Here is a 122,043-nt window from a genome sequence, read left to right as displayed (position 1 = left end):
GTGGATGCCACAGGTTTTCGTCCTTTGTGGGGGCGGGAGTGGGCGGGGCGAAGTTTTGAAATATTTTTGTAGTAGTGACATATCACAGAAGTCTGGATCCAAAACATCGTTGCTCTAGCTCTTATAGTCTTTGAGCACTAGGCGCTAATAGGGACGGACAGACGGACAGACGGACGGACGGACGGACAGACGGACAGACGGACAGACAGACATGGCTCAATCGACTCGGCTATTGATGCTGATCAAGAATATATGTACTTTATGGGGTCGGAAACGATTCCTTCTGGACGTTACACACATCCACTTTTACCACAAATCTAATATACCCCAATACTCATTTTGAGTATCGGGTATAAAAACACATATAGCCGAAAGGGAAGCCCCAAAAAAGACAGCGGGGAAACTGAACCACATATACTTATATAACAATACAAACCAAATACAAGTATTAGAGCAAGTTGAATTGGTAAACTTTTAAGCTACAGCCCGCAACCGGGAGCCTAAGCCACTACATAAATGTTTAAAATTCAAATGAATTAATGTAAACTAGCGGAGAGAATTGAAATTACGAGTATATTAGAGATCAACGTCAAATTCAAGTAAATTGCATATGAAAACCAGCATCTATAGGCATCTAAGCCAGCAAATGTGTAAGGCAGATACATATTTGTGGATAACTGAAGGAGAAAACAGGATTAAACAGATACAAATGATAGCATACCTATTATACAAGATGAAAAACCAAAAACCAAATGTGTCCCAACTAAATTTTAATTGAGTAATAAAGTAAATACAATAAAAATAATAAAATAAACCTATTGAGTTGATCTTTTCGAGAGCAAATGCGCCGGCAAAGGCAGATGATAAGGCTCCAGCCTTAGCTTAGCTCCAACACAAAAGCTGATCTGCTCAACAGCTTACCACCATCATTATCATAGCCTGGCCAGTGTGGCATTAGTCGTCAAGCATCCTCCAGACCTCGCTGCACATGGCCACCATTTAACGATTTGTTGTTGCCACCTCAAGAGCTCGAGTGCTCCTCCAGCACTGCAGTGGCTTCCTGATCTGCTGCTGTGGTTAATGGCAACCACTGCAACTGTCAGTTGTCAAGGACGTTTGACCATTTTAAAGGGAACTGGTTGTGGTTAAAGAAGAGGGGAATTCCGGCTCAATTTCTCGGCAAAATATTAATGTATCCACTTACAGAATATTGCGGCGTACCTAATGTAGTTAGGCGGGGCATCAGCCATGACAAGGCCAACTGCAGAAGCACACTCCGTCAGAGTTTCGGGCCACACTTTAAGCAGGGCCCACACCACTGTGCTGACGGCTGACGACTGACATGAACTTCACTGACAGTTTTAGCACAAGAAATTTTCATGACAATGACGAGGACTGCGATGGCGGTGACGACGAGGACTAAGATGAGGATGATGATGATGATGATGATATCGATGATGATGATGGTAAGGCCGACTCTTACAATGCTTGACCTAGATGGGCCTGTGTACGGCTTCTAGTGGAGGTAAGTCCCGGGCAAAGGCAAGCACTTGAGACGTCAGAGCAGTGGCGAAAGGACTTTCACAGCATTATCCCTGGCGCCACTGTTTACAGGCAGAGTCAAAGCCAACAAATATTTAAGTTCTCAAGCAATCACATATAGTATATAGTACAGCAAGAACGAGCACCCTCCCAAGTGATGTGCAAAATTGTGAAACGAAATTTCGCTTAAGTCCGCGGAGAGTGCACCATCAGAATGGGCCAAGTGAAGGTGTGGCTTCCAAATTAAACTTGCCACCGAAAAGAGGACCGGGCGGATAGACGGGGAGGTGCACCCACAGATACACACCCGGCGGCAGGTTACCAGAGCAATTTGCTTTCCATTGCATGGTACATGTCAATTTGGTATCCCAATCCTCTGGAAGAGCGAGAACCGTCTAAAGTGCTCGGAGAATTCGGCTGACTGTTTTTATACCCGATACTCAAAATGAGTATTGGGGTATATTAGATTTGTGGTAAAAGTGGATGTGTGTAACGTCCAGAAGAAATCGTTTCCGACCCCATAAAGTATATATATTATTGATCAGCATCAATAGCCGAGTCGATTGAGCCATGTCTGTCTGTCCGTCCGTCCGTCCGTCCGTCTGTCCGTCTGTCCGTCCCCTTCATCGCCTAGTGCTCAAAGACTATAAGAGCTAGAGCAACGATGTTTTGGATCCAGACTTCTGTGATATGTCACTGCTACAAAAATATTTCAAAACTTCGCCCCGCCCACTTCCGCCCCCACAAAGGACGAAAATCTGTGGCATCCACAATTTTAAAGATATGAGAAAACCAAAAACGTAGAATTGTAGAGAATGACCATATCTTTAAGACTGCGGAATCTGAATTCGATCGTATTATTATTATAGCCAGCATCAAGAAAACAATTTCATTTTTTCTCGCCCTGTCTCTCTCTAACACACACGTAGCATAGGCGGCTTTGCTTAGAGTAAAACATTAGCGCCTAGATCTCAGAGACTACAAAAGCTAGAGCAACCAAATTTGGTATCCACACTCCTTATATATCGGACCGAGACGAGTTTGTTTCAAAATTTCGCCACACCCCCTTCCGCCCCCGCAAAGGACGAAAATTTGGGGATATTCACAAATCTCAGAGACTATTAAGGCTAGAGTAACCAAATTAGGTATCCGCACTCCTGTTAGATCTTACTATAAAACGTATATCTCAAAATTTCGCCCCACCCCCTTCCGCCCCCACAAAGGACGAAAATCTGTTGCATCCACAATATTGCACATTCGAGAAAACTAAAAATCATAGATAACGACCATATCTATCAGATGGCTGAATCTGGATCAGATCGGATCATTTTTGTAGCCAAAAGCAAGATATCCATTTGCAGTGGCCGCGCAGCGCCCGACGTCACGCTCAGACTGATTTTCTGTCTCTCTCGCACGCACTCTTTGTCGTGTCGTTTAATATTAGCGGCGTCTGCCGGGGGGGAGCCATACTGACTTAGTATCGGGTATAAATGTAGAGTTGCGGTGTCCGCAGCAACTCACAACGTTCCCCCTCGTCTTATGTGTCGCTTCACGGTTCACAAATATTTCAGCCGTTGAATTTATGCGTGGTGCCGTCTATGATAAATGATATCTATCTATCTGATATCTATGTTCAACGCTGGCTCTTGCTGTGGCCTCTGCTCCTATTCCTACTCCTGGCCCTGTTCTGTGGCCTCTCTGTGCGACATGGCGTATGCGCAATTTATGAGGCATGCAAAACAAAGCGCTGTGTAAGTGCAGAAGCAACAAGAACGACGGGGCCATTTCGTAATGGAGCATTCGTGAGAGCATGAAGTGCCATGTAAGACCTGCGAGTGGGCAACAAATTTGCAGCTTTTTAAAGGCAGATTGCAATTTACAATTTGATGGGATCCCCATATATATTTGCAGCCCGAGAAGGGGGACTATTCCAACGGGTAACTAAAGGCCAGACGTCCATTTTTATAGCACTTTCAGCGATCGATTGCACTGGCAGCCTTTTAGCTCCTAAAATGTTCTTCTCAAGGGAAAATCAACTGACAATTCGATTCAGTCAACGCACACTGCCAATGCTTTTTCCGCTGCATCTGTGGAGGCGCACGTGTACGGTTATCGCACATTTGCAGCGGCAAGTGCCAGTCTTCCTCTCCCTCAACTTTCAATTTCTGAGACCACTTTCGCGCGGGACCAGCAACGGCAGACAGGCCACAGCGGGTGGGGCTGCAACGGAAGGCACATGAATCCGTGCCAAGTAAGCAACAGCATCACATCAAAAGAGCCACTATTCCGGCTATATCCTGGGTATTATATGGAGTTTACTCTTTCTGAGAAATGTTAAGTAGAACCATCTGGTTGCTATAGTTTCGAATGAATTTTCTATATTATTCACAGAATTTCCCCCATCTTGATTGCCTTTTTCTTCAGCTGGTCTCGCTTGGGCAGCAGCCTGGACTGAATGGCAGGACTGGCCAACCTGGCTGATAGGGTGAGTGTAGGTTTAATTTGTTGGCCAACTGCCAGGACATGACGTTTTGCCCACAGTTTGGATGGCTGCAATTGCAGCCCGTAAACAAGTTGTTTACCATCATTTTGGTCCTGTCCTCCTCCATTGATTGCGGTGGTTCATTATTGGCACCGCCCGACAGCTACGCCCTGGGGGGATATGGTTTTATCTCTTTCTTATCTCTTGCTCCAGTGAAAAGTTAAACATCTTAAAATATTTAACCCTTGCGAAGTGGACAGATGCTTCACCGAGAATTTTGAAGATAGGATATATACTACTCAAAAATATGTACTACTCTTCCTCTGCATAACATCTGGTGTATGTTTATGAATAGCTAAACAAGCCTGACCCTTTACCATCTCCGCCCAGCTCTAAATAAATGTAATTTAAGTTATTATGTGGACCATAGATCACGGCCATAGACGTAGAGGCAAAACACGTCACATGGCTGCGCCGGGCAGCTCCATCCAAAGCTGTCCACCTGTCCAGCTGTCTAGCGGTCTATAATTACACTCACTCAAACCAGAACGAGTGTAGAGCGTGGCGGAACCTGGAATTTGCCACCCGGTTATTCAATTTGTATGCGACAGGCGGAAATTTTCAGATAACGGCTGGCGGTTGGGGTGGGCCGTGCGGATATTTGGACAGCATATCTTGTTTATATTTTGTTGCAGCTTCCGATATATTTGTATTTATGTGTTTTTCGTGCATCAATGCATCAATGCAACAAAATGTGGCAATATTTCTGCGGAATCCCCTGGTATGGATTCACGGAATATTTCGCATGACTTTTTTCCAGGCTTACGAATAATAACCATTCAGAAATCTGCATTCCGATGGGAATACCAACTGTCATTGGTAAAAATAATCGAGAGTCGAAGCTATAACCCTTTTCCCACTTCATTTTTGGTGGTGTCTGGAACTAAATAAAAGTTTTGATTGAGGTGCAAATTGAGGGCCATTTGAGGATAAATTCAGCAGCATATTGAACACTTTCCGTAAATTGACAAAGGATTCAAGCAGGGACTAGCCAAAGCGGAGTGCTGACAGATTTCTGAAGACCTTTGTCCGGAGAAACGCTTTGTTCGACAAGAAAATAAAAGAAAAACCAACCAAATGGCATTTAATTTTTCATCTCTGTATTTTTGTTGCTTCCTTCTGAATCCTTTTATTCCCGAAAATGTTATAAATTATGTTTATGTTCTGGGTTAGCCCAAAAATTAGTTGCCATTAGATTTAATAGTCTCGGCCCACCTTTTTTTGTAGTTATTAATGCGGCTGGGTTAAATGGACTCATTAGGCTCATTATGTGTGATAAGATAAACATGAAGGGTCCCACTAAGAGCCCAAGTAGTACTTTTCACACTTCTTGGCCATCCTATTCCACTGCTTGCCCATCGGACACTGTCTCCGACCTGTGCCGCTGTGGACGATAATCAAAATCAATACCACAATCAGCTGAGAAAGTTTCATAGCGAGTGCGCCGTGGGCCATTTGTCCCCCGAATGCCGCAACGTATTGATTAGTCAAGGCTTTGTGCCCAGCACCGTCGTGGCGCCTCAGCTCCCAGGCAATCGTCACATACTCTGTAACTGTGAGGTCGCATCGCTCCAGAGCGCAATCCCAAGCGAGGAGGAAGATGAAAAATGTGGCAGCCCAACACCTGCGGCAGCTCTGAGTGGAAGCAACATAAACTGAAACCGAAAGTGTAGCCACATAGCATGATATCAGCCAGGAGTATCAGCCAATGGGGACAGGCGAATGTTTCACGATTAAACTCCCACAGAGCAGAACAGCTCACGATGCGTATGCGTAATTCGCCTGGGGGCTTTGCCCAGATTTATCTGCATTTGTATACATTTATACTGACATTCATGGCCTGGCTATGGTAATGAGTGGGGGTCTTATTTGATTGGAGGGAAAGGGCCATAGCAGAAAGGATATTTGTATTGCAAAACGAGCTGCGAAAGACCCTGAATAATAACTTCGAAATTTGAAGAAAGAAGGACACTTTCTAGCACAACTTCCCCAGACCCCTCGTTCCACCGTGTGTCCTTCGTCACTTGCCATAATGTCGACACAGTTAAAAATTCCTACAAAACCTCGTGCGTCAAACTCGTGGGCGTATGTATGATATGCGCTCCACAAACTTTGTCCGCCGCTAAAGCGAACGAAACTTTGAGGCTAACTTTATTGGGAAAATTCCCTGTTTAAGCGCCGAATACTTAACTGAGTGGATCTGTAAACTGCACAAATTAAACTTCAAATATATTTGGGGTCAAGTGCACAGAAATACATTCATATATCAAAATGTTCGCCCAATTTAAAATAGTTTATGGAACCACTTTGGGTTCTGCATCACGAATCGTCATAGTAGACCATAGTAGACTGATGTATCTGAAATTGGCCAACACCAATATTTTGAAGACCACAACTTTGGCAAAACAAATATCGCAGATAGTTGATCTCAAAGAACCAGAGTCCAGAGGGCTCAGAATCGTTTGGCTATAGCTCCAAGAACTCTCCAGCGTTACCCACAGATAGGCATAGGACCAGAGCAGCCCTAACACCAACATTGATAATGCGGCATTTCAAGAATAATTTAAAACGAGGTGGAACGTTGTGAGTTGCTGCGGACACCGCAACTCTACAGTTATACCCGATACTAAGTCAGTATGGCTCTCTCCGGCAGACGCCGCTAATATTGAACGACACGACAAAGAGTGCGTGCGAGAGAGACAGAAAATCAGTCTGAGCGTGACGTCGGGGCTGCGTAGCGACTGCAAATTGATTTGTTCCTTTTGGCTACAAAAATGATCCGATCTGATCCAGATTCAGCAATCTGATAGATATGGTCATGATTCTGCGTTTTTAGTTTTCTCGAATGTGCAATATTGTGAATGCAACAGATTTTCGTTCTTTGTGGGGGCGGAAGGGGGTGGGGCGAAATTCTGAGATATACGTTTTATAGTGAGATCTAACAGAAGTGCGGATACCAAATTTGGTTACTCTAGCCTTAATAGTCTCTGAGATTTGTGGATGCCCCAGATTTTCGTCCTTTGCGTGGGCGAAAGGGGGTGTGGCGAAATTTTGACACGAAACGGTCAAGGTCCGATATCACAGGAGTGTGGATACCAAATTTGGTTGCCCTGGCTCTTATAGGTTCTGAGATCCTTGAACTCATATTTTGCAATTGGCAAAACCGACCATGAAACCTGTGTGTTAGAGAGAGACAGAGCGAGAAAGAATGAAATTGTTTTCTTGATTCTGGCTATAAAAATTATACGATCTGGTTCAGATTTTGCACTCTAGAAGATATAGTCATCCTCTACGATTCTGCGTTTTTAGTTTTATACTATCTTTAAAAATGTAGATGCCACAGATTTTTGTCCTTTGTGGAGGCGGAAGTGGGCGGGGCGAAGTTTTGAAATAGTTTTGTAGCAGTGACATATCACAGAAGTCTGGATCCAAAACATCGTTGCTCTAGCTCTTATAGTCTTTGAGCACTAGGCGCTGAAGGGGACGGACGGACGGACGGACGGACGGACGGACGGACGGACGGACAGACGGACAGACAGACAGGGCTCAATCGACTCGGCTTTTGATGCTGATCAAGAATATATATACTTTATGGGGTCGGAAACGATTCCTTCTGGACGTTACACACATCCACTTTTACCACAAATCTAATATACCCCAATACTCATTTTGAGTATCGGGTATAAAAATAGAGGAAAATATTTGTGTTTGATATAAGATTCTTTTCAGTAGGTTTACACGTCAAGGAAGAGAAAAAGCAAGCGTGGAGCAACTCCAATATTCATGGATCTTACGATTATAGCTTCCATAAGCTTAATAAGGCTTCCATTATGGATTTCACACACTATTTAATTCCACTTTCCAGCGTCTTTAAGTTTCTCTAACATCTCCATCACGAAACATAATAGCATAATCGCATATCAACACCTTCGCGATGGGTAAAACAACAACATCACACTACAATGGGTCTTTGTGTGCCTCGGCAAAAGTCAATTAAATTTGCATAATTTCCATATTAATGGCAATTGATGGTTCCACAAAAGAAACACAAGAATCAACCGATGGAACTGTCACTCCTTTCTCCCTCTCTATTGCTCTCATTCGCTCACTCTTATGCATCTCCCTCTGTCTCTCTCTCTCAATGGACAACTGGATCCATGGGATAGCCATGGGGACTGTCGGGCGACATTGTCGTTGTTTATGACAGCTCTGATTGAGGCCATCATTGGCAGTGTTAGAGGCGATGCCCGGCCCGGCTGGCATCCAGCAAATGGCCAGTTAGAGTGCTGATTGCATGGGTTGCGGCCTCTGCACTGACGGAGGACTGGAGAAGTGGCCGCCATTGTGGGCCGGATGAGAGATGACTCCACACAGTTGCTGAAAGCTGCTGGAAAATGCCATTTATTCGAAAGAAATGTCTTTTGCTCTTAGGCTGGCGCATAAATTGCTATGCTAATAAATCGACAGACATACAAGTACTGTGTATGCAACTTATAGATGACTTGCTGTAGGGGTAATAAAGTAATCTATAGCATATCTGCCAGACAAACAACCTGGCACATCATTTCTTTCCCCTCAGCTCGGGCAGGTGCACGGGGCAATCGAGGAGGTTTGACAAACATGTCTTATCAACATTTATGACACTTTTATGAGCCTCTCACCTCTCATCCTCCCTCCACACAGGCGGGCTAACTTTGCCGTTAGTGGAGGGGAAAGTCTTTGAGGCGCAAAATGGAGCAATAATCTTGGCCCAGTAAAAGCGGGTGGGGGCACAGATGGAGAGCGAGGAGCGGCGGGCTGCGGCACTTGCAGCGAATGGCTCGGGGTGTATGTTCGATAGCTTGAGAAAGCTTAAGGCGGCCTTGGACGCATAAAAGTAAGCTTAACACACCTCTGTACTTCCATCCATATACCGAATATGACAGATGTACATACATACTCGGCCCACAATCACATCGGATGGCTTACAGTATATAGAACGACGCAAAATAATTAAGTTCTTCCCTGAGCCCAGGTTGTTCCTCCTACCACAGCCACTCCATCAGCAGCATCATGATTAAAAACGTTGATTGCACACAGCTCGGTCCAGTTGGGAAAAAATAGACTATACGGACATCAGGGCTAAAGCAACAAAAAATTATATTACTTTACCAAAACAGGGTGTCTGTGTCTGTGGCTGTGCTGTGGAGCTGAAAAATTATAGCAATTTCGGACGGATGCACTCTGGCAGGGAACCATGCACATTATCGTAGCATTTACGAGTATTTTCTGTTTAAAAATCCCCCATCGATCCCCCGGTTCGCTGGCCAACTTCCATTGACTTGCCATCAGTTCCCTTTGCCGAGGGAGAACTGCGGGCCATTTAAATATGATATACCAAATAATTTGATTGCAAATCTGTATTGAGATATTTAATATTCCGCTTAAAGTTTAAAGGTGGAATGGCCGGGTAATCCTGGAAAATTGGCCAGGTAATCCTGGAAAATGAACTGAACATTTCTGTTTGTAGCTTCAGCACCTCTGTTTATTGGCCAAGGTCCTTCGGGTCTGTATCGGCCATTTATGGCATTCATCTGGTAATCAATGTAATAATTGCAGAATTCCTTGATGGCTTGATTCCTTGATTGTTGTTGCACTTTGCTCCTGGCCGAGCTTTAATTATATGGAGTCCTACAGTAATGAGCAGCCCAGGACGTGGGCAGAGCCCGAAGTGGAGATGGAACCTAATTAGTTGGTTGGTTGCTAGGTAGAGCCTCTCGGACGCCCACCGTAGATGAGGTTTAATGAGGCTGAAGCGAAAGCCAAAGGTTAACGAATGGCAAACGATGGCCATTAAGGCAGGAGTTGGCTCCACTTCGGAATCAATTCATCCGCCTGGTAACCAGTCCCCCAAGTACTATTATCCGTATCACACTTATCTCCCATGGGAACGTACATACGTAAAACCTACGAGAGGACGTATTGCATAACTTGTCACAGATTCGTCGGCAATCTGAAGAAACGCCTCCCTGCTTATGCAAATGCCTTTTGTCCCGGGGCCAGAGCCGGAGACAGATAACCGCCACAGCCACAAATCGTTTCTGTGGCAGTACCTTTGGCAGCGCGCGAATCTGACGCTCACACATTCCGTGAATGCACAACAAAAGGTCAGATGTCAAACAGGAAATATGCTAAGTATGGCCACGCCCTACGTGGAGGCGAGAGCCGCCAGAAGCGCAAGTGTGCCCTAAATTGGAGGCGGGAAGGAGAGTGAAGGGTGGACTGCGGCTTCCAAGGCTCCAGAGACAACCGAAGGCGCAAACAAGAAACCTAATTGAATTTATGCTAATTAGCCAACCGTGACTATGGCATACAGCGTTAATTATGGGAGCCGAAGCATACGAAGCATAAGGGACGGGGCGTATGTGCAATGGCACACTAAAATTCTAATCAATTGTTGGCCACATTTGCATAATGGCCATGAAGCCAGCCTCGAGACAGCGGGGGCATCGATGAAATCGATGGATAGGTAGGTGCCGAGCATAGCCGTTTTTCTGTAAATAAAACCCATCGAATTTACTGCAGATTGATTCCTCGACATTCTACTCATGTCCTGCACTTCTGACAACGACATGATTACAGCTCTGGGAGACATCGAATGACTCTATCCATGTGGGCGAGTACCCGTGAGGGCGTGAGGAACCCGCCATGAGAACCCCTCAATCATTTTTGTTTCATGACACTCGAAATGTATTTTTTCCGCCAGTTGGATCTGCGGCAGCCGCAACATTTTAATGGCATTTTTAGCCAGCGATGTGCGGTCCCGGAATAGCCCATTAAGTTGCTCCTCATCTGAGTGGGTTGTGCTGGGCCATCGGCTTGGGAGCGGGAACAGTTGCAAATTCAATGGCTGATGTGCTTCTGTTTTTTTTGGGAGGACGTATGGCAACGCCGTATACAAAACGTCGTCCACCTTTAATTGAAAGGGCTTTTTATGGAAGTTTTTCCAACACCAGAAGTGTTTGCTGTAGAAGCCTATGAAACTGAATGTATATGGTTCGAATGTTTTCTTTCAAGATGAGCCCCAGGTGCGTGCAAATTCACAGAAATTGAAATGAAATGAAATGTTTGGGAGAGCTAAGAAATTCGGAGTAAAGAGAAGCGGATATCTCAAAGGAATTGCTTGTTACAGTCTTACATATTCATATTCTTTAATTGAATTTCATATTTGAACAGCATTGGCAATGTCCAGTCAAGTTTCTATCCGCCCTATCCTTTCAGCTACCCCAATACTACCACAGCACAGCCCACACCCCACCACAATTACCCAACAAGACAATTCTATTCGCCTTGCCTCAAGGAACAATAGAGCACTATGTTAAGATCCTGGGAACAATGGGATTGGAGCGTAACAGTAATTTGAAATGCGCTCAAAGTTGGTGCGCGGACTGGACTCTCTCAATGTTGAGTCAACAACCTTATGTCACGGCGTAACCCAGCAACCCAGAGACCTAGAAAGCAAAGCTGCAAATGAAAGCCTCCAAAGCTTAGAAAAGCTTGAAAATACTGGGTAATCGGTACAATACAGATAGGGCAATACAATTATTAGAATTAAACCCAACTATAGCGTCTTAAAATGGTTTTATAAAGAGAAACAACTCGATACTTAATTTTCTTACACAGATATACTTAACTTTGATTTTTGTGCATTGATTGTGAAGTTACATAGTTTCATAATATTCAATTAAATATATACACTGGTATATACATTGATTTAAACAACTTTCAGATTGCCGTAGTTATACTAAATTATTCTAAGACAATTCTCCGCCTAATAGAGAGACTATCTGTCTCTCCTCTCTCAGTGTAAGTCGGAGTCATCCGAAGGAACAGGCTTCCGAGACAGATATAACACAATGGTGGTAGTCAGGGCGCTGACCAGGAATATGACATCGAACCAACGATGATAGAAGTTAAAGTGTAGATTGCCGAGAACCTCGGTGATGATCACCCGATACTCGGCTGGCATATTCATGCGCATTAGCAGCACCGAGGAGCAGAAATACATGCCCATGATCTGCCCCAGGATCAGCACGATGATGTTGCTCGACTTACTCGATGAAATGCGATAAAAGAACTGCAAAATAGAAAAGGTTAGAGACAAAAAAACAGTCTTAACCTTTTATCACCTGAGGGTTAGCAACAGGCCCGTATGGAGGTGATCACGATGTAGCCAACCAGCCAAAACGAAATGTGCTGGTTCCAAAAGGCAAAGTCTATGTCAAAGCCGCACCAATGGATGGCTATCTCCAGGCCACGGGTTACGGGATCCTTGCGACCCACTCTGTCGAATATGATATTGATGCAACACTATTGAGGAAAAACGTAAATAAAGACTTCGATATAAATGTTAAACTATGTTTTTGTTGACCTACCATAAATATCTTATAGACGCAGTAGACACTGAAAAAGTGTCCAATCACATTAAAGTACTTTCCCTTCAGCGTTTCCGACCAACGCTGACGCTCTTCCATGTATTTCAGCGAATTCAACTCCAGGAAGACGGAGCGCAGTAGCTCCTCCAAGCCGTAGACTTCTTGCTTTAGTTGGTTGATGTCTGGAAATCACCAACGAAATTAATTTAAACGCAGATTGATGGTCAATGCGTTCCCACCTTCGCCGCTGTTTGTGCGGTGCACTGCCGACGTTATTAAATAATTATTATAAATAAATTAAATAAAACGTACATCACAATGATAAGAAACGATTAACATTACTTGATAAAGTAGGTCATGCTGGTGTAGGGATAGTTCACGGCACCAAATCCAGACAGTATGGCCATTACAGTGACACCAATGACACTGATCCGGGAAACGCCCTGCTCAATGGTAAATATGCCGTGGGATGCACTAAGCAGTGGAAATGGTTCACCAATACGCCAGAGGCCATAGAGAAAGACAAACCAGCAGATTGTCGTCAATATTCTCACCAATTTGTCGGGAGCTAAGGAAGATTCAGCGATTTGGAGCGTGTATATATTGGAGGGCATGCTGACAACTTACAAAAGGAAATGCTGTGTATCACAGAGTGGCAGATATAGATCGGTATCACAGCCGTCACCATAAACAGTAGCAACGTGAGACCCAAGCGCCAATGGAAGTACCGGGAACTCGACTCTAGAACGCCGATGATCTCGAATATAATCAACTCAAACATGGTCACCGACAGGGCGAAGGTGGATGAGAAGATCAGCTGAACGGATATGTGGCGAATTTCATAGTGCTTGAAGAGTTCCTTGTTGAAAAACATCCATCCTCCGGCAAAAAACAGCATCTACAAATAAAAACAATTGAAATTTCAATGGTTGGCATCAACATGAGATCTCCCACCACTTGCCTGCGACACAAATACAATCACACAGTCGCCCAGGAATGCCATTTTTAGCCCTCGTCTCCTTTCATCTCAGATATAATAGTTATTTCTCAGGTGGCCCAGCCAGTGGCATTGCTTCGTTGGATTAATTTCGCTCTTAGAACAAATGCCAACAAGTACAAATATAAACAAAAGGGGCCACCGATAGGAATATATCGATAGGCGGTGAGGAGTAGCAACTTTTGTTGTCAGTGATCCAATTGGCAGCTGTGAACATCGCTAGTACTACAAACTCCAATGATTCATTACATTTATTGACATTTTCATTTAATAATTGTCAAAGCCCAGTCTTAAGTGCAAGTCGGGATTATCAATTTAATGCCGCAGTGACAGTGACTTGCTTGTGACTTTCGCTCATCTCTAATCGATAACAGTAAACAGCTGTCCAATTAATTAACTACAATTGCAATAAATTAGAAAATTGCGTTTAAATGCATGTTTAGCCTAGAAATACGTGTTTAATGCGTCAAACATCTGTGAGGAAAGGACAGCGATGGCTTGCTATTACCGCCAGAACGAGGAGACGACGGTGACAATACCGAAATACACGAATGAAACCTCCAGCGGCGGGGTCACCTACTATGACATCAAAGTGCGGGAGGCAAAGGTGGAGTGGATGGTGGAGCGGCGCTATCGAGACTTTGCCCAGCTCCATGATAAGCTGGTGGAGGATATAGCAATCAGCAAAAAGTTATTGCCCCCAAAAACGGTACGCCCCTTAAAACAAAACATACTCGTATATCTATTCATGTTGATCTCGGTTGCAGCTTGTGGGTAATAAGCAGCCAGCGTTTCTGGAGCAGCGTCTCGAACAACTGGAAGCCTAATTTCAGGAGCTGCTTATCTATTTTCGCACGGAACTACCGCGGGCTCTGTCTGAATTCCTGGATTTCAACAAATACGACATTTTCTATCTGCTGCAGGATCTTGCGAAGTTATTCGACGAGACGGCGATGCGCTTCTCAGTTCCAAAAAGGAATACAACCTGTCGTTATTGGAGGTGAGAAAAATCTCACTTTTCTATCCCTGCAACATATGTACATATGTAGGCTCATGTTTCAGATATAATTCACACTTTAAATCGAACACAGTATATACTAGTAATATTTATTTATTGAAATGTCGAAATTTTTGTTAACTTATATAGTCACGTGCTGGCCTTTGCAGCTGCAAAAACTAGGCAGTAACTTTATCCTCTTTCGAGGTGCCAAGTACTCCCTTGGCACTATCGCAAATAGGCGCTACACAAACTTCTCTCCTGAGCTGGAACAGACCCTGCAGTCGGAGAACAATTATCAGAGCATCAAAAAACTCTCAAAGTATGCCGCCCCCCACATTAAATGGCATCGCGAACAGGGGAATACAGATCTGCAATATTTCAACTATTTGTTGCTGGATCCCCGCGTAACAAACAAGCTTGCGAATCGGGCCCCAGGAATGCACTGCATTGATGTCTGGTTCACTTTCCTAAGAGCTATTTTCTATGTAGGCAAGGGCAAGGGCATCCGTCCATTTGTCCACTTTCTGCAAGCCGAGAAACTTCTTGGCACACCTGACAGCATCAAGCAGGCCAAGGATCCGAAACTAGCGTTAATTTTGTCCATTTGGGAGCAGAAACGCGGCATCCTGCTGATTCGTGGCTTTCGCGGCATATCCTCCGCGGATGCGCAAACCCGCGAGGCCTCCATGATTAATGCCCTGGGCATGAACCATTTGACAAATCGACGAGTGGGTGTTTTTTTCGGTCCGGCTAAGAACAAATATACACCAACGCAGAGGATGCTTCTGGGAATCGCTTTACTCTATAAGCTGATGTCTAAGTTCATTGCAAAAGAAGAGCGGGAAATTTATCCTCAGATATCTGTGGATCCAGTTGCAAAGGCAGCCTAATATACACATATAAATTGCGATTAATACTAAGAAATGTAGCTGAGATACTATTTACATATATTATTTATGGAATAATCTACCTTATGCACAGGTCTTTGCCATTAGCGAGCGTCTGAGTCTTCCCTGCACGCCGAACCTGGATCGTGACGGAAAATACGACTTCTCGCACGTCCTGGACTTCTGCACACAACTCGTGGCATTAGTAGTGACGCCAGTGAAGGATAATGCCAGCTATGCGCAGGACTACAACACAGTGGACGTACCCATTGGGCGAAGCAATATCATTCCGAACAGGCTAAACTTCAATCTGAATGCATTTCGAAATCTCAAAACCCTCAAATTCTCGGCCCTGTCCACGGAGAACATCGTGGACATTGAGCTCCTGAAGCCAACGTTACAAACAATCTGTGTTCACAACACGACTATACAAAACATATGCCAGGTGCTGCTCTGCGATAACTTGCACAAGTACTGCGATGTTCCGAGCCTCCTGCCTGAGGCCATCCGTCCATCCTCCGCAACAAACGGCAGTATCCTCATCAGCACAGATGCGTGGCAGGAGCTAACTGACCTCGATGTGACTGGCAATCTGCTCACCCAAATCGATGGCAGTGTGAGGACAGCACCAAAACTGCGTCGCCTGGTGCTCGAGCAGAATCGCATCCGGGTTGTACAAAACCTGGACGAGCTTCCCCATCTACAGCTGCTCTCTCTGTCCGGAAATCTTATAGCCGAGTGCGTGGACTGGCATCTGACAATGGGAAATCTCGTCACACTGGAGCTGGCTCAAAATAAGCTCAAGTCCTTGAAAGGCCTGCGCAAGCTGCTTTCATTGGTCAATCTAGACCTGAGCTGCAATCAGATTGAAGATCTCGAAGAGGTTGATTATGTGGCTAATCTTCCACTGCTGGAGTCCCTTAGACTCACTGGCAATCCCCTGGCGGGCAGTGTGGGTGAGTTCGCGTGTTGATTTTCTTCTTTTTTCTTTCCTATTTGAATTGTATTTTCTCTGTAGACTATCGGCCCCGTGTCCTGGCTCGTTTCCATGAGCGCGCCGTCAAAATTTCTCTGGACAATGAGCGAGGCAGTCAGCAAGAGTTGGACACAGCCCTAGTGCTCTCCGTTCTGCTTCAATTAAAGCAGCGCCAGCGCCAGAAATGATATCGGCTCAATTCTAGAATTCCACAAATCTATTCATGCGTAAAAGTATTCCAACCGTCTAAATTTATTAGTCCTAGTTTTTTAACCAAGCCCTAATGCCGTGTGTCTCTGTTTCTAGTAATGTTTTAACTGTTTCGTCTATCTCCGATGTGCAATATTTCAATCATCACCTGAAAATGTAAAGTGTATATCTTAATAAAATGTATACTTGTAGGACCACGAATGATTAAGAGCTTGCCCTGCGCACATTACGTTCCCAATTATAAGAGGCCACCCTATACCGCGTTGAGACCAATTCGAAGCAAGTGAATTATCCACACAATGTTCATCACTGATAAGACTAATCAAGGCTGATTATATTTAATGAAGGTTATTCGCTGCCTTAAAAGCCTGACCTCTGTGCTGCAAGAAATCACAACAGTCCCAGCCCGCTATGTGCACAGTGCTGATACTTCTGCTCCTGCTCTGCACTTCCTCCCGGCTGGAGCCTGTCGAAGGCGTCCACAACATGAGTTTGCTGAGGTCCCTTATGAGCGTCATCGCTAGCCGGGAGAATTGGAAAAATACGCCAATCTTCGTGGGGTGGCTGTCTGATTGTCCCCGTGAGGAACGAGATTCCGCGTCACATGTACCTACTGCTGCCCCTCAACCGCTGGAGTTGGTTGCTTCTTCTTGGGGGAGTGTTCTACATCAGCGCCGTACTTTACTGGATTAATCCCGGGCAGCTGACGATCTTGGGATTTGTTCTGACCAGCTGGTACAACATTCAGTTGGACAGCTTCCTCACCGCATTGGTCGTGGGTAAGCAAGTGGAGACCATGGAGGACCTGATCGAGCAGCAACAGCAGGTTCTGGTGAAGCACTACGAAGCTAGCTCTCCACGTAGAACCCCAACTCATCAATGAAGTGGCCAGCCTGTTGGTGGGCGTTAATTCCAGTGAACAGGAGTCGGCCCTGCTCAGCTTCAATCGCAGCTACGCGTATCCCTTCACCCTGGAGCGCTGGGAGTTCTTTTCCCTACAACAGCAATATGCCTTCAAGCCGATCTTTCGATTCTCCTCGGCTTGTCTGGGCTCGCCCATTATAGGCTACCCGATGCGCAGCGACTGAAACCTGGAGTCATCTCTCAGCATGTTCATTATGAGGATTCAGGCCACAGGGCTTCTGCAGCACTGGTTTGTGTCCGACTTTAACGATGCGATGCGGGCTGGCTATGTGCGCCTGTTGGACAATGACCTCGGATTCCAAGCCCTAGATGTGGACACTTTGCGGCTTGGCTGGTTTGTCCTCGGTGGCGGTTGGCTGCTGTCCTTATTGGTATTCGTATTCGAGCACTTACGGCTGAACACAGGGCGTTCTATCTAAGAAATAACCTTACTACATATAACCTCGATATGTGTTGCATTAGAAATATCACTTTTGAAGAACCCCGAACTTCTAATCAATCTTGTCTCCTTTTTGGTAAAGGTCATTCTGCCGCTGGGCGGGGCGAAGTTTTGAAATATTTTTGTAGCAGTGACATATCACAGAAGTCTGGATCCAAAACATCGTTGCTCTAGCTCTTATAGTCTTTGAGCACTAGGCGCTGAAGGGGACGGACAGACGGACGGACGGACAGACGGACAGACAGACAGACAGACAGGGCCCAATCGACTCGGCTATTGATGCTGATCAAGAATATATATACTTTATGGGGTCGGAAACGATTCCTTCTGGACGTTACACACATCCACTTTTACCACAAATCTAATATACCCCAATACTCATTTTGAGTATCGGGTATAAAAACCGACAGCTCATTAACGGGATTATTTTAACAACTTAATTCGTAAATTGTCCAACACAATGGAAAGGCACATTCTAAGGATAGCGTGATATACTTTTATTGAAAGTTCGATTTCTTTGTTTAATTAACAAATGATTATTTTTCTTATATCCAGACTGTAGGTCAAGTTCAAGCTATTTCAATTATTCAGGATAGATCGAATTGCAGAGGAGTGGTTACGTTTCCTTCAAGCAACTGAGATTATTTCCAGTATGTAAGTATATTTTTACTGCAAAAAGATGCAAAATTAGATGCTAACAAACTTAAAGCCCTACCCTAAAATGTCTCAACTGGGTGTCTATGTACTTCACTCTTCGCGATATTATACGAGAGGATACTAAAGGGATTCATTTTTGAATATCTTAACTGTTTTTATGATAAAAAAAAGTCAAAATACGATTTTTAAAAGCAAATCGTGTGTCTAGTAATTCTGCCAATGAATTGTGTAGTCGCGTGATTTTAGCTTGCCGGGTGGCCTATATCATTGGGGATGATGATGGTGCTGGGCGTGATAGTGCTGCTGCTCGGCGGCGGCCACTGCATCGAACATGGGCGTGTGCACTTCGCCCAAGAACTGGGGCGTGGGTGGAGCATTGGGCTCGGACAGCTCCGCAATAAGCGGCATGTCAATGTCGGTGGATATGCCGCCTTGGCCATAGTTACCGAGTCCATACGACTGCTGCTGCTGGTGCTGCTGCACCACGGACACTTGAGCGTAGTCGGTGGGTGCCGGTACCTGATGCTGGGGATCAATCAGGACCGGGGCCGCCTCCATTTCACCGAACTGAATGGGAGCCGGCAAGGTCTGCTGCACGGGTAGGACTGGCACTGGTTCGGGGTCCACAGATGCGGACAAGTAGTTCTGTTGAAGCTCTGTCTGAGGCTCCGGCTCTGTCTGTTGGACCTCCATTAGGTTCTGCTGCTGCTGCTGCTGCAGGTGTTGCCCTCTTGGGGTCTGCAGCATTTCGCCGTGATCATCAGTGGCATCGTACGCAGTCTCACTTATGTCGGCACCCTCGCCAGACGTATCCCCATCGCGTCGAACCAAACCCAACATGTCCAGCATGTTGCGCTTCACGGCGTTCTCATTTGCCGCCTCGAGACTGGGGTAGCAGGTGCTCAGGCCACAGTTGGCCAAATGCTGCGCCATCTTGTTGCCATTGCTGGTAGCGAAGCCGCAGATGCAATGCATCTCCTGGGGCAGATTGACCTCCATGGCGTCCACGAAGTTTCCATTGCAGTCCACGCCGTGCCGGAACTGGACCCGCTGGCAACATGTCTGATAATTGCACTTCACGCAGTGCAGCCACCCGCTGTAACGAGAGAAGGGGAGCCATTGAATTTCAGGCTACATAACGTTTCAAATAGACTCCTTTCAGCCCCTAGGAACAAGTCCTGCAATTCACCCGTTATTACTCTGATTTCTATCGGTAATAAAGCCTGATTAGATTCAAGTAAAGCAATTATTTACGGCGTTATAAGGACGTCGCAGGCGCGCCCAAAAGCCACAACGTAGTCAACCATAATGAGCAACGGGCTGTTATTATTGCTGCTCTTCAGCTGGTCACAGCCAGCGTTGATCCACGGCAGTCCCAACATGACCTTAGTGAGGTCTGTTCTAAGCGTCATCGCTACCCGGGAACACTGGAGTAATTCGCCAATCTTCGTGGAACACAGAACAAAACTGGATGATATCAACAGTCAGATAACTTGGCTGCATCGAGCCATGGAAGTCACAATTCACACGGTGGATTTGTCTACGCCAACTCGAAAGCAGAGACCCCTTGGTCATTATAACATGAACGCGGACAATGCCATTAGCTTGCTCTTCTGCCACAGCCGCCTGGATCTCATTAGGAATGCTCTGAAAGGATGCGTCGCGGTCGCTTAATTGTCGTCTTGCGCTCAAAACGAAGTGGCTCGTACAAGGCGATACACGCCATATTCCAGAAGCTCTGGCACCAGCAGTTTCAAAACGTGTTGGTGCTGCATAAGGATCGAATCTATTCCTATACTCCCTATCCGGCAGTGCGCTTCTTTCAGATTAATTTCACTTCGATTCCGCTCTTTCCAGCAACTACAAACAACTTCCAGGGCTATGTTGTGTCCACTTCAGTGGAGAATGATATTCCGCGAGTGTTTGTGGTGCATGATCCCCACACAGGACGGAGACATATACGAGGCTACGCCTATCGCACCTTTGTGGAGTACTTGCAACGCCACAATGCCACTCTGCAGATTACTAATCCTCATGAGAATCTTGGCCCCACGAGCAGTGTCAATATGGACCGAATTGCGCATCTTATAATCGAAGGACACTTGGAGATTTCAGCGCATCCGTACATCAGATCCCCCAGTGATTTTGGGGACAGAAGCTATCCATTGATGGTCACACAAAACTGTTTGATTGTTCCGGTACGGACCGAGATTCCCCGCCACATGTATCTACTGCTGCCCCTCAACCAATCAAGCTGGCTTCTGCTGCTGGTGGAGTGTTCTACATTAGTGGTGTGCTTTTTTGTGTTCGTCCCGACATAGGCAGGAAGAGCTGGCAACATCGTGTTGGGTTGAGCTTTCTGGACGCCGTCAGCCGTGTACTGTATATCTCTTCGCCTGCAAGGATAGACAGTCCTTCTCTGCGATACTTCACAGTTTTCCTGCAGCTGACCATCTTGGGATTTGTATTGTCCAACTGGTACAACCTTCAGTTGGATAGCTTCCTCACCGCAAGGAGTGTGAGGTCGAAACAGTTCTGCGTCATGTACATCCGCGTCTCGTCAGTAGAGTGGCCCGCCTGATAGTGGGCGTTAATTCCAGCGAACAGGTCTCGGCCCTGCTCAGCTTCAATCGCAGCTACGCATATCCATTCACCACGGAGCGCTGGGATTTTATCGCCATGCAGCAGCAGTACGCCTTCAAGCCGATCTATCGACTCTCCTCGGCTTGTCTGGGCTCGCCCATTATAGGCTACCCGATGCGCAGCGACTGCCACCTGGAGTCATCTCTCAGCATGTTCATTATGAGGATTCAGGGCACGGGGCTTCTGCAGCACTGGCTTGTCTCCGACTTCAACGATGCGATGCGGGCTGGCTATGTGCGTCTGCTGGACAATGTCCTCGGATTCCAAGCACTGACTGTCGACACGTTGCGATTTGGTTGGTGTGTCCTGGGCTTCGTCTGGCTACTCTCTGTCTTGACTTTCACTTGCGAACGCTAACGATGTTACCGACCCCGTACAGCCATTCTTTGAAAATAAATAAAATACATGCAATGAATGTGGTTAATACTGACGTGTAATGTGTCTCCTCGCTGGCGTAATCGGTGTTGCACTCGGCACAGGTCTTGCCCTCCAGAAACGCAAAGAATATCGGTCGCTTGTAGGTGGAGAAGGGAGCCGGCTCCTTGTGGTGGGTGCGCACCTTTGGTGGAGGAATCAGCAGCGAAGTGTTGAGCAAGAGACGGACCGGCCTGTTGGTCTTGGTCATGCTGATATGATGCTGAACCGTATGCTGCTTCAGATCACCCTTCTCCAGGAAGCTGAGCGAGCACTTCTGACAGCGCAACGATGGATCCCGCTTGTTGACGTGATCATTCAAGTGCATGAAGTAATGCTCGATGTGCAACTGGCTGACAGACCCGCGAATGGAAAAGTAAAATATCTGCAAGGAATGAGAGCTATGAAATATTTTACTTTACAGGCTATTTACGAATGGAACTTACGTCCAAGCAGTAAGGGCACTGCAGGAAGTTCTGGTTCTTGTGGTCATCGTAGAAATGCCTGACAAGATCGCGATGGGACGACGAGCGGTAGCCACAGGACTGGCACCAATAGGGCAGCTCCAGGGTGCTGTGGACCCTCTGTAGATGGGTCGTTAGCAAATGCAGAGAATTGTGCCGCTGCTGGCAAATGAGGCAATAGTAGGAGGGCGAACCCTCCGTCTTGGTCTCGGTGGGATGCATGATCTGGTTGTGCTTGGCCAGCACTGACTCCGTGGGATGTTTCTCCAGGCAGAACAGGCACTGGAACTGATGCTGCTTGCCATCGGACGAGATGTGCGACACCAAATGCGTTTGCAGCTTCTCATTGGAGTCAAAGGATTCGCTCAGGCAAATCGGGCAGTCCACTGTCTTGGTAAGCTCATGGGGATTGGCCCTGGGCGAGTTGTCAGGGAATTGTTCAAAGTATTCGTCCATCCCATCGCTTATGCCGTAGTACAGCTCCTCCAGTCCCTTGAGGTCGTCCTCCTCTCTCTTGACCACCACGGGAAGTTTCTCTTCTTTCTCCTTTGGCTTCTTTGCCGCCGATTTTGTCACCGTTGGTGAAGGTGCGACTGGCTTTGAAGGCGTGTGTTCGACTGAGCCCTTGCCTGGTGGTCTTCCCGGTCCCTTCGTAGCTGGTGGCGGCGGTGGCGGTGTGTTCACCGCGCGCCTCTTGGTGCCAGCTGGCAATATGTCCTTCTCAACATCTTTCTCTTTCTTTTCCTTCTTGGGCGCCTTGGTGGAGCTGGTATAATCAGCATCGTTAATCGCTGCGCACAGATAAAGGGTAAGGGTAAATTATCAATGTGGATCAAACTCGCCAAACAAAAAACAACAACAACAAAACAACTTAACTTCCGATCAACTTTCAATATCAAATAAAGTTAGCACATGGCTGGAGCCACATTATAAAATTAACTGTATGCGTTTTATCACTCCAAATTATAAATAAATCAAATAAAAACATAGCTTTAGCAAGGCTTTCCATTTCTTAAGTTTTTGGACAATTTTACTTAGTGGTTTTCGTTTAGTTCTCTGTTGTTTAAAATAAGTTAACATTAAAGATGCCATAAAATAAGCTTATGTGCTGGGTTTTTTGCGAGTATCTAGATCCAACACTTGGTGTTGTCATAAGAACTTTTCCTGAGCTCAACACTGACAATGACTGAATAAGTAAAAAAGAGGAAAACACTTTACTTTGGATCAGTGGTCGGAGCGCCAATACAATAACATTTTCCGCTTGGTTCTGTGTGTAAACAACAGGGAATACGAAGCCTAAGACAACGGAAAAACGACCACTGTTTGACAGGCGACGACCACTGCTTTGGAGTGACAAACGCTTTTGCTTAGAATTATTCTATTAACGGCCTTGTATTAAATTCAAGTCGATTGAACACTACGAAACTACTAACGTTTCTTGAGGCGCTTGGGTGCCGCATTGGCCGGTGTCTCCTTGTATTTGGCCGGCAGTACGCTCCAGTCTTTGAAAGGGTTGGTTGCCACCTGAACAGAACAAGAGATGGATTAGAAAAGTGTTAGTGCCATAAAATGGATCCACTTTGCTTACCTGATACAGGCGTTGAGTGATTGTCTCGGTGGTGGTAACTCTTGTCTGCTCGGCTATGTGTATTATAATGTTATTGAAGGCCTGAAGGGCATACGTTCCAAACGATTCACGCCAAACAAGCTCGTCCAGGAATTGCTGAATCATCTGACGCGAGAGCAGCGACAATGTGTTCTGGAACATGCGAGGAACGATTCTACGCAAGTACTCCATCACCGCCGAGTTGTTGTGCTTGGCCTTGTTGTCTGTGGCCGATGCCTGGACAATATTCTTGAATCCCAAACTGACCAGGGTGATCTTGTCTACCGTCAGGTCGATGCAAATAGTACTGTCCTTGTGGACCCAACGCGAAAGCGGCTCCAGGATGCCCTGGAAGCGTTTCTTGTAATTACGATCTCCATCGATAATCGGCTCTACTGCACGCAATCGGATTGATTTGTCTGCATAATCATAGACACCTAGCACTTCGACCTTAACCTGACGCTGAGCTCCATCTTGCGAGGTGGTTCCCAGCGATATGACGCCCACCTGGGAAGAACAACATCAAACAGTGAATGGGCAAACATCAAGGGAATAATTTTGTACATTACCTCCACAAACTTTCCGGGACCTCCTAACTTTTTGCACTTCTGATGCACGCCCAAAGTGCAAATGGCTCTCAGCCAGGTGTAGATGCCCTTGATGTACACACTGTCCACCTTGACCCACTGGACTACATTCTGAATGCTGGTCTGGCAGGCCCAATGGTAGATAAGCTTTAAAAGAAATGTGGGCGGATGCGAAGCTCCCTCGAATATTGAATTATTGAAGACGGAAACGAAGCGAAAAGGACAGCAATCACTAATCCACACATAGCCTCCGGTATTGGGGAATTTCGATACATCCGAGTATATTCCTAGGGATTTAAGGAGAAGTGAAAGTGAGAAGAGTTTTCGGTGTGATGCACAACTGATCCTACTTACCCAATTTCAGTTCACTATTTCGATGATTAATGCAATTCTGCTGAGATCTGAGAAGACCCTCCTGGAGCAGCCACTCGCAAAACTTGTTCGGAGTCAGCATGAGAACCAGTTTAACCTTGGAATCCAGCTTGCTGCGTGTTGCAGCCATGTCTTTGATCTTAAGGAACGGTTTGGCCAGCACCACCAGAGACGGATATGTTTTTCCCTGCATTTTGAAGTCCTTGCCATCCTTAACGTCTTTAGAATCCTTACTTTCGTCAGTGCTGCCCACAACTAGACCTCCCACCGAGTTGACCTCAGCTGGGCGATAGTTTTTAGGAGGAGATTCGCCATCTTTGTTGGAGTCTTTTGGAGATTTGCTACTCGAGCCACTTTTGCTGCCCTTGGGTTGAGGCGAAGCTTTGTTAGGGGATGCGGCAGCGGCGGCGGCGGCTGCTTTTTTTCCAAGCTTTGGAGACGTTCCAGCAGCCACTGCCTTTTTACCCGCGGACAGGGCCAATCTCTTGGCCAACGGAACATCATCATCGCCGTCGTCGGATGACTCCAAGTAAGCAATATTTAAAGACTGTTTTGGTCGGCCACGTCCTCTTCCCGTGGAGCCAGGCAAGGTGGCCTCTTTCAGCTCCTGCAGCACTTTTCCCTTGAACGAATAAGCTTGAAACACTTGGCCATTGAACAGTTCCTTTCCTTCATTGGCGTTCACGGCGCTCTTAAGTGCATTTTTCACAGCATAATGCTCGTTTGTGATTTTGTCGTAGTACGCCAACTGCGCCTCCGACATCTCCTCCACCCAGACCTCCATATCGAGCGAAATATCACTTTTCGTTACACGCGACATCTTGGGGATTAACTTAACACGACCACTGGCCAAGATATGGCGTTTTTTAGATCAATTTTAAGCGAAAATAAATTATTTTCCGTATTGGATTAGGTTTTTTGTCGTGGGTGTACCTGTGGCCAGTATGACCGCGGGTAGTATATGGCATATACGGTCCCACCCTCAGAAATATACCGTCTCATTTTCAAAATATACCGTAAATATACTGACTAATTCAAGTTATATTTTACATATTCCTCGATTTTAATATTCCATCAAATATTACTAGCTAGATAGAATATTTAGCCATGCCCACATAATTTTATCCGATTAGTGAATCTATTTTATAATTGTCTGGTTTATATTCAACACTTGCTTTTATTGGATTTTGGATAAAAAAAGGTTTTAACGAAATAGGTCAAAACAAAAAAACGCAAAGGATAATCATTGGAGTAGTCGAAAGTCACTTATCGATACTAAGCAGTGTTTATTTTGCGCATATCTCAAAAAATACCGCATTTTCAAAAGAACGAAACATATATAATGTAAACTTTTAATAGCACGGTTTTATTATATGTTCTTCTTTCTTGATCGTCGTATTCGAATGAATGTGTGTTCGCATATCGATGTCGAGGACAAGTATCGATATATCGAGTACATTGGTATTTCTTATAATATTATCGATGAGTAAATCTTAAACTAATATTCAAATCTTATAAACTAATATTCATATCTTACATTCGGGCAACCTGACTACAGATCGCCCACGATCTACACACTAAGGCATACAGTTGGTTAAACATTTCTTATTCGGTATTGTCTTACTTAACATACTATTTCATCGATTAACAACATGAGACCATGGTTTTAACCTTACACTCTACCCAGGGTTTAAGCCTTGCTGGTTCTAATATACTTCGGAATGGCATTTGCGTCAACTGACAGTCCTCAATGTCGACAACCTCATAACGATCATTATCCAATACTCTATTGATCCTGTACGGTCCTCGATACTTTGGTGCGAACTTCTTATTGATCCCCGGTGTTGTGTCCACATGCCGGACTGCTACATAGTCACCAGGTTCATACTTTAATGGGGCTCTATGTTTATGGGCATACATCTTCTCATTTCTTTTCTGCGACAACCGTATGTTCTCACTTGCTATTTCTCTTATAGTTTCCAACTCTCTAAGTTCTGACGCTAACTTCTCCTCTAGGTATTCGGTTAATTCATCTACAACGGGTCCTTTCTGGGGTATTCCAAATAACAATGTGCTAGGTGTCTTTTTCGTACTGCTGTTAACGGAGTTATTAATGGCGTGCTCTACCTTGCTCATCAACCTATACCAATCGGCTTGCTCAAGGGGCTCTGACAGTTTTCCTAACATAGGAGTAAGAACACGATTCACCCGCTCCACTTGGCCATTCGCCTGCGGTGCACCTGTAGCTACCTTAATGTGCTCTATCCCTCTCTCCTGCAGAAAACTAGAGAACTCTAACGAGGTGAAACAGGTCCCACGATCTGATATTATCCTAGTAGGGCGACTATAGAAATCAAAATATTTACTTAAGGCATCCTTCGCTTCCCGCGTGCTGCTACTATTAACCGGGAACAATTTGACAAACTTAGTGAATGAATCTATTACCACAAGGAGGTGTTTTCGCTTAGATCTAATACTCGGCAACGGACCCAAATGATCAACATGTAGGGTATGAAAAGGAACACACGACTTTGGGATACTATGGAGCGTTCTGTTATGGATTGTTTTAGGCATCGAGTGTAGTATACACGGTAGACAGTTTCTGATGAACCTTGCCACTTTACTTCTAATTGACGGAAACCAGTAGGTCCTCAAAAGGTCACTCACGCACTTCTCTGCGGCCAGATGTCCTAGTTTTTCGTGTGACCGCCTTATCAACTGCTCTTCCATACACATTGGTACATAGAAACATAGTTTGTTTTCACAACTCCTCTTGTAAACAATACCATCTATCATTTCAAAATCTACTTCAATTCCATCCTCTACCATTTTTCGAATCCTAACTACTTCCTTGTCTCGCATCTGTTCTGTTTGCAATATCAAATCAACATCTTCTGGCGTTGCACCTACTACCCCAACTATCAATGATTTTAGTAATCTTTCCTCCTGAAACTCTAACTTGTCCCTCTCTACTGTATCCTCAACACATTTTTTCTCTTTATCTGAATTCCTATTACTAATGTACTTTACTCCCCCCACCACATCGTTAACGCTTCTTCTACATTGGCTCAAATCTCTAATTTCAATCTTCGATCCATCCTCTTCCCTATATTCACTATTCTCTATGTTATCTCTACAATCACTACCAAGGTTCTCTCTATCATCAGACTTCCACCTATTTCCCAATCTACTTCCTACTGCACTTGATTCTCCACACTCAATCGCAGGGTTCTGTACGGTACTACTACGCTCTCTACTGATATTTAATTCTCTACACTTAATCACAGGGTTCTCTACGGTACCTCTATGCTCACTACCAGGGTTGTCTCTACTTACACTATTCCTTGTATATTGCTTTCTACTCTCATCTTTTTCTAAATTAGACTTTTCTAAACCGTATTTGACTCTATAACCATCCTCTAACATATTCGTCACTTGATCTTGTCTGCTCAGCGCATCAACGTGCGCCATACTGGCTCCAGGTCTGTGCATAATGGAGTAATCATAGTTCTCTAACTCTAGGGACCACCGTGCTATCTTAGGACTAATTGACTTTCTGGTTAACGTCTGTACTAACGAATTACAATCCGTGATTATTTTGAAGGACCTATGCTCCAAATATGCTTTAAAACGCCTCAATGCATAAATTATAGCCAATGTCTCTAGTTCGAAACTATGATAACGTGATTCTCTTTCTGTTGTTTTGCCGGAATAATAGGACACAGGGTGCATCTTCCCATCATCTTGTCTTTGCATCAGTATTGCGCCATAACCGTATGAACTTGCGTCTGTATGTAATTCCGTTTCTCTATTTGGGCTAAAAATGGCTAATACCGGAGGATTTGCCAACGCATTCTTAAGAGTTTCAAACGTCTTCACCTGTTCTCTATTCATGGGAAACGGACCACCTTCTTTTAACAACTGCACCAAGGGCTTAGCTGTCGTCGCAAATGACAACATGAAACGTCGAAAATACGAAAAGAATCCCAAGCATGAGTGCAGTGCTTTTACATTTTGAGGGACTGGGTATTTTTTCAAGGCCTCAATATGGGAATCACTAGGAACTATTCCGTTTTGATTAACTTTATACCCCAGGAAATCGATGTTTCGATTGACAAACCTACACTTTTTTAGATATCCATGTGTTCTTCAACTGTTTTAGTCGCTACTAATATATCATCCATGTACACTACAATGCTTTTGTTCCTAATAAAGTCTCTCAAGAGCTCCGAAATAAATCTCTGAAAAATAGCGGATCCATTTTTTAACCCAAAGGGCATTCTCAAGTACTCATACTGTCCTTGCGGTGTCACAAACGATGTATACGGAACTGATTTTTCTTCTACGCCTATTTGATGATACCCACTTTTCAAATCTATAATGGAAAAACAGCAATTGTTTTCTAAAAACTCAAGACAGTCCTCAATAAGGGGCAATGGGAAATTATCTTTAACAATTCGTTTGTTCAGACCACGGTAATCGACACACATTCGAAGTTCTCCTGAGGAGTACAATGAAATGGTGTTGTTTCTGTTACACGAATCTGCATCTGATACTTTGGTGGTGCTTTAAAGTCAAATTCTTTGTGTAAATAGTATGTCTTAATAACTTCCCTACACTTTTCTGAGGCCAAATTCGAAACCTACGTTAATATGTTCCTCTTCATCAATCTCTACCGACGCACAAAAGTTACTGAATTCGTCGCCTTGATTCATATTCTCGATGGCCATTTTGTCATTCCTTGAGTTTTCTTGTGTCTGATTTTTAAATGGATTAGAACGTTTGATAAGCTCGCTTCTTTCTGATTGATTACCATCTAACTTATCATATAGTCTTATGTTAATATTATTTTTACGTTCGGTGAATAAAGACGCGCAGGTTAAACTAATAGCTTTTTGCTTCAACGAGCTTAATGGTGTGTGTTGCTTCGCATTGATATTTTTCTTATGAACTAATTTTACTTCAATAACTTTAAGGGCATCGCGTCCCAACAATACCGGCAAAGGCAGCATGTTATCATCTACGATGTTTAATAAAACGATATATTTCTTTGTGCAAAATTCAATATGGCACTTAAATTTTCCCCATATGGGAATTGGTTGTCCTCCTAGTCCATAGTATTTCCTAACTTCATTATAGGCTTCAACTATAGCCGACTTCGGTATCAAAGACTTATGAATAAAACTTACCGGGCTACCTGTATCAAATAGACTAAAAATACTGACGCCTCTTTGTACACCAAACGGAAGTCATAAAGTGATTAACTGGACAGCCGCTAAATCGTCGTTGTTTTTTTCTCCTGGTCGCTCCTCATCTTGAACTGCAGCTACCCTAGTGGCCATCTTTCGTTTCGGGCACTGCGAATATAGGTGGCTGGTACTCCAACAGTTAAAACATGCCCCATCCGGTCTCTTTGGCTGACTGCATTCCTTCATAACGTGCCCAAATTGCCGACAGTTGTAGCAACGCATTGCGCCACCACCTTGCTGCTGCCCAACTGCCATACTCACATTTAGTTTTCCCTTTGTCATACCTTCGCTACGAATTGCTACGACGCCAGGAGCTCTTCTGACCTTATCATAGGTGACCATCTTGTCACGCAACTCGTTGAGTGTGCTGCAATATAGCATGGATGCTGCCATGCCCGTCTTGTCCTGCAGTCCCTCTACGATGAATTTGACCACATCGCTCGTGGCCATGTCTGCTTGCGACGCTATGCTGCACATTGCTACGAAATATTGCAATGCGCTTTCATTATTTGCAATTTTCCGTGCCTCCAGTCGCTTTCCAATGTCCCACGCTGTCACTTTCTGCTCAAAGACGTTGAGCAATTCTGCTCGCATCAATTGCCAAGTCAAAGGCGCCACATGGTCGATGTACGCCTTCGCCGATCCGCATAGCAGCCGCTTCGCTAATATCCAGCATTTGTACTCGGATACACCATGGAAATTCATAATGTCCTCAAAGTTACTTATCCAACTGGTTACAGCATGGTCGTCATCTCCAGAAAATGGACGCATCAACGCCTCAATGTGTGTCAAGTCGATGCAATCTCTCGGCGTTTCCAACTCCATAGCCTCTTTCTCCGTTTTCAATATGCTTAATTTGAGATCAGCTAAGCGCTTGCGAGAAACGTACAATTGTTCCAACTGCTGCAAACGGCGCGATTCTTCTTCGTATTCATCTGATCGCATGGTCAATTTCAAACAAGCGTTGTCTTGTCGCAACATGAATGCTTCTCGAGCCTTCTGCACATTTTCACCATATTCTTCTGGCGCCGCTTTTACTGCGTGTTGTGCACTACGGTTGTCTCTTTCAATCTCGCGCTCAACCGGGACTGCAAAAATGTCTGCCTGCATAGTCTCGTCTGCGCTTGGCGCCGTATTTCCTAGCTCATGCGTGTCTTCCATGATTTTTTTTACTGCTGTACGTAATTGGTGTATGTTGGCATCTTGATCAATATATACGTTTTGCCTACGCAATATGTCCCTAAGTTCACTTTTGGTTTTCGCTCTTATGTCTGCATAGTTCATCACAGAGGTTTTTTTTGGGCAAACCCCACACCTGATATGTAAACTTTTAATAGCACGGTTTTATTATATGTTCTTCTTTCTTGATCGTCGTATTCGAATGAATGTGTGTTCGCATATCGATGTCGAGGACAAGTATCGATATATCGAGTACATTGGTATTTCTTATAATATTATCGATGAGTAAATCTTAAACTAATATTCAAATCTTATAAACTAATATTCATATCTTACAATAACGATAATTTGAAACAAATAAAACGCTGTTTGGCTTGTGTTATGTCACGGTGAAATACCGACAATTTAAATTGTATTTATGACCCCTTATCAAATATCACCGCATCAGTAATTAAACCCATTGCTTAAATAGTTGAAAAGTGTTTTGTTGTTTTGAATTCTAATTATCACGATCTTAAGTTTTATTTTCAACACATGCTTACGCATTCTTTATGTCATTGATCACTCGGTCATAAAGTATTTCCTTGACATTCAGGCCCCACAGGAAGTCCAAATGATTCCATTTAGTCTCGGGTAGGCGACACGCACTCTTCAGGGAATTCGGATCCATTACGTAGCGAAGACGATCCACATCGATTAAACTGGCAAAGTAGTCGTTGTCGCTGTAGTAAAGGTATGTGGGAACGTTTATGCCCTCCACATTGTAATCTTGTGGAGCCTTGGAGCCGTACTCCTTCTTGTTTCGGGTCGAACCGTAGTCGAATAGACGGAAATATCCCGAATTGTACTCCTGCAGATAGTGGAAGATCTGGTTCACCGAACAGCCTGCCGTGGTGGCCATTATTTCTGGGATCATTGACTTGTTCAAATATGGCGAGTTCCAGCCGCCCATGAGGAGCAGGCTGTTTGTGCAGATAACCTGGGATATAGCCTGATCACTGCACAATACAGCGCCCAGCAAATTCATGAGCTGAGTGTTTGGCAGAAACTCCATACTGCCGAATAGCTCAACAAAGGCATTTGGTTGTCCCAACAGAGGATCTCCTACGGTGGCCAGGGGACTCTCCATGTGCTCCATCCGAGCGTATGCGACTCTTAAGTCGCGGAATCATCGAGTTGAGCACGAAGAAAGCGGTGGTGCCCTGGGAGTGACCCACGTACGAGGTTGATCTACACCCGTGGCGTATAGGACGTAGTCTATCATGGCGGGCAGATCATAGATTCCAATGTCATGCCACTCGAAGTTTCAGAAGGGCAGCAGCAGCGGTGTGTGGGTTGCATGTTTCTTCGAATAGGTGTTGCCACGAGCATTGCCCATCCAGACATCATAGCCAGCCTCAGAAAGCAGGTAAGCTAGGCCACTGTGTGGACCGCCCAATCACCCAGTCAGAGGACGAGCAGAGCAGACCGTGCATGAGGAAGGCAACAGGACGAGCGCCATCGTAGCCGGTATTCTTGGAGTATGGAATGCGGTGCATGGTGAGAATATATCCATCCGACGTCTGAACAGTATGCTCCTGAATCTCATAGCCTTGTGCTCTCACTAGAGTCAACTGAATAATACAGAGATATTATAATATAGAGATTCGTTTTTACCGTTGTCACAGAGCTCACCCGCCCGCCGTCGGCGGGCAAGGCTGTGGCCAGGCCTAGACATAGAAGACCCAGAAATACTTGGGGAACCAGCATTTTTGATCACAGGTGCAGGTACTTTACCAAATGGTGTGACCACTCATACCTTTTATATACCCCCAAGGAACATCTGATTAGGACTGGAAGATTTGGGCGGGCAAATTTATGGCAGGCTATTTTCGCACAGAAACTACGTTCAATACAACAAGACTGATAGGTCGTTTGGGAAACTCATGAGCGATTTGCCAGAAGCGATAATACAGGTGGCTTCAAGTCTCACGACAAGTGGTGCAGCTATCACTCTGTGAATCTTGATAGCTGCGCTACTGGCGGTTACATGTAATTAGATTGTATTATCAGAATTTTCAACGACCTTCTGAAAGTTCAAATTGTTAAGCAAGCGCTCCCAGATCTAGTTAAAAAATCCATTACTAAAAGAAGCTATCGTAACGGGCGCTACTTTATATAATTTTTTAGTTTTTGGCGCCCAAATTTAAATTTGGATTCAGTAATATTATAATTTAGAGGGCAGTCGATAGACACAGTATATAATATCGATATTATATATAATATAATATCGATGTGTAACAACCCCATAGAAAGGGGTAGGGACGACGAGCAAAAATAGCCTAGGCAAGTTGCAGACTTCGTACGAACCTCACCTCGCCGTTTGAGGATAATATACCTTGAAGACAAAATTGACTTGTTATCTTTTCAAGTTATATTAAGCAAATGGGGTGCATTTTACATTGCATTCGTTGCATTTTCCGTGCTGCTTTGCCTGTTGTTCATATCTTTTTGTAGTGTACTGTATTTATTATGTACATGAGCCAAGCGACAATAGAATCAAAAATAAATAAATAAAAAAAGACAATGCGTGAACGGGAAAGACATGATAGAGACCGCGACCGGGAAAGAGAGCGAGATCGGGACCGCGACAAAGAACGCGACCGAAGGTACCACTCCAAGTCCCCCACCAGAAGCAGCCGGCAAAGCTCCAAACCCAAAAAGAAGAAGTCGAAGAAATCTAAAAAGTACTACAGGCGTAGTCGTAGTAGTAGCCGCAGCTCGTCGCGCAGCTCATCGCCACGCAGTCCAAGCAGCTCCCGGAGCCGGCACAGCAAGAGTCGCAGTCGGGACTATAACAAATCTCGCTCTGCCTCCCAAAGGACAACCAGAGCACCGAGTTCGGAGAGCAATTCACGTTCAACGCCTCTCGCTAGCAACGTCAAGGGCATCGATTTGCTGGATACCAAAGTGCAGAAGGCCTTGGAAAAGATAGACGAGGATACCTTCAAGCCGTCAGCTTTCTTCAGCACCAAAGATCGTGAGGCTCCAGAGAAGGTTATCATAGATCTGAAAAACGAAACGGTGACCGTACCGAATCCATCGAACCCGGTCCAAACCGAAGATGTAATATTTCATCCCAACGTAAGTTGCTTTTCTCGGTTCTATCGTCCTCTTCTCACAAATATGTGTCATGTTTTCGTTTATCAGTTCCTTGGAAATCCTGACCTTAAGACGGAGAAATGGATTCGCAAACTTTACGTATATCGCCAAAAGTACATCCAGGAATAGTAAAATTTACAATTTTTATTTAAGAAACAATAAACGTATGTGTAGAATATGTCGCTGCCAGTTCTTCGTGCACGGAGAAATGCCTCCGATGAAGTGAGTTTCTCTTCGGCCGATGGTTCCTTGGGACTGCCGTCTGCCTGGAGGCTGCCCGCCTTGAAATCCTCAACAATCTTTTTCGAATAGACTGCGTTGAACAAGTCCAGACTGGTGAATTCTGATTGCACTACTTCCGGTGCTTTGTACGACACATAGGCCTTCAGCTTGCAGTCCGTTAGATCGGGCACAATAATATCGGGGATTTTCTAAGGGATCTCCACAAATTTTCCATCAACCAAGATGCCTGTGTCGCGGACGCCCCGCTTGTCAATGGGCACCGGGGATTGGCCATGGTCTTTTGGGCCTCCTTAACCGCGCGAGTGCCGCGCTTGCTGTGTACGTTAAATTTGCGAAAGTTCCGCTTGCCATCCAAGACAGCAGACGTGCTGATGGCTCTCTGCGGGCACTTGAGTGCCAATGACACCAGTTTAATACAGTTTTGCATTTTTTTTGGTTCGAGGAAATTCCTGCTGGTTAAATAACAAAATTAGGAAACAGCAATCAGCTGTGAATTGTGCGCGCTGCCAACGTATGTTTATCCTCCAGCGCTGCCAATCTACTTTTCTCTGCAGTTACTCTCATACTTTTATCTTTACCTTTTTTAGGCAAAATCAAATGAAAGCGAGTATTTAAAATAAATCAGTCAAGTAAAAAATTGATTCATCAATAATATAAAACTATGTGGGCAGGGCTGAGGGTTCTATTTAGCTAGTAATATTCGACGGAATATCAAAAACCAGTAATATGTATATCGTTAGTATATTTACGGTATATTTTTAAAGTGCGATGGTCTATTTTGGTATATTTCTGAGGGTCGGGCGGTATATTTGACCGATATATCCGCGGTCACACCGGGCACAACAGACGAGCGCGACTGTCAAACATTTGAAAAATGCCGGCTCGTGTGATACCAATACCAACACAATGTCGTGTGTTTAATCAAAGACTATACAATACCAAGATGTTGCATGAGGAACAAATGCTTTTTTAATTTTCGTTTGACGCTTCAAGGTACGGGCGCGCGGGGCTAGTACTTCAATTCTCTTTTACGCTACCTTCGCCTCCGAAATGCTACTCGGCTTCGTCAATGCCTCGGTCAGCGTCGAGTCGGTGTGAAAGCATGTCAGTGTCTGCGTGCCGAAACCGTAGGGCAGCGTGGTCGCTGATGTCTTTGGCGCGGCACAGTGGGGACTCAGCCGAAATAGTCAAAAAATTTTATGAGTGCTTTAGATAAATTTAATGTACGCATCTAATAGAGAATTTTCCAATCGAATTTTCAAGATAGTTTTAGTTTAGGAGATATAAGCACTCAAAGTTTAACATTTTTTCAGTGTGCAAATATTTATTGAACTCATATTCACTAACTAATTTAGCAAGCTGAGACGGTCAAAGGTCCCACTGTGCCGCTCCAAAGACATCGGCGATCCGCGACCACCGCTTCGACGGTGCTGAGGATCGAGAGTCCAGAATTATTTCGTTGCTGGTGAAGGCATTGCCGAACAGACGAAACCGATGGGCAGCGGGGTCGCGGTAGAGACGAAGTACAGGCGAAAAGGGAATTGAAACACCGCGCGCTCCCTCGTGCCTTTTGGGTCCTAATGTTAGGACCCGCCATAGAACAGCTTTTTGGTCGCTCATGCAACATCTTGGTATTGTATAGTCTTTGGTTTAATTCTAGAATAAATCGCATTTCTTATGAGAAAGCCCGCCGCTGAAGTTCGCTTCGAACAAACAACCCAAACAGATTTAATGATAATGGAAATGGACTGCCATGACATATTCCAACTGGAAGACCAGGACCAGACCACAACCGACAAATGCACGAAGAAATCAAATTTGAATGGAGTGGAGATGGGAACTGGGACGGAATCCACGATTCCATGGACATCCACGATAGACATGGACATTCAGCTGATGAATATCGTCGCAGCGACCCCCACAATGCAACTATCCCATGCAGTAGGAGCACCCGAAATAGATTTGGTTTATGTTATGGAAAATCCATTGCCACCCTCACCGCCGCCATCCGCGGACATTTCGGTTGACGAGCAGACCTGCCTGCAGGCACTGGGTCCGTTTGAAGTGCTTCATGAAATAGTGGGCACGCTCCCGTCTACGCCGACGCCCTCACCTTTGGCTGGGCCTGGTGTTGGGGTCGCCGCTCCACTTCAACCGCCGCGATACGAGACACGACGCGTGGTAAGTTAATCGCCGATTCCTTCTGTACATTCGCTCTTTTTTCCGCTCACCCGCTCTGCGTCACTTCGCTGCCCTCTCTGGTTACAGTAAACGCTCTGCCGCGAGCGCTCTATATTGCTTGCTCTTCCAATTACCAAAGTAGTTTGCGCTCTGGTGATTCACTGTCGTTTCCCCTTTTCCTTCTTTTTATTAGATTTTTTAATGGAAAAATGGTTTTCCGCCGCTATCTAGAGGTGGAGGAAGAGCTGAAGGCTGAAAGGCAGTTCCGGAGGAAGCTTAACCTGGTCACTTGACCTTCAAAATAACGGCGCAATGGCACACAACAAAATATTGAGAAAAAGTGTGTCGCTTCGTCGCCCTGTCCGTCCGCGCTCTCCCGCTCCCTCGTGTTTCTCCTTTGTTTTTTGTCTTCCCCTTTGAGTCCCGTTGTTATCCACGGCCCTATGTTTTGGAAGCACAGAGAGACAGAGAGAGAGAGAGAGAAAGAGAGAGACGTTTTGTCAGTTCGTCAGAGCCGTTGCTATTTTTGCTGTTCCGTTTGTATACACTTGCATAGGGTATTATCATTTTGATCAGATGTTTGCAACGCAAAGAAAATGGAGGGTATATTCTTGATCAGCATGGACATTTGAACGGTGTTATTTTGTGGTGCTTTTTTTAATCCCAACTACTGTTTCTTCACACATACTTACCCGTCTATGTGCAGCACTCAGCACTACTGTATGCAGATTTAAAAGTGGTATCAAAAGCTTCGGCCAAAAACTTTTGATGTTGCTTTTCTTCTCCCCTCAACGCGACGCAATTTTTCAGTTTCTTTTCATCTTCTGGGTTCCAATTCTGTTTTGTTTGTTTTGTTTTTGTGGACATGGAAATTTCGAAGAAGACACAACAATAAATTTTTTTGTGCATATGTCTCGTACGTAGGATCTCTGCAATTTCTGTGCCACAGAAAAAAATTAATACAGACATATACTCAAAATGTGGGACACAAAAATTTCCTCATTTTGGAAAAGCTTATACATAGTATATTTTCGGGTTTGTTGTGGCACGTTCTTTGTTGTGGATTTTTAAAAATAAAAACCTATTAAACGAGAATTAACGAAATTCGTGGACATTGTCAGCCTATACATAGACACCGAATTGGTTCGGTAGTATAATGTGTTTCGAATTATGCATAAATGGTCATACAATAGAGTTTATATACTTTTCTAGAACTACTTCTCGAGCAACCCTCCCTGAGTTAATTGCTTTCTCTGTTCTGACATACACTTTAGGCCATGATGTAAATGCTTGTCAATGAGGAAGGTGGTAATCGGCCTTTAAACTATCAGACCATAGATTGGTAATGTTTTTCGTTCCCCATCAATTTGACGTAGTGAAATTTCAAGAGTTTTTCGCTCTTCCAGATAAATATAGACCAAAGATACAGGCCACTGTATTGACGCAATGTAAATGGTGGCGGTCACAGAATAACAGAACTCTCTGTGAAAAGTGAATGTGAATGCTGATAAAAATCATTTCCTATTTGCCCTAGACCCCCGGCTACACGACACTTTCAATACAAATTATGGGTAATTTTTGGTCTTTTTCCTTTCGTTTTTTTATACCCGATACTCAAAATGAGTATTGGGGTATATTAGATTTGTGGTAAAAGTGGATGTGTGTAACGTCCAGAAGGAATCGTTTCCGACCCGAGTCGATTGAGCCGTGTCTGTCTGTCCGTCTGGCCGTCTGTCCGTCCGTCCGTCTGTCTGTCTGTCGGTCCCTATTAGCGCCTAGTGCTCAAAGACTATAAGAGCTAGAGCAACGATGTTTTGGATCCAGACTTCTGTGATATTTCACTGCTACAAAAATATTTCAAAACTTTGCCCCGCCCACTTCCGCCCCCACAAAGGGCGAAAATCTGTGGCATCCACAAGATACGAGAAAACCAAAAACGCAGAATCGTAGAGAATGACCATATCTTTTAGACAGCAGAATCTGAATTGGATCGTATTATTATTATAGCCTGCATCAAGAAAATAATTTCATTTTTTCTCGCCCTATCTCTCTCTAACACACACGTAGCATAGGCGGCTTTGCTTAGAGTAAAACATTAGCGCCTAGATCTCAGAGACTATAAAAGCTAGAGCAACCAAATTTGGTATCCACACTCCTAATATATCGGACTGAGACGAGTTTGTTTCAAAATTTCGCCCCACCCCCTTCCGCCCCCACAAAGGACGAAAATCTGTTGCATCCACAATATTGCAGATTCGAGAAAACTAAAAACGCAGAATCATAGATTATGACCATATCTATCAGATTGCTGAATCTGGATCAGATCGGATCAATTTTGTAACCAAAAGCAAGAAATCAATTTGCAGTGGCTACGCAGCCCCCGACGTCACGCTCAGACTGATTTTCTGTCTCTCTCGCACGCACTCTTTGTCGTGTCGTTCAATATTAGCGGCGTCTGCCGGAGGAGAGCCATACTGACTTAGTATCGGGTAAAACTGTAGAGTTGCGGTGTCCGCAGCAACTCACAACGTTCCCCCTCGTTTTGATATATTTCTTTGTCTGCCATCACTAAGTGAATAAACGATGGCGATGGTGATGGCGATGACAATGACGCGCGTCTCTCCAGCCACTTTGAGTAATTTAACATTCGCCCGAGCTAACGATCGATCGATCGATCGATTCGACTCGACCGATCGTTGCCCCAGACAACCCAATCAGTCCTCCTCTCTGACTCCCAGTGCCTCTTTATCACCAACCCCACCACGCCTTCGCGTCGGGGGTAATAAAATAATTGTAGATTTCTGTCGATGTTTTTAGCTATGGGAAATGGCTTAGAGATAAGACGGCTAAAAGACGGCGAAAGCGCTGCACAAAACCTTAACTAAGGAGGTTTTAATGTTCATTTAAACACTTGTAAATTGGAATTTTTAGAGCACCTGCCATAAAGGCGATCGCTGCCCATAAATCATTGTCCAAACAGAGTGACATATAGAGATCGTCATACCATAGGTGACGTTAGTATTGGCAGAATTGGTAGAGTTTTATGGATAATTATTGCTCCACAATGATGATAAATATTTATCAACTATATATGTATGTAAGTTAACGTACCCAATTCTATTGAGCTCTTATACGAGTTGTAAACAATCTTTGGCTTTCCAAAACGAAAACAATTTCAATCTTGGGCCTCCGCCTAATTGATTTCTAAGATGTACAATCTCAAAGGCTCCCGCCGCAATCCCAATCTTTGACAATCGCCTAAATGGAAAACCAATGTTTGCCCACACCCGGCTTCTCATAAACAATCTCACTCCCGGCTTTCTGCAGATCCTGCACTTTAGGCATTTTACAGTTCTCTCTTTGGATGACGAAATCCAATACTCGGGATGGCGAAATCAATTGAAATGTTTATAGAAAAACTATTCCCGAAATGGATCAACGATGCAAAGATCAGAAAGTTCAAGTCAGTCTTGATCCAGAAGCGACACCGCAAAGTCGAGCTAAAAATTAAGATCGCGCAAACCCTTTGCTCGGAATCTTTTGTGACCCTCTACTTAAATCTATATCAGTGAAGTTAGAAGTAAAATAAAAACTTTTTAAAAACACAATCCGCTACCGCAGTTATTTAATTGGCGCCCAACGTGGGGCGACGTTGTATAAAAAGCACCGAATAATAAAAGTGTTGCGTCGTGCCGAAACCCGAAGGACAATTATTTAATGGAATAAATCCTTCAGATATAAAAACGCGGAGTGACTGTGAGATATAAGATAAGAAAAAGTGAGATAAAAAGGAAACAAACCGGAGCTTAGGGTGTGCAAAAATAAATACAATATACAATACAAATACAAATACAAATACAATTCAAAATACAAATAAATACAAAAGCTAATCAAGACAATTCAAAAATACAAAAAAACCAAAAAAACCAAAGTTTTTAAACAAAACCAACCAAACCAAAACACAAAGAAAGTGGAACTATCAGCTAAACCAAAGAAGGAAGACCCCCAGAAGACCCAGTTAAACAAAGAAATTTAAGAAGGAAGACCCGTTCGAAGACCTGTCAGCCAAATCAAGAAGGAAGACCCGTTCGAAGATATGTCAGCCAAACTAAGAAGGACGACCCCTACCGGATAGTTCGTGAGCAAAAGTTGTATTAATAAATATATAAGTTCAATTAGGTTATATTAGATTATAAAAACAAACATATAAGAAAAATTTAAGGTGGATCAACTAACTTTAGATTTTGAAAAACTAAAAATGATTAACTCACAAACAAGGACCGATCTCACTGCAGATCTGGTCAAACAATTGATAGCATTTCAAATTTCACAAGTACAGGAGCAAATTGTAAATTTAAAACAACAAATAGAAACTAAATCCGATCAGGTATCAGATTATCAGGCAGAAACAATAGACGAGACAATAAAAGATGACACCACATTAAAGGTAATAGAATCCCTACCAATTTTCAATGGTGGATTAAACCAATACGTAGGATGGAGGGAAGCTGCAGAAACTGCAGTGAAGTTATATAAGAAAGGAAGTAAGCAATATTATATTGCCTTAACAATTTTGAGAAACAAAATAACAGGACCAGCACATGACGCACTGACCAACCACGGGACAGTTTTAAATTTTGATGCCATACTTTCACGACTTGACTTTGTTTACAGTGACAAGAGACCAATTTACATAATAGAACAGGAGTTAAGCGTTCTCCGACAAGGGAACCTTTCAATAATAGATTTCTATAACGAGGTTAACAAGAAAATGACCTTGTTAATAAATAAGACAATAATGACTCACGGAAAGGACAGTGAAATCACGAAAGAATCAAATAAAAAATTAGAGACAATGCCTTACGCATTTTTGTCACTGGCCTAAACGGCGGCATTGCAGAAATCCTATTTTCATTGAATCCCCCAGATTTACCGAATGCCTTGGCAAAGGTACAGGAATTGCAATCAAATAACATTCGGGCCCAATTTGCCTACCAATTCAGTGGCCCCAGAAATTCAGGGAATAATAACTACAATACATTAAGATTCAACCAACGACAACCAAGGACTAATAGTTCACCATTCGACCAAAAAAAGGATCTTCAGAGGAATAACATGTCATGGGGACAACCCTATTTCTTGGGTAATAGACAACAAAATCAGGCCCCAGAACCAATGGATGTAGACGAATCAAGAACCGACAGAACAGCAATCAATTCAGGGGAAATAATAATAATAGAAATTATCGGGAGAATACTAACGGTTATTATAGGAGAAATAATAGCAATTATAACCAAGCTCAGCATTTTAGGGCAAACGTAGTACCGAATAATCAGTCTAACGAAAATCAGGCGCAGAAACGAAAGCCAAACGAAATGTCGGAACAACCGGCTAATAAAGCAATGCGGATAAATAACATTGAGGAGGACCATTTTTTAGATCAGCCCCCGAAGTAGGTCTGCCCTACTTAAAAAGAGTAGATAAAAAAATAAACAGAGAATTAAAAGTTTTGATAGATACGGGAGCAACTTCCTGTTATATAAAAAAGGGAATTTACGAAAATAAAAAAGAATTATCAATTTATAAGAAAGTTGCTACAGTGAATGGGTTTTCAATAATTAAATATTTCCATAATATAACTATTTTCAACACAAAACAAGTGTTTTATGAAATAGATGGAATGGAGGCAGATTTACTAATAGGATTTAACCTATTAAAGAAAATCGGAGCTGTTATTGATACAGGAAAGGGGACTTTAAGTTATAAAGACAATGAGGAGAAACTAATATATGACGAGGTCCTTTCTTTAAACAAATTAACCTTTATAGAAGGAAAAACCATCCTTCCGATGAAGAAATATATAATAAAAAAATATTTTGAAGAAGAAAAAGAAATGAAAAGTGATTCAGAAAAGGTAGAAGGAAGTTTATATAGCTTGGAATCAAAAAATCCTGAGCACGCCGACGAAGAATTATCCGTCAATAGTTTGGGATTCAAATATCCTGAACCCGCCGTCGTTGAATTATCCGACATCCAAAGTTTTAATAGTTTGGGATTAAAATATCCTGAGCACGCCGTCGTAGAATTATCCGACACTAAAAGTTCGAATAGTTTGGGATTAAAGAATCCTGAACACGCCGTCGTTGAATTATCCGACAATGAACAATTTAAAAGTTTGGGATGCAAAAATCCTGAACGCGCCGTCGTAGAAATATCCGACATTCAAAATTATGCAAATTCTGAATTGAAAAAAATGAAATTGTATAACACAATAACCTACAAAGAGGACAATTTAGAAAATCTCAGAGAGAAAATGGTATCTATCATCGAAGAAGACCATGCCAATATAAATTTACAGTTACCGTTCAGAACGGATATAAAAGGAGAGATTAACACTGAACATGATAGACCGGTATATGGCAAGCAGTATCCATACGCTTCTTCGGTTAACGATTTCGTTAATAACGAAATAAGTAAAATGTTAGATGAAGGTATAATCAGACCTAGTAAAAGCCCATATATTTCAAGGTAATAGTAGTACCAAAGAAGGGAGTAAATGAGGACGGAACTCCTAAACATAGATTAGTCATAGACTTTAAGAAACTTAATGAAAACACCATACCGGATAGATACCCTATGCAAGATCCTTCAGTAATCCTTGCCAATTTAGGTAAGGCAAAGTATTTCTCGGCCATTGATTTAGAGTCAGGTTTCTATCAGATTTTAATGAGGGAATCAGATATTGAAAAAACATCTTTTTCCATAAATAACGGCAAATATGAATTTCTAAGAATGCCTATGGGATTGACGAACGCTCCCAGAATTTTCCAAAGGGCAATGGACGATATACTTAGAGAACAAGTTGGGAAAACTTGTCACGTCTATATGGACGATATAATAATATTTTCAAAAACTATAGAACAACATTATAAAGATCTAATTCATATAATACAGATATTGCAAAACGCTAACATGAAAATTTCCCTAGAAAAGTCTAAATTCTTTCAATTGGAAACCAAGTTTCTGGGATACATTGTTTCCCAAAATATCATTAAAACAGATCCAGACAAAATCTCCACAATACAAAACTATCCAATTCCTAAAAATATCAGAGAGCTACGTAGCTTCTTAGGACTAACAGGGTATTACAGAAAATTTGTCCGAAATTATGCTACAATTGCCAAACCATTAACAAAATATCTGAGTGGAGTAAATGGGAAAGTTTCACGAAGGGCATCCAAGAAAACATTAATACAGCTGGATGAACCAGCAATGGGAGCATTTAATAATTTAAAGGACAGTTTAATAGCACATATTGAATTAGTACAACCAGATTACAATAAAAAATTCACATTAACCACAGATGCATCGGACATAGCAATAGGTGCAGTTTTGTCGCAAGATGGGAATCCCATAACATTTATTTCTAAAACTTTAAGTAAAACCGAGCAATTATATGCTACTAATAAAAAGGAATTATTAGCTATTGTATGGGCATTAAAAAATTTTCGAAATTATTTATACGGAGTGAGTGGAATTGAAATACATACAGATCACCAACCTTTGTCCTTTGAAATGTCGCAAAAAAATCCAAATGTTGAAATGAAACGTTTGTATTACTTCATAGAAAGTTTCACACCAAAAATCATTTATAAGCCAGGCTCAACTAACGTAGTAGCGGACGCTTTATCTCGGATTAAAATAAATCATATGACAGATAGTGATGTCGACCAGACAGATTCAGAATCAGACATAAATACTCAGCATTCAGCAGAGAGTAGTTTTGAAAACGTCATTCAAGAGACTAGCAAGCCTCTAAACCAATTTAAACAGCAGCTACAATTAGCGCAAGGGAGATTCACAGTTCATGAGTTAGTAAGAGTTTATGAAAATACCCGACATATTATTGAATTTGATACGGTAGTCAATCTGCTAATCATTTTAAAAGAATTTATTCAGCCACACTTAACCACAGGAATACACTGCACTTTAGAAGATTTATACCTTATCCAAAATAAGCTAAAGGAAAACTTCATAAATAAATTTCTCTTCACGAGAAAGTTCCTCCAAGATGTAGTAAATTCAGAAGATAAAGCTATAATTATAGAAGAAACACATTGCAGAGCCCATAGAGGACTAGACGAAAATTACAAACAAATAACTAAGCTGTATTATTGGCCAAACCTGCACAAAAAATTAAAAGAATATATAAAAAATTGTGAGATCTGTAACAAAAACAAATATCACAGACACCCTGTAAAAATTCCAATTGGGGAAGCTCCCATTCCAGCAAAAGAAGGAGATCAATTACGCTTAGACATATACTATGCCCAAAACCTATCATTCATAACTTGTATAGATTCTTATTCCAAATACTTGGTGGTCAAGGAAATTCAAAGTAAATTAAACATTGAAAATAAGGTAATGGAAATTTTGCAACACTTTCCGTTAGCAACATCTTTAATGACTGACAACGAACCAAGCTTTACTTCAGCACAATTTAGATCATTCATACAAAGAAGTAACTTAACTATTTATTATGCTGATCCCAGACACAGCACCTCAAATGGTCAGGTAGAAAGGGTACATTCCACACTAACAGAAATAGCGCGGTGCATCAAGGATGAACTAAATCTAACAGATTATTCAGAAATAATAATAAGGGCGGCACTGAAATATAACCTGACGATACATTCAACGACCAATCAAATGCCATATGACATATTGTATAACAAAATAAAACACAAGCATAATCCAATATTACTTAAGGAAGCTCAGACCAAAATACTTAAGCTACTTAACAAAGATAGAAGAGAAAAAGATTATAAAATAGGAGAAGTAGTTTATGAAAAGAAATTCGGGGAAAGAAATAAAATTCAATCCCGATACAAAAAGCAGGTAGTTAAGGAAAATCGACCGAATAAAATTATAATCAACAATAGAAACAGAATTATACATAAAGATAACATCAAATATTAAATATTTTTTTCCAGAAAATGTATGCGAATATACTTATACTGACTTTTGTTATATTGACGACTTCGGAAGTAATTGACTATACGCATAGTGACTATCTATTGCTCAAAGACGACAGAGACGTTTACACTTATGAAACATACGCTGAACTTTTACATATTACTAATTTGAGTTTTTATAGAGAGATAATTGATAAAGAATCCAAATATGTCAACAAATCAATTAATTCAGACGATGAGTGGGAAATATCAATGGACTTAAGTATATTAAAATTAATGATTTCAGAATTAGTTCCAAAACGGAATGAAAGGGGAATAAATGAATTAGGTACCATTTGGAAATGGATAGCAGGCAGCCCTGATCATGACGACTTTTTGAAAATACAAAATAAAGTAAATGAATTAACTGAAAATAATAATAAACAATTTGTAATAAATTCCAAATTTTTCAAAGAAATTGAAATGCTATCAAATTCATTAAAAAATGTCATCTTCAATGAAGAAACGATACTGAGAAAGCATCGTTTAAAATTAATAACTTTTGACCTACTAAATTTAGTTGATACCATAACCCTCTTAAAAGTAAACATTTTAAATACAAAACTTTTAAATAAAAACGAAATAGAGGACATTTATAAGCATGAAAAACATCCTGTTGAACTGTCTGATCTGCTGGACATTGCAACGGTTAAAATAATTCGAAATGCTGATTTAATAATCATTTACATAAAATATCCTCAAATTAAAGATATTTGCAAGTTTTACCATGCAAGAGCCATCTCACAAAATGATGGAATGTTAGTTATAAGTGAAAAGGTTTGTGAATGTAAGGAGAAATACTATTTAATGAATAATTTTAAAAGTGAAACTTTTAACAATTACGCACAAATAAATTTAAAGAAGACCTGTTTCACCAATTTACTTAATGGCTTTAAAGCCAACTGCACTAAAAAAAGGGAAAAAAACAAAGAAATAGACATCATTCAGGATGGTGCCATATTAGTTTCAGGCAAAAATATCGTAGATAATACTACTTTGTTAGGATCGTATCTCCTTATATTCAACAACACAATTGTAATAAATAATATAACCCACATAAATGATAAGGGTAAAATTCTAAGATATATATCGCATCATAGATATAGCGATTTTGAATTAGTTGATTATATACAATCGAATGATAAGCAATTTTCTTTTGATAATGTTAATATTTTAAATCCCCTTATAACATTAGGTAATACGGCCTTACCATTAACAACATTATTCTTAATCATTTTGATATTGATAATGCTATTTTACTTCGGCTATAAATTAACCAAATTTGTACTTATTAAATCAATAAGAATACCGTCAGAAGAAATAGTGGAAAGCAACATTCAAATACTGTCAGAAGAAATTAGAGCTCTATCAGAACTTCAAAATGTATCGGGACGAAACATTTAAGAATGGGGGAGTTAACGTACCCAATTCTATTGAGCTCTTATACGAGTTGTAAACAATCTTTGGCTTTCCAAAACGAAAACAATTTCAATCTTGGACCTCCGCCTAATTGATTTCTAAGATGTACAATCTCAAGGGCTCCCGCCGCAATCCCAATCTTTGACACTCGCCTAAATGGAAAACCAATGTTTGCCCACACCCGGCTTCTCATAAACAATCTCACTCCCGGCTTTCTGCAGATCCTGCACTTTAGGCATTTTACAGTTCTCTCTTTGGATGACGAAATCCAATACTCGGGATGGCGAAATCAATTGAAATGTTTATAGAAAAACTATTCCCGAAAGGGATCAACGATGCAAAGATCAGAAAGTTCAAGTCAGTCTTGATCCAGAAGCGACACCGCAAAGTCGAGCTAAAAATTAAGATCGCGCAAACCCTTTGCCCGGAATCCTTTGTGACCCTCTACTTAAATCTATATCAGTGAAGTTAGAAGTAAAATAAAAACTTTTTAAAAACACAATCCGCTACCGCAGTTATTTAATTTGTACTCGTAGGTACATTTTCTTGGTTCGTGGAACCCATTATATGTTGAAAAATCTCAGAAATTATTACCAGAGATTAGTTATTTGCTTTTTTTTATCAGCAAACAGTATCTCGAAGACTTAGCCACATCTAAATCATCGATAATCCGTTGAAATCAAAGTATAATTCACCGAAAACTATCCCATATATCACTGGCTATAATCTTAAGTCGGGGATATCACTGTGCTGGTTTATTATGTGCACCAACGATAATTCCTTTCCCATATTTCAACATCTTCGGACAGTGGCGTTTTATGGCAACGTTAACCATTCTTGAGCCCAAAAATGTGGTGGCTGGGGAGGCATTTTGACAGGCGATGCCTCAGTTTTATCAGTCACAGCCGCGCTTATTAAATAATTAACAAGTTTAACTAAACATTCAACATTTTGGGAAGGTGGAAGGTCTGTCTGGGGAAAGAGGGCTTAGAGTGCGGTTTCCACCCGCAACCTGGCCGCTGATCGATCAGCTGACGGGGTTTTATAATCAGTCTAATTAAATTAAGGCTGCCTTGTGACAGAATCCGCCGGCCTGACGGTCTGACGGAAGTTATTTGTTTAAAGTTTTGGCCACGACTCCGCGCTTAAGAGCTCTCCGACCTTTTCAAACCGAACGCATTTCGCTTTGTCTGAAATTGATTGCACCGTAATGCCTCGCGTAGTACGAGTATTATCTTTGATTTTTCGACTTTCGTTTGTATTTGCTTCCCGGTTCTAGCATTCTCTATAAGGTTCCCCGCCGCAAGGTTTATTTTCGTCGGTTGCATGGGCTTCCTCCATCAGAGGGCGTGGGCCAGGCCATAAAAGAAATGAATGAAACCCTCCCGCAGGTTGCGTGGAACCACACACCAAGTATTGCTCATAATTTATTAGCGCACGTTTCGTTTATTACATTCCATTCCATTCCAGTCGAGTCGAGTCGGGTCTCGTGTTCTTCCGGATTTTGCATGTCGGTGTTTTGCCTGTTGTCATATGGCTTTGGGGATATTTTATATAGCCTACAAATGGGAGCGTAGCCCATCATTCGCATCAATGTTTGAGTTTTGGTAAATGTCGATCAATAACAGCCCTCCCTTGGGGCTGTCAAACGATTCACTGGGAGCAATAAATCGAACATAAAACGGGGAAAAAACCGAACCGAACAGAACACCTAAAACTTACAATCATCAAGCAGGGCCGAATACACAAGTTGACACCATTTGCCAGCGATTCGGCATGGCTTTCCATGCCCAAGGCCTTATAATGGTATTACCCGTAAGTGCAGCATTAACGGGCTTTGCCATGAATCTTTTTATTTGCACTCGGCCCATACCCAGCTCAGCCCCCGGCCACATCCAAAGCTCCACACACATTTGGCCAGTGGCTTAACTGGAGCGCGTTCTAATTAAAAACTAAGAGATTGGGAGGGGGGGCGGAACGGGGCTCCACCAGCAGATCCACCGCGATAATCGGCAAATGGCTACGATGTCGAAATACAAAATGGTAATGGAAACGTATCGGAATAAGTTTATTTCTATTAATTAGTTTGAGGCGAAAACGAAAACAGCATCGCAACATCGCATCATCGCATCATCATCAAAGGAACTTTTGATTGGCCCTGCCCGCATATTTCTTGGTGAAAAATGCAATAAACAATCGTTTTTAATTGACGAGAAAACATCAGAGTGGACCACCCCCCTCCCCCAACCCCATTACCATTACCCTCTCCAGCCATTGGCATGGATGACGCAGCTGCTCGCACTCGCACTCGAACCCGGAATTGAAATCGGAATCGGAATCGTTCGCCATGGAGCCGCACTGCAAGTGTGGATTCTGCTTATCGCTTAACTTATTCCTTATATTTAGTCTTGGGAAAGTTTGACCACATACATTCCTTCCTTTCGTTGAAATGAAAATATTCAGATGTCCTTAATCCCTGCCCCAACACAATCTATTCCGCCTTCGAAACATCACTTAAAATGCATTGCTGCACTGCCTTCCTCCCACCCTATCAGCCCCTGACAATCCCTTGACTAGTTTCGACCCCTTTCCATTTAAAAAATATATAAATAAACCATAAGGGAGAAACAAAACACACAGCTAACTCAATCAAATTGGTCTGCGATCTGGTTTCAATGCAGTATACCCCGGAGAAGTCCAGTCCCTGCCCCATCTATTGGCGCCCGTTGACGTTGCCGTTGCCGTCATGGTAGCGCCTTTTGTTTCTGTTGTTGCTTATTGAATTTTTATGCAATTTTGTTAAACAGTTAACTGGATCAATTATTTGAATTGCGTGTTCAGTAAACAGACACAAAGAAAAGGCAGGCAGACTGGACACGCCTTAGAAATGTGTCTGTCGTGTGTCGAGTGTAGGTGTCTGAGCGGTCCGAAGAAGCGGCAAAGCCCGTCTAGCCTCGCCTTTGTTTGCCTCTCTCGCCCGAGAGAGAGAGGGGTAACTTTAATGGGCTTTCAGTTCCCTTCGCTCACCTTTTTGGGGTGGCGTTCATTTCGTCGAGAGTTGGGTGTGACCCGAACATGTTTTTCCTGGGTCCAACAGAGAGGGGTCGAAACTTTAATTTCCACGTTTTTAAATTGCATTCTCGATTGGGCCAAGGCTTTTTTTCTTTTTTTTTTTTTGGTGTTGTGTGCAATTTTTAGTTATTCAATTAACTTGGAAAGGGTTCCGTTCGTTTTTAATGGAAAAGGTTAGGCCAAGGCCCCTTTTCGACAGGTGAATGAGAGTGGTTGAGTTCCGCTGAAATGCCATCCAATTAATCAGAATCCACTCTGGCCAGTAACCCCAATTGGATATTGATTATTGGACTACCACTCACTAAGCTTGTGGACACAGCTGTAGCTTTGATAAACGTCAGCAGGGGAATGATTTTAATGGAGTTTCCCCGTACCCTTTAATTGGCTATCGTACGACACTAGAAATTAGTGTTGGGTAAACATTGCTCATTTTGGTGAACATGTTCACTTGTTCTTTTTTAGTAAGTGAGTCAACTCACTCATATTGCTCACTTGCTCTCTTAGATTGCTCAGTTACTCACTTGTTCAGTTGCTCACTTGCTCAGTTGCTCTGTTGCTCACTTGCTCAGTTGCTGACTTGCTCACTCAGTTGTTCACTATTCATGCACAGATGGTTCCAAATTTCACTATACTTTCGAATTAGCGACATACTGAATATTTGAAAGAGTAAACAGCTTTGCCGGTAATACAAAAAATGTGAAGTAAACGCAAATATGAGCAACAGCTGCCAGATCGAAAAATGCCCTTTGAGGAGCAAAATTGCGCAAAAAGTGAGTAGAGAACAAGTGAACAAAAATGAACAAGTGAACAACAAAGAACAAGTGAGCAAAAAAGAACAAGTGAACAACAAAGAAAAAGTGAACAACAAAGAACAAGTGAACAAAAAAGAACAGCTTGGAAGGAACATGTTCAGTTGCTCACTTAAGTGAACAACTCTTTTTGGTTCACTCACTCATGAGCAACACAACACTACTAGAAATGGTCATTAGCTTGGACTCAAATGGTGGTTAATGCCAATACGATTATAGCAACATTTCCGTAGTACCATTTTAGTTTAGAACTCTTTCTACTTCTGTCAGCCACAAAGAACACTCTTGAAATAGTGCATAATTATTAGAACAGTTTAGCCCGAAGCTAATGTACCAGCTTTTGGGCTAATCGTTACCAATACCACAAATCCCAATTAAGTCTCCCCAAAGAACGTTTTATTATACTTTATCTACCACCCCCAATAATGATATCGACTTTTTATGGGCGGGTATGGAACAAAAAAGAGGTGCTAAAACATGGACGATTGTTGGGGCCCGGCCACTCGCCTTCCGCTCTAATTCCAGACAACTTCAATTACAACTACTGGAAGCAAGGGTAGAGCTAGAATACCCTCTCGCAGTGGGGACAACCAGTAGGAATTATTCGTCGAATGGTGCAAAATTCCCATAAGCGAAAGGAAACATTTGTTTGCGTTGCTAACCTCTAGCCAAAGCTGAGGGTGTGCCATTACAATATATTATGTTTCACGCGATGCCGATCACAGCGGGTGGGAACCGGTTAGAACTGCTTATCACATATGTACATATACCGTATCTAATGTTTGCGCCCCAGTCGACCGGTAGGACAAAACATTTGCTTACGCAAATTAATTTGTCTGTTTCTGTATCGATTTCTGTTCTCAATGGTACCTATGCACTGTATATGGGGTAGGTCGGAACTCGTTTGGTTTTCGAGAGATCAGGGGAATAGCATCTCGGATTGAAGTTACATATATCCACCCAGCGCCTTGAATTATTCATGCATACTCGTATGTTTCATTCATGGGGACAATACAATAGAATGCGAAGAATGAGAACGATTAGGCGCTCGCTGGCGAGGGATTCGGTTTGTATATTTTTCGAAACGCAAAGCAACAACCAACAGGGAGCAAAAAGATATATAGTACACATCGAAATGTGTACATATAGTAGGTATGTATGCCATATGCAATGCCGATAAGAACAATGACGACGACAACGACAACGTAGACGACACAAAGGCCAATAGCCGCTGATATTGGAGGAATGGGAACTGTGAACTGTGGCGAGGAGAGCGGACTTTCCCTTTTTGTTTGAGTTCGTGTTCATGTGATTGTTTTTGTAATTGTGTGCTTGCTTGTTCCATCGATAAACCCAACCCCTCGCAATCCTCTGAGGCTGGCCAAGATCATGTGGACTGATCATTGCTTATCTAAAAGATACAAAACACAAACAGAAGCAAATCAAAAATGTATTTATTTATGCGAAAAATTTATGCTTGTTGGATCTCCAGGCAATGCAGCGCCAGCTTCGTCAGGCGGAAAACCAGAATGCAAAAGATTCCAACTGGCAAGAGGCGGAGGCAGAGCCAGAGACAGTGACGGGAGCGGCAGATGCAGAACAGTTCTCCCCCGAAAACGTGTCGGAGGTAACACCGCCAGCGACGCCTCCAACCCCAGGGCCGCCCACGTCCCCCACGAGTAGCATTGGCAGCAACGTGGACTTCCAGGCGGTTTGTAAATATATATATATGCCAATGATGGCCCCTCCCTTATATGATCGTTCTCTAAGAGATCCACCTTTCCCTTCCTGCAGCGCACTCGTCGCGAACTGGAACGAAATCGAGAATTCGTTGGCTCTCTGCTGGCGGCTTATGAACGCATGGAAAAGTTGTGGAATCCCCGGCATCCCGACTACAAGTACAATGCCAAGCGGAGTGTTTACGGAGGACTGGGAAGCCAAGGTAGGTAGCCAGATACGGGACTCTCGTATCGCACATCGCACTCATCTGGAGGAGTACTTACAGATCAGCAATGATAGCACCGAAAGCGAAAAGTCATGCGAAACCGATGGCGAGTCCTGCAGCAAGTCTGCCCTGTATCGTGAGGTGCTCAGCTTCATACTGGATGCGTTCAAGCGGCTGGAGTGCTTATGGAATCCCCAGCACTACGAGTATGCCAGCTGCTGCAAGAAGGAGCTGTACCGGGAGATCTCCGCCCAATTGCAGGAGGAGCTCAACTACGAGCTGAGCGGCGAGGAGTCCCACAAGGAGATACTGAAGCTGAGGACGCGCTATCGCAAGGAGCTGCGCATGGTGATCAAACACAAGGGACTGTATCTGCCCAAGCTCTGGTGCTACGACGAGATGGAGTTTCTGCATCCAATACTCCAGGAGCAGATCTTTAGCAAGATCAGCAAGGTAGGTCTACTGATTTTCTACCCTTCTAGAACCTACAAAATCCATTCTTTGGCTTTGCAGAAGGTCGGTGTGGTGGAGGCCAACCAGAAGACGAAGTTCATCGATGCCAGCCCCATTGAATTCGGTAGGGCAGAGGATCAGCTGCAGTTTGTGGAGATCTATCGCAATTATGCGGCGTTGTGGGATGTGGATCATCCCGACTTTAGATCGAATGCCTACCGCAGTCAGCCGCTGGCCCAGATGTTGGACGAACTGAACATAACCTTCCATACGGCATATGCCGCGGAGCAACTGGAGAAGACTCTGTTCGATCTGCGCAAGGAGTTTTCAGCGCAGAAACGGAAAATACTCACCAACCCAGGGGACTCGTGCAGCATTCCCCTGCTGCACGCAAGACTGGCAGACTTTTTGGAACAGAACCTGGGGCCCTTCCGATGTGACGTCTGCTCGGAGCTCATCAAGACCTGCGACCAGTATAAGGTGCATCGGTCCGGGCACGACAGCACCCCGCCCTTCATATGCACGCTCTGCGGCAAGGGCTTCCAGATGCCGTGCAATCTGACGGTGCACATTCGACGGCATCGGCGCGACTTTCCCTATGCGTGCGAGAAGTGCGACAAACGCTTTGCCACCTCCACAGAGGTGGCCATCCACCTGCGGACGCACACTGGAGAGCGGCCCTACATTTGTGACCTGTGTGGGAAATATTTCAAGACGTGGTCCTTCTTCGATATACATCGGCGCAGGCACCTTAACCTGTCGACATTCAGCTGCCCCATCTGTGCAAAGGGGTTCTACGAGAAGAATCGCTTCACCGACCACTTGAACTCCCACTGGGCCATACGCAAGCACCTGTGCACGGTGTGTGGCAAGACCTTTACCACCTACGGCAATCTCAAGAAGCACACCGAATTGCATTTGGCCGTGAAGAAGTACAAGTGCTGCTCGTGCGGCAAACGATTCGCCCAGTTTGCGAGAACAAAAAGCGCTTCACAAAAAGCGGGCACACGGCTCTGGGCAATCGGAGGAGAAGTAGACCTCGCATCCACTCCTGTGCCCCATGTTATTTACAAGGCAATCGTAGAGAGTTAGCTACGAGTTGTACAACTTATATTGCCATCATCCACTTGAAGATATTGCTAGCTGGAAGTGTACTTATCTAGCACTAAGTAATGTATTTATTTACTATTTAAGTATGTCTGTTATATGGCCTGGTCCCTAGAGTTCGCTGCTTGAGTTTGTAGTGTTCAGTCTTCGCCAGTGAGTTAGGGCCAGAGCCTATTTAGGCTCTAACTCCGACATTGGCCAATAGATGGTTTTTTTCTGACCTCATGTTAATAGGAAGCTAGGTTCGAAGGCGCGCATTCTTGCTGAGCTCGGGTCCAGCTCGTCGGATTGGTCGGGGTTCTTTCTCCCCTAGCTACACAGTTTTCCTGACACAAATCAATATAATGCGCTTCAAAAAAAATAAACAGGATCTCGACGTTAATATCAATAACCAATAAAAAAAAAAACTCATTTCCACTCTGCGCCGATACGCATTTAGAAAACGCTTAGAAAAAAAGTGTAGTTCGTCTTCTGTCTGATGGAGGGAACAGCGGTGATGTATGTCCCTAGTCTTTACCCTCCCAACCATGACAAACGCGTTTACATTCGGGCGTTGTCCCAATTCAAAGATTCAACATCTTCTAGTGCATTTTGAGGGAGATAAGCTTAAGTACTTGACGGACGGAGACAATATTTAGCTTAGGCAGACATATTCATGATTACCAATTCATTTTATTTTTATGTCAAATGTCCCTAACCATAAGAGATTGTATTGATATATATATTTTTTACATAAATTACAGATATAATCCGATTCCTTACATTTACAAATAAACAAAAATATACAAACTTCCTTCTTCTTGGATCAGCAAAAAAAAACTTAAATATTTGAGCATTTGAGGGGGAAATATTCTTTCAAATCAGTATATATATATCTACCTTAACAAACTTACGCCTGCATTGGTGTATAGGCACTCACAGTAATTGATGAAACTCATCGGTGTATCGTTGGGCCCAAGATGACTTTGACGGATTCATTTATATACGCTGTGTAATTTAGAGGTTGGTCAGTTTAAATGTATGTATATATATAAAGAGAAACACATTATCCCAAACTCATATTGCTCAGTTTTCAAAATCTTCAGTTACTTTACAAATTTACTCATTGGAGGAAGCTATTTAGTTACCACATTAATCAACACAATGATAAACGAGATATGAATATGTGGATCTAAACAGCTGGTTCTTAGAGCAGCAGCGTATAGATTTTTATGTGATAATGATAAAGGCAAACGGGAACTTGCACTTGAAATTTAACTTGAGAAACACGGGAATCAAAATAAAACAAAAATCTGCTGACAGCAATAATTACTCAATAGCCTAATTACTCAATCCTTTGTAAATTTTCGTAGGTTGGTGACGATTATGTCCTCCGGCTTTTTTGAGATCGGCAGGTTCAAACTGAAGTTCGGACATCCAGCAGTGGTGTATGGTGGTTGGTCTTTCACGAGCCGTAAATGATTTCCGATATTGAGCTAGCCCAACGTCAACGGTTCAGCCTTCACTTTGCCGCCGTGGATGTGCACCTTTGTTTTAATTGAACTTTGTTCCACCGATATATTGTATTGAACAAGTATTTGATCAGATAAGATAATAAATTCCAAGAGCTGAATAAATAAATTTCCAAAAAAAGAAAAAAAGAAAATGAAGTCCTGTCCCTCAGTATTATCACTAACCATACAGTATACTGTATGGTTAGTGGTATTATCCGCGGGCTTATCGCAAAATATACCGTCCGTCCTCAGAAATATATCGAAATGTACCGTCTCATTTAAAAAATATACCGTAAATATACTGACGAATTCAAGTTCTATTTTACATATTCCTCGTTTATGATATTCCGTGGAATATTACTAGCTATATAGAACATTAAGCCATGCCCACATAATTTTATTCGATTAGTGAATCAATTTGCGAATTGACTAGTTTATTTTAAACACTTGCTTTTATTGGATCTTGTCTAAAAGAAGGTATTAGTGAAATAGGTCAACCAAAAAACGGTTTTAGCGAAATAAGTAAAAAAAAAAACGAGGCTAGTCGTTCATATTGCTCAATTTAGAGATTCCGTTGAATAATTCTGGCTAACTAAAACCCTTAGTTCGGCTCACATAATTTTAGGCCGTTGATAAATACATTTTCTACAAAATTGGTTAGTTTTTGGTCCTTGCTTTTATTGTATTTTGACTTAAACAAGGTTTAAACAAAATAGTTAAACAAAAAAACCGTCGCAATGTTGCTGGTATTTAAAGACATGATGCGTGTATAGCCCTTTGTATACCCTGTTTTCCAAAATGTTTTTAAAACGTAATTGATGAAGAAATTTTCTCAAATTGATATGTGTTAGACATATTCATGCATGATTATTCTTACTCTGTAGAAAGAAATAGGTTTAAATATTCCAGAAGGGTATTTCATTGTTGCTATCGATAAGCGGGAAAACTGCCAACTGCTGAAAAACTGCACCTCGAATGAAATGCTGCTGGACTGCCAACCTGCTTTAAGTAGAGCGCAAAGTATGAAAGTGAATGAAAAAAACACCAATGTTTAAAAAAACGAGGGGGAACGTTGTGAGTTGCTGCGGACACCGCAACTCTACAGTTATACCCGATACTTAGTCAGTATGGCTCTCCTCCGGCAGACGCCGCTAATATTAAACGACACGACAAAGAGTGCGTGCGAGAGAGACAGAAAATCAGTCTGAGCGTGACGTCGGGCGCTGCGTAGCCAGTGCAAATTGATTTGTTCCTTTTGGGTATAAAAATGATCCGATCTGATCCAGATTTAGCAGTCTAAAAGATATGGTCATTATCTATGATTCTGCGTTTTTAGTTTTCTCGAATCTGCAATATTGTGGATGCAACAGATTTTCGTCCTTTGTGGGGGCGGAAGGGGGTGGGCCGAAATTCTGAGATATTCGTTTTATAGTGAGATCTAACAGAAGTGCGGATACCAAATGTGGTTACTCTAGCCTTACTAGTCTCTGAGATTTGTGGATGGCCCAGATTTTCGTCCTTTGCGGGGGCGGAAGGGGGTGTGGCGAAATTTGGACACGAAACGGTCAAGGTCCGATATCACAGGAGTGTGGATACCAAATGTGGTTGTTCTGGCTCTTATAGGTTCTGAGATCCTTGAACTCATATTTTGCAATTGGCAAAGCCGACCATGAAACCTGTGTGTTAGAGAGAGACAGAGCGAGAAAGAATGAAATTTTTTTCTTGATTTTGGATACAAAATTATACGATCTGGTTGAGAATCGTTTCCGACCCCATAAAGTATATATATTCTTGACCAGCATCAATAGCCGAGTCGATTGAGTCATGTCTGTCTATCCGTCTGTCCGTCCGTCCGTCTGTCCGTCCCCTTCAGCGCCTAGTGCTCAAAGACTATAAGAGCGAGAGCAAGGATGTTTTGGATCCAGACTTCTGTGATATGTCACTGCTACAAGAATATTTCAAAACTTTTCCCCGCCCCCACAAAAGGCGAAAATCTGTGGCATCCACAATTTCGACGATACGAGAAAACTAAAAACGCAGAATCGTAGAAAATGACTATATCTTCTAGAGTGCAAAATCTGAACCAGATCGTATAATTATTATAGCCAGAATCAAGAAAACAATTTCATTTTTTCTCGCCCTGTCTCTCTCTAACACACACGTAGCAAAGCCGGCTTTGCTTAGAGTAAAACATACGCGCGTACATCTCAGAGACTATAAAAGCTAGAGCAACCAAATTTGGTATCCACACTCCTAATATATCAGACCGAGACGAGTTTGTTTCAAAATTTCGCCACACCCCCTTCCGCCCCCGCAAAGGATGAAAATCTGGGATATTCACAAATCTCAGAGACTATTAAGGCTAGAGTAACCAAATTTGGTATCCGCACTCCTGTTAGATCTCACTATAAAACGTATGTCTCAAAACTTCGCCCCACCCCCTTCCGCCCACACAAAGGACGAAAATCTGTTGCATCCACAATATTGAGGACACGAGAAAACTAAAAACGCAGAATCATAGATAATGATCATATCTATCAGATTGCTGAATCTGGATTAGATCAGATAATTTTTATACCCAAAAGGAACAAATCAATTTGCACTGGCTACGCAGCACCCGACGTCACGCTCAGACTGATTTTCTGTCTCTCTCGCACGCACTCCTTGTCGTGTCGTTTAATATTAGCGGCGTCTGCCGGAGGAGAGCCATACTGACTTAGTATCGGGTATACCTGTAGAGTTGCGGTCTCCGCAGCAACTCACAACGTTCCCCCTCGTTTTGATTGCAATGTGCATGGTTCGGAGAATACGACTCACAATGGAAAACTATTTCGTTTTACTGCTGATTCTTTTGGCTGTACCTTGGTCCTTTGAGGCCACCCCCAAGCTTAAGCAAACCAAGGCTGCCATTATAGACTTGAAGAACAAAACTGAAGTAGTACCGTCAAGTAGCATGCCCATTGCCAATGTCACAGCCGTGCACGAGAAGTTGGCAGAAGTCCACATTGATCAGCACAAAACCATTCGCATTAGCAAAGGAGATCTGGATGATCTATTGGACGTTTATATGGGTAAAGTGCAGAGTGCAGAGTGCAGAGAGTGCAGCCACCATCAAGGACAGAGAAAATGAAATAAACAAGCTTCAAACCAAGGAACACACTGACGACGATCTACTGAAGAGATTTGAGAATCTCACAGAATATACAGCCAAACTGAAGGAAAAGGCGGATCAAATCAAGGAACTCGAGCAGAAGGTCAAGGTCTACGAGACCAGATTGAAGAGGAAACAGCACGTGTTGAGTGATTTAAGAAAACAGAACACCTCCAGTGCGGCATTGATCGATCATCTGAGAGCCAAAGTCTTATATTTTGAAGGTAAATTCAGGGAGAAGAAGGACGACCTGTTGGCAGACTGGGAGGCAGCCACCACCTCTTGTATGCCCTACGGCATGTCGTCTGGGATTCATTTGATCTGGTGTCCTGTGAGGGTCTCACGGCCGCCGGTCCTGGATGGATGGCTATTCAGCGTCGACTGGATGGCTCTGTGAACTTCTATCGCAACTGGGATCAGTACAGGAAAGGGTTTGGCAAGCTCAACGGGGAGTTCTTTTTTGGCCTCGAAAAACTGCACCGCCTGACCAGCTCCCAGCCTCATGAGCTCTACATAAGCTCGGGTAGTATCAAGGAAATTCCAGCGACGCGTTACGCACCCATGACAAGATGAAATTCTCAACCTTCGATAGGGATAACGATGAATTTACGCATATGAATTGCGCCGAGTATCACCACGGAGCCTGGTGGCACAACTTCTGTTCACGAAGGTAATTCATCCGTCCACTGAGTATCACACAAACACATACGAATTATTCAGTTAATATCCTCTTCCCATAGCAATTTGAATGGCAAGTACTTCAAGGCCGAGGTGGACAATGTCCAGGGCATTTTCTGGGAGCAATGGTATAGCCTCAGATCTCTGAGATCCGTACAGATGCTAGTCCGTCCAAAGAGCCAAATGGAGCTGAACGATTTACCAAGGACCAAGCGTACAGTACCCCTAAAAATTCATTAAAATGAATCCCTCCATCAGCTCAACACACACGAATGCCCATTATTTTTAATAATTTACGCGTATTATGTTTGTTTCTATAGGCTTTAAGAGCATTGTTAAACCAGATAAATCTCAATACGAAGCCGAGCGCCAAACGCCGAACCCCATTCGTCTTTGTTATTTACTCTTCCGACGACCGCCGCCCCGCCACCATTCGACAGTTGATTAGCTTTCGATTTTTCGCCCTCTCCTCTCCCGGGTACAATAATTCTTCGTTACAGTTCACTGCAGTTCGCTGCTCTAGACATTTGTTTATTCGCGCACAAGTGATTAGTGCAATTAACTCTCATTTTCATTTTCATTTGTGCTCGCATTTCGTTCGCTGTTGCAACAATTTAATGAAATCTAATTGAGCTCTGACTCTGGTCTTGAAGTTCTTCTATGGGCCTGGTCTGGTCTGCCCCCACCATTTGTCACTTGCACTTTTATTGCCGAGGGACCGCTGTGGGAGTGGAGAAACTCAATTGGAGTAAATAAAGGCTTGACAAATTAGCCAAAGTCGAGGCATAAAATATAAATGAATATCGATGCGACGGAGGATTTGTGGTCTGAGAAGAACAATTTTTATTTAAATTGAGTTTATTCCAGTTTCATACAGAATCTTACAGATCTTTGGAACATTTAAACATTTGTTGTTTCCTCCAATGTTACTTTACTCTAATTTGTAGTTTCTAAGGCACTTAATATATGTATCTGCAGAGGCCTGAACAGAAGCCACCGCTGTTGCATGAACACTCGGATCAAATAAATGTAGAGTGCACTCTGCACTTTATTATACCCGATACTCAAAATGAGTATTGGGGTATATTAGATTTGTGGTAAAAGTGGATGTATGTAACGTCCAGAAGGAATCGTTTCCGACCCCATAAAGTATATATATTCTTGATCAGCATCAATAGCCGAGTCGATTGAGCCCTGTCTGTCTGTCCGTCTGTCCGTCCGTCCGTCCGTCCGTCCGTCCGTCCGTTCGTCCGTCCGTCCGTCCGTCCGTCCGTCCGTCCGTCCGTCCGTCCGTTCGTCCGTCCGTCCGTCCGTCCGTCCGTCCGTCCGTCCGTCCGTCCGTCCCTCCGTCGCCTTCAGCGCCTAGTGCTCAAAGACTATAAGAGCTAGAGCAACGATGTTTTGGATCCAGACTTCTGTGATATGTCACTGCTACAAAAATATTTCAAAACTTCGCCCCGCCCACTTCCGCCCCCACAAAGGACGAAAATCTGTGGCATCCACATTTTTAAAGATACTATAAAACCAAAAACGCAGAATCGGTGAGGATGACCATATCTTCTACAGTGCAAAATCTGAACCAGATCGTATAATGATTATAGCCAGAATCAAGAAAACAATTTCATTCTTTCTCGCTCTGTCTCTCTCTAACACACAGGTTTCATGGTCGGTTTTGTCAATTGCAAAATATGAGTTCACGGATCTCAGAACCTATAAGAGCCAGAGCAACCAAATTTGGTATCCACACTCCTGTGATATCGGACCTTGACCGTTTCGTGTCCAAATTTCGCCACACCCTCTTCCGCCCCCGCAAAGGACGAAAATCTGGGGCATCCACAAATCTCAGAGACTATTAAACCAAATTTGGTATCCGCACTTCTGTTAGATCTTACTATAAAACGTATATCTCAGAATTTCGCCCCACCCCCTTCCGCCCCCACAAAAGACGAAAATCTGTTGCATCCACAATATTGCACATTCGAGAAAACTAAAAACGCAGAATCATAGATAATGACCATATCTATCAGATTGCTGAATCTGGATCAGATCATTTTTATAGCCAAAAGGAACAAATCAATTTGCACTGGCTACGCAGCGCCCGACGTCACGCTCAGACTAATTTTCTGTCTCTCTCGCACGCACTCTTTGTCGTTCCCCCTCGTTTATATTTACAACGAGGTGGAACGTTGTGAGTTGCTGCGGACACCGCAACTCTACAGTTATACCCGATACTAAGTCAGTATGGCTCTCCTGCGGCAGACGCCGCTAATATTAAACGACACGACAAAGAGTGCGTGCGAGAGAGACAGAAAATTAGTCTGAGCGTGACGTCGGGCGCTGCGTGGCCACTGCAAATTGATCTCTTGCTTTTGGCTACAAAAATGATCCGATCTGATCCAGATTCAGCAATCTGATAGATATGGTCATTATCTATGATTCTGCGTTTTTAGTTTTCTCGAATGTGCAATATTGTGGATACAACAGATTTTCGTCCTTTGTGTGGGCGGAAGGGGGTGGGGCGAAATTCTGAGATATACGTTTTATAGTGAGATCTAACAGAAGTGCGGATACCAAATTTTGTTACTCTAGCCTTAATAGTCTCTGAGATTTGTGGATGCCCCAGATTTTCGTCCTTTGCGGGGGCGGAAGGGGTGTGGCGAAATTGGGACACGAAACGATCAAGGTCCGATATCACAGGAGTGTGGATACCAAATTTGGTTGCTCTGGATTTTATAGGTTCTGAGATCCTTGAACTCATATTTTGCAATTGGCAAAACCGACCATGAAACCTGTGTGTTAGAGAGAGACAGAGCGAGAAAGAATGAAATTGTTTTCTTGATTCTGGCTATAATAATTATACGATCTGGTTGAGATTTTACACTCTAGAACATATAGTCATCCTCTACGATTCTGCGTTTTTGGTTTTATCGTATCTTTAAAAATGTGGATGCCACAGATTTTCGTCCTTTGTGGGGGCTGAAGTGGGCGGGGCGAAATTTTGAAATATTTTTGTAGCAGTGACATATCACAGAAGTCTGGATCCAAAACATCGTTGCTCTAGCTCTTATAGTCTTTGAGCACTAGGCGATGAAGGGGACGGACGGACGGACGGACGGACAGACGGACAGACAGACAGGGCTCAATCGACTCGGCTATTGATGCTGATCAAGAATATATATACTTTATGGGGTCGGAAACGATTCCTTCTGGACGTTACACACATCCACTTTTACCACAAATCTAATATACCCCAATACTGATTTTGAGTATCGGGTATAAAAATGGCATTGACGTCGTTGACGATGTAGCCCGCCCATCTAGCCCATTGTAAATCTAGCTAAAACGAGCACACGCGGTACATAGCGATTTTATTTTACATATTAAAATTATTTTTAAAAAGGTATAACAAATTGGTAAAAATGCTTTTTTGTTCATGAAAAGCTTTCAAATAATACAGTGACCAATAAAAGTCTAAGCATCACACCCATTTAATTAATTGTACATATTCAGAATGGGTGTCAGGCTTAGACTTTGTGGGTCACGGTCAATGGTATGTAGTTCTATGGATTATGCATCACATTTAGCCAATTTCTGAAGAGCGCTCTTGACAGCAGCCAATTTGGCTTGGTCCTTGTTGGAGCCGAAACCAGTGACCCGAATGGTCTTCTCCATGCAGGTGAACTGGCAGTACATCATCACAACGTCCTTGTCTACCAGGGGCGGACCGTAGACGGGATTGGCCAGCTTTTGCTCATGGAGCTGACGAATCGGGCTGATGGGTATATCCTGGGAGAATTCCTTCAGTACGGGCTCAAACAAATGGTAGATCATCTGCCAGGTTGTGTGCAGATCCCGGCAATCCAGGTAGACGGCCGCGATAAGGGCCTCCAGGACATCGCCTAAAGCCTTGGGGACATCTACGTTTTGCGCCAAGTTGAAAGCACCGATGCGTGGACCGTCTTCCGACTCATTTTCCATGGCCATCTCCACTTCATCGTCCAAGTCCAGAATAACGGGCTGCACATCTCTCTCCTCGATCAGAAAACGTACATGATTCGTGACTCTGTGTCCCTGGCTCCCTTGGAATTTCACAAACTTGCTGATGGTCTCAGATAGCAACGCGTTCTCTGCCAGAATGAAGAGGTGCAGCTTGTGGCGCACGCAGATGCAACCCAGTGTCATGTTATTGACCAATGCCGAGCGCAGATCCGTGAGCTCGCCCGGACGCAGCTTGGTATTGTTTTCGAAAATGTATGCAGAGATGAGAAAATCGAGTATGGCATCGCCAATGAACTCCAGCTCCTGGTAGCAGCCGGTCAAGCGATTGGTTGGAAACGACGGATGCGTCAGGGCCTGCAAGAGGTAGCCCCGATCCCGAAATTCGTAGCCCAGATTCTGCTCTAAATAGGAGTGGCTGTTCAGGAAGCCATCAATATCGTCAGGGCTCGCGTTGTCTCGCATCTTGGTGCTCTTCAACTGAAGATCGAGCAGCTGCGACAATGGCTAATCAACGTCCGGCTTGCAAATGCCGAAGTATTCCAGCATGCGGAAGCCATGTTGCAATCCATAGTTTCTCACAACGACTCCCAGAAGGGCCTCCAGAGTGTCAGCCACCACCTTGTTCTGAACAGCGACCTCACCAAAGAAGTAGTTCACGCCGGAGGAGAAGTCCCGGCCGGCATAATAGCCTTGCTGATTGCTCTTGCAACCTTGCACAAAGCGACGATAGGTATCCTCGTTGCAACGACCTGCCAGAATCTCCTCGTCACTAAGGGCCAGATTGAAGAGATTATGGGGACCAATCAGTTTGGCAAAGCTCGGCTGCTCCGTCCACACATCCAAGACATCTTCGGGCAGATTAATGCTGGGCGGAAGCCACGTTACTCTGGGGTCGAACAGACTGCAGCTAATACGACTGGGAATATCCGTCTCCCTGAGGCAATACATCAGGTCCTTGTTGGACACCAGCCTCGACTTGACCTGCGTGAGCGTGCCTTCGTTCCAGTCGGGATACCTGCTGGCCAGGTAAAGACTGGCACTCATCTTGAGAAACGAGTCACCCAACAGCTCCGCTCGCTCCATATCATAAACATCGGTAGATCCCGCTGTGGTGATGGCCGCCAGGAACTCAACCTGGTGGGCCGGAGTGATGTGATCATCGGAGACGCTCTTCATCAGAACCGGCAAAACATTCAACGACTGTGGTTTGGGAGCTGAGCTGGTCGGCGGGAGCAGGGCAGGCCGGGCGGCAGGGGGCATCTTGAACTGCGTCTCCAGCCAGAACTCCCTGTCGTCCTGCTCCATTTTGTCGAGAGACGCCACTTGGCCGGATATAAAATTGTTGTAATAGTTCAACTCCACGGTATAGGCGGACATGATGTTCCGGGGTAGGTCTACGGGTTCCAGGTACTGCTGCCACGAATGTTGTAAGTCGCGTATCTGCAGTGTCTTCATCCCAATCTCAACTTCTTTGCTGGGTAGGGGCTCCAGAATAGAGCGTGACCCTTCTTCATAATCATTGGGAACGGCATTGCCATGGGAATCCACATTGCGGCGCAACGACCAGTCGATCTCCAAGAGCTTTGGCCTATAGTCAACTCCATTTTGAGGTAGATGTTGCAGCCCCAGGTAGGTATTGAAGCGTTGTCGTAATGCCTCAGCATGCAGCATGAAGTGGAGCCGGTTCAAGATGCTGGGTAGAAACACTGCTTTTATCCAGAGGTCGCCGGGGAAATCGAAATTAAAGCAGAGCTCCGGAACGAGGATGATCTTGACCCTGGCCTTGCTCTGGGCCGACGTCTTGCCCCGCTGCTGGACATAGAAGTTCAGTTGCTCCGTAAGCTCGCGCACCTCGATCAGGAACTGGTCCATGCGAACAATTCCTTCGATGTCATCGCCATACTTGGACGTGGTGAACTCGCCATAGCTCGTGTTCTGGTGGTTGCTTTCTTTTAATCAGGCTGCTCGGAGTCAGGTCTCTGCGCACCTTGTGCACGAGCATTCGCTTGCTCGCGAAGTTGGCATACCACTGAGTCACAATTTTCCCCTCATAGTCCTCTGGACGCGGCGCTCGCTGTTCCTTGCGCTGCTTCACACTGACAGGCTTCGGGGTGGGCAGACGCTGGAACTGACGGACCAGCCAGGTAGGAGTTGTCCTTGCCTCGACGATCCAGTACAAAGCAGGGATGCCAGATCTTCAACAGATCGCGGAACAGCATTCCATGGAACTGATGCAGTTGCTCCAGCTGCTCCGCACTTGCAATAACCAGCTCTCGCGGGTGCTCCCTAACCTGCACATGCAATGGGCCCTGGTTGCAGAACAGCGGCATCTTCGAGAGAGGCGGCAGCTGCTTCCTCAGCAGCAACGGAAAGTTCCTACCCGACAGCATGTTGTCGTGGATGTACTCTGTGTAGTCGTTGCGCTCGAACTGCGGCTCCAAAATGATCTCATAGGCATAACAGACTTCACCCACCCGTGGCCGGCAATCGTACAAGTCCGTCGGACAAGAGGTCTTGAAGGTAGTTTGTGTATCCGGCTTGAGTTACTGCTTGTTTACCTTATCGATAACTAAAAGCACCCAAGGAGGAGAAAGATTGAACAGAATAAGTGGGTATTTGATTGAATAAGACTCACCATCGTCGCTGTATTTCTTCCAGTGGTCAAAGTGAAAGTCGGCTATCGCCGTCACCCGGTCCTTAAGCGTGACGGGTAGGAAACGCTCGTTGAGCTCCCCCGTGGAGTACAGTTTAATGCAGGTCTTAAAGGCTGCCGATATTTTTGCCGCCTTAACGGAAGTCATGGGATCGCTCTGGAATGATTCGAACATGATTACTGACTGTCGACGCTGGGTAGTCCATTTTGGGCTTACATAAATTTTATCCCGCACGGACGAGCTGAGTGGAAGTTCGATAGAGACGACTTCTTTGCTTGCTGCCTGTGTGCCAAAGAGTTCCCGCTTCTGGTCCTAACTGATTAGTGTGATCCAGGGCTCCACAAAGCCGAATGCATCCGAGGGCAGGCTCTGGCAGTAGCGGTGGAGCAGCATCAAGGCACTGCTAGGCAGCAGCACGGCACCTTTTTCGTTTATAAATGGTGGGATCAATTCGTGGAAGTGATCGGCTATCTCTTGCATCAGGGGTTCGGCCCGATCCAGGACGCGATCCTTTAAATACTCTCCGATGTCGGTATGGGCTTGGCGATATTGATTGATTTGTTGGTTGGTTTTTATGCGGTCAAGCTCTGCGAAAAAAAGCACAAACTGGGCCTCCTTGGATCGAGCCCGCCCCTTCGTCTGCAGGCACATGTTGAATGTCTTTAAAGGATCCAGGATCAACACGTAATTGCAGGCCTTTACATCGATGCCTTCCTCTAGAACGATCGAACAGACCATCAGGCTGGCTTCGCCATCCCTAAATTGATGAATGGCCTTTGATGGGGATTGCGACAGGGGAGAATAATATACTTTTAATATAATGTTCTGTGCTGAGGCCCGAGGCATAACGTACCGACTTTTGCCACTTGCGCTCCAGGACGCTCTCACAATCCGCTGAAACTGAGTTGCGGCCCACCATAAACTGCGGCACGAGAACATCGCGCAGCGCCGGAATAACCGCAATGAACTTCTTCAACAATTGGTATATGCATTTGCTCGTATACCGGCGCTCAACGAAGACCAAGCAGCAAATATCCTTGGAATCCTTGCCCGTGAACGTTTTCTGCACGTAATGCAAAAATCTCTGCACCTTGGGAGTCGAAAAGTTCATGATGGTTTCCTCCGTGTGGACTGCGTCATCGGGTTCCGTATCATCGTCGACCAAATCGCGAAGCTTTTTCTTTAGCATGTGATTGATCCGGTTACACAGACAGATGGCCAACTTATATATGTGGGTCAGGGCAAGGGTTTCCGACTGATGCAGCTTGATTTCAAACTCTAGAATCACCGATACTATGGCCATGGCTGCCGCATATACGCCGTAGTGCTCCAGCTGGTACTGGAAGTCGTTGAGCAGAGTCTTTATATATCCTTTCTTGTGCGGATCGCGGGGGGTCGACAGTCCCTTGGAATAGCGCGTAGGCTGTTTGCCAATCTCCAAATCGTCTAGGCGTACGTAGAAGTGCTCAATGCATCTATGTATGGCGTGCCCGATCACAAGGCTCCCCACTTGGTTTGGATAAGTCACTAAACACTCCCTTGGTTTGGTGGAGTAGCTGCAAAAAATAAACAGAGCTGCTATAGCGTGATTTCTTCTATGGAAAGGGCTTAAAAGGTCTCACAGCATCACGTTTTTCAATTCCTCCGTGTCGGACACGGTGATGATATTGCTTCTGTAGGTCGTCTCCAGCTCTCTGAGCTTTTGAGCGACCAGCTTAAATTCGTTGCCTTTAATGAGTACACCCGTCAGTCCCAAAACGCGCGGCAGTGGCGTGTTTCGGTCAGCGAGTAAAAACAGATGCATGAACTCATGGTAGGGATGGTGGCCAGTGCCATGGTGGCACTCGTCTATAATCACGATGCTCACAGAGCTCAGCTCCAAGTACATCTGGGTGACCATATTCAACATGACTTGGGCTGTGCCCACCAGAACCTATTGTCGTTGTAAGATATAAGAAAATTCAATTAGAAAAAAAAAGCCAGGGCCAAATTTGTAAAGCACTTGGAAGCACAAATACTAGTGCATCCGTTCTATATAAACGAATATCAGAAATGCATATTGGTTTGATGAGGCGTCATGAGCTCGACACTAACTTGGCTATCGCTTATTTCGTGGCTCCATTTTATTTTCGACCAGTCGTCGACGCCCTGCTCCCCCACAAAGAACCCCACTTTGGGATTTGAGAACTTCCTCACGGCCATTGCCTGCTGGCGGGCTAGCTCGACTGTATTGCACATAGATATAGCTCGTTTTCCGCCCTCCTCGATTGATCTGTAGGAGTGTAAACAAATCCGAGAATTCAGTTCAACAGCTACATATGTTCAACGAGGTGGAACGTTGTGAGTTGCTGCGGACACCGCAACTCTACAGTTATACCCGATACTAAGTCAGTATGGCTCTCCTGCGGCAGACGCCGCTAATATTGAACCATACGACAAAGAGTGCGTGCGAGAGAGACAGAAAATCAGTCTGAGCGTGACGTCGGGCGCTGCGTAGCCAGTGCAAATTGATTTGTTCCTTTTGGCTATAAAAATTATCTGATCTGGTCCAGATTCAGCAATCTGATAGATATGGTCATTATCTATGATTCTGCGTTTTTAGTTTTCTCGAATGTGCAGTATTGTGGATGCAACAGATTTTCGTCCTTTGTGGGGGCGGAAGTGGGCGGGGCGAAGTTTGGAAATATTTTTGTAGCAGTGACATATCACAGAAGTCTGGATCCAAAACATCGTTGCTCTAGCTCTTATAGTCTTTGAGCACTAGGCGCTAAAGGGGACGGACGGACGGACGGACAGACGGACAGACAGACAGGGCTCAATCGACTCGGCTATTGATGCTGATCAAGAATATATATACTTTATGGGGTCGGAAACGATTCCTTCTGGACGTTACACACATCCACTTTTACCACAAATCTAATATACCCCAATACTCATTTTGAGTATCGGGTATAAAACAATGCAAGCGACTTACTTGTCCATGTCTTTGGAGAATCGCTTCAGGGCCAGGATGGCCACGTATGTCTTGCCAGATCCGGTCGGCAAGTAGATTATCCCATTGTTCTTCATAATATGATCCACGAGACGCAGCTGATAGCTGCGAGGCTGCAACAAATGCGAATGCATTTTTACAATTCAGCAAAAAGTATAAACTTATGTATATGCACTGGAATTTATATTATTTATACCTTTATTTCGGATTCTCCACTATGCACGTTGTCTGCCATGATGATCCTATTTGCTCCGGGTGCCAGCTGAAAGTGATGAAATAAAATAAAATTCAGTGACTGCAGGCACAAGCTCGCCAACTAAGATGATTGCTGACGTGGCTATAATGACACAGCAGGTTTTTCTGGATGTGGCCAGCTACTAGCTGGAAGTACGGGGATTTACTTTTTTTTCCAGTCACCGTTCTCTGTGTGCGGAAAACACCGCGATGGACGCGCAGGTTGACCGGCAAATGTCTCGCCTCACCTTTGTTTTAATTGAACTTTGTTCCACCGATATATTGTATTGAACAAGTATTTGATCAGATAAGATAATAAATTCCAAGAGCTGAATAAATAAATTGCCAAAAAAAAAAAAAAATCAAATGAAGTCCTGTCCCTCAGTATTATCCGCGGGATTATCGGAAAATATACCGTCCGACCCTCAGAAATATACCGAAATGTACCGTCTCATTTAAAAAATATACCGTAAATATACTGACGAATTCAAGTTCTATTTTACATATTCCTCGTTTATCATATTCCGTGGGATATTACTAGCTATATAGAACATTAAGCCATGCCCACATAATTTTATCCGATTAGTGAATCTATTTGCGAATTGACTAGTTTATTTTAAACACTTGCTTTTATTGGATCTTGTCTAAAAGAAGGTATTAGTGAAATAGGTCAACCAAAAAACGGTTTTAGCGAAATAAGTCAAAACAAAAAAACGAGGCTAGTCGTTCATATTGCTCAATTTAGAGATTCCGTTGAATAATTCTGGCTAACTAAAACCCTTAGTCCAGCTCACGTAATTTTAGGCCGTTGATAAATACATTTTCTACAAAATTGGTTAGTTTTTAGTCCTTGCTTTTATTGTATTTTGACTTAAACAAGGTTTAAACAAAATAGTTTAACAAAAAAACAGTCGCAGTGTTGCTGGTATTTAAAGACATGATGCGTGTATAGCCCTTTGTGTACCCTGTTTTCCAAAATGTTTTTAAAACGTAATTGATGAAGAAATTTTCTCAAATTGATATGTGTTAGACATATTCATGCATGATTATTCTTGGTCTCTGTAGAAAGATATCGTTGAAATAGGTTTATATATTCCAGAAGGGTATTTCATTGTTGCTATCGATAAACGGGAAAACTGCCAACTGCTGAAAAACTGCACCTCGAATGAAATGCTGCTGGACTGCCAACCTGCTTTAAGTAGAGCGCGAAGTATGATAGTGAATAAAAAAACACCAATGTTTAGTGTGGACGTTGACATGCAATGACTGCATCTTTCAAGAGGCGATGCAGTTACTGCACCGTCAAGTGGCCCGTGTGACACCAGCAGAAGGCTGTTACGCGCGGATCCCAGGCAAAACGCAGCCCTCCTCCCGCCCAACCGACCGAGGGGCGCTGCCGCATGACGCGCGGTGCGTAGCCGAACCAAACGCGAACATGCAAGAAAGATAGCTATTAGACTAACATTCGAGGAAAATTAGTACTAAACTTACTAAGAAACTAAGCATGCAATCAAAGTACAAATACCACTACAGTTACTAATTAATAGAAAGGTGTGTAAGGATTAATAATTTAATAAGAGGAAGAGAATTAGTGGTGGATATAATATGGTAGAGGGAATTATAATCCGAGCATAAGACCCTAAACGGTTCATGCAAGGAATAATTCGATCTACAAAGTGGAAGGAACAACGGTATAAAATTTCTAGTCAGTCTAATAGGAATCGTGAAGTTTATGCGGCTCAACAGATCAGGGCTGTCTATGTCACCCCTGATCAAGTTGTGCATAAATATCACACCAAGCATTTTTCTACGGTTAACTAAGGATGGGAGGTTTACTAATAGTAGTCTACTAGAGTAAGATGGGAGTCTTACACCCGCATCCCAGTTAAGGCCCCGCAGAGCAAAGAGTAAAAAGTTTTTCTGTACTGATTCTATACGGTCCTGGTGTACTTTGTACTGAGGGCACCATACACAGGAGCCGTATTCTAAGATCGGACGAACAAGCGAGGTATAGAGAGTCTTTGTTATATAGGGGTCGTCAAATTCCTTTGACCACCTCTTTATAAACCCAAGCACGCTCATGGCCTTATTTACCATGGTAGAAATGTGTTCGGAAATCTTTAACTTGGGGTCTAACATAACACCCAGATCATCCACCAGGGTAATTCTCTCAAGAGAACCACCAAATAGGGTGTAAGGAGCCAACAAAGGGCTAGAACGATGAAATGTCATAACTTTGCATTTCGAGGCATTAAGGTGTAACAAGTTTGCACAACACCATGACTGAAAGTTATTGAGATCGGATTGCAAGCGAGAATGAAATGAAATGTCCTTGTACTGCACACAGAGTTTAACATCATCCGCATACATAAGTACCCGAGAGTATGTTAATACTGAAGGTAAGTCATTAATAAAGAGTGTGAAGAGTAAGGGGCCTAGATGGCTGCCTTGTGGTACTCCCGAAGAAACCTTTACTGGGAAAGAGAGGGAGTTTTTGAAGAGGACTCTTTGAGACCTAGAACAAAGATAGCTAGAAATCCATCTCAGGAGGTTGGGCGGAAACCCTAAAAGGTCAAGTTTATGCGCTAAAAGGGAATGGTTTACAGAGTCGAATGCTTTACTAAAGTCGGTGTAAATAACATCCGTCTGTAAGTTACCTTGAAAGCCTTTAATAATGAAAGAGGTAAACTCTAACAAGTTCGTGGTGGTTGATCGCCGCCTTATAAATCCATGCTGAGTTGGAGATATAAGTGACTTGCAGAGATGTTGCAAGTGCGGAGTTAAAACCCTCTCAAACATTTTAGGAATAGCGGATAACTTTGCTATACCTCTATAATTTTTTGCATCAGACTTGCTACCTTTTTTATGGAGAGGAATTATAAACGATTCCTTCCAGATCGGGGGGAAGCAAGAAGAATCAATGGATAGGGTGAATAGTTTAAGCAAAGGTCCACACAGAGCCTCGGCGCAGTACCTGAGTACACAACCTGGAACCCCGTCTGGACCCGGTGAAAACACCGGCTTAACTAGTCGAAGATCATGAAGTAGGGAACATTCATTTAACAAGGGACTGAAAATGCCGTTCGACCTCGGTAAACCGTATGGGTACGGATGACCAGAGTAGCTTTCCTCAGAATAGGTGGTTTGGAAGAATTGGGCAAAAAGATCGGCAATTGCCTGATCATTATTTGCCGACGTATTACAAAATGATAGCGAGGATGGGTGTGCGGACGTTCTACGCTTACTGTTTACGAAGCTGTAAAACTGTTTAGGGTCCTGAGAAAAACGTATCCTGCATCGAGATAGGTAGTTCTTATAGCATTGAGCATTAAGAACTGAAAAGTTTGACCGAGCTAATACATAGCGAGAGTGAGAAGTAGGAGAACCCACTTCTTGAAATTTGTTATAAAGTCTTGATTTTAAGGTTTTTAGACTGGATAACTCTTTGGTAAACCAAGGGGGTTTTCCAGATCTAGTCGGACAAGAAAGCGGGACACAAGAATCGAAAAATGTGCCAAGAGCACTGTAAAAAATGTTTGTGCCTTTTATGATATCAGTGCACAAGTACAAAGCGGACCAATCAAAATCCCTAATGAGGTTATTAAGCTTCGCAAACTCGGCTTTACGAAAGCAGCGGACACGTTCGGGCAGCCTACTCGACCGATCCAATACAGTTGTTCCTATATCTAGCGACACCTCGAAAGTAGGGTGGTAGGCGTCTTCAGGTATAGTGAGCGGAAGGGCTCGGGTTAACAACACTATGGTCGGATCCGATACAAAGCACAGATCAAGCAATCGACCCAAGGAATTATTCACATGGTTGACTTGAGACAGGGATAGGTCAAGCAAGCCGTCAACAAAGTCATGTCGTGACATGGGCACTAGGATACTAGACTCGTTTACCGAAGACCAAACAGTTCCTGGCAAGTTGAAGTCACCAAGAACTATCATACGATCTTTATCAGATAGCGAGGAAGAAACAGCGGTTAAAGCGGACAAGTGCTGCTCATAAATTGAAATATCCGAAGAAGGTGGGATATACGAGCAAGTAATGAATATAGCGAAAGCGGGAAGAATCAGTTTTACACACAGGAATTCCAGTTCCTGTTGAACTTGGACTGTGAAGTGTTCCGACGTGAAGTAAGAGTCCACTGCAATTAGAAAGTTGTGTACCGACCTGCCAAAACCTCGGAACTAAGAATGTCCGGCTTTAACCAGGTTTCAGTAAACACAATAACGTGGGAAGCAAATGCAACACTATCCCGGAAAAGAATGCTGAGCTTACTACGCAAGCCTCTTACATTCTGATAGGTTACTAAAAGAGAAGTTAGTTTTTTGGAAAGGTGGAAGCAAGACGGGAAGTTGAGGAAGAGGAAGTTGAGGTTGAGGTTGAGGGTGGCACACTGGAAAGGTTTGGAAGGGATATGGGGGCCTATTCTTCTTCTTAGCCTTAAACTCCTTCACCACCAAATGCTCCGGCCAAAATTTGGCGGAGCAAATGGTGTCAAATTGAGTTGGGGAGATGCTTATCTTAAACGAGGCTATCTCCCTGGCATAAGAGAAGTTAAATTTCTCCACCTTTAAACCCACGGCTTTTATTTTGCTTTGAATAAAAGCAATTACATCATTAGATGTGAGGTCAGGGGCCAGCCGTGAAACAAAAACTTGTCGTTTTGGTGGGACTCCCACCAGTGGTTTAGTCACCACAGGCCTAGTACCTGTGGTGGCAATATCCGGAGGTCCGGAACGTCTATTTACTGGTGGGATCGGTATAGACGGGACAACTAGCGAACTTGCGGACACCACGGACACGGACGCTGCAGACGTACTTGGCTGCACATTCTCCGAGGCGATGAATTCGGCTACCGAATCTGCGTCGCCAGCAGCTGTCGTTGCCCTTGGAGTGGCAAACGAGATCAACTGCTGCACACTTGGAGTGGTCGGAGTCAGTTTTTCGGCGGCGCACGGCTGAGTGACGGTTGGCAATTGCAGATCCCGCGGAGTGACCTTTTTGCGCCTCGGAGACTCATTCAGCAGTTTTAAACCGCTAAACTGAGCCTCCATGGCTAGGAGCCGATCGTATTGGTTTTTAAAACCAACGGTCAGCTCCTTAAAGCCACTCCGCGTCTGCCTCATGAAAGCCACCATGTCTTTCTCCACCGCACGGCATGCCTCGCAACTGTAATGCAAGCCATTACGTTTGGCTATAGAATCACTCACGAGGCCAGAAAATCCAGCGCATTTTGCGTGCACTACGCTGTCGCAGAGCCAGCAGGGGACATTCGGCTGATCGTGGGTTATCTGCTTCTTACAGCTTTTTTTGGCACAGACCACAGCGTATTCCATTTTATTTTATTATTTATTTATATATATACTATTATTTTAAAAAAACAATGTATTGAATTAATATATTAAAATAATTTAAATATATGTATTTAAAATAAACTTTAAATTTAAGCCCAGCTATGTTTAACAAACGAATCAAACGCAGCTGTGCAAGTACACTTTCAAGTTCAAGTGCGGCTTGGAAGTGCAGTAATTCTTATCAGCAATCAGCTTTGGATTATCTTCCGGATTTGAACAGTTAATTTATTCAAAATGCATTTCGTTTGCGATCTCAGTTTAATTTTGATTGCAATGTGCATGGTTCGGAGAATACGACTCACAATGGAAAACTATTTCGTTTTACTGCTGATTCTTTTGGCTGTACCTTGGTCCTTTGAGGCCACCCACAAGCTTAAGCCAACCAAGGCTGCCATTATAGACTTGAAGAACAAAACTGAAGTAGTACCGTCAAGTAGCATGTCCATTGCCAATGTCACAGCCGTGCACGAGAAGTTGGCAGAAGTCCACATTGATCAGCACAAAACCATTCGCATTAGCAAAGGAGATCTGGATGATCTATTGGACGTTTATATGGGTAAAATAGCAGAGAGTGCAGCCACTATCAAGGACAGAGGAAATGAAATAAAAAAGCTTCAAACCAAGGAACACACTGACGACGATCGACTGAAGAGATTTGAGAATCTCACAGAATATACAGCCAAACTGAAGGAAAAGGCGGATCAAATCAAGGAACTCGAGCAGAAGGTCAAGGTCTACGAGACCAGATTGAAGAGGAAACAGCACGTGTTGACTGATTTAAGAAAACAGAACACCTCCAGTGCGGCATTGATCGATCATCTGAGAGCCAAAGTCGTATATTTTGAAGGTAAATTCAGGGAGAAGAAGGACGACCTGTTGGCAGACTGGGAGGCAGCCACCACCTCTTGTATGCCCTACGGCATGTCGTCTGGGATTCATTTGATCCATTTGCCAGGGTTCCTGCCCTTTCTGGAGTCCTGTGAGGGTCTCACGGCCGCCGGTCCTGGATGGATGGCTATTCACCGTCGACTGGATGGCTCTGTGAACTTCTATCGCAACTGGGATCAGTACAGGAAAGGGTTTGGCAAGCTCAACGGGCAGTTCTTTATTGGCCTCGAAAAACTACACCGCCTGACCAGCTCCCAGCCTCATGAGCTCTACATAAGCTCGGGTATTATCAAGGAAATTCCAGCGACGCGTTACGCACCCATGACAAGATGAAATTCTCAACCTTCGATAGGGATAACGGTGAATTTACGCATATGAATTGCGCCGAGTATCACCACGGAGCCTGGTGGTACGACTTCTGTTCGCGAAGGTAATTCATCCGTCCACTGAGTATCACACAAACACATACGAATTATTCAGTTAATATCCTCTTCCCATAGCAATTTGAATGGCAAGTACTTCAAGGGCGAGGTGGACAATGTCCAGGGCATTTTCTGGGAGCAATGGTATAGCTTCAGATCTCTGAGATCCGTACAGATGCTAGTCCGTCCAAAGAGCCAAATGGAGCTGAACGATTTACCGAGGACCAAGCGTACAGTACCCCTAAAAATTCATTAAAATTAATCCCTCCATCAGCTCAACACACACGAATGCCCATTATTTTTAATAATTTACGCGTATTATGTTTGTTTCTAGAGGCTTTAAGAGCATTGTTAAACCAGATAAATCTCAATACGAAGCCGAGCGCCAAACGCCGAACCCCATTCGTCTTTGTTATTTACTCTTCCGACGACCGCCGCCCCGCCACCATTCGACAGTTGATTAGCTTTCGATTTTTCGCCCTCTCCTCTCCCGGGTACAATAATTCTTCGTTACAGTTCACTGCAGTTCGCTGCTCTAGACATTTGTTTATTCGCGCACAAGTGATTAGTGCAATTAACTCTCATTTTCATTTTCATTTGTGCTCGCATTTCGTTCGCTGTTGCAACAATTTAATGAAATCTAATTGAGCTCTGACTCTGGTCTTGAAGTTCTTCTATGGGCCTGGTCTGGTCTGCCCCCACCATTTGTCACTTGCACTTTTATTGCCGAGGGACCGCTGTGGGAGTGGAGAAACTCAATTGGAGTAAATAAAGGCTTGACAAATTAGCCAAAGTCGAGGCATAAAATATAATGAATATCGATGCGACGTAGGATTTATGGTCTGAGAAGAACAATTTTTATTTAAATTGAGTTTATTCCAGTTTCATACAGAATCTTACAGATCTTTGGAACATTTAAACATTTGTTGTTTCCTCCAATGTTACTTTACTCTAATTTGTAGTTTCTAAGGCACATAATATATGTATCTGCAGAGGCCTGAACAGAAGCCACCGCTGTTGCATGGACACTCGGATCAAATGAATGTAGAGTGCACTCTGCACTTTATTGTAAATATAAACGAGGGGGAACGTTGTGAGTTGCTGCGGACACCGCAACTCTACAGTTATACCCGATACTAAGTCAGTATGGCTCTCCTCCGGCAGACGCCGCTAATATTAAACGACACGACAAAGAGTGCGTGCGAGAGAGACAGAAAATCAGTCTGAGCGTGACGTCGGGCGCTGCGTAGCCACTGCAAAATTATAGTGCTGCTCCTCAACAGCATTCTTAGGATAGGACACTTTCCTACCTGCTGGAAGATGGCGCTAATCTCCATGGTACCTAAGCCAGAAAAACAACACACAGAAGTCGATGGCTACAGACCAATTAGCCTGCTCTCAGCGCTAGGGAAGATGGCGGAAAGAATGATACTGAACCGCATCATGCAGCTTGAACCTGTAAAGAAAAGAATTCCAAAGTGGCAGTTTGGATTTAGACAAGGTCACGGCACGCCAGAACAACTTCATCGAGTGGTCAACTTCTCGCTTGATGCAATGGAGCAAAAAATGTATTCGGTAGCTGTGTTTATGGACATTCAACAAGCGTTTGACAGGGTGTGGCATGATGGCCTCCTCTTTAAGCTGAGAAACATATTGCCGCCGCAGCTATTCCAGCTGGTGAGTAGCTTTCTAATGGACAGAAGTTTTAGAGTTGTTGTAAATGGAGCAAAATCATCGAAGCGCCCAATCTGTGCAGGCGTCCCACAAGGCAGCGTTCTTGGACCAACGTTATATACCCTATATACAGCCGATATGCCTTCCTCAAGGGTAATAACTGGGTTGGACGAGGACGATGTGTTGATAGCAACCTACGCGGATGACACTGCAGTGCTGACCAGAAGTCCAAGCATAAATCTAGCTACGGAAGCTTTGCAACAATATGTGAGCAGCTTTGAGGTCTGGGCTCAGAAATGGAACATAGGCATCAACAGCAGCAAATGTGCTAATGTTACTTTTGCTACGAGAACACTTTCTTGCGGAGGCATTAATATGCTGGGCTCCACACTTACGCACAAGAGCTCGTACAAATACCTGGGTGTTGTACTCGACAGGTCACTAAATTTCAAAACCCATACTACCATGGTTCGACAGTCTGTGATGGCGAAAGCGGGAAAGATGGCGTGGCTACTTGCACCAAGAAATAAGCTATCGCTGTACAGAAAAGTCACGATATACAAGTCCATCCTCAGCCCCATATGGAAATACGCACTTCAAGTTTACGGCATCGCGTCAAAAACCAACTTAAATAAAATTAGAGTTGCTCAGTCAAAAATTCTACGACGAATATGCAATGCTCCATGGTACATACGAAACAGCGACATCGAGAGGGACCTAAAGGTTCCCAAAGTGGGCGATGTTATACAATTACATGCAGCAAGGTACTTGCAACGACTTGGTGGTCACCCTAATGCGCTAGCCAGACGTCTAATTAACCCGCCAAGAAAAAGAAGACTCAAAAGGAGTCATCCACTGGATCTCCCTACTAGATCCCTCCTATAACATCTCATTAACTTTTTGTAAATATTCTAAATAATGTATGTACCTACTCCATATATGTAACATTAAGTTTAAGTATGTATCTCCTGTGATCAATTGTTTTTCCCCTTAAATGTAAAACTAGATTAAGTTGCCACGAAAGGTAGCAGTAAACTTGTTTACAATAAAATACAAATTTTCCACATGAAAAAAAAAAAAAAAAAAGCCACTGCAAATTGATTTGTTCCTATGGGCTATAAAAATGATCTGATCTGATCCAGATTCAGCAGTCTGATAGATATGGTCATTATCTATGATTCTGCGTTTTTAGTTTTCTCGAATGTGCAATATTGTGGATGCAACAGATTTTCGTCCTTTGTGTGGGCGGAAGGGGGTGGGGTGAAATTTTGAGATACACGTTTTATAGTAAGATCTAACAGGAGTGCGGATACCAAATTTGGTTACTCTAGCCTTAATAGTCTCTGAGATTTTTGATTATCCCCAGATTTTCGTCCTTTGCGGGGGCGGAAGGGGGTGTGGCGAAATTTTGAAACAAACTCGTCTCGGTCCGATATATTAGGAGTGTGGATACCAAATTTGGTTGCTCTAGCTTTTGTAGTCTCTGAAATCTAGGCGCTAATGTTTTACTCTAAGCAAAGCCGCCTATGCTACGTGTGTGTTAGAGAGAGACAGAGCGAGAAAAAATGAAATTGTTTTCTTGATGCTGGCTATAATAATAATACGATCCAATTCAGATTCCGCAGGCTTAAAGATATGGTCATTCTCTACAATTCTACGTTTTTGGTTTTCTCATATCTTTAAAATTGTGGATGCCACAGATTTTCGTCCTTTGTGGGGCGGAAGTGGGCGGGGCGAAGTTTTGAAATATTTTTGTAGCAGTGACATATCACAGAAGTCTGGATCCAAAACATCGTTGCTCTAGCTTTTATAGTCTTTGAGCACTAGGCGCTGAAGGGACGGACGGACGGACGGACGGACGGACAGACGGACAGACAGACAGGGCTCAATCGACTCGGCTATTGATGCTGATCAAGAATATATATACTTTATGGGGTCGGAAACGATTCCTTCTGGACGTTACACACATCCACTTTTACCACAAATCTAATATACCCCAATACTCATTTTGAGTATCGGGTATAAAAATGGCATTGACGTCGTTGACGATGTAGCCCGCCCATCTAGCCCATTGTAAATCTAGCTAAAACGAGCACACGCGGTACATAGCGATTTTATTTTACATATTAAAATAATTTTTAAAAAGGTATAACAAATTGGTAAAAATGCTTTTTTGTTCATGAAAAGCTTACAAATAATACAGTGACCAATAAAAGTCTAAGCATCACACCCATTTAATTAATTGTACATATTCAGAATGGGTGTCAGGCTTAGACTTTGTGGGTCACGGTCAATGGTATGTAGTTCTATGGATTATGCATCACATTTAGCCAATTTCTGAAGAGCGCTCTTGACAGCAGCCAATTTGGCTTGGTCCTTGTTGGAGCCGAAACCAGTGACCCGAATGGTCTTCTCCATGCAGGTGAACTGGCAGTACATCATCACAACGTCCTTGTCTACCAGGGGCGGACCGTAGACGGGATTGGCCAGCTTTTGCTCATGGAGCTGACGAATCGGGCTGATGGGTATATCCTGGGAGAATTCCTTCAGTACGGGCTCAAACAAATGGTAGATCATCTGCCAGGTTGTCTGCAGATCCCGGCAATCCAGGTAGACGGCCGCGATAAGGGCCTCCAGGACATCGCCTAAAGCCTTGGGGACATCTACGTTTTGCGCCAAGTTGAAAGCACCGATGCGTGGACCGTCTTCCGACTCATTTTCCATGGCCATCTCCACTTCATCGTCCAAGTCCAGAATAACGGGCTGCACATCTCTCTCCTCGATCAGAAAACGTACATGATTCGTGACTCTGTGTCCCTGGCTCCCTTGGAATTTCACAAACTTGCTGATGGTCTCAGATAGCAACGCGTTCTCTGCCAGAATGAAGAGGTGCAGCTTGTGGCGCACGCAGATGCATCCCAGTGTCGTGTTATTGACCAATGCCGAGCGCAGATCCGTGAGCTCGCCCGGACGCAGCTTGGTATTGTTTTCGAAAATGTATGCAGAGATGAGAAAATCGAGTATGGCATCGCCAATGAACTCTAGCTCCTGGTAGCAGCCGGTCAAGCGATTGGTGGGAAACGACGGATGCGTCAGGGCCTGCAAGAGGTAGCCCCGATCCCGGAATTCGTAGCCCAGATTCTGCTCTAAATAGGAGTGGTTGATCAGGAAGCCATCAATATCGTCAGGGCTCGCGTTGGCTCGCATCTTGGTGCTCTTCAACTGAAGATCGAGCAGCTGCGACAATGGCTTATCAACGTCCGACTTGCAAATGCCGAAGTATTCCAGCATGCGGAAGCCATGTTGCAATCCATAGTTTCTCACAACGACTCCCAGAAGGGCCTCCAGAGTGTCAGCCACCACCTTGTTCTGAACAGCGACCTCACCAAAGAAGTAGTTCCACGCCGGAGGAGAAGTCTCGGCCGGCATTATAGCCTTGCTGATTGCTCTTGCAACCTTGCACAAAGCGACGATAGGTATCCTTGTTGCAACGACCTGCCAGAATCTCCTCGTCACTAAGGGCCAGATTGAAAAGATTATGGGGACCAATCAGTTTGGCAAAGCTCGGCTGCTCCGTCCACACATCCACGTTAATCTGGGGTCGAACAGACTGCAGCTAATACGACTGGGAATATCCGTCTCCCTGAGGCATTACATCAGGTTCTTGTTGGACACCAGCCTCGACTTGACCTGCGTGAGCGTGCCTTCGTTCCAGTCGGGATACCTGCTGGCCAGGTAAAGACTGGCACTCATCTTGAGAAACGAGTCACCCAACAGCTCCGCTCGCTCCATATCATAAACATCGGCAGATCCCGCTGTGGTGATGGCCGCCAGGAACTCACCCAGGTGGGCCGGAGTGATGTGATCATCGGAGACGCTCTTCATCAGAACCGGCAACACATTCAACGACTGTGGTTTGGGAGCTGAGCTGGTCGGCGGGAGCAGGGCAGGCCGGGCGGCAGGGGCATTGCTGGACTCCTGGTCTCATAGATGTTCCCTTTAGGCATCTTGAACTGCGTCTCCAGCCAGAACTCCCTGTCGTCCTGCTCCATTTTGTCGAGAGACGCCACTTGGCCGGATATAAAATTGTTGTAATAGTTCAACTCCACGGTATAGGCGGACATGATGTTCCGGGGTAGGTCTACAGGTTCCAGGTACTGCTGCCACGAATGTTGTAAGTCGCGTATCTGCAGTGTCTTCATCCCAATCTCTACTTCTTTGATGGGTAGGGGCTCCAGAATGGAGCGTGACCCTTCTTCATAATCATTGGGAACGGCATTGCCATGGGAATCCACATTGCGGCGCAACGACCAGTCGATCTCCAAGAGCTTTGGCCTATAGTCAACTCCATTTTGAGGCAGATGTTGCAGCCCCAGGTAGGTATTGAAGCGTTGTCGTAATGCCTCAGAATGCAGCATGAAGTGGAGCCGGTTCAAGATGCTGGGTAGAAACACTGCTTTTATCCAGAGGTCGCCGGGGAAATCGAAATTAAAGCAGAGCTCCGGAATGAGGATGATCTTGACCCTGGCCTTGCTCTGGGCCGACGTCTTGCCCCGCTGCTGGACATAGAAGTTGAGTTGCTCCGTAAGCTCGCGCACCTCGATCAGGAACTGGTCCATGCGAACAATTCCTTCGATGTCATCGCCATACTTGGACGTGGTGAACTCGCCATAGCTCGTGTTCTGGTGGTTGCTTTCCATCAGGCTGCTCGGAGTCAGGTCTCTGCGCACCTTGTGCACGAGCATTCGCTTGCTCGCGAAGTTGGCATACCACTGAGTCACAATTTTCCCCTCATAGTCCTCTGGACGCGGCGCTCGCTGTTCCTTGCGCTGCTTCACACTGACAGGCTTCGGGGTGGGCAGACGCTGGAACTGACGAACCAGCGGCCAGTCCACCACATTCTGATGCTCTGCGCCCACGGCTATAGGCACGATCAAGTAGGAGTTGTCCTTGCCTCGACGATCCAGTACAAAGCAGGGATGCCAGGTCTTCGACAGTTCGCGGAACAGCATTCCATGGAACTGATGCAGTTGCTCCAGCTGCTCCGCACTTGCAATAACCAGCTCTCGCGGGTGCTCCCTAACCTGCACATGCAATGGGCCCTGGTTGCAGAACAGCGGCATCTTCGAGAGAGGCGGCAGCTGCTTCCTCAGCAGCAACGCAAAGTTCCTACGCGTTAGCATGTTCATAGGCATAACAGACTTCACCCACCCGTGGCCGGCAATCGTAGAACTCCGTCGGACAAGAGGTCTTGAAGGTAGTTTGTGTCTCCGGCTTGAGTTTCTGCTTGTTTACCGTATCGATAACTAAAAGCACCCAAGGAGGAGAATGATTAAACAGAATTTGTGGGTATTTGATTGAATAAGACTCACCATCGTCGCTGTATTTCTTCCAGTGGTCAAAGTGAAAGTCGGCTATCGCCGTCACCCGGTCCTTAAGCGTGACGGGAAGGAGTACAGTTTAATGCAGGTCTTAAAGGCTGCCGATATTTTTGCCGCCTTAACGGAAGTTATGGGATCGCTCTGGAATGATTCGAACATGATTACTGACTGTAGACGCTGGGTAGTCCATTTTGGGCTTACATAAATTTTATCCCGCACGGACGAGCTGAGTGGAAGTTCGATAGAGACGACTTCTTTGCTTGCGGCCTGTGTGCCAAAGAGTTCCCGCTTCTGGTGCCAACTGATTAGTGTGATCCAGGGCTCCGCAAAGCCGAATGCATCCGAGGGCAGGCTCTGGCAGTAGCGGTGGAGCAGCATCACGACACTGCTAGGCAGCAGCACGGCACCTTTTTCGTTTATAAATGGTGGGATCAATTCGTGGAAGTGATCGGCTATCTCTTGCATCAGGGGTTCGGGCCGATCCAGGGCGCGCTCCTTTAAATACTCTCCGATGTCGGTATGGGCTTGGCGATATTGATTGATTTGTTGGTTGGTTTTTATGCGGTCAAGCTCTGAGGAAAAAAGCACAAACTGGGCCTCCTTGGATCGAGCCCGCCCCTTCGTCTGCACGTACATGTTAAATGTCTTTAAAGGATCCAGGATCAACACGTAATTGCAGGCCTTTACTTCGATGCCTTCCTCTAGAACGCTCGAACAGACCATCAGGTTGGCTTCGCCATCCCTAAATTGATGAATGGCCTTTGATGGGGATTGCGACAGGGGAGAATAATATACTTTTAATATAATGTTCTGTGCTGAGGCCCGAGGCATAACGTACCGACTTTTGCCACTTGCGCTCCAGGATGCTCTCACAATCCGCTGAAACTGAGTTGCGGCCCACCATAAACTGCGGCACGAGAACATCGCGCAGCGCCGGAATAACCGCAATGAACTTCTTCAACAATTGGTATATGCATTTGCTCGTATACCGGCGCTCAACGAAGACCAAGCAGCAAAAATCCTTGGCATCCTTGCCCGAGAACGTTTTCTGCACGTAATGCAAAAATCTCTGCACCTTAGGAGTCGAAAAGTTCATGATGGTTTCCTCCGTGTGGACTGCGTCATCGGGTTCCGTATCATCGTCGACCAAATCGCGAAGCTTTTTCTTTAGCATGTGATTGATCCGGTTACACAGACAGATGGCCAACTTATATATGTGGGTCAGGGCAAGGGTTTCCGACTGATGCAGCTTGATTTCAAACTCTAGAATCACCGATACTATGGCCATGGCCGTAGTGCTCCAGCTGGTACTGGAAGTCGTTGAGCAGAGTCTTTATATATCCTTTCTTGTGCGGATCGCGTGGGGTCGACAGTCCCTTGGAATAGCGCGTAGGCTGTTTGCCAATCTCCAAATCGTCTAGGCGTACGTAGAAGTGCTCAATGCATCTATGTATGGCGTGCCCGATCACAAGGCTCCCCACTTGGTCTGGATAAGTCACTAAACACTCCCTTGGTTTGGGGGAGTAGCTGCAAAAAATAAACAGAACTGCTATAGCGTGATTTCTTCTATGGAAAGGACTTAAAAGGTCTCACAGCATCACGTTTTTCAATTCCTCCGTGTCGGACACGGTGATGATATTGCTTCTGTAGGTCGTCTCCAGCTCTCTGAGCTTTTGAGCGACCAGCTTAAATTCGTTGCCTTTAATGAGTACACCCGTCAGTCCCAAAACGCGCGGCAGTGGCGTGTTTCGGTCAGCGAGTAAAAACAGATGCATGAACTCATGGTAGGGATGGTGGCCAGTGCCATGGTGGCACTCGTCTATAATCACGATGCTCACAGAGCTCAGCTCCAAGTACTTCTGGGTGACCATATTCAACATGACTTGGGCTGTGCCCACCAGAACCTATTGTCGTTGCAAGATATAAGAAAATTCAATTAGAAAAAAAAGCTAGGTCCAAATTTGTAAAGCACTTGGAAGCACAAATACTAGTGCATCCGTTCTATATAAACGAATATCAGAAATGCATATTGGTTTGATGAGGCGTCATGAGCTCGACACTAACTTGGCTATCGCTTATTTCGTGGCTCCATTTTATTTTCGACCAGTCGTCGACGCCCTGCTCCCCCACAAAGAACCCCACTTTGGGATTTGAGAACTTCCTCACGGACATTGCCTCCTGGCGGGCTAGCTCGACTGTATTGCACATAAATATAGCTCGTTTTCCGCCCTTCTCGATTGATCTGTAGGAGTGTAAACAAATCCGAGAATTCAGTTCAACAGCTACATATGTATTTGCTTATGTATGAGTGTGTTTGCAAAATTCTAGTATGAAAAAAAATGCAAGCGACTTACTTGTACATGGCTTTGGAGAATCGCTTCAGGGCCAGGATGGCCACGTATGTATGTCTTGCCAGATCCGGTCGGCAAGTAGATTATCCCATTGTTCTTCATAATATGATCCACGAAACGCAGCTGATAGCTGCGAGGCTGCAACAAATGCGAATGCATTTTTACAATTCAGCAAAAAGTATAAACTTATGTATATGCACTGGAATTTATATTATTTATACCTTTATTTCGGATTCCCCACTATGCACGTTGTCTGCCATGATGATCCTATTTGCTCCGGGTGCCAGCTGAAAGTGATGAAATAAAATAAAATTCAGTGACTGCAGGCACAAGCTCGCCAACTAAGATGATTGCTGACGTGGCTATAATGACACAGCAGGTTTTTCTGGATGTGGCCAGCTACTAGCTGGAAGTACGGGGATTTACATTTTTTTCCAGTCACCGTTCTCTGTGTGCGGAAAACACCGCGATGGACGCGCAGGTTGACCGGAAAATGTCTCGCCTCACCTTTGTTTTAATTGAACTTTGTTCCACCGATATATTGTATTGAACAAGTATTTGATCAGATAAGATAATAAATTCCAAGAGCTGAATAAATAAATTGCCAAAAAAAGAAAAAAAGAAAATGAAGTCCTGTCCCTCAGTATTATCCGCGGGTTTATCGCTAAAATATACCGTCCGACCCTCAGAAATATACCGAAATGTACCGTCTCATTTAAAAAATATACCGTAAATATACTGACGATTTCAAGTTCTATTTTACATATTCCTCGTTTATGATATTCCGTGGAGTATTACTAGCTATATAGAACATTAAGCCATGCCCACATAATTTTATCCGATTAGTGAATCTATTTGCGAATTGACTAGTTTATTTTAAACACTTGCTTTTATTGGATCTTGTCTAAAAGAAGGTATTAGTGAAATAGGTCAACCAAAAAACGGTTTTAGCGAAATAAGTCAAAAAAAAAAAACGAGGCTAGTCGTTCATATTGCTCAATTTAGAGATTCCGTTGAATAATTCTGGCTAACTAAAACCCTTAGTTCGGCTCACATAATTTTAGTCCGTTGATAAATACATTTTCTACAAAATTGGTTAGTTTTAAGTCCTTGCTTTTGTTGTTTTATGACTTAAACAAGGTTTAAACAAAATAGTTCAACAAAAAAACAGTCGCAATGTTGCTGGTATTTAAAGACATCTTGCGTGTATAGCCCTTTGTATACCCTGTTTTCCAAAATGTTTTTAAAACGTAATTGATGAAGAAATTTTCTCAAATTGATATGTGTTAGACATATTCATGCATGATTATTCTTGGTCTCTGTAGAAAGAAATCGTTGAAATAGGTTTAAATATTCCAGAAGGGTATTTCATTGTTGCTATCGATAAACGGGAAAACTGCCAACTGCTGAAAAACTGCACCTCGAATGAAATGCTGCTGGACTGCCAACCTGCTTTAAGTAGAGCGCGAAGTATGAAAGTGAATGAATAAAACACCAATGTTTAAAATTTAATTTATGTATTACGTTTTATGTGAGGGCGCCTCAATAAACTCAGCAGAGTTCAACGCATGGCAGAGCTATGCATAACTGGCGGGCTACGCACTACTCCAGGAAAAGCCCTGGATACTGTGCTGGACCTCCTCCCTGTGGATCTCATGGGAAAGAAGGTGGCAACACTTTCCGCCCTCAGAATGAGAGAAGCCAGACTGTGGAAAGCGTCTGCGGTTGGGCACTCGGGAATCCTGATGAGACTCCCGCAATTACCAGAGAGGACAGATTACTGTATTCCTAGTGATCACCTCTCGACGCCCTTACAGGTATCAATCCCACCTAGGGAGGACTGGGAGATGGGCGAACCAGGACCTGCGGTCCACTTCTACACTGATGGCTCAAAGCTAGACGGCCGCGTGGGAGGCGGAGTCTACTGGAGCGAGCTGAACATCAGTCATTGCTTCAGGCTCCCGGATCACTGTAGTGTGTTCCAAGCGGAAGCCTTGAAGCCATCAAGGAGGCCATTTCGATCGTCTCCAAACTACTTCTAGATACGCACTTAGTGTGCGTCTTCTCGGACACTCAAGCAGCTATCAAAGCTCTAGGCTCAATATCGTCGAACTCAGCGACTGTAAATGACTGCCGCAGGTCTCTGCACGAGATCGCAGAGCAGTTAGATCTCTTCCTTATATGGGTCCCCGGCCACAGGGACATCGAGGGGAACGATGCCGCCGACGAGCTGCCAGGCAGGGTACTACGATTCCTCTCCTATCGTAGAGGGAGCAAGTAGCGATGCCCTTGGCTACGTGCAGGCTTCTAACGCACGAAAGCAAAATGCCAATAGGAGATGGCAGCAAACCGTTTGCTGTAAAGTCTCAAGATTGATATGGCCACATCGATCGAAGAAGCGCTCAGCAGAGCTGTATAAACTCAGCAGAGCACAGTGCTCTGCAGTTACTAGAGCCATTACGGGACACTGGCAGATCGGCACTCATGCCTCTAGACTGTCAATCCCTCATAACGACTTCTGCAGGAGTTGTCGCGACGAGGATGAGGAGGAATCGGTCCCCCACTTCTTCTGCCACTGCCCAGCCCTTGGAAATCGCCGTCTTCGTATTCTCGGGGCCGCTTTCCTCACGGACATTTCGGACCTGTCCGAAATAAAACCAGTGACATTGTCCAAATACATCCAAGCCACCGGATGGGACTGCCCTTAACCTGCAGTAGTATGCTCTCACGGTTCGGGCAACGCGAAGGGGCACATGCCCATGCGGCAACACAACGGACCTTTTATAGGTCCAAGTGAGCTTGGGGGCGGGAGGCTCTTATCCCCCCCCTCCCGGCTACCGCTTTAACCTAACCTAACCTATGTGATGGCGCGTACCTAAAATTGTTTGCGGAAGGAAAAAATTAACATATTTCAAGACGTTCGCTGATAGTTTTAATCAAAAAGACATTTTCCGAAGCTTCTGGGGGCGCCTCACACGCCTACGAAGACGGCGCGAAGAAATTCCCAAAGCTTCATCAATTAAGTCGAAAAACCTGGAATTTACTGCATGGCGTTCCGGAATAACTCTTAAAACGGCTCTTGGAACTCCGTCTGGACCCTGAGAAGCATGGCAAGCATAGGAAAGACAAGGATGGCCACGGAGAAGGCGACGGGAGTTAAAATTCGCATGGAAACGCTGAAAAAAAGGGAAGGAGAAGCTAAATCCGCCATGCGGGTAGGAGTAAAGATGGCGGCAAAAACGGCTCCGCAGCTTTTGGCTTCTAAACTGCTGTGCAAGAAACCAAACTTGTCGACGAACGTGTCGACAAACATGTCCACGAACACGACAACAAGCATGACATCAAACATTTCTACGACGAAAGAGAGAGAGAAGAGTGACGCGGTTTGTGTGGCTTCCGTGAGTACGAAAAACGGAAATAACCGCAAAATCATCGTTAACAAGTATTATGAGGGGCATAAAGGCCCATACATTGTTTGTATCGACAAAATGAGTGCGAATAATGCCAGAATTGCTATAAACAAGTTTGATCTATCCGATCTGCTGCTGAAACAGGGCATTAGCGATATCGAGGAGGTTGCTAGAATGGGCTATGGCAGGTGCAAGATTGTGTGCGGGTCGGCGGAGTGTGCAAACGGGCTAGTGGAAAACAGTGTTTTCGCTGCTCAAGGGTACTCAACCCGAATCTTTAGGCACTTCGTCCAAAAAGCAGGGTTAATTTTTTGGGATCCCCGGGCACTACTCGGAGGAACAGCTAGCGGAGCTTGTAACCTCGGATATCCCAATTGAGGAGATAGTTCGGATTACGCGATGTGATAGAGCATCGGGGGAACGTGTACCTACTGGCAGGGTGAAACTCTGGTTCAGAGGAGAGCAGTTACCAACCAAAATCAATTTTCTATATTCTAAAGTAGAAGTGAAACCTTTTGTTCAGCTTATTCAATGTTTCAGGTGTCTTAGGTTTGGCCATCTGGCGCAACATTGCAAGAGTGGAGCAAAATGTTTCAAATGCGGACAAGATCACAGCAAAGATATTATCTGCTCAGGGCTGGTCTGTGCTAACTGCAAGGGGGAACATGCTGCCACCCAAAAAAAGCGTACGCCATTCAAAAGTGTATGACACTGGAAAACCTAACTAGAGCTGAGGTCAAGGCTAGATATCCGTTCCTTTTTGATAGAACTTCCCCCAACCTAAGGGATCAAGGGGAATTTCCTAGACCCAGTTGGCAATCTAACCGCTCCCCTGAATTCTTAAATAACAGCTTAGAGTCCGCCAGGGAAATTCATTCTGTCACCTCTTTCGCGGAAGTGACCAAATCCAATAGGGTTGCCGCCCGGAACGCAGAGGCGGCCAAGGCAGCAGCCAACATGGCAGAGTGGAAGAACTCAATAAACTCAGACTGCGTCCAAATGAGCGAGAAATTTGTTAGATCTTCATCCGAGGCATCTTCTCTGGCCCAGGATAAGCTAAACGCACTAGGAGGCAAACTCACAGCGTTCCTGATTGATCCAAACAACATCATTAAAGGCGATTCTTTAGCGAATAAATTTATTAAGGAAATTAGAGAATTTGTCAATGCTTCCAACGCAGAACTAGATAGGCCTCAGATTGCCCAAGGGATGGCAGTTGGTTCTCAAAACATCCAACAATGAAGATTCTTCAGCTAAATATTCAAAGTCTGACACACAACAACAACAAACAGCTCCTCTCAATGTTCCTAGACAAGAACGCAATAGATATTGCCATCCTCTCAGAGATTTGGGTGCTGAACAACGCGGACTGCAGCATTTTAGACTATAACTTTTTCTGCAGGCCCAGAGAGGACGGCTACGGCGGGGTTGGCATCTACGTCAGTAAAAACATTCAATTCAGCATTTTAAAAATAGAGAACGACTTGGAAATTTTAGGAATAAAAACATTAAACCTCAAGAGCAATTTCAATATTTTTAGCATATATGCAGCGCCATCAACAACAGTTTTACAGTTTAAATCGGGCACAAAAAAGTTTTTCGAATTCGCGGCTTCGCTTGACATACCCTCAATAGTGGGCGGGGACTTCAACGCTAGGTCTTCTATCTGGGGAAGTCCGATCTGTGATCGCAAGGGTCGCAGCATTGAGAATTCCACCCGGGAGGCCGGATTTATCTGCCTAAACGACGGTTCGCCAACCTTCTCCAGGAGCCCATTTCAATTCTCCATTCTTGACCTTTCTTTTTCGAACTACAGAAATGGAACTATTAACTGGCAAGTCCTCAAAACAAAAATTACGAACAGCAACCACTTCCCAATTGTATTATCAGTGCAAGGCCTAAATGCCCCCCTCCAAGGCAAGAAGATCCTTCACAACAGAATAGCCCGGATTCTGGGTGCAAGTGATTTCTCAAATCTGGAGGAGCTCAATGAAAAAGTGAAATCCCTGACCTTAAAAAACACGGTCACATTCCCAAGCAAGAACAAGTCCGTTGCTAAGAAATGGTGGAACGAGGAAACGGAAAAACTTCTTCGCGTGAGAAACGCTTGCAGGCAAAAATTCTACCTCACCAAAAAATTGGCTGATACCAGAGCAACCTTAGAAGCTGACAAAAATCTACAAAATCACGTAAAAAATCTTAGAAAGCGCAACTTTTCCAAGTTTATAGAAGAGGTCTCCTCATCGCCCTCTATGTGGAGCAGGGTGAAGAGCATCAAAAAATACGGTCAAATCAAAAATGTAGGGAACAAATGGACGAACGAAGATGACAAAAACTTTCTCAATATGGTTAAAGTAACCCCATCCACGTCAAACAGTAGGCCCCCTAAGAAAATTCCTGCCCCTTTGTTAGGACCAGACGACCCGGAACCCCTGGAACTGGAAGAATTCCTGGCCTTCCTAAAAACCAGGAACCCCAATTCGGCTAGAGGCCCTGATGGCATCTCGTTCAGGATGCTTCAAAAGCTACCAAGTGGGGAAAAAACAAGACATTTTTGAAATTATAAATAAAGTATGGCTGAGTGGCGTCATCCCTGAAGTCTGGCGCAGGATAAAAGTGGTACCCATCCCCAAGAAGAATGCAGACCCTACTTCCTTCCAAAACCATAGGCCGATTTGTTTGATTAACACGCTGTTTAAATCCATAGAGGGGTTGATAAAGTTGAAGTTGGACGAGCACATAGCAAACTGTGACCTGCTGCCGGTCAGGTCCTATGCCTTCAGGAGAAACAGGTCCACGGCTCTTTGCATCAACGACCTTATCAGCAAAGTTCTGGCGCTGAAGGCGAGGGGTTGTCAGGTTGTCGCAGCTTGCCTAGATTTACAAAGAGCGTTCGACTGCGTAAGAGTAGACACACTCGAGCACAGGATGAGGGATATGCGGTTCAATACAAGCCTCACGGCTTGGATCTCCAGCTTCCTTAACAGACGAATTCTCATAAAGGGCAAAAGCGAGGTAGAGGTGAACAGAGGTGTTAGCCAGGGTAGCTGTCTCAGCCCAACCCTTTTTAGCCTTTACACAGCCGAACTACATGATATTAACAGTCATAACTGCTTACTGTTTCAGTATGCTGATGACTTTTTCATAGTTTGTTTTCATAAAGACGTATCCATTGCGAAACGGGTGCTGGAAGACAGTATAGATAAATAATAGATAAATATCTCGCATCAAGGAGTTGAGATCAGACAAGTAGAGCATATCAAATACCTAGGCAGGACTAACTCAGCAAACAACTCAGCCTCTGGTCACATTGATCTGGCCATCTCGGAATCGAACAGAAACTGTGCGTTTCTCAGATTACTCAGTGGGTGTCACTATGGTATCAGCCCCAAAAGAGGGCTTATATTTTACAAGGCATTTGTCAGAAGTAGGCTAGAGTACGCGTGCTCATCATTCTGCAACCTGTCCAAATCTGCCTTGGCCAAAATCAAATCCCACTGCAACCATCACCTCAGAAAGTCGCTGGGTCTGATAATCTGCACTCTCGTTCCTATCATATATCACATGGCAGGAGAACTTCCCCCGAACTACAGGATGAGATTCCTGGCGGCGAAAGAGTTGGTTAAGGTGTTTGCATTTAATCTCCCAGCAAGTGAAACAGTGTCAGCAAATAGGGATTTAAACACGGGCTACGCTAAGGCATATCGGGAGTTTGGCAGCATAATAGATAGAGTTGAGGTTTTCGAGAACACAGCTTCGTTTTGCACTAAAATTAGCTCCGACTTAGAATTTTTCAAGGGTTCTGCACCCAACAAGCACGCTATAGACCAGGCAGGTATCATGCTGCTCCACGGGGAAAAGAAGGATCAGCTGACAAAGGGTGGTTTTGAAATCTATTACACGGATGGGTCAGTCGCAGATGGGCATTCCAGCGCCGCTTTCCTGCACGATAGGACAGGTTTTTTAGATAGCTATTACACGCACAAAACCCTTTCCTCGTTGTCCGCCGAGCTCCTTGCTATCGAGAAGGCATTAGACCATGTTATTTTGTACAATTTTCCTCGTGTCGCGCTCCTGACAGACAGCAGAAACGGGGCCCTCATTCTGGCGAAGAACATTCAGGATAACTCTATCGCCTACAAAATCAGAGAAAAGATCCAACAAAATCCACATCTAAGAACTGTAGAGGTTCACTACATTCCCGGACACGCTAACATCCCTCAGAACACTTCAGTTGACGCAGCAGCCAAAGAAGCCCACAGACGAGGAAAATACACAGTGGTTAAATGGAACCTTAAAGACGCTATGTGCGAAATACACAGAATCTTAAAAGCAGAATGGGAGAGAGAATACGCCGAGTTTGCTAGTATCAAGCACCGAGGTTACTGCTCGCTTTTCCCCTCAACATCATCCAAACCGTGGTTCCTAAATAAAACTAAGCTTAAAGCCATTGACGCTAAAAGAATCAACAGACTGCTTAGTGGTAACGCACTCGATAGGCACACTCTCGCCAAAATGCATGTAGTTCCTAGTAACATATGTGATACATGCGATAGTATCGATAACGCCTCGCATTTAATTTTCAATTGTACAAAGTACAACACAACAAGGCAAAACTTCCCATCTCTAAGAAAATATAATGATATTTACAAATTCTTTGAAAAAGAAAACATCAGCGCGTACCAAACACTAATTGACTTCATCGACGAAATTGATTTAAAGCTATAAATAGTACTCCAACATCTTCTATTCTTTGACTTGGCAATTTCCACCTTCAAAAGGCGGGCGGCCAAATAATCCCACGCTACTCACGGGTAGCTTGGTAACTTAAATCCTTAAAAAAAAAAAAAAAAAAAAAAAAAATGTATTAAAATAATTTAAATATTTTTATTTAAAATAAACTTTAAATTTAAGCCCAGCTATGGTTAACAAACGAATCAAACGCAGCTGTACAAGTACACTTTCAAGTTCAAGTGCGGCTTGGAAGTGCAGTAATTGTTATCAGCAAACAGCTTTGCATTAGCTTCCGGATTTGAACAGTTAATTCATTCAAAATGCATTTCGTTTGCGATCTCAGTTTAATTTTGATTGCAATGTGCATGGTTCGGAGAATACGACTCACAATGGAAAACTATTTCGTTTTACTGCTGATTCTTTTGGCTGTACCTTGGTCCTTTGGGGCCACCCCCAAGCTTAAGCCAACCAAGGCTGCCATTATAGACTTGAAGAACAAAACTGAAGTAGTACCGTCAAGTAGCATGCCCATTGCCAATGTCACAGCCGTGCACGAGAAGTTGGCAGAAGTCCACATTGATCAGCACAAAACCATTCGCATTAGCAAAGGAGATCTGGATGATCTATTGGACGTTTATATGGGTAAAATAGCAGAGAGTGCAGCCACCATCAAGGACAGAGAAAATGAAATAAACAAGTTTCAAACCAAGGAACACACTGACGACGATCTACTGAAGAGATTTGAGAATCTCACAGAATATACAGCCAAACTGAAGGAAAAGGCGGATCAAATCAAGGAACTCGAGCAGAAGGTCAAGGTCTACGAGACCAGATTGAAGAGGAAACAGCACGTGTTGACTGATTTAAGCAAACAGAACACCTCCAGTGCGGCATTGATCGATCATCTGAGAGCCAAAGTTGTATATTTTGAAGGTAAATTCAGGGAGAAGAAGGACGACCTGTTGGCAGACTGGGAGGCAGCCACCACCTCTTGTATGCCCTACGGCATGTCATCTGGGGTTCATTTGATCTGGTGTCCTGTGAGGGTCTCACGGCCGCTGGTCCTGGATGGATGGCTATTCAGCGTCGACTGGATGGCTCTGTGAACTTCTATCGCAACTGGGATCAGTACAGGAAAGGGTTTGGCAAGCTCAACGGGGAGTTCTTTATTGGCCTCGAAAAACTGCACCGCCTGACCAGCTCCCAGCCTCATGAGCTCTACATAAGCTTCAGGAGATTCAATGGAGAGTCAAGCTATGCTCACTACGATGACTTTGTTATTGGCAGCGAGGAGGAAGGCTACGAATTGAAATTGCTCGGCCATTATCAAGGAAATTCCAGCGACGCGTTACGCACCCATGAAAAGATGAAATTCTCAACCTTCGATAGGGATAACGATGAATTTACGCATATGAATTGCGCCGAGTATCACCACGGAGCCTGGTGGTACGACTTCTGTTCGCGAAGGTAATTCATCCGTCCACTGAGTATCACACAAACACACGAATTATTCAGTTAATATCCTCTTCCCATAGCAATTTAAATGGCAAGTACTTCAAGGCCGAGGTGGACAATGTCCAGGGCATTTTCTGGGAGCAATGGTATAGCTTCAGATCTCTGAGATCCGTACAGATGCTAGTCCGTCCAAAGAGCCAAATGGAGCTGAACGATTTACCGAGGACAAAGCGTACAGTACCCCTAAAAATTCATTAAAATGAATCCCTCCATCAGCTCAACACACACGAATGCCCATTATTTTTAATAAGAGCATTGTTAAACCAGATAAATCTCAATACGAAGCCGAGCGCCAAACGCCGAACCCCATTCGTCTTTGTTATTTACTCTTCCGACGCCCGCCCCCCCGCCACCATTCGACAGTTGATTAGCTTTCGATTTTTCGCCCTCTCCTCTCCCGGGTACAATAATTACTTCGTTACAGTTCACTGCAGTTCGCTGCTCTAGACATTTGTTTATTCGCGCACAAGTGATTAGTGCAATTAATTCTCATTTTCATTTTCATTTGTGCTCGCATTTCGTTCGCTGTTGCAACAATTTAATGAAATCTAATTGAGCTCTGACTCTGGTCTTGAAGTGCTTCTATGGGCCTGGTCTGGTCTGCCCCCACCATTTGTCACTTGCACTTTTATTGCCGAGGGACCGCTGTGGGAGTGGAGAAACTCAATTGGAGTAAATAAAGGCTTGACAAATTAGCCAAAGTCGAGGCATAAAATATAAATGAATATCGATGCGACGGAGGATTTGTGGTCTGAGAAGAACAATTTTTATTTAAATTGAGTTTATTCCAGTTTCATACAGAATCTTACAGATCTTTGGAACATTTAAACATTTGTTGTTTCCTCCAATGTTACTTTACTCTAATTTGTAGTTTCTAAGGCACATAATATATGTATCTGCAGAGGCCTGAACAAAAGCCACCGCTGTTGCATGGACACTCGGATCAAATGAATGTAGAGTGCACTCTGCACTTTATTGTAAATATAAAAAATGGCATTGACGTCGTTGACGATGTAGCCCGCCCATCTAGCCCATTGTAAATCTAGCTAAAACGAGCACACGCGGTACATAGCGATTTTATTTTACATACTAAAATAATTTTTAAAAAGGTATAACAAATTGGTAAAAATGCTTTTTTGTTCATGAAAAGCTTACAAATAATACAGTGACCAAAAAAAGTCTAAGCATCACACCCATTTAATTAATTGTACATATTCAGAATGGGTGTCAGGCTTAGACTTTGTGGGTCACGGTCAATGGTATGTAGTTCTATATATTATGCATCACATTAAGCCAATTTCTGAAGAGCGTTCTTGACAGCAGCCAATTTGGCTTGGTCCTTGTTGGAGCCGAAACCAGTGACCCGAATGGTCTTCTCCATGCAGGTGAACTGGCAGTACATCATCACAACGTCCTTGTCTACCAGGGGCGGACCGTAGACGGGATTGGCCAGCTTTTGCTCATGGAGCTGACGAATCGGGCTGATGGGTATATCCTGGGAGAATTCCTTCAGCTCGGGCTCAAACAAATGGTAGATCATCTGCCAGGTTGTCTGCAGATCCCGGCAATCCAGGTAGACGGCCGCGATAAGGGCATCCAGGACATCGCCTAAAGCCTTGGGGACATCTACGTTTTGCGCCAAGTTGAAAGCACCGATGCGTGGACCGTCTTCCGACTCATTTTCCATGGCCATCTCCACTTCATCGTCCAAGTCCAGAATAACGGGCTGCACATCTCTCTCCTCGAGCAGAAAACGTACATGATTAGTGACTCTGTGTCTCTGGCTCTCTTGGAATTTCACAAGCTTGCTGATGGTCTCAGATAGCAACGCGTTTTCTGCCAGAATGAAGAGGTGCAGCTTGTGGCGCACGCAGATGCATCCCAGTGTCGTGTTATTGACCAATGCCGAGCGCAGATCCGTGAGCTCGCCCGGACGCAGCTTGGTATTGTTTAAGAAAATGTATGCAGAGATGAGAAAATCGAGTATGGCATCGCCAATGAACTCTAGCTCCTGGTAGCAGCCGGTCAAGCGATTGGTGGGAAACGACGGATGCGTCAGGGCCTGCAAGAGGTAGCCCCGATCCCGGAATTCGTAGCCCAGATTCTGCTCTAAATAGGAGTGGTTGATCAGGAAGCCATCAATATCGTCAGGGCTCGCGTTGGCTCGCATCTTGGTGCTCTTCAACTGAAGATCGAGCAGCTGCGACAAGGGCTTATCAACGTCCGGCTTGCAAATGCCGAAGTATTCCAGCATGCGGAAGCCATGTTGCAATCCATAGTTTCTCACAACGACTCCCAGAAGGGCCTCCAGAGTGTCAGCCACCACCTTGTTCTGAACAGCGACCTCACCAAAGAAGTAGTTCACGCCGGAGGAGAAGTCCCGGCCGGCATAATAGCCTTGCTGATTGCTCTTGCAACCTTGCACAAAGCGACGATAGGTATCCTCGTTGCAACGACCTGCCAGAATCTCCTCGTCACTAAGGGCCAGATTGAAGAGATTATGGGGACCAATCAGTTTGGCAAAGCTCGGCTGCTCCGTCCACACATCCAAGACATCTTCGGGCAGATTAATGCTGGGCGGAAGCCACGTTAATCTGGGGTCGAACAGACTGCAGCTAATACGACTGGGAATATCCGTCTCCCTGAGGCAATACATCAGGTTCTTGTTGGACACCAGCCTCGACTTGACCTGCGTGAGCGTGCCTTCGTTCCAGTCGGGATACCTGCTGGCCAGGCAAAGACTGGCACTCATCTTGAGAAACGAGTCACCCAACCGCTCCGCTCGCTCCATATCATAAACATCGGCAGATCCCGCTGTGGTGATGGCCGCCAGGAACTCACCCAGTTGGGCCGGAGTGATGTGATCATCGGAGACGCTCTTCATCAGAACCGGCAACACATTCAACGACTGTGGTTTGGGAGCTGAGCTGGTCGGCGGGAGCAGGGCAGGCCGGGCGGCAGGGGGCATTGCTGGACTCCTGGTCTCATAGATGTTCCCTTTAGGCATCTTGAACTGCGTCTCCAGCCAGAACTCCCTGTCGTCCTGCTCCATTTTGTCGAGAGACGCCACTTGGCCGGATATAAAATTGTTGTAATAGTTCAACTCCACGGTATAGGCGGACATGATGTTCCGGGGTAGGTCTACGGGTTCCAGGTACTGCTGCCACGAATGTTGTAAGTAGCGTATCTGCAGTGTCTTCATCCCAATCTCAACTTCTTTGATGGGTAGGGGCTCCAGAATGGAGCGTGACCCTTCTTCATAATCATTGGGAACGGCATTGCCATGGGAATCCACATTGCGGCGCAACGACCAGTCGATCTTCAAGAGCTTTGGCCTATAGTCAACTCCATTTTCAGGCAGATGTTGCAGCCCCAGGTAGGTATTGAAGCGTTGTCGTAATGCCTCAGCATGCAGCATGAAGTGGAGCCGGTTCAAGATGCTGGGTAGAAACACTGCTTTTATCCAGAGGTCGCCGGGGAAATCGAAATTAAAGCAGAGCTCCGGAATGAGGATGATCTTGACCCTGGCCTTGCTCTGGGCCGACGTCTTGCCCCGCTGCTGGACATAGAAGTTGAGTTGCTCCGTAAGCTCGCGCACCTCGATCAGGAACTGGTCCATGCGAACAATTCCTTCGATGTCATCGCCATACTTGGACGTGGTGAACTCGCCATAGCTCGTGTTCTGGTGGTTGCTTTCCATCAGGCTGCTCGGAGTCAGGTCTCTGCGCACCTTGTGCACGAGCATTCGCTTGCTCGCGAAGTTGGCATACCACTGAGTCACAATTTTCCCCTCATAGTCCTCTGGACGCGGCGCTCGCTGTTCCTTGCGCTGCTTCACACTGACAGGCTTCGGGGTGGGCAGACGCTGGAACTGACGAACCAGCGGCCAGTCCACCACATTCTGGTGCTCTGCGCCCACGGCTAGAGGCACGATCAGGTAGGAGTTGTCCTTGCCTCGACGATCCAGTACAAAGCAGGGACGCCAGATCTTCAACAGATCGCGGAACAGCATTCCATGGAACTGATGCAGTTGCCCTGGTTGCAGAACAGCGGCATCTTCGAGAGAGGCGGCAGCTGCTTCCTCAGCAGCAACGCAAAGTTCCTACCCGACAGCATGTTGTCGTGGATGTGCTCTGTGTAGTCGTTGCGCTCGAACTGCGGCTCCAAAATGATCTCATAGGCATAACAGACTTCACCCACCCGTGGACGGCAATCGTAGAACTCCGTTGGACAAGAGGTCTTGAAGGTAGTTTGTGTCTCCGACTTGAGTTTCTGCTTGTTTACCGTATCGATAACTAAAAGCACCCAAGGAGGAGAATGATTAAACAGAATTTGTGGGTATTTGATTGAATAAGACTCACCATCGTCGCTGTATTTCTTCCAGTGGTCAAAGTGAAAGTCGGCTATCGCCGTCACCCGGTCCTTAAGCGTGACGGGTAGGAAAGGCTCGTTGAGCTCCCCCGTGGGGTACAGTTTAATGCAGGTCTTAAAGGCTGCCGATATTTTTGCCGCCTTAACGGAAGTCATGGGATCGCTCTGGAATGATTCGAACATGATTAGTTCATTTTGGGCTTACATAAATTTTATCCCGCACGGACGAGCTGAGTGGAAGTTCGATAGAGACGACTTCTTTGCTTGCGGCCTGTTTGCCAAAGAGTTCCCGCTTCTGGTCCCAACTGATTAGTGTGATCCAGGGCTCCACAAAGCCGAATGCATCCGAGGGCAGGCTCTGGCAGTAGCGGTGGAGCAGTATCAGGGCACTGATAGGCAGCAGCAAGGCACCTTTTTCGTTTATAAATGGTGGGATCAATTCGTGGAAGTGATCGGCTATCTCTTGCATCAGGGGTTCGGGCCGATCCAGGACGCGATCCTTTAAATACTCTCCGATGTCGGTATGGGCTTGGCGATATTGATTGATTTGTTGGTTGGTTTTTATGCGGTCAAGCTCTGAGGAAAAAAGCACAAACTGGGCCTCCTTGGATCGAGCCCGCCCCTTCGTCTGCACGTACATCGCTCGAACAGACCATCAGGTTGGCTTCGCCATCCCTAAATTGATGAATGGCCTTTGATGGGGATTGCGACAGGGGAGAATAATATACTTTTAATATAATGTTCTGTGCTGAGGCCCGAGGCATAACGTACCGACTTTTGCCACTTGCGCTCCAGGACGCTCTCACAATCCGCTGAAACTGAGTTGCGGCCCACCATAAACTGCGGCACGAGAACATCGCGCAGCGCCGGAATAACCGCAATGAACTTCTTCAACAATTGGTATATGCATTTGCTCGTATACCGGCGCTCAACGAATACCAAGCAGCAAATATCCTTGACATCCTTGCCCGAGAACGTTTTCTGCACGTAATGCAAAAATCTCTGCACCTTGGGAGTCGAAAAGTTCATGATGGTTTCCTCCGTGTGGACTGCGTCATCGGGTTCCGTATCATCGTCGACTAAATCGCGAAGCTTTTTCTTTAGCATGTGATTGATCCGGTTACACAGACAGATGGCCAACTTATATATGTGGGTCAGGGCAAGGGTTTCCGACTGATGCAGCTTGATTTCAAACTCTAGAATCACCGATACTATGGCCATGGCTGCCGCATATACGCCGTAGTGCTCCAGCTGGTACTGGAAGTCGTTGAGCAGAGTCTTTATATATCCTTTCTTGTGCGGATCGCGGGGGGTCGACAGTCCCTTGGAATAGCGCGTAGGCTGTTTGCCAATCTCCAAATCGTCTAGGCGTACGTAGAACAGCTCAATGCATCTATGTATGGCGTGCCCGATCACAAGGCTCCCCACTTGGTCTGGATGTCACTAAACACTCCCTTGGTTTGGTGGAGTAGCTGCAAAAAATAAACAGAACTGCTATAGCGTGATTTCTTCTATGGAAAGGGCTTAAAAGGTCTCACAGCATCACGTTTTTCAATTCCTCCGTGTCGGACACGGTGATGATATTGCTTCTGTAGGTCGTCTCCAGCTCTCTGAGCTTTTGAGCGACCAGCTTAAATTCGTTGCCTTTAATGAGTACACCCGTCAGTCCCAAAACGCGCGGCAGTGGCGTGTTTCGGTCAGCGAGTAAAAACAGATGCATGAACTCATGGTAGGGATGGTGGCCAGTGCCATGGTGGCACTCGTCTATAATCACGATGCTCACAGAGCTCAGCTCCAAGTACTTCTGGGTGACCATATTCAACATGACTTGGGCTGTGCCCACCAGAACCTATTGTCGTTGCAAGATATAAGAAAATTCAATTAGAAAAAAAAGCCAGGTCCAAATTTGTAAAGCACTTGGAAGCACAAATACTAGTGCATCCGTTCTATATAAACGAATATCAGAAATGCATATTGGTTTGATGAGGCGTCATGAGCTCGACACTAACTTGGCTATCGCTTATTTCGTGGCTCCATTTTATCTTCGACCAGTCGTCGACGCCCTGCTCCCCCACAAAGAACCCCACTTTGAGATTTGAGAACTTCCTCACGGCCATTGCCTGCTTTCGGGCTAGCTCGACTGTATTGCACATAAATATAGCTCGTTTTCCGCCCTCCTCTATTGATCTGTAGGAGTGTAAACAAATCCGAGAATTCAGTTCAACAGCTACATATGTATTTGCTTATGTATGAGTGTGTTTGCAAAATTCCAGTATGAAAAAAAATGCAAGCGACTTACTTGTCCATGTCTTTGGAGAATCGCTTCAGGGCCAGGATGGCCACGTATGTATGTCTTGCCAGATCCGGTCGGCAAGTAGATTATCCCATTGTTCTTCATAATATGATCCACGAGACGCAGCTGATAGCTGCGAGGCTGCAACAAATGCGAATGCATTTTTACAATTCAGCAAAAAGTATAAACTTATGTATATGCACTGGAATTTATATTATTTATACCTTTATTTCGGATTCCCCACTATGCACGTTGTCTGCCATGATGATCCTATTTGCTCCGGGTGCCAGCTGAAAGTGGTGAAATAAAATAAAATTCAGTGACTGCAGGCACAAGCTCGCCAACTAAGATGATTGCTGACGTGGCTATAATGACACAGCAGGTTTTTCTGGATGTGGCCAGCTACTAGCTGGAAGTACGGGGACTTACATTTTTTTCCAGTCACCGTTCTCTGTGTGCGGAAAACACCGCGATGGACGCGCAGGTTGACCGGAAAATGTCTCGCCTCACCTTTGTTTTAATTGAACTTTGTTCCACCGATATATTGTATTGAACAAGTATTTGATCAGATAAGATAATAAATTCCAAGAGCTGAATAAATAAATTGCCAAAAAAAGAAAAAAAAGAAAATGAAGTCCTGTCCCTCAGTATTATCCGCGGGTTTATCGCTAAATATACCGTCCGACCTTCAGAAATATACCGAAATGTACCGTCTCATTTAAAAAATATACCGTAAATATACTGACGAATTCAAGTTCTATTTTACATATTCATCATTTATGATATTCCGTGGAATATTACTAGCTATATAGAACATTAAGCCATGCCCACATAGTTTTATCCGATTAGTGAATATATTTGCGAATTGACTAGTTTATTTTAAACACTTGCTTTTATTGGATCTAGTCTAAAAGAAGGTATTAGTGAAATAGGTCAACCAAAAAACGGTTTTAGCGAAATAAGTTAAAACAAAAAAACGAGGCTAGTCGTTCATATTGCTCAATTTAGAGATTCCGTTGAATAATTCTGGCTAACTAAAACCCTTAGTCCAGCTCACGTAATTTTAGGCCGTTGATAAATACATTTTCTACAAAATTGGTTAGTTTTTAGTCCTTGCTTTTGTTGTTTTTTGACTTAAACAAGGTTTAAACAAAATAGTTTAACAAAAAAACAGTCGCAGTGTTGCTGGTATTTAAAGACATGATGCGTGTATAGCCCTTTGTGTACCCTGTTTTCCAAAATGTTTTTAAAACGTAATTGATGAAGAAATTTTCTCAAATTGATATGTGTTAGACATATTCATGCATGATTATTCTTGGTCTCTGTAGAAAGAAATCGTTAAAATAGGTTTAAATATTCCAGAAGGGTATTTTATTGTTGCTATCGATAAACGGGAAAACTGCCAACTGCTGAAAAACTGCACCTCGAATGAAATGCTGCTGGACTGCCAACCTGCTTTAAGTAGAGCGCAAAGTATGAAAGTAAATGAAAAAAACACCAATTTAAAAAAAAAAAATGTATTTAAATAATATATTAAAATAATTTAAATATTTTTATTTAAAATAAACTTTAAATTTAAGCCCAGCTATGGTTAACAAACGAATCAAACGCAGCTGTACAAGTACACTTTCAAGTTCAAGTGCGGCTTGGAAGTGCAGTAATTCTTATCAGCAAACAACTTTGCATTAGCTTCCGGATTTGAACAGTTAATTTATTCAAAATGCATTTCGTTTGCGATCTCAGTTTAATTTTGATTGCAATGTGCATGGTTCGGAGAATACGCCTCACAATGGAAAACTATTTCGTTTTACTGCTGATTCTTTTGGCTGTACCTTGGTCCTTTGAGGCCACCCCCAAGCTTAAGCCAACCAAGGCTGCCATTATAGACTTGAAGAACAAAACTGAAGTAGTACCGTCAAGTAGCATGTCCACTGCCAATGTCACAGCCGTGCACGTTGGCAGAAGTCCACATTGATCAGCACAAAACCATTCGCATTAGCAAAGGAGATCTGGATGATCTATTGGACGTTTATATGGGTAAAATAGCAGAGAGTGCAGCCACTATCAAAGACAGAGGAAATGAAATAAACAAGCTTCAAACCAAGGAACACACTGACGACGATCTACTGAAGAGATTTGAGAATCTCACAGAATATACAGCCAAACTGAAGGAAAAGGCGGATCAAATCAAGGAACTCGAGCAGAAGGTCAAGGTCTACGAGACCAGATTGAAGAGGAAACAGCACGTGTTGAGTGATTTAAGAAAACAGAACACCTCCAGTGCGGCATTGATCGATCATCTGAGAGCCAAAGTCGTATATTTTGAAGGTAAATTCAGGGAGAAGAAGGACGACCTGTTGGCAGACTGGGAGGCAGCCACCACCTCTTGTATGCCCTACGGCATGTCGTCTGGGATTCATTTGATCCATTTGCCAGGGTTCCTGCCCTTTCTGGTGTCCTGTGAGGGTCTCACGGCCGCCGGTCCTGGATGGATGGCTATTCACCGTCGACTGGATGGCTCTGTGAACTTCTATCGCAACTGGGATCAGTACAGGAAGGGGTTTGGCAAGCTCAACGGGGAGTTCTTTATTGGCCTCAAAAAACTGCACCGCCTGACCAGCTCCCAGCCTCATGAGCTCTACATAAGCTCGGGTATTATCAAGGAAATTCCAGCGACGCGTTACGCACCCATGACAAGATGAAATTCTCAACCTTCGATAGGGATAACGGTGAATTTACGCATATGAATTGCGCCGAGTATCACCACGGAGCCTGGTGGTACGACTTCTGTTCGCGAAGGTAATTCATCCGTCCACTGAGTATCACACAAACACATACGAATCATTCAGTTAATATCCTCTTCCCATAGCAATTTGAATGGCAAGTACTTCAAGGGCGAGATGGACAATGTCCAGGGCATTTTCTGGGAGCAATGGTATAGCTTCAGATCTCTGAGATCCGTACAGATGCTAGTCCGTCCAAAGAGCCAAATGGAGCTGAACGATTTACCGAGGACCAAGCGTACAGTACCCCTAAAAATTTATTAAAATTAATCCCTCCATCAGCTCAACACCCACGAATGCCCATTATTTTTAATAATTTACGCGTATTATGTTTGTTTATAGAGGCTTTAAGAGCATTGTTAAACTAGATAAATCTCAATACGAAGCCGAGCGCCAAACGCCGAACCCCATTCGTCTTTGTTATTTACTCTTCCGACGCCCGCCCCCCCGCCACCATTCGACAGTTGATTAGCTTTCGACTTTTCGCCCTCTCCCGCGTACAATAATTACTTCGTTACAGTTCACTGCAGTTCGCTGCTCTAGACATTTGTTTATTCGCGCACAAGTGATTAGTGCAATTAATTCTCATTTTCATTTGTGCTCGCTTTTCGTTCGCTGTTGCAACAATTTAATGAAATCTAATTGAGCTCTGACTCTGGTCTTGGAGTGCTTCTATGGGCCTGGTCTGGTCTGCCCCCACCATTTGTCACTTGCACTTTTATTGCCGAGGGACCGCTGTGGGAGTGGAGAAACTCAATTGGAGTAAATAAAGGCTTGACAAATTAGCCAAAGTCGAGGCATAAAATATAAATGAATATCGATGCGACGGAGGATTTATGGTCTGAGAAGAACAATTTTTATTTAAATTGAGTTTATTCCAGTTTCATACATAATCTTACAGATCTTTGGAACATTTAAACATTTGTTGTTTCCTCCAATGTTACTTTACTCTAATTTGTAGTTTCTAAGGCACTTAATATATGTATCTGCAGAGGCCTGAACAGAAGCCACCGCTGTTGCATGGACACTCGGATCAAATGAATGTAGAGTGCACTCTGCACTTTATTGTAAATATAAAAAATGGCATTGACGTCGTTGACGATGTAGCCCGCCCATCTAGCCCATTGTAAATCTAGCTAAAACGAGCACACGCGGTACATAGCGATTTTATTTTACATATTAAAATAATTTTTAAAAAGGTATAACAAATTGGTAAAAATGCTTTTTTGTTCATGAAAAGCTTACAAATAATACAGTGACCAATAAAAGTCTAAGCATCACACCCATTTAATTAATTGTACATATTCAGAATGGGTGTCAGGCTTAGACTTTGTGGGTCACGGTCAATGGTATGTAGTTCTATGGATTATGCATCACATTTAGCCAATTTCTGAAGAGCGCTCTTGACAGCAGCCAATTTGGCTTGGTCCTTGTTGGAGCCGAAACCAGTGTCCCGAATGGTCTTCTCCATGCAGGTGAACTGGCAGTACATCATCACAACGTCCTTGTCTACCAGGGGCGGACCGTAGACGGCATTGGCCAGCTTTTGCTCATGGAGCTGACGAATCGGGCTGATGGGTATATCCTGGGAGAATTCCTTCAGTACGGGCTCAAACAAATGGTAGATCATCTGCCAGGTTGTCTGCAGATCCCGGCAATCCAGGTAGACGGCCGCGATAAGGGCATCCAGGACATCGCCTAAAGCCTTGGGGACATCTACGTTTTGCGCCAAGTTGAAAGCACCGATGCGTGGACCGTCTTCCGACTCATTTTCCATGGCCATCTCCACTTCATCGTCCAAGTCCAGAATAACGGGCTGCACATCTCTCTCCTCGAGCAGAAAACGTACATGATTAGTGACTCTGTGTCTCTGGCTCTCTTGGAATTTCACAAACTTGCTGATGGTCTCAGATAGCAACGCGTTTTCTGCCAGAATGAAGAAGTGCAGCTTGTGGCGCACGCAGATGCATCCCAGTGTCGTGTTATTGACCAATGCCGAGCGCAGATCCGTGAGCTCGCCCGGACGCAGCTTGGTATTGTTTAAGAAAATGTATGCAGAGATGAGAAAATCGAGTATGGCATCGCCAATGAACTCTAGCTCCTGGTAGCAGCCGGTCAAGCGATTGGTGGGAAACGACGGATGCGTCAGGGCCTGCAAGAGGTAGCCCCGATCCCGGAATTCGTAGCCCAGATTCTGCTCTAAATAGGAGTGGTTGATCAGGAAGCCATCAATATCGTCAGGGCTCGCGTTGGCTCGCATCTTGGTGCTCTTCAACTGAAGATCGAGCAGCTGCGACAAGGGCTTATCAACGTCCGGCTTGCAAATGCCGAAGTATTCCAGCATGCGGAAGCCATGTTGCAATCCATAGTTTCTCACAACGACTCCCAGAAGGGCCTCCAGAGTGTCAGCCACCACCTTGTTCTGAACAGCGACCTCACCAAAGAAGTAGTTCACGCCAGAGGAGAAGTCTCGGCCAGCATAATAGCCTTGCTGATTGCTCTTGCAACCTTGCATAAAGCGACGATAGGTATCCTCGTTGCAACGACCTGCCAGAATCTCCTCGTCACTAAGGGCCAGATTGAAGAGATTATGGGGACCAATCAGTTTGGCAAAGCTCGGCTGCTCCGTCCACACATCCAAGACATCTTCGGGCAGATTAATGCTGGGCGGAAGCCACGTTACTCTGGGGTCGAACAGACTGCAGCTAATACGACTGGGAATATCCGTCTCCCTGAGGCAATACATCAGGTTCTTGTTGGACACCAGCCTCGACTTGACCTGCGTGAGCGTGCCTTCGTTCCAGTCGGGATACCTGCTGGCCAGGTAAAGACTGGCACTCATCTTGAGAAACGAGTCACCCAACAGCTCCGCTCGCTCCATATCATAAACATCGGCAGATCCCGCTGTGGTGATGGCCGCCAGGAACTCACCCTGTTGGGCCATAGTGATGTGATCATCGGAGACGCTCTTCATCAGAACCGGCAACACATTCAACGACTGTGGTTTGGGAGCTGAGCTGGACGGCGGGAGCAGGGCAGGCCGGGCGGCAGGGGGCATTGCTGGACTCCTGGTCTCATAGATGTTCCCTTTAGGCATCTTGAACTGCGTCTCCAGCCAGATCTCCCTGTCGTCCTGCTCCATTTTGTCGAGAGACGCCACTTGGCCGGATATAAAATTGTTGTAATAGTTCAACTCCACGGTATAGGCGGACATGATGTTCCGGGGTAGGTCTACGGGTTCCAGGTACTGCTGCCACGAATGTTGTAAGTCGCGTATCTGCAGTGTCTTCATCCCAATCTCAACTTCTTTGATGGGTAGGGGCTCCAGAATGGAGCGTGACCCTTCTTCATAATCATTGGGAACGGCTTTGCCATGGGAATCCACGTTGCGGCGCAACGACCAGTCGATCTCCAAGAGCTTTGGCCTATAGTCAACTCCATTTTGAGGCAGATGTTGCAGCCCCAGGTAGGTATTGAAGCGTTGTCGTAATGCCTCAGCATGCAGCATGAAGTGGAGCCGGTTCAAGATGTTGGGTAGAAACACTGCTTTTATCCAGGGGTCGCCGGGGAAATCGAAATTAAAGCAGAGCTCCGGAATGAGGATGATCTTGACCCTGGCCTTGCTTTGGGCCGACGTCTTGCCCCGCTGCTGGACATAGAAGTTCAGTTGCTCCGTAAGCTCGCGCACCTCGATCAGGAACTGGTCCATGCGAACAAGTCCTTCGATGTCATCGCCATACTTGGACGTGGTGAACTCGCCATAGCTCGTGTTCTGGTGCTTGCTTTCCATCAGGCTGCTCGGAGTCAGGTCTCTGCGCACCTTGTGCACGAGCATTCGCTTGCTCGCGAAGTTGGCATACCACTGAGTCACAATTTTCCCCTCATAGTCCTCTGGACGCGGCGCTCGCTGTTCCTTGCGCTGCTTCACACTGACAGGCTTCAGGGTGGGCAGACGCTGGAACTGACGGACCAGCGGCCAGTCCACCACATTCTGATGCTCTGCGCCCACGGCTAGAGGCACGATCAGGTAGGAGTTGTCCTTGCCTCGACGATCCAGTACAAAGCAGGGATGCCAGATCTTCAACAGATCGCGGAACAGCATTCCATGGAACTGATGCAGTTGCTCCAGCTGCTCCGCACTTGCAATAACCAGCTCTCGCGGGTGCTCCCTAACCTGCACATGCAATGGGCCCTGGTTGCAGAACAGCGGCATCTTCGAGAGAGGCGGCAGCTGCTTCCTCAGCAGCAACGCAAAGTTCCTACCCGACAGCATGTCGTCGTGGATGTGCTCTGTGTAGTCGTTGCGCTCGAACTGCGGCTCCAAAATAATCTCATAGGCAAAACAGACTTCACCCACCCGTGGCCGGCAATCGTAGAACTCCGTCGGACAAGAGGTCTTGAAGGTAGTTTATGTCTCCGGCTTGAGTTTCTGCTTGTTTACCGTATCGATAACTAAAAGCACCCAAGGAGGAGAATGATTAAACAGAATTAGTGGGTATTTGATTGAATAAGACTCACCATCGCCGCTGTATTTCTTCCAGTGGTCAAAGTGAAAGTCGGCTATCGCCGTCACCCGGTCCTTAAGCGTGACGGGAAGGAAACGCTCGTTGAGCTCCCCCGTGGAGTACAGTTTAATGCAGGTCTTAAAGGCTGCCGATATTTTTGCCGCCTTAACGGAAGTTATGGGATCGCTCTGGAATGATTCGAACATGATTACTGACTGTCGACGCTGGGTAGTCCATTTTGGGCTTACATAAATTTTATCCCGCACGGACGAGCTGAGTGGAAGTTCGATAGAGACGACTTCTTTGCTTGCGGCCTGTGTGCCAAAGAGTTCCCGCTTCTGGTCCCAACTGATTAGTGTGATCCAGGGCTCCACAAAGCCAAATGCATCCGAGGGCAGGCTCTGGCAGTAGCGGTGGAGCAGCATCAGGGCACTGCTAGGCAGCAGCACGGCACGTTTTTCGTTTATAAATGGTGGGATCAATTCGTGGAAGTGATCGGCTATCTCTTGCATCAGGGGTTCGGCACGATCCAGGACGCGATCCTTTAAATACTCTCCGATGTCGGTATGGGCTTGGCGATATTGATTGATTTGTTGGTTGGTTTTTATGCGGTCAAGCTCTGAGGAAAAAAGCACAAGCTGGGCCTCCTTGGATCGAGCCCGCCCCTTCGTCTGCACGTACATGTTAAATGTCTTTAAAGGATCCAGGATCAACACGTAATTCCAGGCCTTTACATCGATGCCTTCCTCTAGAACGCTCGAACAGACCATCAGGTTGGCTTCGCCATCCCTAAATTGATGAATGGCCTTTGTTGGGGATTGCGACAGGGTAGAATAATATACTTTTAATATAATGTTCTGTGCTGAGGCCCGAGGCATAACGTACCGACTTTTGCCACTTGCGCTCCAGGACGCTCTCACAATCCGCTGAAACTGAGTTGCGACCCACCATAAACTGCGGCACGAGAACATCGCGCAGCGCCGGAATAACCGCAATGAACTTCTTCAACAATTGGTATATGCATTTGCTCGTATACCGGCGCTCAACGAAGACCAAGCAGCAAATATCCTTGGCATCCTTGCCCGAGAACGTTTTCTGCACGTAATGCAAAAATCTCTGCACCTTGGGAGTCGAAAAGTTCATGATGGTTTCCTCCGTGTGGACTGCGTCATCGGGTTCCGTATCATCGTCAACCAAATCGCGAAGCTTTTTCTTTAGCATGTGATTGATCCGGTTACACAGACAGATGGCCAACTTATATATGTGGGTCAGGGCAAGGGTTTCCGACTGATGCAGCTTGATTTCAAACTCTAGAATCACCGATACTATGGCCATGGCTGCCGCATATACGCCGTAGTGCTCCAGCTGGTACTGGAAGTCGTTGAGCAGAGTCTTTATATATCCTTTCTTGTGCGGATCGCGGGGGGTCGACAGTCCCTTGGAATAGCGCGTAGGCTGTTTGCCAATCTCCAAATCGTCTAGGCGTACGTAGAACAGCTCAATGCATCTATGTATGGCGTGCCCGATCACAAGGCTCCACACTTGGTCTGGATAAGTCACTAAACACTCCCTTGGTTTGGTGGAGTAGCTGCAAAAAATAAACAGAACTGCTATAGCGTGATTTCTCCTATGGAAAGGGCTTAAAAGGTCTCACAGCATCACGTTTTTCAATTGCTCCGTGTCGGACACGGTGATGAGCTTTTGAGCGACCAGCTTAAATTCGTTGCCTTTAATGAGTACACCCGTCAGTCCCAAAACGCGCGGCAGTGGCGTGTTTCGGTCAGCGAGTAAAAACAGATGCATGAACTAATGGTAGGGATGGTGGCCAGTGCCATGGTGGCACTCGTCTATAATCACGATGCTCACAGAGCTCAGCTCCAAGTACTTCTGGGTGACCATATTCAACATGACTTGGGCTGTGCCCACCAGAACCTATTGTCGTTGCAAGATATAAGAAAATTCAATTAGAAAAAAAAACCAGGGCCAAATTTGTAAAGCACTTGGAAGCACAAATACTAGTGCATCCGTTCTATATAAACGAATATCAGAAATGCATATTGGTTTGATGAGGCGTCATGAGCTCGACACTAACTTGGCTATCGCTTATTTCGTGGCTCCATTTTATCTTCGACCAGTCGTCGACGCCCTGCTCCCCCACAAAGAACCCCACTTTGAGATTTGAGAACTTCCTCACGGCCATTGCCTGCTTTCGGGCTAGCTCGACTGTATTGCACATAAATATAGCTCGTTTTCCGCCCTCCTCGATTGATCTGTAGGAGTGTAAACAAATCCGAGAATTCAGTTCAACAGCTACATATGTATTTGCTTATGTATGAGTGTGTTTGCAAAATTCCAGTATGAAAAAAAATGCAAGCGACTTACTTGTCCATGTCTTTGGAGAATCGCTTCAGGGCCAGGATGGCCACGTATGTATGTCTTGCCAGATCCGGTCGGCAAGTAGATTATCCCATTGTTCTTCATAATATTATCCAGGAGACGCAGCTGATAGCTGCGAGGCTGCAACAAATGCGAATGCATTTTTACAATTCAGCAAAAAGTATAAACTTATGTATATGCACTGGAATTTATATTATTTATACCTTTATTTCGGATTCCCCACTATGCACGTTGTCTGCCATGATGATCCTATTTGCTCCGGGTGCCAGCTGAAAGTGATGAAATAAAATAAAATTCAGTGACTGCAGGCACAAGCTCGCCAACTAAGATGATTGCTGACGTGGCTATAATGACACAGCAGGTTTTTCTGGATGTGGCCAGCTACTAGCTGGAAGTACGGGGATTTACATTTTTTTCCAGTCACCGTTCTCTGTGTGCGGAAAACACCGCGATGGACGCGCAGGTTGACCGGAAAATGTCTCGCCTCACCTTTGTTTTAATTGAACTTTGTTCCACCGATATATTGTATTGAACAAGTATTTGATCAGATAAGATAATAAATTCCAAGAGCTGAATAAATAAATTGCCAAAAAAAGAAAAAAAGAAAATGAAGTCCTGTCCCTCAGTATTATCCACGGGCTTATCGCTAAAATATACCGTCCGACCCTCAGAAATATACCGAAATGTACCGTCTCATTTAAAAAATAAACCGTAAATATACTGACGAATTCAATTTCTATTTTACATATTCCTCGTTTATGATATTCCGTGGAATATTACTAGCTATATAGAACATAAAGCCATGCCCACATAGTTTCATCCGATTAGTGAATCTATTTGCGAAATGACTAGATTATTTTAAACACTTGCTTTTATTGGATCTTGTCTAAAAGAAGGTATTAGTGAAATAGGTCAAGCAAAAAAACGGTTTTAGCGAAATAAGTCAAAACAAAAAAACGAGGCTAGTCGTTCATATTGCTCAATTTAGAGATTCCGTTGAATAATTCTGGCTAACTAAAACACTTAGTTCGGCTCACATAGTTTTAGGCCGTTGATAAATACATTTTCTACAAAATTGGTTAGTTTTTAGTCCTTGCTTTTGTTGTTTTTTTGACTTAAACAAGGTTTAAACAAAATAGTTAAACAAAAAAACAGTCGCAATGTTGCTGGTATTTAAAGACATTATGCGTGTATAGCCCTTAGTATACCCTGTTTTCCAAAATGTTTTTAAAACGTAATTGATGAAGAAATATTCTCAAATTGATATGTGTTAGACATATTCATGCATGATTATTCTTGGTCTCTGTAGAAAGAAATCGTTGAAATAGGTTTAAATATTCCAGAAGGGTATTTCATTGTTGCTATCGATAAACGGAAAACTGCCAACTGCTGAAAATCTGCACCTCGAATGAAATGCTGCTGGACTGCCAACCTGCTTTAAGTAGAGCGCGAAGTATGAAAGTGAATGAAAAAAACACCAATGTTTAAAAAAAAATGTATTTAAATAATGTATTACGTTTTATGTGATGGCGCCTCAATAAACTCAGCAGAGTTCAACGCATGGCAGAGCTATGCATAACTGGCGGGCTACGCACTACTCCAGGGGAAGCCCTGGATACTGTGCTGGACCTCCTCCCTGTGGATCTCATGGGAAAGAAGGTGGCAACACTTTCCGCCCTCAGAATGAGAGAAGCCAGACTGTGGAAAGCATCCGCGGTTGGGCACTCGGGAATCCTGATGAGACTCCCGCAATTACCAGAGAGGACAGATTACTGTATTCCTAGTGATCACCTCTCGACGCCCTTCCAGGTATCAATCCCACCTAGGGAGGACTGGGAGATGGGCGAACCAGGACCTGCGGTCCACTTCTACACTGATGGCTCAAAGCTGGACGGCCGCGTGGGAGGCGGAGTCTACTGCAGCGAGCTGAACATCAGTCATTGCTTCAGGCTCCCGGATCACTGTAGTGTGTTCCAAGCGGAGGTTGAAGCCATCAAGGAGGCCATTTCGATCGTCTCCAAACTACTTCTAGATACGCACTTAGTGTGCGTCTTCTCGGACACTCAAGCAGCTATCAAAGCTCTAGGCTCAATATCGTCGAACTCAGCGACTGTAAATGACTGCCGCAGGTCTCTGCACGAGATCGCAGAGCAGTTAGATCTCTTCCTTATATGGGTCCCCGGCCACAGGGACATCGAGGGGAACGATGCCGCCGACGAGCTGCCAGGCAGGGTACTACGATTCCTCTCCTATCGTAGAGGGAGCAAGTAGCGATGCCCTTGGCTACGTGCAGGCTTCTAACGCACGAAAGCAAAATGCCAATAGGAGATGGCAGCAAACCGTTTGCTGTAAAGTCTCAAGATTTATATGGCCACATCGATCGAAGAAGCGCTCAGCAGAGCTGTATAAACTCAGCAGAGCACAGTGCTCTGCAGTTACTAGAGCCATTACGGGACACTGGCAGATCGGCACTCATGCCTCTAGACTGTCAATCCCTCATAACGACTTCTGCAGGAGTTGTCGCGACGAGGAGGAGGAGGAATCGGTCCCCCACTTCTTCTGCCACTGCCCAGCCCTTGGAAATCGCCGTCTTCGTATTCTCGGGCCGCTTTCCTCAAGGACATTTCGGACCTGTCCGAAATCAAACCAGTGACCTTGTCCAAATACATCCAAGCCACCGGATGGGACTGCCCTTAACCTGCAGTAGTATGCTCTCACGGTTCGGGCAACGCGAAGGGGCACATGCCCATGCGGCAACACAACGGACCTTTTATAGGTCCAAGTGAGCTTGGGGGCGGGAGGCTCTTATCCCCCCCTCCCGGCTACCGCCTTAACCTAACCTAACCTATGTGATGGCGCGTACCTAAAATTGTTTGCGGAAGGAAAAAATTAACATATTTCAAGACGTTCGCTGATAGTTTTAATCAAAAAGACATTTTCCGAAGCTTCTGGGGGCGCCTCACACGCCTACGAAGACGGCGCGAAGAAATTCCCAAAGCTTCATCAATTAAGTCGAAAAACCTGGAATTTACTGCATGGCGTTCCGGAATAACTCTTAAAACGGCTCTTGGAACTCCGTCTGGACCCTGAGAAGCATGGAAAGCATAGGAAAGACAAGGATGGCCACGGAGAAGGCGACGGGAGTTAAAATTCGCATGGAAACGCTGAAAAAAAGGGAAGGAGAAGCTAAATCCGCCATGCGGGTAGGAGTAAAGATGGCGACAAAAACGGCTCCGCAGCTTTTGGCTTCTAAACTGCTGTGCAAGAAACCAAACTTGTCGACGAACGTGTCGACAAACATGTCCACGAACACGAAAACAATCATGACATCAAACATTTCTACGACGAAAGAGAGAGAGAAGAGTGACGCGGTTTGTGTGGCTTCCGTGAGTACGAAAAACGGAAATAACCGCAAAATCATCGTTAACAAGTATTATGAGGGGCATAAAGGCCCATACATTGTTTGTATCGACAAAATGAGTGCGAATAATGCCAGAATTGCTATAAACAAGTTTGATCTATCCGATCTGCTGCTGAAACAGGGCATTAGCGATATCGAGGAGGTTGCTAGAATGGGCTATGGCAGGTGCAAGATTGTGTGCGGGTCGGCGGAGTGTGCAAACGGGCTAGTGGAAAACAGTGTTTTCGCTGCTCAAGGGTACTCAACCCGAATCTTTAGGCACTTCGTCCAAAAAGCAGGGTTAATTTTTTGGGATCCCCGGGCACTACTCGGAGGAACAGCTAGCGGAGCTTGTAACCTCGGATATCCCAATTGAGGAGATAGTTCGGATTACGCGATGTGATAGAGCATCGGGGGAACGTGTACCTACTGGCAGGGTGAAACTCTGGTTCAGAGGAGAGCAGTTACCAACCAAAATCAATTTTCTATATTCTAAAGTAGAAGTGAAACCTTTTGTTCAGCTTATTCAATGTTTCAGGTGTCTTAGGTTTGGCCATCTGGCGCAACATTGCAAGAGTGGAGCAAAATGTTTCAAATGCGGACAAGATCACAGCAAAGATATTATCTGCTCAGGGCTGGTCTGTGCTAACTGCAAGGGGGAACATGCTGCCACCCAAAAAAAGCGTACGCCATTCAAAAGTGTATGACACTGGAAAACCTAACTAGAGCTGAGGTCAAGGCTAGATATCCGTTCCTTTTTGATAGAACTTCCCCCAACCTAAGGGATCAAGGGGAATTTCCTAGACCCAGTTGGCAATCTAACCGCTCCCCTGAATTCTTAAATAACAGCTTAGAGTCCGCCAGGGAAATTCATTCTGTCACCTCTTTCGCGGAAGTGACCAAATCCAATAGGGTTGCCGCCCGGAACGCAGAGGCGGCCAAGGCAGCAGCCAACATGGCAGAGTGGAAGAACTCAATAAACTCAGACTGCGTCCAAATGAGCGAGAAATTTGTTAGATCTTCATCCGTGGCATCTTCTCTGGCCCAGGATAAGCTAAACGCACTTGGAGCCAAACTCACAGCGTTCCTGATTGATCCAAACAACATCATTAAAGGGGATTCTTTAGCGAATAAATTTATTAAGGAAATTAGAGAATTTGTCAATGCTTCCAACGCAGAACTAGATAGGCGTCAGATTGCCCAAGGGATGGCAGTTGGTTCTCAAAACATCCAACAATGAAGATTCTTCAGCTAAATATTCAAAGTCTGACACACAACAACAACAAACAGCTCCTCTCAATGTTCCTAGACAAGAACGCAATAGATATTGCCATCCTCTCAGAGATTTGGGTGCTGAACAACGCGGACTGCAGCATTTTAGACTATAACTTTTTCTGCAGGCCCAGAGAGGACGGCTACGGCGGGGTTGGCATCTACGTCAGGAAAAACATTCAATTCAGCATTTTAAAAATAGAGAACGACTTGGAAATTTTAGGAATAAAAACATTAAACCTCAAGAGCAATTTCAATATTTTTAGCATATATGCACCGCCATCAACAACAGTTTCACAGTTTAAATCGGGCACAAAAAAGTTTTTCGAATTCGCGGCTTCGCTTGACATACCCTCAATAGTGGGCGGGGACTTCAACGCTAGGTCTTCTATCTGGGGAAGTCCGATCTGTGATCGCAAGGGTCGCAGCATTGAGAATTCCACCCGGGAGGCCGGATTTATCTGCCTAAACGACGGTTCGCCAACCTTCTCCAGGAGCCCATCTCAATTCTCCGTTCTTGACCTTTCTTTTTCGAACTACAGAAATGGAACTATTAACTGGCAAGTCCTCAAAACAAAAATTACGAACAGCAACCACTTCCCAATTGTATTATCAGTGCAAGGCCTAAATGCCCCCCTCCAAGGCAAGAAGATCCTTCACAACAGAATAGCCCGGATTCTGGGTGCAAGTGATTTCTCAAATCTGGAGGAGCTCAATGAAAAAGTGAAATCCCTGACCTTAAAAAACACGGTCACATTCCCAAGCAAGAACAAGTCCGTTGCTAAGAAATGGTGGAACGAGGAAACGGAAAAACTTCTTCGCGTGAGAAACGCTTGCAGGCAAAAATTCTACCTCACCAAAAAATTGGCTGATGCCAGAGCAACCTTAGAAGCTGACAAAAATCTACAAAATCACGTAAAAAATCTTAGAAAGCGCAACTTTTCCAAGTTTATAGAAGAGGTCTCCTCATCGCCCTCTATGTGGAGCATAGAACATCAAAAAATACGGTCAAATCAAAAATGTAGGGAACAAATGGACGAACGAAGATGACAAAAACTTTCTCAATATGGTTAAAGTAACCCCATCCACGTCAAACAGTAGGCCCCCTAAGAAAATTCCTGCCCCTTTGTTAGGACCAGACGACCCGGAACCCCTGGAACTGGAAGAATGGCCTTCCTAAAAACCAGGAACCCCAATTCGGCTAGAGGCCCTGATGGCATCTCGTTCAGGATGCTTCAAAAGCTACCAAGTGGGAAAAAACAAGACATTTTTGAAATTATAAATAAAGTATGGCTGAGTGGCGTCATCCCTGAAGTCTGGCGCAGGATAAAAGTGGTACCCATCACCAAGAAGAATGCAGACCCTACTTCCTTCCAAAACCATAGGCCGATTTGTTTGATTAACACGCTGTTTAAATCCATAGAGGGGTTGATAAAGTTGAAGTTGGACGAGCACATAGCAAACTGTGACCTGCTGCCGGTCAGGTCCTATGCCTTCAGGAGAAACAGGTCCACGGCTCTTTGCATCAACGACCTTATCAGCAAAGTTCTGGCGCTGAAGGCGAGGGGTTGTCAGGTTGTCGCAGCTTGCCTAGATTTACAAAGAGCGTTCGACTGCGTAAGAGTAGACACACTCGAGCACAGGATGAGGGATATGCGGTTAAATACAAGCCTCACGGCTTGGATCTCCAGCTTCCTTAACAGACGAATTCTCATAAAGGGCAAAAGCGAGGTAGAGGTGAACAGAGGTGTTAGCCAGGGTAGCTGTCTCAGCCCAACCTTTTTTAACCTTTACACAGCCGAACTACATGATATTAACAGTCATAACTGCTTACTGTTTCAGTATGCTGATGACTTTTTCATAGTTTGTTTTCATAAAGACGTATCCATTGCGAAACGGGTGCTGGAAGACAGTATAGATAAGTTCGAAGAAAAATGCAATAGGCTAAACCTGTCATTCAATCCGGTGAAGTCTAAAGTGATTTACTTCAACAATCGTAGAGCTGCGCTAAACATCTCGCATCAAGGAGTTGAGATCAGACAAGTAGAGCAGATCAAATACCTAGGCAGGACTATCTCAGCAAACAAGCCTCTGGTCACATTGATCTGGCCATCTCGGAATCGAACAGAAACTGTGCGTTTCTCAGATTACTCAGTGGGTGTCACTATGGTATCAGCCCCAAAAGAGGGCTTATATTTTACAAGGCATTTGTCAGAAGTAGGCTAGAGTACGCGTGCTCATCATTCTGCAACCTGTCCAAATCTGCCTTGGCCAAAATCAAATCCCACTGCAACCATCACCTCAGAAAGTCGCTGGGTCTGATAATCTGCACTCCCGTTCCTATCATATATCACATGGCAGGAGAACTTCCCCGAACTACAGGATGAGATTCCTGGCGGCGAAAGAGTTGGTTAAGGTGTTTGCATTTAATCTCCCAGCAAGTGAAACAGTGTCAGCAAATAGGGATTTAAACACGGGCTACGCTAAGGCATATCGGGAGTTTGGCAGCATAATAGATAGAGTTGAGGTTTTCGAGAACACAGCTTCGTTCTGCACTAAAATTAGCTCCGACTTAGAATTTTTCAAGGGTTCTGCACCCAACAAGCACGCTATAGACCAGGCAGGTATCATGCTGCTCCACGGGGAAAAGAAGGATCAGCTGACAAAGGGTGGTTTTGAAATCTATTACACGGATGGGTCAGTCGCAGATGGGCATTCCAGCGCCGCTTTCCTGCACGATAGGACAGGTTTTTTAGATAGCTATTACACGCACAAAACCCTTTCCTCGTTGTCCGCCGAGCTCCTTGCTATCGAGAAGGCATTAGACCATGTTATTTTGTACAATTTTCCTCGTGTCGCGCTCCTGACAGACAGCAGAAACGGGGCCCTCCTTCTGGCGAAGAACATTCAGGATATCTCTATCGCCTACAAAATCAGAGAAAAGATCCAACAAAATCCACATCTAAGAACTGTAGAGGTTCACTACATTCCCGGACACGCTAACATCCCTCAGAACACTTCAGTTGACGCAGCAGCCAAAGAAGCCCACAGACGAGGAAAATACACAGTGGTTAAATGGAACCTTAAAGACGCTATGTGCGAAATACACAGAATCTTAAAAGCAGAATGGGAGAGAGAATACGCCGAGTTTGCTAGTATCAAGCACCGAGGTTACTGCTCGCTTTTCCCCTCATCTTCATCAAACCGTGGTTCCTAAATAAAACTAAGCTTAAAGCCATTGACGCTAAAAGAATCAACAGACTGCTTAGTGGTAACGCATTCGATAGGCACACTCTCGCCAAAATGCATGTAGTTCCTAGTAACATATGTGATACATGCGATAGTATCGGTGCGATAACGCCTCGCATTTAATTTTCAATTGTACAAAGTACAACACAACAAGGCAAACATCAGCGGGTACCAAACACTAATTGACTTCATCGACGAAATTGATGTAAAGCTATAAATAGTACTCCAACATCTTCTATTCTTTGACTTGGCAATTTCCACCTTCAAAAGGCGGGCGGCCAAATAATCCCACGCTACTCACGGGTAGCTTGGTAACTTAAATCCTAAAAAAAAAAAAAAAAAAAAAAATAATAATGTATTAAAATAATTTAAATATTTGTATTTAAAATAAACTTTAAATTTAAGCCCAGCTATGGTTAACAAACGAATCAAACGCAGCTGTACAAGTACACTTTCAAGTTCAAGTGCGGCTTGGAAGTGCAGTAATTCTTATCAGCAAACAGCTTTGCATTAGCTTCCGGATTTGAACAGTCAATTCATTTAAAATGCATTTCGTTTGCGATCTCAGTTTAATTTTGATTGCAATGTGCATGGTTCGGAGAATACGACTCACAATGGAAAACTGCTTTTACTGCTTTTACTGCTGATTCTTTTGGCTGTACCTTGGTCCTTTGAGGCCACCGCCAAGCTTAAGCCAACCAAGGCTGCCATTATAGACTTGAAGAACAAAAATGAAGTAGTACCGTCAAGTAGCATGCCCATTGCCAATGTCACAGCCGTGCACGAGAAGTTGGCAGAAGTCCACATTGATCAGCACAAAACCATTCGCATTAGCAAAGGAGATCTGGATGATCTATTGGACGTTTATATGGGTAAAATAGCAGAGAGTGCAGCCACTATCAAAGACAGAGGAAATGAAATAAACAAGCTTCAAACCAAGGAACACACTGACGACGATCTACTGAAGAGATTTGAGAATCTCACAGAATATACAGCCAAACTGAAGGAAAAGGCGGATCAAATCAAGGAACTCGAGCAGAAGGTCAAGGTTTACCAGACCAGATTGAAGAGGAAGCACCACTTGTTGACTGATTTAAGAAAACAGAACACCTCCAGTGCGGCATTGATCGATCATCTGAGAGCCAAAGTCGTATATTTTGAAGGTAAATTCAGGGAGAAGAAGGACGACCTGTTGGCAGACTGGGAGGCAGCCACCACCTCTTGTATGCCCTACGGCATGTCGTCTGGGATTCATTTGATCCATTTGCCAGGGTTCCTGCCCTTTCTGGTGTCCTGTGAGGGTCTCACGGCCGCCGGTCCTGGATGGATGGCTATTCAGCGTCGACTGGATGGCTCTGTGAACTTCTATCGCAACTGGGATCAGTACAGGAAAGGGTTTGGCAAGCTCAACGGGGAGTTCTTTATTGGCCTCGAAAAACTGCACCGCCTGACCAGCTCCCAGCCTCATGAGCTCTACATAAGCTTCAGGAGATTCAATGGAGAGTCAAGCTATGCTCACTACGATGACTTTGTTATTGGCAGCGAGGAGGAAGGCTACGAATTGAAATTGCTCGGCTATCATCAAGGAAATTCCAGCGACGCGTTACGCACCCATGACAAGATGAAATTCTCAACCTTCGATAGGGATAACGATGAATTTACGCATATGAATTGCGCCGAGTATCACTACGGAGCCTGGTGGTACGACTTCTGTTCGCGAAGGTAATTCATCCGTCCACTGAGTATCACACAAACACATACGAATTATTCAGTTAATATCCTCTTCCCATAGCAATTTGAATGGCAAGTACTTCAAGGCCGAGGTGGACAATGTCCAGGGCATTTTCTGGGAGCAATGGTATAGCTTCAGATCTCTGAGATCCGTACAGATGCTAGTCCGTCCAAAGAGCCAAATGGAGCTGAACGATTTATCGAGGACCAAGCGTACAGTACCCCTAAAAATTCATTAAAATGAATCCCTCCATCAGCTCAACACACACGAATGTCCATTATTTTTAATAATTTACGCGTATTATGTTTGTTTCTAGAGGCTTTAAGAGCATTGTTAAACTAGATAAATCTCAATACGAAGCCGAGCGCCAAACGCCGAACCCCATTCGTCTTTGTTATTTACTCTTCCGACGCCCGCCCCCCGCCTCCATTCGACAGTTGGTTAGCTTTCGATTTTTCGCCCTCTCCTCTCCCGGGTACAATAATTACTTCGTTACAGTTCACTGCAGTTCGCTGCTCTAAACATTTGTTTATTCGCGCACAAGTGATTAGAGCAATTAATTCTCATTTTCATTTTCATTTGTGCTCGCATTTCGTTCGCTGTTGCAACAATTTA

At 44.5% G+C, this 122,043-nt stretch overlaps 6 protein-coding genes, 1 long non-coding RNA gene and 11 pseudogenes across 8 annotated transcripts; 11 read left to right on the top strand and 7 right to left on the bottom strand.

Moving 5' to 3' along the window:
* The first annotated feature begins 3,546 nt into the window (after positions 1-3,546).
* LOC117189415 lies at positions 3,547-5,185 on the top strand. 2 transcript variants are annotated; one of them, XR_004473399.1, is made up of 3 exons: positions 3,547-3,843; positions 3,934-4,027; positions 4,084-5,185. It is a non-coding gene; the product is annotated as an uncharacterized LOC117189415 (long non-coding RNA). The 2 variants fall into 2 exon arrangements; XR_004473398.1 differs by having other exon boundaries at positions 3,547-3,875.
* A 6,544-nt stretch (positions 5,186-11,729) lies between these two features.
* Positions 11,730-13,624, bottom strand: LOC108157984 (annotated as a pseudogene).
* Positions 13,625-13,839: 215 nt separating this feature from the next.
* On the top strand, positions 13,840-16,757 carry LOC117189829 (annotated as a pseudogene).
* LOC117189830 (ankyrin repeat and LEM domain-containing protein 1-like) lies at positions 14,551-15,569 on the top strand. Its single transcript, XM_033394893.1, has 2 exons — positions 14,551-15,420; positions 15,477-15,569. The coding sequence occupies exon 1, from the start codon at positions 14,615-14,617 to the stop codon at positions 15,383-15,385; it is 771 nt and encodes a 256-aa protein (XP_033250784.1). The 5' UTR covers positions 14,551-14,614; the 3' UTR covers positions 15,386-15,420; positions 15,477-15,569.
* A 1,650-nt stretch (positions 16,758-18,407) lies between the features above and the next one.
* On the bottom strand, positions 18,408-25,623 carry LOC117189828. Its single transcript, XM_033394892.1, has 7 exons — positions 24,657-25,623; positions 24,285-24,589; positions 23,698-24,222; positions 23,543-23,633; positions 22,092-22,900; positions 21,663-22,030; positions 18,408-19,684 (listed from the first exon to the last, which is right to left on the bottom strand). The coding sequence occupies exons 1-7, from the start codon at positions 25,492-25,494 to the stop codon at positions 18,853-18,855; spliced, it is 3,768 nt and encodes a 1,255-aa protein (XP_033250783.1). The 5' UTR covers positions 25,495-25,623; the 3' UTR covers positions 18,408-18,852.
* On the top strand, positions 19,897-21,598 carry LOC117190068 (annotated as a pseudogene).
* Positions 25,624-31,592: 5,969 nt separating the features above from the next.
* Positions 31,593-32,866, bottom strand: LOC117190816 (annotated as a pseudogene).
* A 675-nt stretch (positions 32,867-33,541) lies between these two features.
* LOC117191312 (serine/threonine-protein kinase fray2-like) lies at positions 33,542-34,421 on the top strand. Its single transcript, XM_033396215.1, has 2 exons — positions 33,542-34,225; positions 34,292-34,421. The coding sequence occupies exons 1-2, from the start codon at positions 33,668-33,670 to the stop codon at positions 34,370-34,372; spliced, it is 639 nt and encodes a 212-aa protein (XP_033252106.1). The 5' UTR covers positions 33,542-33,667; the 3' UTR covers positions 34,373-34,421.
* Positions 34,422-35,355: 934 nt separating this feature from the next.
* LOC108160388 (zinc finger protein 615) lies at positions 35,356-55,275 on the top strand. The gene is made up of 6 exons (XM_033395469.1): positions 35,356-35,479; positions 36,147-36,667; positions 52,474-52,692; positions 52,776-52,923; positions 52,982-53,379; positions 53,440-55,275. The coding sequence occupies exons 2-6, from the start codon at positions 36,164-36,166 to the stop codon at positions 54,469-54,471; spliced, it is 2,301 nt and encodes a 766-aa protein (XP_033251360.1). The 5' UTR covers positions 35,356-35,479; positions 36,147-36,163; the 3' UTR covers positions 54,472-55,275.
* Positions 55,276-58,797: 3,522 nt separating this feature from the next.
* Positions 58,798-60,048, top strand: LOC117190391 (annotated as a pseudogene).
* A 3,112-nt stretch (positions 60,049-63,160) lies between these two features.
* On the bottom strand, positions 63,161-70,034 carry LOC117190579 (annotated as a pseudogene).
* Positions 70,035-75,354: 5,320 nt separating this feature from the next.
* On the top strand, positions 75,355-76,632 carry LOC117190390 (annotated as a pseudogene).
* A 3,505-nt stretch (positions 76,633-80,137) lies between these two features.
* On the bottom strand, positions 80,138-86,392 carry LOC117190580 (annotated as a pseudogene).
* A 7,869-nt stretch (positions 86,393-94,261) lies between these two features.
* On the top strand, positions 94,262-95,595 carry LOC117190022 (annotated as a pseudogene).
* A 1,107-nt stretch (positions 95,596-96,702) lies between these two features.
* Positions 96,703-102,708, bottom strand: LOC117190021 (annotated as a pseudogene).
* A 1,187-nt stretch (positions 102,709-103,895) lies between these two features.
* LOC117190389 (angiopoietin-related protein 7-like) lies at positions 103,896-104,792 on the top strand. Its single transcript, XM_033395466.1, has 2 exons — positions 103,896-104,418; positions 104,527-104,792. The coding sequence occupies exons 1-2, from the start codon at positions 104,028-104,030 to the stop codon at positions 104,790-104,792; spliced, it is 657 nt and encodes a 218-aa protein (XP_033251357.1). The 5' UTR covers positions 103,896-104,027.
* A 1,119-nt stretch (positions 104,793-105,911) lies between these two features.
* On the bottom strand, positions 105,912-112,383 carry LOC117190020 (annotated as a pseudogene).
* Positions 112,384-120,290: 7,907 nt separating this feature from the next.
* On the top strand, positions 120,291-121,744 carry LOC117190023 (microfibril-associated glycoprotein 4-like). The gene is made up of 3 exons (XM_033395112.1): positions 120,291-120,859; positions 120,968-121,418; positions 121,489-121,744. Exons 1-3 carry the CDS (start codon positions 120,451-120,453, stop codon positions 121,664-121,666), a joined length of 1,038 nt encoding a protein of 345 aa, XP_033251003.1. The 5' UTR covers positions 120,291-120,450; the 3' UTR covers positions 121,667-121,744.
* The last annotated feature ends 299 nt before the right edge of the window (positions 121,745-122,043 follow it).

Source organism: Drosophila miranda (genome assembly GCF_003369915.1).
Source record: "Drosophila miranda strain MSH22 chromosome Y unlocalized genomic scaffold, D.miranda_PacBio2.1 Contig_Y1_pilon, whole genome shotgun sequence".
NCBI classification, from domain to species: Eukaryota; Metazoa; Arthropoda; class Insecta; order Diptera; family Drosophilidae; genus Drosophila; species Drosophila miranda.
This window is presented reverse-complemented; position numbering and strand designations above follow the sequence as displayed.

Excerpts from the sequence above, each read along its gene's own strand:
- LOC117189830 (XM_033394893.1), top strand. The coding sequence starts at position 14,615 with ATGTCGAAATTTTTGTTAACTTATATAGTCACGTGCTGGCCTTTGCAG.
- LOC117189828 (XM_033394892.1), bottom strand. The coding sequence starts at position 25,494 with ATGTCGCGTGTAACGAAAAGTGATATTTCGCTCGATATGGAGGTCTGG. Across the intron at positions 24,590-24,656 it reads AAATAGTGAACTGAAATTGG|GAATATACTCGGATGTATCG; the intron begins GTAAGTAGGATC and ends TTAAATCCCTAG. Across the intron at positions 19,685-21,662 it reads AGCGAGGAGACACATTACAC|CGGGTGGCTGCACTGCGTGA; the intron begins GTCAGTATTAAC and ends CTCTCGTTACAG.
- LOC117191312 (XM_033396215.1), top strand. The coding sequence starts at position 33,668 with ATGCGTGAACGGGAAAGACATGATAGAGACCGCGACCGGGAAAGAGAG. Across the intron at positions 34,226-34,291 it reads ATGTAATATTTCATCCCAAC|TTCCTTGGAAATCCTGACCT; the intron begins GTAAGTTGCTTT and ends TTCGTTTATCAG.
- LOC108160388 (XM_033395469.1), top strand. The coding sequence starts at position 36,164 with ATGAGAAAGCCCGCCGCTGAAGTTCGCTTCGAACAAACAACCCAAACA. Across the intron at positions 36,668-52,473 it reads GATACGAGACACGACGCGTG|GCAATGCAGCGCCAGCTTCG; the intron begins GTAAGTTAATCG and ends TTGGATCTCCAG. Across the intron at positions 52,924-52,981 it reads CGGAGGACTGGGAAGCCAAG|TACAGATCAGCAATGATAGC; the intron begins GTAGGTAGCCAG and ends TGGAGGAGTACT.
- LOC117190389 (XM_033395466.1), top strand. The coding sequence starts at position 104,028 with ATGTCACAGCCGTGCACGTTGGCAGAAGTCCACATTGATCAGCACAAA. Across the intron at positions 104,419-104,526 it reads CAAAGTCGTATATTTTGAAG|GGTTCCTGCCCTTTCTGGTG; the intron begins GTAAATTCAGGG and ends TCCATTTGCCAG.
- LOC117190023 (XM_033395112.1), top strand. The coding sequence starts at position 120,451 with ATGCCCATTGCCAATGTCACAGCCGTGCACGAGAAGTTGGCAGAAGTC. Across the intron at positions 120,860-120,967 it reads CAAAGTCGTATATTTTGAAG|GGTTCCTGCCCTTTCTGGTG; the intron begins GTAAATTCAGGG and ends TCCATTTGCCAG. Across the intron at positions 121,419-121,488 it reads TACGACTTCTGTTCGCGAAG|CAATTTGAATGGCAAGTACT; the intron begins GTAATTCATCCG and ends CTCTTCCCATAG.